This window comes from Lynx rufus, unplaced genomic scaffold (assembly GCF_022079265.1).
Source record: "Lynx rufus isolate CCGP_SWC_20201006 ecotype Redwood Valley unplaced genomic scaffold, mLynRuf1.p SCAF_3, whole genome shotgun sequence".
In the NCBI taxonomy this organism is placed as follows: Eukaryota; Metazoa; Chordata; class Mammalia; order Carnivora; family Felidae; genus Lynx; species Lynx rufus.
Window position 1 is genome coordinate 76,434,743 of NW_025814845.1, and position 144,179 is coordinate 76,578,921.

At 39.7% G+C, this 144,179-nt stretch overlaps 1 protein-coding gene across 5 annotated transcripts; it reads right to left on the reverse strand.

The window, feature by feature from the left end:
- Nucleotides 1-2,226: 2,226 nt before the first annotated feature.
- UNC5C (unc-5 netrin receptor C) lies at nt 2,227-81,366 on the reverse strand. 5 transcript variants are annotated; one of them, XM_047091377.1, is made up of 15 exons: nt 80,744-81,366; nt 80,163-80,258; nt 76,066-76,246; nt 72,253-72,420; nt 69,512-69,676; nt 51,536-51,592; nt 49,327-49,518; nt 48,258-48,602; nt 45,325-45,412; nt 35,054-35,222; nt 31,198-31,431; nt 16,556-16,705; nt 14,160-14,324; nt 7,791-7,969; nt 2,227-7,016 (listed from the first exon to the last, which is right to left on the reverse strand). In XM_047091377.1, the coding sequence occupies exons 1-15, from the start codon at nt 80,786-80,788 to the stop codon at nt 6,851-6,853; spliced, it is 2,400 nt and encodes a 799-aa protein (XP_046947333.1). In that variant the 5' UTR covers nt 80,789-81,366; the 3' UTR covers nt 2,227-6,850. The 5 variants fall into 5 exon arrangements, with proteins under 5 accessions (XP_046947333.1, XP_046947334.1, XP_046947335.1 ...); XM_047091378.1 differs by lacking the exon at nt 80,163-80,258; XM_047091379.1 differs by lacking the exon at nt 69,512-69,676.
- Nucleotides 81,367-144,179: the final 62,813 nt, after the last annotated feature.

A 144,179-nucleotide genomic window follows, 5' to 3' on the forward strand; every position in this document is an offset into this window, starting at 1 on the left:
GAGACGGGGAGGAGGAGAGAGAGGGAGAGAGCGAGAGAGAGGGAATATAAATCTTAAGCGGGCTCCACACTCAGCGCGGAGCCCAACACGGGGCTTGGTCCCATGACTGTGGTATCATGACCTGAGCTGAAATCAAGAGTATGGCACTTAATCAACTGAGCTACCCAGGCACCTCCAGGCACTAGTGGTTTTTAAAGCTACTCAGGTGATTATAATGTGCAGAGAGGCTGAGAAACACTGATTCCAGAACCTTCATCCTGTCCCCAAGGGAGGCTGTGATTACCATCCTTGCGGACTCCAAGGGCTTTTCTGTCCGAAAGAAACGCAGGGTGACCCTTCACACAGGAGTGTTTTGTTATGAAGAAACAAAGGAGGTAGCACTCTGTTGCTTATAAATATAATTTATTACCTGTTTAAAAATTCTTTCTTACATTTTGTACATGTTGGCTGACAGAATAAATGCAGGCAATTTACAAACCAAGGGACTGCAGGAAAAACGGGGAGAGGCAGCAGGGAGAGAGAAGAGGCACACCCAGAGCTGGCATCCCTCACCTTCACCACACAGCGGCATGGTGGACAGGATGCCCAGAGAGCACTCCTCCACCAGGGGTTTTCTAGAAAAGGAATTGCATAGAAGATACAGCAAGAGGGAACTCCACAACAACAAAAGAAGTGTTCTGTATCTGAAAAGCCAAAGTTGTGTTGTTGTGTTTCCAAAAGAAAAATGACAAAGCACAAAATCTCAATCCGACACTTCTGCAGTTGAACTGTTCCAAAGGGAACAGCAGGTGGATGACACAGGCTCTTCAACACAGACTGCTGGGGATTTCTCTCTGACAAACACTGCCTGTCTTCTTTAGAAAGAGCGAAGCGGAAGGTCACCAACTTGCTACAGCTCAACGTTAAACTCGGTGAACATGTACAACACTGACACCCAACACACACACAGTGATGATATTCCCTGCAATTGGCTGAATGCATTCTGTCTGGAGGGCGAGGGATTCGGTACCAATAGCAGATCGAGGGAAGAGTGAGGGGGAGAACGCAAACCACTCAGCTTGTTCTGATTGCTGTCCTCTTTCTTTCCCAAGGCCTGGAGGGGTACGCACTTGAACTTAAGCCCCTAGGATTACAGGTGTCATATGAGACTTTAAGAGTATAAAAAGGCAAAGGCATTTTCCACTGGCTGTAGATTTCTTGCTCTTTTAAGCTGTTCTAAAACAGGTTTGTTTTAGCATGGAGAAGATAGCTCACGTCAGGATTCTTGGATATTGCCTCACCATCGTGCCGAGGTGCAGAGGTCAATGGCTCATCAACTCCTAGGCTACTGCTCAGAGATACCGGCCTGTGATTCACATTCTGAACTCCAGAAATGAGGGTTACTGCACCCTGGGTCAGCGCCATCAGGCTCAACAGCGGCTCTGATAGCCCCAATTCCAACAGGTCTTTGGAATTGAAGGATGACACATAGAATTTGAGAATATTTATAATGGGCCCTGAAGGGTGATGGCCTTCGGCAATTTACAATATTGCCGAGGCACAAATCTCAAATGGCATGTTAAGAGGCTGGTATACAGTACCAAATACTTTGGCTGGTGGGCAGCTGACTGTGTCTCAGGGCAGCTTCCTCGTTGTCTTCTGAACAACTGGTGTACCGGCCACAACTCTTACGACATTCTGCAGAGATTCCCAACTTTGGATTCTGGAAGATCTCTTCAATCCCCGAGAGTCTAAGTGTACAGCTGGCTGGGAAACAGCCTCTTACCAACAGTGAGTTCTTTACGGTTGCTGGGGTTTGTGTACCAGCACATTTGTGGAGTTCCTGGTGGTTTGTCTTGTTGATGCCTCCCTCAGCCATTCTAAAATCGGTCGAGGAGCATATGTTACATTTGGTTGAATGAGCTCATTAGTATCCCACCACAAATCAATAGGAGGAGGGGACAAGCCTACCAGAAAAGCTGGGAGCCCTGAACTCTCCTGAAGACAGATTTTTTTTTTAAGTAGGATTTCTGAAAATGGGGGCAAGCACAAGGCCAGTAAGCCTGAAGGATCAGAAAGTTGTTAGTCTTAGTTCACAGGGAAAACCTACCCAGTGACATACATTGCCATTCCCCCCTCCCCCCACCCCTGCCTTTCCAAAATAGCAGGTTTTAGACATGAATTCTGGAAATACTTATGACTCCATTTGGCTAACTTGACCTGTATGGACACAGGTTTAAATTAACATTGGTTGCAATATATTTATTCCCCTTATGACTTATTCCATTGAAAAAAATCATTAGAGAATGCAAGGGAAATCTTTGAAAGTGATCATTACAGCCAGAGATTATACAAATATATTTCTTAGGGTAGAGAAACAGCACTTCATTGCACAGAGTCAAAGTTGTAAGGATTTCATTCAACATTAGTTCAACAAGGGTAAAAAAAACCACACAAAAACAAAAAACCCAAAGTGTAATAGTTGGTCCTATGAGGCACTCGGAAGGTAAAAAAAATGTCTTATTACCTTGAGATAATAATAAAAATATTTTCCTTATTGGATCTATAAAATCTAATGCTCATTGACCACTATCATCTTTACAAATAATTGGCTTTAAGCAACAACATTCTGATTCACAAAAGCTCCTCTGTTCTCAAAGAAGATGGATAAAACCCAGTTTCATTTCAGCTGTTTCCGTGGTCATCCTTTCCCTCATTGGCCTTGGACTTGTACTGAGGTCTCTATGTGAAACAGATAACTTGTCCAGAGCAACTGCTCAGCAAAAGCTAAAGAAAACTCACATTCAACTTCAAGACTGAAAATTCAACATGTAAACTTCTTCTACATTCTTTACACTCTCTTGCAGGTCCTTATATAGTTTTTATTTGCTTGACCCCATGGGGGCAGACCATATACTGGCAAAGGCTTGTGAATTCTAGGAAGTTAGTGATCACCTTACTGGCTCCCTTCCTCATACGTGGATGACAGAAGTGGACCGAAAGCATATCCGCTGTGTTCCTGACAGTCATACACATGGGGATACAAAGGATGAGAGCCTCGTTTGCTTCTCTCCAGAAGTAAAAAGTCTTGATTCCACCATCTGAATGCTTACTTTGAAGGTATCTAACTTACATGAGAAATAAATATCTTAAAAAAAATTACAGAGTACCTAATTTCCAGAGTGTCCTAAACTCAGTCTCCATGACTTCTTCCTAAAGAATGGCTCTACTGTTTAAAAGTTAAGAGAGTAATATCTCTAAAATAATAGTACATATGAAAATGGGTAATGGTTTTACAGTTGAGTATTGGACACCTCACCCAAAATATTGCCCTGCCTTTGAAGAAGTCATCTGAGGATGGGGATTTTTTCCTTGTAGCAGAGGTGAGTGTCCACATTGGTGTCCACACAGTTTGTGAAAAGGCTGTTCTCTGTTACATGTTTGTCATCACCCTGTGTCCAGTTACCAGTACTGAATCCAGTTTCTATTCCTTCCAGATCACTCTAAGGAAATCTGAATGAATGTGGTGAGAATAAAATGAAAATGGGATGAGACCTCTGCCTTTAGACACCCACATTCAGCAGAAAGGAATCTTCCTTCCAGTGCTGGTTACCAATCACAAATCTCCCTTCCTTAGACACAGTTCTGTCATTTGCATATATAAAACTTATTTGTAAGCGGATTCTTCTTACATTTCCAAAAATAAATATTAGAAAACTAAATGTAAGAGATTTAAAACATCCAAATCTCAATAAAAAATGTAAATGTTAAACATGACAACTCTTCAAAAACTGTTTTATACAGAGATTTATGTATTTCTATCATTCCTATTACCCCAAACCAACTTGAGACATACAGTGTGTGAAAGAGTTGGTGTACTAGCCTCATAATGACATGGAATTTTTATGGGTGATTTAAGTAAATAAGTGTGACAATAAGAAAACTATAGATTTGAAGTGAAAATTTGCCCACGTGTGTCCTAAAGATCCTGACTGTTTAGCTATTAATTCCCTTTGTCAAACAACTTTATGTGAATTTTTGTGACACTAGGATAGATTGCGTTGTGCACCACTAGATGGCACTATGCACAAATGATAGGTTTCTTTTCCCCATCCCAAAGAAGTAATAAGCGCGTCCTTCCTCACAAGCTATATAGAAACCCTAGGAATCAAAGGCAGGACATGTCACATAGAATGATGGAGTGGCTCTCTATGAAATGAACTGTTGAATCTGGACCTTCTAAGTTTGAGAGAAACCTAACTGCTATTATTTTACTCCAAAGGAAAAGGAAATCAGAATTCGTAGGGAAAATTATTGGACATGAATGGTGTGTTGTACGTAAGGGAGTTGCCATTCACTTGATGGGGAACATAACAGGTTCTATGACAGATGAGTACCTCACTTACAAGGAATCAACCACTCTTTCCTTTCCACTAGGCATGGAAGTTCCTTTGAACATCCTTCAGATTTCTAATTCTTGATTTCCACAGATGACAGCTCCCCAAACCAGTATTGAGCAATCTTGAGAAGTTATTTCAAACTGAAGTAATGGACAATAGCAATCTTTTGTCCTCCTCTTTGTAAAAAAATATCTATTTAAAAATCTTTTTACGTAGCATACAGTGTTACTATCTTTTGGTCAAATACGCATTGGTACAAACATTATCCACTGAACTTATTTATTACTGCAATCCCTTCCTTTCACGATAAGTGTAACATGTTTTTATCTATGGTGCAGGGGTGGCCTGAGAGAGACAGGTTATGGAAAATATGCCCCAAACAGAAGATAAGAAACAAAAACGGTGAGAGAAGAGGCTCCATAACAAGGTATCAATAGTTCCTCAATGATAAGGATGCCTTGAGGAATCTTGGGCATACTAAGAAGTCACCAAAATAGAAGAGGAAATATATGGGTAAAGAAGGAGGAAAATATCTAAAATGATTTCTAGTTCAATGCCAGTCAGTAACCTCTATACCTCTAGCCCAAAAGTGAACCACGGCCATGTTTTGAAGGTTCTGATTCATACGCTTGTTGTTCAGTCGTGGCTTGGCTTCTGGGCTATTGACCCTTTATTTCCCACCTGTTGAATGAATGGAGTCCCTGGGTTAAAAACAAGGGCCTGTGATAATTCTCAGGAAATACCATAGTTTACACAAAGTAGTCGTTTGGCTACTTTTTGGTTATTTTTTTTTTTTTAATTTTAAAAACGTTTGATTAAGACAATAATAGAACATAACTTGCAACTAGTCAGGAAGGCAAGTGGTCCCCAAAGAGGAAAGAAAATGATAATAAAGGGATGCCACCTCTTGGTGAGCAGCACAAAGACAAGGCTGGGAAGCATGACAAATAGGTTACAGGTAAGGATCATCCTCTTCAAAGCTGGAACTATTTGGAAGGCATACTGTAGCCTGGGCAAGAGACTAGCTGGCTCTTTATTGATCCAGGTCAGCATCCAGTGTGGGCCTCAGACTGATGAATGAGACTGGAGACATCACAGGAGAAGTCTAGCATTTTAGAACCTTGAGAATATCTAATACTTCCACCCTTTCATTGGACACGTGAGGAAACTGAGGTCCAGGGAGGTTCAATGACTTTCCCAAGGTAGCACAGCTAGACAATGACAAAGCCAGAATGTGAACTGGTTTTCCGATTGCCAGTTCGGAGGCTGTTCCTCTATGCACACTGCCTCTAAAGTAGACAGAGTACCCTGGGGGAGTCAGTGTGTAATCACATAACTACAATATTCAGTGAACTTTAATAGAGAACGCTTCTCCCAACAAGACTCGGAGGAGAAAGACCTTGCCTGAGCAGGCTGAAAGAAGAGACTGACAAAGCCAGTGAGCACTGACTATCTTTCTGGTGCAGAAGGATGCAAGAAAGATAAAAGGTCAAGGAAGCAAAGCCTTTTAATTAAACTGGTGACCACGCCCACCTTATGTCAGAAGAGTGAAGCAGGTCTAGTCAATATCTAAATACTAACAGTACTGCTAACAAAAACAGAAGCTAAAAGAAAATCCTTTTACTAGAATACCTGTAAATACTCATTAATAATAATAATGATAATAATAATGATGCCTTTAAAAAAACACCTCAAATTGCGTGTTACAAACACACACATGGTGAAGAAATGCTTGTTTGTGTGGCTGAACATGAATCACTGTCTTCCCTGCATTGCTACAGCTTTGTTCCCAGAGGGCACCAGATGGGTGCCCTCAAGGAATAAAGAGTCTTAGTTATTTCTCCTTTACACTTAGATTCTCCACCTCCCTGATACAAACAGTAACACTGGTTCTACAAGTTCTAGAAACGGAACACCAATGGAAGGATTATCTGAGACACTTGATGCACACAGTTTGTAGCAAAAGTCTGTGATGTCTCTGTAAATTACTAATCTGAAATAGACACAACAAACCGTCCACAGCTTCAACTTCAAATGATTTAAACAAAAATAGAACGAGCCATGGACAGTGTCCGCATCCCTGTCCAATTTGATGTAAACAACGTTTGTAGAAATTGGGTTTGTTAAGAAAGTTTATCCATATACCTGGATAGCAATAAAAAGCGTTTCCTAGGAAACTGTAAGATCCTGTACCACACAGCATACAGCCCAACTAAGAGGAAAATTAGGTCGATTTCTAAATTCAAGGTACAAATTTACACAATTGTTCTTAACTCCTGTGATGATGTCCGAGTAAAGTGGGCACGTGTATCAGCAGTTGTGTTATGTTTTCCTTCTCTCTCCCGCTTGCAGTCTTGCCTTTGAAACTCATCGGTCTGGGTCCATTCTGGATTTCCTTCTCAACTGTGATGCCCTGGACGGCCACAGACTCCCTGTGCATTGCCGTCCTTCATTTCCAGTCCCAGCACGAGTCAGTACTGCCCTTCCGCTGCTAAAGACACCACTGTCTCATGCCTTCCCATTTCTTCCAGGACAGCCGCCAGCATGCTCAAATTTCCATCTGGGAAGTTCTGTGCTTCCCAGAGATCCAGGATTACGCCAGTCGGGCTCGATTTGGTAGCAAAGTAATTCAAGTACCTGTAATTGGGAATGGGAGAGTGTGCTGAATGGTGAGATTTACAGATTTTCTCTGCACTAAACCCTTCCGTCTCTCCATTTGTCTTTTAAGTATCCGGGTCCCACTGGAGAAGCTGTGGTTTACAGGGAGCCATCCTAAATAACTAGCACATGCTTAATTAGATCAGCCCCAGACAGGAGATGTGATGTTTAACTTTGTTAATCTCAACTCTGAGTAAGATAATTTAAGAGGCGAGATGTCTACAGGTCATATCCTAAACAGGAAATCAAGACACTTATGTTTTCTTTCCAACCCAGGCTCTGATCATCTTTGACAGATTATGCCACGTCTTGTGCTTGGTGGTGATGGCAACATTCCACGAAGAAGGGCTCCTGAGGTCTCTTTATAACTCGGTATCAATGCGGTGATTAGCACGTTAATTAACCATCAAGCATCAGCTCTTGTTCAACCGGAGTTGAGGAACAATTACTTTAAGTGAGTGGATATATTATTTAGGGCCATTTAGCCCATCAGCTTTGCAAAGTGGATCACAAAACCTGATCCTTATCTTGTCAGATAAGCCCAGGATATCTCTCAACAAGGTGTCTGCGAGACCAAGATGCAAGATGCAAAGAAGCCACTTAATACGGGTTTGCAGAATGACAAAAAGTAAATAGGTAAAAATAAAAGTAAACAGGTGTATGGGTAGAAAACAACAAATGTTGCCCTAAGTCTCATGGGCATCAGCCCCGGTGCTCTGTGTCTAACAGAAACAGGAGCCCAGCCATACCCACCTGTCCAGGTTCAGCTTATGGGCCAGCATCCGCCAGTCATGACCTCTCGTCTGCGGGGCGTCCAGGCTGCTACAGAGCTTCTGTCTGATAGGTGGAGGGATGCTGAAAGCGCTGGGTCCCGTCACGGTGGTGATGGTGCTCGCTGGGTCCAGCAGAGGCAGATCGATGCCAGTAGGCTCCTGTAGTTCGGGCACAGGAACAACACAGCATTACTTCCAAAGACAAAAGCAATCTCTGTTGAACCAATCGACATAATGCCTTGCTTTGCGCAATAAGAAGAGAATGGCCTCTTCCTGGCCGAAAGCCGGGACCTGACCTGGCCGAGAAGAAGAGGTACCTTCTGTGCTGACTTTGCATAGCCTTGAATGTATAGGTTTTCGCTCCGGGCTGGGCTTGGTGGAAGTTCTGGTGGGATTCGATAACAGCCTGTCTCTCATCCCGTTCAGGATGAAAGAGGAGAGAGGACTATCAATCCTCCTAAAGGTTTAGATTTCAAGAGGGGAGAAATGTTCGAAAGGGCAGTTCTTTGTGAATGAACAGATCTGAGATTAGGAGGCTGGGAGTTCAGAGCTTCTAGAAACTGTCTTGACCCTGAGGGGAATGCCCTGGGCAAATGCCCAAGTAAATTCTCTCTCTAACCTCTGCAGAAGAAGAGTCAGTTCTGCTTTTGTTGAATGAAATGGAACACAGCTCTCCTCCAAATGATATCAAATTAAGACTAATTTTTTACGGAAAATGGTGAACACAGTAGATTGCCTTAGGGCAAGCTGCTAATGGCATCCTCCAATTGCTGTACACCCTTATTTTTGTTCAATCTAATTTTAGGAGAGAAAATCATAAATTGGCTCTTAAAATAGTTTCAGCTCATAAAACAGCACAAATGCAAAATCTGAATTTCATCTGCAGGAGAAACTCTAATCATTTTCTGATCACTTCTGCTGGTTAGGAAAGCAAAAGCAAATGTTGCCTGGGAACTATTAAAGCAATAAAAGAAAATCCACTTAATCTACTTTAAATGTCATCTCTCTCTCCCTCTCTCTCTCAGAGCAGGTAACTCCTTGGTGTACATAATTAGTTGCTGGAGGATAAACTAGACACAGTTTCAGTCATCATGAACTCTCTGGTGTCTTGCAGAGTGCTCGGCTCAGGGGGTCAGTGCCACCACTGTCCAGAGCCCCCCAAACTGCTCCTGCCCGGTGGGGATCACCGCTGTCTGTGTCCCAGTGTTCAGTGACAGTACGTTCTGTGTTCTGGGGCCAACTGCCAAGGCTCACGGCTCGGCTTGTGCAATCCCACTGCACAGGGTCCATCCAGGGACCGGGAGGGCACATGAGAGCAAAACTTTTTTTTTTTTTTTTTTTTTGCCATAATATACACGGTGGGGTTGGCCGCCATCACAGTGGCCTCAAAACCCCAAAACTGACAAACGGAGACTGAGGATTCCATTTGCTCCTCTGTGCTCATTCCAGCACATACCAGTTAAAACACTGGTATGAATGAAACACATTAGCAACAAATGGAATTTGGGGTCCCCCAGTGAAGACACGACTTGTAGATCTTTCCCCACATCTGACAGAGTTCCTTCCAAGGGACCCTGAAGACAGAGGAATCCTGACCTCAAGGGCACAGGACTTAAACAAAGGAGAGCAGAAGAATGACCCAGGGGCAGGTGATGGTGTTTATCGACGCATTTGTGTTGGGGATTTCTGAACCAAAGGACTTCAACACTCGTGTTAGGCACAAATGATGTATGTATGGGTTGGGAGGTGGAGGGGAAGAGAAATCACGTGGTATTTCCACAGCTTAGTGCCGTCCCCCGTGCTGAGATCCTGCTTGCTTCCTATCTGGACAGTAACAACAGAGCCTAGAAGGAAATGCCGCATATCCCTAGGTATGACTATCCCTTGCTGGCAGTGAAGATTAAATTTGCGCCTGAAGCAACAAGGAGTATGCTTTGTGTAGCTCAGACTTGCTCCCCCAGAGAGCATGCTTGCTGTTGGCCACATCTCTTACTGATTACCTGTGGTCTATGCCAGACTAATCTTCCCAAAGTGCCACGCTGATGTTTCTCCCTTTTCTCTCTTATTAAAAAGCCTTAAATGCTCCTCCTACCACATGGAGTCCCGCAGTGAGGGATATCTGTGCCACCTGCCCCCTTGGGTGGTATGAGGCCTGAGGGGCGATGCCTGCATAGTACGGGTCCAGGCCTGACATGCAGTAGGGGCCCCATCCTCCTGTTCTCCCACCACTTCACAGTCCGACCCGGTCTCAGGTTGCCTGGACAGAACTCAAACTCTCCTCAGACTGGACCACTCACTCTTCCTAGTGCCTTTTTAAAGGATGGACCTCTGATAGTTCTGCCCTTTCCCTTACTCTTTGCTGGGCAAATCCCTCAAAGTCTGGACCCAAACACATGTTGGGGTGCCTCCCCTGAACAAACCCACCGAAAGTCACCAACCTGGGACCTCTTGCAGCACCTTTCCCGGTCCACACATCTGCTCTGGGCATGTTGGCCATATTTATGTGTTATTTCTTTTGATTCCTTAAATTTCTTGGAGATGAGGGTATTTTTGTCATCCTCAGAATCCCCCTGGTACTCAGCACAGTGCCCTGCACACAGATGCTCCTCAATTCAAATTTGGTGAAATGAGAGAAAACATCTTTCCTCGTACAGAAAGGGGATAAAGGCCCATTCCACAGAGATCCCGACAGAGGCCCAACCCACAGAGTAGTGTGTTATGCATCCTTCCAGATAAATGTGGCTAATAATATGGCTCTTCTCACCGTTAAATCCTGAAGTAAAGGCCAGGTAAAGGCAGGCATGCCTCTTGGGAGGGTTTGTTCATGTATTCTTGTTGTCAACCTTTTCCTGATGAGTAAAAACTGTTACCACTTCATGTGGGCCTTCCAAGTCTGAGTCACCAGCCCTGTCTGCTGTGCCTATTTCTGCATGGATGAAATTAGTCCAATAGGGCACAATTTTTTTGTGTCTCTTCCCAGATGGCTGACACCAGCCTTGGAGGTAAAAGAAAAATATACATCTATACTTCCATTTCCATTTCTTCTAGTAACTTCAGTTGTTATTAGTTCTTCCTTTACTTCCAGGTAAGAGTAGAGTTTACTCTTATGGAATGCTTATTACAATAATCGTTTATGATATTGGTACCATCTGTCTCTGATGTTATGATTCCCTTAGTTAGACATACGATTTTTCAACATTAGCCAAACAGCTGCTGTGGGTGACGGCACACATTTTCAGTACTGGGCGGTGGAAATAACGTTCCACTCCCATACTCTGACTCTTCTTCCTAAAGCCACTTAAAAAAAGAAAAAAAAAAAAAGATTTTCCTGGGGTGCCTGGCTGGCTCAGTCAGTTGAGCATCCGACTCTTGATTTCAGCCCAGGTCACAATCCCAGGGGTGTGGGATTGAGCCCCGTGTCGGGCTCCACACTGCGCATGGAGCCTGCCTTGACATACTTTCTCTCCCTCTGCCCCCTCCCCCATTTGTGCCCTCACTTTCTTAAAACAAAACAAAACAAAACAACAGCAACTAGATTTTCCTAATGATTGTTTAAACGGGTTCTAGAAAACCGAAGAGTAAGTGCATGAGATGAGTACAGCAGATGTACACAAAGATTATTCTAGCAAATGTAGGAAATTATAACTGTTACTATTATCTGGAAATCTGTTAGTAAAACAATTGACTAATACTGCCTCCTCAAGTTCCACCTTTTTCAGGGTTGAAAGCTATGAACTAAAGCAAGGTATGAAAAACCAGCCTGGGAACATAAGCTATCTCCTTTACCCTGAGAACTAATATTTATTTATTTACTTATTGAGATTTATTTTCCATTCATTTCTTTTTACAGTGGCTGGCAGAGGTTTTATTTTATTATTTTGATAAAAAGGGAATCTAAAGTTTAATTTGATGACAGATGCCACAGCTTGCAAAGGCAGAGTTTACTCAAGAATTCAGTGACCCTAATAGCATCGGTGGGAGCAGTAATGGTGAACATCAACTGAACATGTGCTGTAAGCCAAGTTCTGTTCAGTGCACTTACTACCATTCACTCGTTACATTCTCACAACAGACCCAAAACTTCATGCTATTATTATATCAATTTACATAGGAGGAAACTGAGGCAAGAGGGGTTAAGTAATGGCCCATATCCCCATGGAACTGTCCATTTGGGAATTTCCTACCAGAGGTCTTTGCGTACAGCTACAACTAAATGGAAGGTCTGAAGAGTCTTTAAATTTCCCTCTCTTCTCTACACTACTTTTTCCTCTGGTGTTGATGGATAGCATCCCTGTTCTTACTCTGCCCATATCCCTCTTAAAAAAAAAAAAAAAGAAAAAGAAAGAAAAAGTAAAACTTTTAATTACTTACATTTGGGCATGCATTCATGCCCATACTTTTACTCTTTCAGACATCTCTGTGAGACTAAAGACTTTGTCTCTCCTTCAGGAATCTCTGGCCAAAGCACCCAGTGAAGAACAACTGTCTGGCTCTTGACATCACCATGGTCTATGTCAAGCACAGCCTGGTCTCCCTGGGGGGCAACAGGTCCTTCCTGACTAGACAGGCCAAGGGCTATGGCTTTATAAATGACTGCTGGTGACTGCCTTGAGTGGTGGGTGGCTGGGGGGCGGGGGCAGCACATTCCTGGCAAGTCAGCTCATTCTTGGAAGATAGCACTTTGGAACTACAACCCCAGCCCACCTGCCAGCTAGCCGTGTGACCCTAGGAAGGAGCCCTGTGCGGGAGAAAGGCACCACAAATGGCGCCTTTTCTCTGTTTGGTTACGGTTTGTCAGTCACAGTGTACCCCTACTTGGAGCTTTTGATGAGCATAGGGGGCTCAGGGCTCTCCAGATCAATTGTTCAGAGCCCAGCCTTGCTCCTCAACATCAGTACCCAGCCCCACGCGTCTGTCCCCCTCTGTGGGCCGCATGCACCCGCATTCAAATGCTAACCACGGCGGTGGGACTCAGTGACCCAGAAGTAAAAGCAGCAGAGTGCCCCATAATACCCAAAGTCATCTGACTCCAGTCATTTCTGCCCCTCCCTTGGTTAAATGCGCTTGTGCGTCACGCGCGGGCAAAGGCCTCCGAAGCCACAGAAGGGATGGCCTCTCTGAGCTGACCGCCACCAAGTTGCAAAAGAAATCACCTTTCCTCTACGTTGGCACAAGGAAAGTCCTTAAGTTGGGCTTACACTATGCAAAACTCTTTTCCCAGCGTGGGGCTGGCGGCCCTGGGGGAGGGGCGCGCCAACAGCTCTCTTTCACTGGCGGCCGCGCCTCGTCCAGCTTTTCATCAGGCCGCGAACGTTCGCACTGAACTGAAAGCAGGCATCAAAGGAGCAGACCTCCTCGCCCCCCTCCCAAATTCCGCGGCCTTTGTTGTCCCTGGAGCTGGGCGGTTATTGAACTCTGCAGACCCGCTGGGCCCGGAAAGTGAAAACACCCTCCGGAGCCAGCAGGGGTGGTGCTGTGTGCCTGGGAGATCGGGCCTGCGCACCGGAGGGCCGGGCGGTTGCCATGGCGCCCTGACACCGAGATCATTCCTTATGAATGTCACCGGGGTCTGTGACTAAAGTTGTTTATGAGTCAAAAGTCTCCCGAAACTACAGCAGGAAGTGATGGCCGAGGCCGGGCAGGCTGTGGGAAAGGAGGCTGGAGCATCCCGGAGCGGACGGGCTCCCCCCTCCTCGGTTTGCTATGGAAGACAGCCCTCAAATGCAACATGGAGCGCGCCACACGGCGCAGGGCCACATTTCATTCGTCACCGCGTGTGACACCGCGAGGGAGAAGCCGTCTTTTAAATCACAGGCCGTCCCGCTGTAGTTTTAAAAATACGACAGTCCTGCGCTTTGTGGTTCAGCAAGCAGCGCGGGGCTGGGCTCCTCGAGGCCCCAGGAAATGTTGCCTTCTGACCATTTGCCTGATTCCTTTTCCTTTGTTCCTCCAGGGTGCAGGGTTTCTACTGTTCAAAAGGAGGACGGGGAGAGTATGGCGCTCCGAGGGGACGCTCTGGGAAAAGTTACTCCGTGTACACGCTGCTTAAATTAAACCTTACACTTGAAATTCAGATCTGTTGTAAAAAGTTAGAACACGATCCTTAAATGCATGTCACTAAATATAAAAGCCTTCTTTCTCCAAAAGGATTTCCTATTATATTCTTTTATATCTCTGGCTCCCTGTGTTCATTAAAAATAGTATTCTATTAATAAATAGGACCTACAGGAAGCTTCTCAGGACTTCCCACATGGCCTATGCTGAGATACCTTTATCCTCCACACCCCCTCCCTCTCCCAAGGTCGTTCTTTCCTCTGATTTCAGAGGCAGCCAAGAAAGAGCTTCTTACCTCTGACACGGTGCAGTTTAGCTGGAAGATCTGCCCTTCTCCTTCCACCTGTCGCACGCAGAGTTTGCAAACCAGTTCCACTGTGTTCAGGCTGAATCTTTCCAAGGTGAAAGTGCAGTGGAGGTTTCTTTGAGACCCACTCCATATATGATAAAAAGGAATTTCCTAAAGGGTATACAAACGTTAACCACCAGTGAGGGGCTAATACCAAAAGCGACTCTCAGACACTGCACGGCCAAGTCCTTTTCTCAGGATTACAAGTGACCTTATTTCACCCTCTCAACAGGCTTATGGGTAGGGACACTCCAACCCGCTTTTCAGATGAAAAAACTGAGGCCCAGAGATGTTAAATCTGCCACCCTCCAATCCCACAGCTAGTAAGTGGCAGAGTTGAGATATGAACCCAGGGCGTCAGCCTCCAGAATCCATTTACCTAACCAGTCTGCACTTCTCTGTCATTTACAAAAGAAGCCATTGTAAGTGATTTTTCAAAAGTTTAGCAATTCCCAAAATAAAACCTACACACTCCAGTCATTGCTCATTAAAAGGAATCCCTGCCGTGGTATTCTGGAGAAAAGCAAAGAAAGTCTAAAGGGTAAAGCACTGATCTAGTTCGCTTTCATGCCTATATACCCCCTCTGCACAGGACAGGGGGGAAAGTCAGAACTCACTGCAAGTGGGAAACTGTGGGCTGCCGATTAGCTGCCACAGAAAATCCTTGGCCTAAAAAGCGTCAAGCCTCTAACAGACATAAATTTTCTAAAATTCTAGACCACCTTAAAGAGCCCATCCTAGAATCTTGTTCCCATAAAGGAAAGAAAAGGTTGATATGTTTAAAAAAAAAAAAAAAAGGTGGGGTGAAGTGGGGTGGGGGGAGAACAATGGTGGTTAAGAACTAAGGCTCTGGAGCCAAATTCAGTACAAATGCGAACACTCTCCCCTTGCCTATTTGGTGACGTGGGGTAAGATAATCTTTCCGTGCCTCAGTTTCCTTATCTGTGAAAAGGTAAGCGAAAGAGTAGCCTAATCATAGACCTACTGGGGTTGAATGAGATAAACCAAAGTGCAGGAGTGTCTGGAAGATGTTACAAGTTCAGCCAGTTCAAGGCTTAGCTTGAACTAATAGCAGATTATCATTATTATTAAAATAGTATTTTCCATTATGATTGCACAAAGGATACAGTTCATAAAAGGGAAATATTTCTGGGGTTTTATGGCAGTTGCAAAATAAGAGAGAGAAGAAAGCAAAGGAAGATATTTAATGAGAAAGTCAAAAGCCTGATCCCTCTACCAAGTGCTGAGTTACACGGAAGGGTGTGGTATGCACCCCTTATGAAAGCTTCAGACTGTTAGCAAGCTAAGAAATTTGTTTCCCACAGTTTATATTTAAGTACTAGATATATGAGACTAAGAATGAACTAGAAACCTTCCCTTCACTCTTAGTATGTCCACTGACTTGTATCAGTAAGTCGCACCCAGCTTAGCTGCAGTGCTGGGGTGTGGGATTGGATTTGCGTGCACGTAGACACGGATTCACAGATTATCCAAGTGTGCCTGCATCTCCTGGGACTGGGTATGAGGCTAGAGATTGCGTTGCACAGCCTCCTGGGAGCTCGGGTTCAGAGATGCGGGGGTAGGGGGGCAGTGAACAACCCTTGGAGAGGCCTCTGCTTTCCCCATGTATCCATGCAGTGAGATTTTGGACCAGTATTTTTATGCTATTATTTAATAAAATCCTGACCACATGTTATTTTCAGGTGCTATTTCCACTTCCAAATTGGTGTTCCTTCCAAGTTTTCAATGTAAATGTATTTTCCTAGCAAGGCTGAGGCTTAATTTGTGTCACATATGATAACACGGTTCTTCTGTTTTTCCTTATGAAGGCATTTTTGATGCTGTTCTGGTCAATTCGATGTTAGCATTTATTCTGAAAATGAATTGAAATGATGGACTTGGAAGTCCTTTTTACTAAAAATAAAACAATAACAGTACAATTATTTGAAGGAGAAATATGAAAAAAATTCTTTCAAATATTCTATAATATTTTTCAAAAATCCTAAACTCGAAACCATTTTAGAGAAACAACTACCGATGCAGGATTAATTTCAAGGAGAGGAATATCTGATTTCTAAATAACTTTAGACCTTTTTCCTTTTTTAAAAATGTTTACTTATGTATTTTTGAGAGATAGAGGGAGAGAGAGAGAGAGAGAGAACGAACCCCAAGCAGGCTCAGCACTGTCAGCACTGAGCCCAATGCGGGGTTGAACTCATGAACCATGAGGTCATGACCTGAACCGAAACCAAGAGTCAGACAACCAACTGAGCCACCCAGGCACCCCTAGACTTCTTTCTTGGAGCTGTCTCCAGTCCTTTGGTTCAGCCTGGGAACCTTACCTGATATTTTGCCAGTAATTTGCTTTTCCAGAGGGAATGGGTGATATCGTGAATCGACAGGCGCAGGTTGTGGGTGCTGCCTTTAAAATGAAGAGCCTTAGGTTCTTCTAGGAGCTGTCCTCCCATCTGTCTCTCAAGCTGCAATACCTCCTACAATGACATGTCCAAAGTCAAAAGCAAATTACTGAATCGTATGCCTTCTGCTGGCCGGCCGTCTCATCAAATGCGTAATGTTTCCTCACCGGGCCGCCCCCACACCACAACCAACTGGTACAGACTCCCTCTTCTGCAGCCTGGAGACCCTCCAATTGAAGCCCCTGCCAGTTTGTATGTGACTGGATCCACCTGACCATCAACAAACTACATCATATGCTGTGAAGCAAATTCAGTACAGGTTGCATTTCCCAATGGACGAGTGGAAGATTTAATCAAATCCTGGAAAACAACAATCAGAGCCCCAAATGGGAAGAACTCCAAATGAAAGAAAAAAAGAGGTAGGAATATAGATAAACAGTTGAAGTAAGTGGATTTTCAATGAACTTTTAGGGCAAAGGGCAACCCCCTAGAAAACAAACCCATGTCTTGGACCTGGTAAAACCAGACAACAAGTAAAGACCTGGAATTCATTTTGGGCATTTTTTCGATTTTTTATAGTTTCTTTATACAGAAATAATAACATTTTTTGCTTAAAATTATCCATCGCACACTTCTTGATCATCAAAAATATATATACTCATTATATGTCCTATTAGAGGAAAATATACTAATACAAATTAGGAAAGTCTGTCAGCACCGAATATTGAACTAAAGAGTTACTCAAAGTTGAAAAACAATGACCTCATCTTTCAAGAACCGCGGCTGATCAAAAAATTTGCTATGTAACTTTACTTATGCTATAAAGATGTAACATGAAGACAAATTCTAAATCTACTTCCATTCTTCAAACAAGCTAATGGGAGTTAACGAAGCATTTCCAAGTACAGCTGCAATTATCCAAACAGCAGCAAACCATAAGTTACCAATGAACAAAATATCCCGAGTCTCTGTGGTTGGAACCATCCTGTGTACTTTGCTTCTCTCACGCTTTAAAAGTTTTAGTGACACACATATGTAGGCAATTTGTGATCTTTCTTCCTTCCTTCCTTTCTTTCAGGGTTCAGGAAAATAATGGATTTTATAAAAATATAAATGCAAACCACTAACTTATTTTTTTGGTGACATTTCAGTTGAAAGCATGGGGTTCAAGAACACAGGCGCTCATTCAGGTCCTTCTACACGCACCTATCAGGCACCTACCGGGGTACCAAGCACAGATGGGTCACAGTGGAAAATTGTGAGGATGGGAACCAGACTGCCCGGAAATACACCCACGTTGCATTTGTTGAATGAATTCTAACCCATGCACATGGAGCCCCATAAGTGCAGAGCTTACCAACATCATTGATTAGCTGTAAATAGCTCATTTCTAGCTGCTTCTTAGTGGTTCTTAGCATCCATCATCTTTGAGCCAGGCCACTATTCTGAACAATGCAAGCTGCTGAAAGGTCCTCTAAGATGTAGGAAATAGTAGGATCATGTGGAAAATGGTCTCAGACGTGGGTTCCTCTAATTAGTGTTTAATGGAAGAGAAGAGGCAACAGCATGTTGACAGAGAGACGAGCATGGTCCAGCTGCTTTAGAATATTTACATTTAGAGTATTCCACCTTGCTGACTGATGAGTAGCTATTACTTGTGACAGGAGTCTGAGCAGTCGGCCAACTCTCAACCGGTCAAACTTCTACCAGGACACATATGTTGTGCCCTGGCTCTGCTGCACCCACAGCTCGGCGGGCTCCGAGGGTCCCCACCGAGCCACACCAACCTACCCAACCCAGCACTGCACACACGTTCCTCGTGGAACACTTCACCCTCCATTCCTCCACAAGAATCTGGCCATGTGGAAATGAAGACGAATGAGAAAAGTGAGGGTTAATTGCAGTTTCTTCTGCTTCGGCAGCAAGGCATAATGAGCTTATGTTGATCATGTTTGGTGTCTAGTTAGCATAATAGGGAAAGCTGATGTTCCCAGTGAACCTGGCACCTGACAAATTCTAAAGCTAAAATGATGTTTGTTTATAAGCCGTTAGAAGAAAAGAAACATAATTAGAAATCTTTGAGATTACAGTCATGCCAATCAATCAGTTCTAGCTTCTTTCCAGTACACCCTAATTACCTCATCAAGACGTCTAAAGAGCAATCGATAGTAATTATCTGATTACTATAGATCTTCATTATGTCCAAATTATCTCCCTGGGATGTCTAAAAGAAGATGCATTGTATTCTGGGAGGAAATTGTACCCAACAATGTATAATCCACACCCCATTCCTACAATCAACATAGATTGCCAGAGGATATGGAGAACATTATCAGTTTTCTTGGCGGGGAGGACCATTGAAAAAAACCTCAACTGCCTATTGGCCATGACCTTGGAGTCAAGAAATCTAATACCACATTTGAATGCAAAGTCTGGGTTGGAGTCAGCCCAAGAATAAGGCTCAGTCCTTGGTTTCTTTGGCCTTGACCTCAAAAGTCATGTTTAGTGTTCTCACTAGTGGGAAAAGACTGGGCTGGCTTGAGCCTTTCCCCCTCCTCCTCCTTCCTCTTCTTCTTCTTTTTTGAGAGAAAGTACCAAGTAAAATGCCATTTTAAAGATAACAGAGCCAAAGAACACATCTCTACATTCTTAAGCTCTCTGATACAAACAAAGCTGCTGACCTCTCTGGGAGGAACCTAACTTTTTTGTCCTCTTTGATTACGCATGAACCCTGGTGAAAGATAAACTACCCATCGCAATGTACTCATGCTTAAAGCAGAGGCCTCTCTGACAAGAGACCACTGGCTCTTCACTGCTACCTCTGGGAGAAATTGGCCCTGGAATAAATGATTCAGTAAGGAATATCCTTACCAACCTTAAATTTAATGTTCCCTGAAACGTAGCAACTGATATCACACTCAGCATGTTTGACTTCAAGGAAACATAACAAAATAGAGGAGAAGACAAGAACCAAAGCACAAATTGAAAATATTAAAATGTGAATTAAAGATATTGTATTCAATAAATAAAACAAGTCTTTGGAAACTAAAATCATCTACAACTACATGAGTCAGAGATGACTTAACACATAGAGCAAATCCCATATACAGCTGACCCTTGAGCAACACAGATTTGAACTTCAGGTGTTCTCTTACCGATTTTTGGGGGGACAAATGATGAACAGTACTGTAAATGTATTTTCTCTTATGATTTTCTTAATAACATTTTCTTTATTGTAAGAATACAGTATGGAAAGCACATAACATACAAAATATGTGTTAATCGCCATTCATGTTACTGGTAAGGCTTCCAGTCAACAGTAGTTAACTTTTGGGGGAGTCAAAAGTTATATGCAGATTTTCAGTTGCACGGGGGTTGTTGCCCATTGCTCTCATATTGTTCAAGGGTCAACTACATAAATTTTGTATCAGAGGGAGAAGAAGCAAGCCCACTTGATACAATGGTCAGGCTTGTGTTCCTATTGTTAAGGTCTTAAGTGTTATAATTTCAGATGTATGACATAGCAGATTGCAGTTAAAAATATGCTGTAACTTGTATTTCAAAAAGCTTGATTTTCTGCATTCCTTCTGCATGAAATCATTTTGTTATATATATGATACACATAAGTAAGATGACATAAAAATAACAAATGCACGAATCAATAAGATATAGCTTTAGAGTTAAATGCTTTCCTCTCCTTAATCTTCCTGAGAGCATTCATTCAACATCAAACACACATGCCCTGCCGGGAAGCATGTCAGGCTCTGGGGCACACAGATGAGCCAGTCCCCGACCCTGCCTTATACCACTCACGGCGGGGAGACTGCTATGTAATTGTGTAACCCTAACGGCTGTTGCTTAGCTCTAAGACAGCTTCCAGACTGGATCACAGGTTAGGGTATTTGGATCACAGGTTGCCTTTGGATCACAGGTTAGGGTATTTCACCCACCTTAAAAGAGAGCAAGAACAAAATATATTTAAGGTCAAAAGATTTAGTTAGACTTAAGAAAAATACAGTGACCTTGGAAAGAAATGTCATACTAGGAATTAGGATCATCTAGGCTCTTTGCGCTCAGAGATCTAAATGTCATCTTCTTTTGCAAAGGTCGTCCCCCGCTCTTAGCAGCACCCCACCTCGGGGCCTCATTTTGGCCCTGGGTGACCACCTGTTGCTTTAATGAGCTTGCTCTGCTTCTAAGAGAAGAGGTCACTTTCTGACTTCTTTGTCACTTCTGTCTCCACCCTGCAACTTGAAAAGACTCTCTCAGGAGTCAGTTATTGGCAGAGGTGTCTCTAGCCCATCTCTCTGCAGGAACACACGCAAGACCCCAGTCGTAAAGGCACCAGGAGCAGGCCCCTGTGCGTGTGAGTCTGTGCCCACCGGGATCTGAGCAGTCCTGCAGGATGGCTGCTTCCTCAGCTCCATGGCTGCCCAGCACAGGCTCTTCAGTGGCCCTGAGTGAGGGCTCTATTGATTCAGGGGGCCCGTGAGGGATCGCTCGAAAGGCAGGGACATGAGATTCCACAGTAGAAACAAGCGGCTTGCACAATAACCAATTAAACCAAGACATTATCCATGCCAAGCTATTAGCCTGGGCCACTTAAGAGCCACAATAAATCTAAGCTGTTTTAAAGGCCTGTGCGTATGTACAAAGGGAGCACCTCTGGCCTGTACCCAGAGCTCTCCCAGGCTCTTAGCCTTGAGGATCGGCTCTCATTAAGGCCTCACTGGCCAAGGGGAGTGGAAGGAGCCTTACAGCTCCCACACTCTGGTTTTCCTAACCCCAGAATTTTTTGTGCGGCATTATTGCTGGGGTTAGACCACATCTGCCTCCAGGCCACTTGAGTGTCAGTCTCTCAAGGAGCTCACAGGAGAGCCCCCAGGCGACAGAGCTGCTGGCACTGGAGATACTTGAAGCACTTGTTTAAGAATGTGAGAAGTCTCTGCCCGAGGGGACTTTTTGCCAGGAACTGTGTGCAGTGCTGGGGCCCTGGCTCTGCTCCCCACACTCTGTGCTCACCCTCCTCTCACTCAGAAACCTGCCTCTTCTCTCCCCAAGGCTCCCAACAATCCATACCCCCTCCTTTGTTGGAGACACTTGTTTTAGCTTCCAGTTCCTCAAGAAGTGCCATTAGCCATTAGCTCCCCCACCCCTCTCTGTTTTCCCACCTTGCCCTCCTGGCCCCCCTTTCCTTTATTAGAAATCTTATCAGCTAGAGAAAGGAGGAAGCAAATGATTAAACTCGAAGCTCCTATAACGCATTAACATTTCTCCCGGAAGAAAGAAGGTTGGAAGGAGGTTAAATCAAGGCTTTGTTTTATGTTGTCTGGCTTTGTTCTCTGTATTGTGGGGCTGTGATTTGTCTGTGCACTCTTTACTCTTGGAAACAGAAAGCCTTGAATTGGCTGTGCTTAGTGCTGCCGAGGAAGCCCGGGGACGGCGGCGGTGGGAACCCGAGCACGTGAGCCTTCTACTCCCCAGGTTTTCAGCCCCGGTTGGCTGTGCCACTCTGCAGACAGGGACCCGCACTCCACGTTCTGTCCCCAGCACCCGACCAAGCACTGGAGACTGTGTTGTGCAGTTCAAGACCCGTCCCCCGCCTTCTCCACGTTTGCACTGCGTGGGCCAGGGGTCTCGAGGCCCAAACCCAGCAGACCTGCAGCCTGCCCATGCGCTAAACCTCAGAAGACCAACCTTCAAGGGTCGTGCTGGCTTGTGTTTGAGAAGAAAATCACACCTCCGTTCAGACTTCGTGGAACCTGCCTTGCTCCTGTTAATTCTTGAATTCCTTGTGAAGACCTGCCCTTGTCATCGGGGATGAGAAATTCCTCTTTTTGCTACTGAGGCTTTCTCCACGGTCGCCCCCACAGCTGTGGGCCTGCGTGCTTCCCAGGCAGAGGCCACAGAGAGCGGCTGTCCTTCTCTGCTGTGCCCTGCCAGCTTTTCGGCCAAGCTGCTCTCTGTTCCCACGTGCTGACTGCTCCTCTGGCCTGCGGGCCTCTGGCTGCGGAGCCCAGTGGGGCACATCCAAGTGTCGGCCACCTCTCCCACCTGCTCGGGTCACCACCGCCTCACTTTGCCACCTATTCTTCCTGCGCTCACACCAGGGTGCTGCGCTCCCCCCACTGAGTTTGTCTGCCGTACTTCATCCCTCATAATAACGAGGCTGGACTCCCATGACCATGTGCAAACATTTCCCGTCAAGTCACTTGGTTTCCAGGGCTCTGCTTGCTGCTCCCGCAGCTGCCGCTGCCACGAATGCTTGGTCTGAGCTGCCACTTCCAGCCTGCCCAGTCAGGGCACCTTGTGACACTTTTAAAGCAAAACGCCAGAGTGTGGCACTCGAGGAAGTGATGGTGTCCCTTGTCCACCTCTGGGCGTACTTCTAAGGAAAAGGTGATCTCTCACATCTCCGTAATTAGCAATAGAACTTTTTAGGTTGTTCTAGAGCCTCTGAAGTCATCTTGTATTCCTTTGCACCACTGAACATGTTATTCTTTGATTTCTACATTAGTTCCTATTTTTGCTGTAAGAAATTACCATAAGCCCAAATGACTCTAAACAACACACATTTATTACTTTACAGTTGTGTAGATCCAAAGTCTGACCACCAGACCCACTGAGCTAAAAAGTCAAGGTGTTGGTAAGGCTGCCTTCCTTTTTGGAAACTCCAGGGGAGAATTTGCTTTTTTGTCTTTTCTACCTTGCAGAGATTGACTACATTCTTTGGCTCAGGATCCTCTTCCTCCATCTTCAAAGTCACCACTGGCACATTTCTCTGGTCTCTCCTTCATGGTTATAGCTCCCTTCAACTGTAGCTGAGAGAAGTTTTCCACTTTAAAAAAAAATTTTTTTTTTAATATTTTATTTATTGGAGCACCTGGGTGTCTCAGTCGGTTAAGCATCTTACTTGGGCTCAGGTCATGATCTCACGGTTGGTGGGTCCAAGTCCCATGTCAAGCTCTGTGCTGACAACTCAGAGCTTGGAGCCTGCTTCACATTCTGCCCCTCCCTTGTTCATGCTCCGTCTCTCTCTCTCTCTCTCTCAATAATAAATAAACCATTTAAAAAATTTTAATGGCTTGTTATTTTTTGAGGGAGAGAGAGCACGAGTGGGGGAGGGGCAGAGAGACGGAAACAAAAGATCCTAAGCAGGCTCTGTGCTGACAGCGGCAAGCCCAGCGGGGCTCAAACTCACAAACCTAACTCACAAATCTTGAGATCATGACCTGAGTCAAAGTCGGACACTCAACTGACCGAGCCATTCATTCAGGTGCCCCCTAAAGTTCCCCACTTTTAAGCACCATGTAATTAGATTAGACCCACCCAGAAAATCCAGGATAATCTCTTCATCTTGAAGCTCATACCCTTATTCATATTTGTGAAGTCCCTTTAGCCATGTAAAGTAACATATTTATAGGTTCTGAATATTGTGTACAGGTATCTTTGGGGGCCTTTATACTGCCTATAATGACTTTTATCTTCTCTCTCTTTTCTTTCTCTTTCTCAAAAAATAAATTCAATGTGGCCGGTCATTTCCAAAATATATGATAGGGCCAGGGCCCAGTCTCATGAGAAGGTAATTAAGATTCAGTAAATTTAGATTCACCCAAAAGATCCCTGTCCCTAATGGCTGACCAAATAGCTTGATGACAAACCTGAAACTCACCCCACAATTACATCATGATTAGATTTAATATCTTCACTGAGCCATTATCTTTAAAATACCGTTATATCCAGATGCCCATCTAGGGATAATGAACATCATCAAATATCTGTTTTGTGCTAGGAAATTTAATAACTTTGATCTCCTTGAATCTTGTAAAGGTGCCTGATGTACAGCAAATGACTGTTAAAGAGGTCAAGTTCAATGACCAGAGCCACAGACCTGAGGAAGGGCAGAACCAAGAGGCTTAGCCAGCCTCACCCAAGTTTCCCTACCACACCACATTTCCTTCCATACAGAAGGAAAGAAAGAAAGAAAAAAAAAAAGAAAAAAGGAAAAACACATCTGTAACCTTATTACATTTTCTGGTATTATCTAATACTTGTGTTACATGTACAAATATATTAATTTAATTGCATAGGCCAGCATCCTGAAAGTATAAACATGGGTCATGTTAGTTTTGAGGTTGTTTGAGGGAACCGAAAGAAAAGAGAAGGCTAATGGGGCCAATTCAACAGAGGGCCAGCCTTCATAAGCCCAGAAGAGACAGGCTTGAGGTGTTCTGGGTTGTGTGGGGTCACAGCTGCAGTGGAGGGGGCGTCAGAAGGACAGTGGAAGGCACCAGGTTCCAGGATGAAAACAAAAGCTTTTCCAGGATAGTGTCTCCAACTGCAGCCCAAGATACTGAGTATCGCATAGCCCTCGACTACATTTCCTACTTCTTTTCATTTTCAGTATTTCTTTCATTTTCTCTTCTTTTCCACATAATATGAGAGTTCACAGAGTTTCTATACTAGACCGCAGCCTGAATCGGGGTATGTGAAAGCTGAAGAAATCCCAAGAGTCTATGCCAAATGACTACATGAAGCGAGCGGCTTATGTTAATTTACATATTTGGTCAGAAATTCATTTGTCAAATACATTTGTCAGAAATTCCAGAAGCATCATATGTGGCCCATAATGTATACAAATAACTCTTCTTTTAGGTTCTGAATCTCAGGGTTTAGTATAAATCTCTCAGAAATTGTATTTTCAGAATTGTAATTCAGGACAGTGGGACAGAAATGACTTATTTCCACATAGTTGTGGACTTCTCCGTGTTTTAAAACTTACCCAAATATCATCTGTTCTCTATTATTTTCTGGTCTTTTAAGAAAAAAATTTTAATGTTTACTTATATTTGAGAAAGAGAGAGAGTACAAATGGGGGAGGGGCAGAAAGAGAGGGAGACACAGAATCTGAAGCAGCTCTAGGCTCTGAGCTGTCAGCACAGAGCCTGACATGGGGCTCGAACCCACAAACCGTGAGATCATGACCTGAGCCAGAGTCAGATGCTTAACAGACTAAGCCACCCAGGTGCCCCTAATTTCTGGTCTTTTGATATGAGGATTTAAGTCTTTGTAAATAATGGGAGGAAAACACCAATATCATTACTTTAATCACATGAAGAGGAGGGAAACAGAAAAACTGATCTGTGGCCCAACTCAATCTTTACAATAGACAGGACCTCTCTGTGTGGGCACAGAATTGCCTCTAAGCCATTTTCACAGTTCATAGCATCTTTGTCTCTCTACATGAATTCAACCTGCACATTGCTCTCCCTGTTCCTTTGAGCACTTGCACGGGAGAAAAATCCACCTGAAAGGTACATGAAAGAACCCCCTGTCTCCCAGCAACCTTGACTTTTACTCTGGCACTCACCTCTAGCATCCTGATTCTCAGCAATGCTTCTGAATTGTTAAACACAGCTTTTAAGCTTCAGGTGACCATTTCTGCTGTGGGCTTAACAAAACTCAGGGAAATTGTCACCAAGGCTACCGAACTCAAAGAGCTAGGTGGGGACATGAAAGGATGCATCAGGGTTGCTGCTTGAGACTGACTGATGTGGTGGTCTCCTTTTTTTTTTTTTTTTTTTTTTGCTCCCCATCCACATAGACAGTATAAGCACATATGATAAGAGAGTGGGAACTAATATTCTAGATATGTTCACTTCCAGACATCCAGCTACAGTTTTCTCTAATAGCTCTCCAGACTGTAGAGTTCTGAACCCCTGAGAATGTCCTCCGCTGAGCTCCCTCTCTGACCCAGTCCAACATTCTGGGAGGGCTTCTGCCGTTCAGGAGAAATCCCCAGCACGCAGTGGTAGCTATAAGAAAATATCAAGTCTGGGGAGACCCACTTTCGGGCACCATTTGCTGCGGTGGAGATGGACGGGGGTAGAGGAGTTGGATTAAAGCACAAACAAGGAAGCAGAGCTCCTTTTCATCAGAACCCAGATGGGATAAAGAGAGGCTGAAATAAAAGGTTTGAAGAGGAAAGGACAGGAGCTAAGGGAGTGTCTCTTGAGTGGTGCAGTAGGAGTCGGGTCACTGCAAAGGACGGAGGGGTTGCCATATAATCAGGGACTTGGAGAGAGCAGGGAAGACTTGGAAGAAGTGCTATGTGAAAAGTGGTGAGTCAAGAAGGGATAAATGAAAGGAGTGTGGACAAGAAGAAAGGGAAAGCTTAGGGCAGCCATCCTGAGAGTAGCAGAGACTCAAGCAGAAATCTATCATTTTCAGAGCAACTCAACAACCTGGAGGGAGAACGAGAGGGCTTGTTCCGGGGCAGTCATCTTTAGCTGTGGAATCAGAAAAATCTACTGTAGCTCCAGTTGGCAAGAGATTTAGAGTGGAGGTGAGTTCCCTGGAGATCTGGGTAAGAACAGAGGAGGGTCTGTGAACCAGGCCACCAGAGGAGTTTGAGGGAGGTCTTCCTTAAGAATCAAAGGTGGCCTGCATGCCCTTTGTGTTCGAGAGATGGAAGGTCAGATATTGTGGTCAGAAACATGGAGCTTCGCAGGTGGGGATCTTGGCAGGTGGAGATGTTAATGAGGGTGAAATCCACAGCATGCCTAAACTGGTGGACAGATAATGTGGGATGATGTCAAGGTTACCAGAATGACTTTGGGCAAAAAACTGTGATTAGTGGTGACTTTGCATCTGAGAGATTGATAGGAATAAAATGAGTGGGAAGAAAGACCATGAGGCAGGTACTGCTAGGCTGGAGATAGGTACCAGGAGATTGGGGGCTAAGGAACTGAAATAGGTCATGAGTAACAGAGTAACAGAATGAGAATAGCAGTAGAAAAAGTCAACCCTGCGAGCAGAACAATGCCCCAGAAGTGATCATGGGGTAGGAGAAGTACTGGAACTCTTCCTTCATGCCTTGTGGTTACTTAGAGGGTGTGGTCTTCACCATGGAGATTATGAGGGATGCCACGTGACGGGGAAGATCCAGTTGCCCTTAATGTGAGTAGGTGAAGGAAGAGTGGAGAGGATGATTCAAAGGGTGTAGGAGAGTTTGTTCTTAAGAGGATTAAAGTTCCAAAAAGATCCATGGAAGTGTTTAGGATAATAGTTCTTAATCTGGCCGCACAACAGAATAACCCAGGGAGTGTTGAAAGAAAAACCCCAATACCCAGACCAATTAGATCAGAGCCTTTGGGTTGGGACCCCAGAGCGAGTCTTTTTTTTTTTTTTTTTAAGTTTATTTATTTCGAGAGAGAGAGCGAGCACTGGAGGGGCAGAGAGAGAGGGAGAGAGAGTATCCCAAGCAGGCTCTGCGCTGCCAGGATGGAGCCTGATGTGGGGCTCACAAATCATGAGATCATAACCTGAGCCTAAATCAAGAGTCGGACGCTTAGCCAACTGAACCACCAGGCACCCCCGGAGCAAGTCTTTTTTTAAAGCTCCCCAACGGATTCCTATATATGTGGGATGCAGAACTACTGACTTAGGAAGGGTGTGAGCGGGGAGCGGGTGGGCCAGCAGCAGGAGGAGGTGTTTGGAAAGGGCGATGCAGAAGAGAGTATTTATGGGCAACGATGGTTACAGAATCAGGGAGAGGGCAGAGACTGCTGGGGAACACCAGCAGGCAGGGTGCCAAGAAGGCAGAATTCAGGTAACAAAGGGCCTTTCTGAAAATGAGCCCCAAGGTTCCAATTCAAGTGTGGGTGTTAGGCAGTGTTGCTGGGACTGAACTAATTGTCTCTTCAGTATGTTGGATAGACCCTTTACCTATAACTAGGATTTTGGTATTTCTGCATTATTAAAAGGCCATGAGGTGCAAGAAAGCCTTATCCATTATTCATATTTGTTTCAGGCTAACTGCTGGATCCCCAGCTACTGAGAATTCATAAATGTCTATTTGGAAAGCACTGACCATGATTCAAACTGCTCTTGGGTTGTTTTTACTGCTTAATCCTGTTTGTCAATCTTTCTCAGTGTTGACCATTTGCATCTCTTTCCACTAATTAAAACAATTAAAATAGTTTTACTGAATTATTACTTTTTTGGCATGGATTTGCATGTTTCTGTTGGGAAGAAAGGTCAAGAAAGGTCCTAAGTATAAGAACTATGTGTATGAATATAAAATATGTGTATCAAACATTTCAAATATGATGTAGATCTTCTATGGTATGCTTTTTACAATGGTTTTTCCGAGAATTGTTACAAGACGTGCCTTAATCAGATCCCATGGCTCCCTACAAATACAGTTTTCCCTGTGAAAGAATTTAAGCCTAGGATGATTTCCACCCTGACAGTGCGTCAGAAGTATCACATCTGCAAGGAATATAAAAGAACCACAAGTTTCACACTACAGCTGCGTGTTCACATCATTTATTCAGCATCAGAAACTCCTACAAGGTCAGCCATCAAAAACATATCCTGTGTCTCATCCCCTCCATGGACCCAACCTGCAACACTCAGGTTTCATGACCCAGAACTACTTTCTGGATGGAAACTCCAGAAGGAAATACTTTGAAATTTCAACAACAACAAAAATTCTTCCCCTGTTTTTTTTTCCTTGACACATTTCCTCCCACTTCTCCTTTTCCTCCCCTGGGTGCTCATCCTTCAATAGCTCCTCTGCTGGCTTCCCTCCCTCACCCCCGGCGATGGCAGGGCTCCCCTTGGTCTCTGTTTTCTAGGGTGTGGCTCCTCCAACAACCCACATTAGGGGCGAAGTCTAGACTGCAGCCCCTGCTCAGGTGTGAAGCCTGCTCTCTCCACTCAACAGCTGTGTGACCTAGAGCAAATCGCTTAATTTTTCTGTGCCCTCAATTGAACATCTGAAAAAATGGGGTTAATGGTATCATACAGGGTTGTTGTGAAGATTAAATGAGTTAATAAACATTTAGAACCATGCCCAGCACATAGGAAGTTGTCAGTAATGCGTGTTCTTTTTAACAATGTCGTTTAACGTATCTCTCTGCTCTCCCTTGATAGTCTCCCTGATCACAGGGATGACAAATATGAATATTGTAGAGTCGGTTCCTGAGTCTCTACTTCAGGATCTGCTCTCTGTCCAGAGAGTCACACACACATTTCTAACTGTCCCTTGGGCATCTTTGTCCTGATGTCTAATTCATACCTCTAACTCAATATTCCAAAAGTAAAGTCACCAGAGCCACACCCCAAAGCTACCTCCCCCATAGGTGTGTTACTATTACTGAGAGGCAGACTGGATCTTCTGCTCCATTCATTGCTAGTCACCAGGTCCGACAGGAGTTACTTGAACAGGACCTTCCACACCTATTCCCCTCTCCTCACTCTCCTGCTATCAGCCCAGATCTACCATGCTTTTCTTCTTGACTCTATCTTTCTGCTGATGTCAGACTAATATTTCTTTTTTTTTAAGTTTTATTTATCTATTTTGAGAGAGAGAGTGAGAGAGAGAGGGACAGTGGGGGAAGGAAGGGGAGAGACAGAGAATCGCTAGTAGGCTCCACACTGTCATCACAGAGCCTGACTTGGGGCTCGATCTCATGGTTGGTGAGATCATGACCGGAGTGGAAATCAAGAGTTAGATGCTAAATGGACTGAGCCGTCCAGGTGACCCTTCGCACTAATATTTCTAACATATATTTCCGATCATGTCTTTTGTTGGTTTCAATCTCTCCACTTCCTCTCCAATAACTCAGGACACTGAATCGCAACTCCTCTCTCTGGCAGTTGAAGTCCATCTCAATAAAACTCTTACCTGTCATTTGAGGCTTACTGGAAATAATATGCTAGTATGGAATCTGTATTTACTGTCCTGTGTTTCTTCGTGCTGTTCCCTTCACCTAGAAAGTTTGTATTTTTTCCCACTATGCTGGTGAAACCCTACCTTTCATTTGGGCCCAATTCAAATGTTAGCTCCTTGTCAGATCTCCTCAAAATAATATAATCCCCTCCCCCCTCCTGAACTCCCACAGAACCTGCATTCATCTATAGCATTTATCAGACTCAGACTTGTCTCCCAGTCCTTGGCAGACTTCTTTTATGCCTCCTTCCAGATCATAACTTCTTCAAAGGCACTTACGATATCCTTTAAAGCTTCAAATGGGATAAAATGAATTGCAATAATAGCACCAGGAATTAAGCTCATTTATTCTGCAAAGCAGCAGCCTGTTGTCAAATGCTAACCCTCTTTCTCACAGTCCTCATAAAAAGAATGGGAAAGCATATAAATGAAGTGGCACACAAGAGGAACATACAGTGTGAGCAATTACGCCAATTCCTTTTATAGGAAGCACACAGCTGAGATAAACATGGAAGCAGATTATTTACCATCCACGTCTCGTTGCCAAATTCTCCTACTTCTTCTAAATTTTTCATTAAAGGAAATCAAGGAAGGTAAACAAAAGTAGCCCTTGGGAGGAATCAGCACAATGGAAAACCACTCATTTGTCAGCATGGCCTCAGAGAAATGTTTATTATTTTTTTTAAACTGCATCTTTTGGGGCCGGATACTTGTGTCTGCGCACTGAGGTGCACAAACACGTACACATGGTCTCTGGGTGGGCGCCGCCACACCAAACCTTGGCTTCAGTGAGAGGGGAAAGAAGGAGGGTCATTCAGGAGCTATTTACCTTCAGGGCATCCTGGGTGTCATCCAGACAGTAGACTCGAACACTGTACTCCAGAGACGAGCAGCAGAGTGGTCCAAAGATGGCCAGCTTCAGGCGCTTTGCGGCAGCTTTGGTGGTGGACTGCCCCACCAGGGCGTAGGTGCTTAGGTTCTCTGTGAGGAGGTGGCAAGCCTCTGCATCCAGCTGAATGTAGCAGGGGGTAGTGAAGTTTTCCTCCCCAACCACAACCACATCCTGCAGGACAAGAAGGAAGGAGCTGTGGTTGAGCTACTGTGGGTTCTGCTGGCCGCCATGATGGTGGCCAGTATGGCAGATAGAACAGGACCTCTTCTGCTAAGGTTTGCTCATCCTTTTCTTGTTTTTTTTTTTTTTTTTTTTTTTTTTTTTTGGGGGGGGGTTGTTTTTGTCACTCTCAGGCTTTAATGTAGCTCTTTTTCCATTCTTAATCATTCTCTCCCTTACGTCCTCTTGCCTTCATACTGCCAATATTCTTTATTTTGATGGCCCTCTAGTTAGCATTTTTGATCTGAGAATCTACCTCACTGGAATCAACATAAAATTCCAAAAGAAATCCATTAGTTATCCTCCTAATTTCAGTGTACCTGAGTTTATTACTTATGTCTGAGAATTTAATGTTTTATTTATTTATTTATTTATTTATTTATTGAGAATTTAGTGTTTTAATCTCTAAGTTTCTTATTGTTTCCAAAAGTACTGTTTTATTTCAATGTCATTATAGTGTAATAGGTTTTCCCCCCAAAATCTAGGGGTTTGAAAAGATTTAGAGAGATTAAAGAATTACACATTACCATTCTACTGTGTTCTTCCAAACTCACCCACCAATTACTTTTCAAAAAGATACACTGCTTTTCCTCAATAACCTGGGCTACTGGACTCCACGGAAAGTACAACGTAGTAAACTCGATGCCTTTAAGACACATCTCTCTGGTTAAAGAGCCTATCCTTTTAGTTTTTGAAAATATTTAGCAAGAAGTAAAAATAAATACAAGTGATGAATATTGTTAAAACAGTTACTAACTCAACCAAGTTTTGATTTATCCGAATGACTCAGGCCACAGAAGAAATCATCTGAAAAACCAAGTGTAGGACTCATAACCTAAGGGTCACAATTCCGCATGCCTCCCAGGGCAGCCAGGTATTAGGAATAAGTGCGGCAGGTAAGGCAGAAGACAATAGGGAGTGGAGGAGATTCTGGTAAAGCAGAGCACAAGTCTGTCTAAAGAGCTCAGTTCCCACTTGTTTCAGCTCATCACAGCTATGCAGGAATGTAGGCCCAGTGAGAAAACAGCCTGGAATCTTTCAAGAGACTCTGGAAGTTCAAAGTTTTATGTGAAATTTTCCAACTTTTAGTTAATTCAAATTTAAAAGAAAACTTCATATGAGATAAAATACATATGTGGGCATGATTCTGCCTCTGCACTAGGCTACTTAATCTTCATAGAGGCAGGAACTGTATCTGCTTTGATTCCCACTATAGCTCAGTGGGCCTGGCTCATGGTGAGCAAATGGGTTTTTGTCCAAAAAATGAATGGCTGTGTCATCATAAATTGAGTCTCAACGATATGAAAGAAGTAGCCACCTGGGGTGGTTGTTTATTAGTTAGATCTTACAACATCAACTGAGCTATAGTAGGAGTTGGGTTGAATACCATTCATGAAATTATTTCTTCAACTGAACCTGTACTCCAAGATGAAACTTACACTGAACTGGCAAAGAGAGAAATTCAGCACCTTCAGGTTTATTTTAGCCCCGGAAGGACACATGGAAAGAAGTGCTTCCCCCCGCCGCCCCAGCAAGGTGAGGGTAAGCCTCAAATATCACCCAATGAGCATGTTACAGAAAGCCTCCAGTAAGATACAGTCAGGAATAAAGATGTTCCACGTCCCTGCCACAGGTATAAGAGTGTATTCTTTTTTTTTAAAACATAATTTATTGTCAAATTGGTTTCCATACAACACCCAGTGCTCATCCCAACAAGTGCCCTCCTCCCTGCCCATCAACCACTTTCCCCTCTCCCCCACCCCCCCCCCCCATCTACCCTTGGTTTGTTTTTAGTCCTTAAGAGTCTCTTATGGTTTGCCTCCCTCCATCTCTGTAACTTTTTTCCCCCTCCCCTTCCACCTCCCCCATGGTCTTCTGTTACGTTTCTCAAGATCCACATATGAGTGAAAACATATGGTATCTGTCTTGCTCTGCCTGGCTTATTTCACTTAGCATAATACTCTCCAGTTCCATCCACATTGCTACAAAAGGCCAGATTTTATTCTTTCTCATTGCCAAGTAGTATTCCATTGTGTATATAAACCACAATTTCTTTATCCATTCATCAGTTGATGGACATTTAGGCTCTTTCCATAATTTGGCTATTGTTGAAAGTGCTTCCATAAACATTGGGGTACATGTGCCCCTATGCATCAGCACTCTTGTATCCCTTGGGGAGATTCATAGCAGTGCTATTGCTGGGTCATAGGGTAGTTCTATTTTTAATTTTTTGAGGAGCCTCCACACTGTTTTCCAGAGCGGCTGCACCAGTTTGCATTCCCACCAAGAGTGCAAGAGGGTTCCTGTTTCTCCACAACCTCACCAGTGTAAGAGTGTATTCTTAAGCATTGCCCTCTTTTACTCTTCTTGTCTCTTTATTTCATTTTATTGTTCTTGCTACTGTTATCATTACTCAAGTCCATAAATAGACATCGTATTAGGGCATTAAACAGAGAATTGTGCACACAGTTTAGGATCACTTGAGATTAAGACGTTGGGATGTTTTTGAGATAAATCATTTCAAGCTTAAATGGAATTGAGGTTAAATCTGGTTAAGTCTGGTCATAACTCAACATAAAGTTTACCCCTAGACTTCAGTCCTGGACTTTCAGCCCTCTGGCAAGGAGTGATCCCATCATGTGGCCAAGGGAACATGTCCACAGAAAGGAAATTAGAATAATCCCTGGGATACCCTTCTAACTCAAACACTACTTTTCCCTAAAATACTGAAGGCTTGAATCTGAATCTTCGCATACATGGTGACACAAAATACAGTGGTAGCTTTCAAAACTATTAGACATTTTTTGATATATTCCTGAAATATGCTTTCTCAAGAATACTCTAAAATGTGATTTTTAATATGGCTATTTTCCATTTAAACAACAGGTACTGTCTTTCCAAGGGATAATAATGAAAACATGCAAGCTTTTTTTTTAAGGTATTAGGTATAAAGTGGTCATGGTAAATATAACAAATTCATTTGCATGTAACTTCAAGTGCTGATGGAAGGGTTCTGCTGAAAAGAACAGGATCTGTTTAAGGCACTGTCCTTAACAGGTTATGATGGCAACAGACACACATAGCCAAGATGTCACGGGTGTTCTTCATTCTAGTGGAGCTTCAGGAATGCATTGTTTTTCTGTTTCCCCAAGTTAAGTTCAGAAGAACTATATTCCGGGTATATGTCTACAATGCCTACCATTTTCTGACCCAGTTGCAATGTTTCTTTACCTGCAAATTAAAATATATATATATATATATGTTTCCCTTCCCAATACACTGTATGTATGTTCCAAGGGGGACTTGTGCAAGACTCTCAAGTGTACTTTCCTTAGAAGTTAGCCAGTGCTTGACCATCATTTTCACTGTGCCTACCCATCAGTAGCTAAAGCATTCAAGAACTAGTCTTTCCTTCTTCCTTCCTTCTCACACTCTCTGCCTCTCTCTGTCTTTCTGAGTATAAACTAAAATTCCATTCATGTTCTGCTTTAAAAACAAAAAATTTCCCATAATTACTACAGTTTATCTAAATGAATTGCTCTTGTGTTCCATCTTTATCCCAACAGAAGCTCACCTCCCACTGCCCCTGTGCTGCCTGGTTCTTGAGCTGTATCTTCCAGTCCTCAGTATTGGGATCTGCACAGTGATGCATAGTGAGGATGACGGGGCGGGTCAGCAGGGCTCCCGGAGGCCCACAGCTCACCACAGGGGTCAAGAGTGTCTGAGTGTCTTCCATGGGTGGCCTAGAAGAAGAGCAGAGATTGGCATGAGTGACATTTCCATAGCATGTATGTACTATGTATTCATCGAGATTTTAGATCTGAAGTTGTGCAAATTGTTTCTTCTTGGGATTTTTGCGGGGGTGGGGGAGGGTGCAGGGGCAGAATTATATGGGAAGACATGTCCTTTATACCAATACTTTCATCTTCAAGACTGGAGAAATTTATGATAACAGTGAATTTGCCAGTGTCTCTTTGATCCCCTTCCCCCAGACACAGACAGACCTGCCTTTGGTAATTTTCTTTGAATTCATGTGCAGATACTTTCAGGATGGAACAGGAAGGAATAGAGTCCTTATGAGGTTACACAACCATCCTTTCTTTTTTTTTTTAATTAAAAAATTTATTTATTTATTTGAGAGAGAGAAGGAGCGAGAGAAAGAGAGGCAGGGCCAGAGAGAAGGGGAGAGAGAGAAGCCCAAGCAGGCTCTGTGCTGTCAGCTCAAAGTCCAATGTGGGGCTCAATACCATGAACTGTGAGATCATGACATGAGCTGAAATCAAGAGTCAGATGCTCAACTGACTGAGCCAGCCTGATGACCCCACAACCATCTTTTCTGATAATACTTGCCATTACTCTCACAGTGTTTTAAATACTTTTAATTTATTTTTAGGACCTAACTTGAAAAATACTTCAAAAAAAAAATTACTTCAGAGTAAGGACACCCTAGAGCTAAATTTCTTCCAGATGACTTTCAGGGATAATTCAGGCTAGTAAAGCAGATTCATTCTTTCACATATGACCAGGCAGAATACAGAACTGTGTTCTATAGTTCTAGAATTTAAAATGAAATATTTCTACTTGTATACTTCATACTCAGAGAATCGGGGTGGAAAGAACCTCAAAGATCTAATTTTTTTTTTAATGTGTATTTATTTTTGAGAAAGAGACAGAGTGAGAGCAGGGGAGGGGCACAGAGAGGGAGACACAGAATCTGAAGCAGGCTCCAGGCTCTGAGCTGTCAGCACAGAGCTCGACGCGGGGCTCGAGCTCACAGACTGTGAGATCATGACCTGAGCTGAAGTTCGACTCTTAGCTGACTGAGCCACCCAGGTGCCCCAAAGATCCAAATTCTTTATTTCCACATTTTTTTTTAACTTTCTTCAGTCATTTCCCTAACAAGATTGTAATCAACAAATAAATGGATAAATTAACCCAAAGCTGATATGTGAGCAAGTAGTCCCAAAGCATGGGGCAGACTGCCCAAAGTCTTAAAACCAACAAGTGCTAGCATGGGGACTAACGCCAATGCCTTCTCAACACAATACTCAAAACTACTCTGTCAGAATAGTGTGGATGAGAGATCATGAGCTGAGTGTTTCAGAGGAGGCAGGACCCCTGGGGTCAACAAGCACCACCTTCCATACAAAGTAGGAGCCTCTCTACAATATGCTAGCTTGTGGCTGGTGCTGTAGACACATCCAAAATGGTACTCCACTACTATTGAGGGTCACCTCATATATTATCGATTCAAACCTACAAAACGTTCTTAGGAGAAATACAATTTGCCTTCCTGATCCTTCTTTCCACGTATCTTTGGCCTGCTTTCTCTCCACTTCAGCATGAGAGCCTTTCAAATATTTAGAGATTGCTATGATGCCTCTAGAAAGTCTTCTTTGTATTAGACCAAACATTCTCAGTTTTTTAACTTTAACTAGAAAAGCATGGTTTCCAGATATCTCCCTATATTTCTACCTTCATCGTTATATAGATGTCCATTGGTGTTCCTATGTCTTCACTAAAGTAAAGCATCTGGAAGTGAATATTATACTCAAGTAGGCAGCATAGCGGGGCTCCTATTTTCCTTGATTTGGAATACATAGTTATATCAATGCCTAACAAACTTGTTGCCTTAGGTTGTTTTCAATCAAATAATTATTTATAAATGTTATTGCAGGCTTGAGTTACAGAGGAAGTTGGAGATAATATGAAGCATTTCCTTTATAAAATGAGGCAATGAATGAGGTTAAGTTATTTGTTAAAGCTAACTACTCTGTGTATTCATAACATGAAAGGCTCTTAGGCTAAGTCTCTACAGTTTTGTGGTTGCAGCAATGGCTTTTGAACATATGTACAGAAATTTACATTTGGTTATTTAATTTCACCTTAACAGTTTCAGAGAAAATTTCAGGGTATGTATTTCTTAACACTGTCTTTTCTCCAAGTATAGGCTATCTCTTCTAGTCTTTCATCCTCTGTAGAGCTGATTTGCCTGCCACTTATCTTCTCGTTCCAAACACTGTTGACATTGTAGTACAAGAATAGGGCAAAGATAAAGACCTTTTTAAACATACTACTTGAAACCTCTTTCTAGTCTGACATCAATAATTTGAATTTTCTGGTTTAGCCAAATATAAACCAATTAAAATATACATTGTCCAGTTCACATCTTTCCATTCATTCACGTGGATATTATAAGGGACATATCAAATTCCTGTATAATTGTGATGGCCACTTGAGAAGGATTTTCCTTTAGGATTTTTTTTCCTCATCTATGGTTAATCTATGAATATACTACACAATCTAGAAGTTAGCTTAAATCTATGGCCTACCCTAATTTAACACTCAATGAATGACAACAGCTGTTTGATATTTTTATATATAAATATATATACATCTTTAATTTATAATATACATATTTTATATACTGTTGGAAGACAGTTCTCCATGGATCTTTCATGTTCCTGCATGTCTCTTCAAGGCGATTGCATAGCAATCACTTTGGAAGGCAACGATAGTGCTGGTCTCTGGAGTACAAGGCAACCACATCCACTTCCCATTATAAAAAAAAAACCCATGTTCTCCAAGCTCAGAGGTCCTTCCTGGAAGGCACCCACTGAGTGTGTGCAGATCATCTGACCCTCTCTGCATCTCCCTTCTGGCACTGGGGTTTTGTGAACTGGCACAAAAACGACAAAACTCTGGACAGTGTTATTGCTGTAACAAACTGTCCTTTGTCTCTGGCCCAGAAGTACTGTGTCATCTATCAACATCCACCAGACTGTGGCAGCCAAGGTAACGTCAAATCTTAGAGTCCTTAGCTCCTGACAAGTATTATCCTCAGTTCTAAGAACTCAATTATAGTTTGACATATTTTCTCCTTAATACAACTGGGCTATCCCTCCCTCCTCTCATTCTAAAATGTCATTAGGATCTCACCAACTTAAGGGTTTTCTTTCTTCCTATTTAGAAAGTAAAAGCAACTTTTATCTCCTTTGTCTTTTAACATCATCTCCATCCTCACTGAATAACAGCACATTTTTATTGAATCTAAAGTTATCCAAGTACTTGGAAATGTACTTTTGGGAATAATAAGGTTATTGGCAGCTTGAGAAGTCTGTATCATCCGCTTCATCCCTTAGTTTTCATTTCCTCTTAACCCAGTTTTTCTTCCTTCATTCCAGTCTGAAATTCATTTTCTTAGTACATGAGTGACGTTTTGGTTTCATTGTGGCATAGCTGATATTATACTATCGGTCCTAAGCGATAACCTTACGCTTGCTAACTCTACTTTTCCTACCATGGCAACAAAATAACACAACCAAAACAAAAAACAGTGACTACATTTTCGTGAGCACAACTCTTACCTTTTGGTCACAAGTGTACCTTGAGAAGTGGGCATTAAACTTTTAAGGAAGGAGACTTAAGTGGAATCCATTTCAAGTGGTCCTTGCTATATAGTTGGAGATTGGAAACATCTGCCCCTCAGTCTGCTGTTAGCAGCCGGTGCTTGAGGCAGAAAGAGGAGGGGTTCTTCTCATCACTGAGTTGGAACAGAAGGGAGAAGCCTCCCTGCTGGGTTGGGGAGCTGTCAGACCTGTGCTCTCCAAGCACACCCCTGGCATGCAATATTGATGGGCACCATTCTTGAGGGAGGGATAGCAAGGGAAGGAAGGGGCAGTAGTGTCAAAAGAATTTATTAACCCAGTGAGGTGCAAGAATGTAATGAATAGGGAAGTGGTGAAGCGGAATCCATAACAGGGAATGAAAAACAAAGAAGAAATAATGATAAGAATCTTTTCGTTTTCAAGATGAAAGAAGTTGTGTTGAAATTGGAAACATTTCCAAGCCTATATGGAAGGAGTGATTGAGGGAAGATTAAGATTTAACTCTGTGGAGTGATTGAGGGAAGATTAAGATTTAACTCTGTGAAACCAAAGGTCAGAGTGTTTAAATCCACATTAAGCACGAATATCACAATACATAAAACAAAGCTAGTAGAAATTAAATATAAATAAGCCTGATTCATGTTTTTTTGCAACGGGCTTCACTCCTATATGTTTCATGAGTTATCTGAGATATTTAGTAAACATTCTATAAATATTAACGGCAGATGACATGGAAATGAGCACAAAGCAAAAATTAGCTGCAGAAGCAGCAAAAAAGTAGAAATTCAGTAATGAACAATAATTAAAGTTTCAAAGGCTTTTCAAAGTCCAGTGAGGATACTATCATAGGAAATGCTGGATGGGTTCTGAAGCCTCTAGGACAAAGCCCTCAGAGAAGTGTTTTAGTTTCCTGTCAGAGAGATTTTCTCATCCTTTGCTTGCTGTTATCCGTGAGGAGAACTTCTCCTACACAGAAGTGCACAATTTAGAAAACTTTCATAAAAGCAATTGCATTTGCTGCTCATGGCACACCTGCAAGGGAATCAGGATAAGTATGTGTATTACTTCTTTTTCCACAAGAGAAAAATTGAAATCTGGAGACATTCACACACTTGCCTACGGCCTCAAAACTAGTAACAGGCAAAGCTAGATTTCGAACACAAGTGATTTGGTTTCTTTCACACAGTGGTATATTTTGGGTTACTTATCACGGTTCAGGGCCTTGAGACTTTTTTTGGTCTATTTGCAAGAGCAAGCCTAAAATTACTTCTTGAAGAGAATCTGTCTCTATCCACCTCTGTGTGGAGACAAGATGCTTTCTAGTAACATACATGTCTTTTGTCAGGTCCCTCAGGATGACAATCCCACCGCCACCCTCCCCCCCCCCCCCCCCCCCGAGGCTCAGCTGCCTTTTGAAGCACACGGTTTCACATATAACTGGCAACTTGAAATATTTGCACTCTAGGTATCTGACAGGGAATATCTAACTCACTTGCAATCAAAAGCTCAATTGAGCAAAAAAAAAATATTTATGGAAGCAACTCTGAAGGGCGTGCCACCATTTCCCCAGACAAGCCAGAATCTATCCCTGGATTAAGCCACAACAGCTAAGTATCGTGCTCTGACTGAATTGATGAGTCCTTGAGGAATTATTTTACTGAATTTATACTTGGGCCTTATACCATCTACTTACATTGAGGGACACTACCAGGAGTCCTATGAAAACTCACTGCTATTTCAATTTAAGGATGTTGTTAATTGTATTAACAAAAAATGTCTTCTTTATGTGGAATGAAGGGAGAAATAATTGAGCTTCTCTTGGGCATATTTTTTCCTCACGGACACATGGACTTTATCACTTACCACATTCCCCTCTTGAAAGGTTTGGAATAGTAAATTCATGACCTATTACCAGGAAATATGCTGGGAATTGCACCAAATGTTTTATACTTTAACTGCTTACCTGACTTTGTTATCTTTTCAAATCTTAATTTTTCTCATTTTCTCAATCTACTTATTTACAAGTTTTTTTTCCCTCCCATTGAAAAGACTGTGTTTTCATAAATCACCTGAAATCATTTCTTTATAAGTAAGATTGCAGTATATGAACACCGTGGAGAGCAGTGAGAAAATAAGATTTACATATGCCTGCACTCCACTCTCTTCCCCCTATACCTGTAGCCTTTTATAAGGCTGTATGCTCAAATAAGGACTTGAAGACTCAAAAGAGGAATGTCATTGAGTTTCACTGAGAAATAATAATGTCAAATACTGTTTTACCAACTTCCAAAAACATGTTAAAATAAATCAAAACTTTCTGCTATATGGTTACTTACATAAGAGAATTTTGGCCCGCTATCCTAACATACTACTTTATTATTTATATTCAGTACCTATATATGATAGATAGTTTACATTGCCTCACCACTAACTCACACCTTGAACTCTTCTTACGCCAACGTCCTGCAGTTGACAAATCCAATGATTTCTTCTTCTTTTTTTTTTTTTAATTTTTTGTTTGTTTGTTTATTTATTTATTTATGAGAAAGAGAGAGAGCAAGCTGGGGAGGGGCAGGGAGAGAGAGCGAGAGAGAAATCCCAAGGAGGCTCCACACTTTCAGAACCTGATGTGGGGCTTGAACCTACGAACTGAACTGTGAGATCATGACCTGAGCTGAAACCAAGAGTCAGACGCTTAACTGACTGAACCACCCAGGTGCCCCAATGACTTCTTTTCTTCTTCTTTTTCTGTACATTTTAATTTTACGTATACCTATGTCAACCATTTCTTTCATCTTGAACATCTCTTCATGTTTGATTGTTCTATACTTCTAGTCATTCATTCTTTCATTGAAAAATATTCATTGCATCGTCACTCAGTAGAAGCACCACACCAGATGTAAACTCTGTGTTGATCTGCCTTTTCCTTCCACGTTCTATTTCGTTTTGCTCATCACATCCAAACTTTAATAGGAATATTTCCTGAAGCTCTTTCCCCTGGTCTCTACTTTCTGCCTTGGCATTTTTAACCCTCAGAGGATCCACCCACTGGTGACTCCCCATCCGCATCTCTGGCGTGAATCCCATATCCCTACCCGCGCACACTGCCCACATTTAGCTCAGAATTTGTCCTTCCTCCTTGAACCACTTGCGCTCACAATTTTCCCAGTGCCCAAGGCTTGGTTCCTACACCTATCCTTTGTGTTTCATTACTCTTTTGTGACACTTCTAACCGGTGGTGAAATCTTCTTTCTGAAATATATTTCACTTTCCATCCTCCAGACTCAGGTCTGGTTCTTCCCTTCCCCCTTCCCCCTTCACACCTAGTTTATTGCCATAGCCCAACCAGGCAGCCGGCCTTCAGGGAGTCTTCCTGTTCCCTCCACCAACTAACTCATCCAGCCTACCTCACCAGATCAATCTTTAAAACGCACTGTTATTCTCTTATTGCTTGGCTGCTCAGAGACCTTCCATGGCTCCCCACGGTTTCCCAAAAAAGTTCTTTTTACCTTCATATGTGGAATGTCTAAGTTGACTCTCTGGCCTTTTGAGAGTATTGCTAAGCAAGGGCAGAATACAGAGAAAAGGGCAATTAACACTGATATTTTTAATTCCAATTATTTTTCAATAAGAAATGACAAAGAGCAAAATTTCAGTCTGAGTCAGACTCATTTTTTTTTTTTTAACTACTCCTGGAAACAAGGCAAAAAGGTCCACGTTAGTGCCATTAATCATGGAAATTGTATCCACAGGGGAAACAGACGCTTTGTGGCGTCTTCCGAGATGTGTAAAGCAGGAGAGGTAGAAATCATGAGCACGCCCTTACAGCTTTGCTCCCTTGTCAGAGACAGCGTGTCCCATCGCTGCAGCTCATTTGGGCAGCTCATCTGCCATTCAGGGTTTTCTCTTAGAGCACATTCAGTAATGATAAGGCCCCCTTGTCATATCCACTCTGCCACACGTAATTAAGTTCACGCCTCCCTTTAGACAGTTCACATCAGCAGATGACCAGCTGGAAAACATCCAGCTGGAAAAATCCCCAGTTTGGGATGCAATAAAGGGAAATCAGGGAGAAAGAAAATGGAGAAAAATGATCAAACTTGTCCTATAAATGACTTGAAGGAACATTCATAGCTTCTGATGCCCTCCCAATGTCTTCCCTGTTAGAAGTTCTGTCTCCGATCGCGTGAGGATAGAAAGGGTCTTCAGGGAGCAGGAGAAAGAAACTGTGTGCGAGACTGTACCACAGTAAGAAGCAGAGGCTTGGTACAGTGTCTTGGTCTATATGTAAAAGAGGGACGGCATGGGACAGAGCAGAAAAGCTTCGCAGTGAGATCACCTGCCTGAGAATTCGGCCATCCCTCAGCTTTTGACTGGGAAAAAATTGGCTCTGTGACTTGATTTCCCCGAGCCCTAGTTTTTCGATCTTTAAACTGGAACTCATCACAGGGTTGCAGTGCGGAAATAAATGAAAGTTAAAGTATGGTGAATAAATGGTACCATGTATTCTATTATTAATATATCCTAAACGACGGAAAATAAGTGACGAGAAGAACTGCTCTTTATTTGACACAGTCGTCTTCTTGTGTTTGTTCCTTGTTTCATGGTCTCTCGTGCATGTTTTCTTTTGAGATCTTGAGGTTTCTCTAGCTTCATTTATATAAACAGAACTTCTCTGATGCACACCAAGTTGAACAGAGTAATTCTCTCTGCACCTAACTTCAGGCAGTACGGGTGGCAAGAAGTGATTTATAGTTTTTCCTTTTCTTTTGAGTCGAAGGAAAAGGAAAACTCAAAGCAGAAGTGTCTAGCTTTATCAATTTTTTGTTTTCTCTTTCTTTCATCTCATATGCACAATTATTCTTGCCAGGGTGCTGGCCACACCATGGGAAGGAAAACCACACCAGTCACACAATGCACGCATCTTTCAGCCTCAGCGCCTCCCTGTAGCACCCCTTAAGGCCTGATTTGCAGCTGAAGATAGTGGTGATTACATGGACAATAAGAGACCCAGACACCTCACTGCTTCGGAGGATAAAGCACAAGCCATCCCTCATTTCTGTTTAAACAAAATGTCCATGTTGGCAAAGGCCTTGAGTGATGGATGTACTTAGTGCAAACCTTGACTTAGGACAAGAGAAAGAAGAAAAAAGTACATAAAGGGATCTTAGAGTTTGCTGATCTTTATTTCTCCTGTTGCAACAGAAGGGTGCTCTCAGGGTCTGTGAATGTTACTTTGCATGGAGAATGAAAAAAAATGAATATTTGATGTGAGTAAATACAAGCCTTTTAGTAATTTTCTGTTGCTCAAATTTAAGGCATGAATAATGCTCAAGGAACTTTATCATTTTCTTAGGTTAGTGCTTGTGTAGGTGAAAGGACACCACCCAAGGAAAAAAAATGTTCGGGGTCCTCCGGATTATAAATGCCAGTATCTCTACCTGAGAGCATGATAAAAGAGCTTTTCGGCTTTTGAAGAACAAGACTAAAAATGGGTGTTTTTCTGAGGATGAGAGAGGGAAGACAAAAGGTATAATGTGTTATAATGATAACCTAGTTCGACATTTATCACTCATGCTTTGTATCTGGAGCTCAGGGCTGGAGAGCGGATGCCTTTCCCCTTGGGAAAAACAATGATAATCACATGTAAGGATCTTCATTTCAACAAAGTCTTATTTTAAGATCTCAGTGTACTTCAGAAGCATTAATCAGTCACACCTTAAAGCACTATTTAATACATACGTTTCATGTGGGAACTAACCAAGAGAGACCATTCTTAGATTTGTTAGAGGCCCAGACTGAAAATTGAATTTAGGACATTTAAAGTCTTCTTGTTATTTTTTACTTAAAGGAACTTCATCTTTATGACTATGATACATTCAAAACAAAGCCTTTTGACTCAATCTAATTTCTGTCAATCCTAGATGCATTTAGAAAGGCTCAATATGGAGTTTATAAGGCTAAACCTAAAAAGGAGGCTGATAAGGCTTAAGTTAGGGAGAATTACAAAAAGAAGAACCCTCAGGTTAGAATAAAATGCTAGACTGACGTGGGGGTGACAGGCCAGAGGTTAAGGGACTTTCTAATCTTTGTGACCTTTAACCCTGTAATGGGGATGGGGTGGATTCCTGAGCCAGGCCACATGAAGCTGATTCTCTGTGTCTATCCACACATCTCTCCAGACAATCTAAGGATCACATTTCTGGCCATTTTTCCAGCTATAATGGCCACATGTCCACTTGAGAAAAGATCTCTGGCCTTCGGCCCATACTCAAGATCTGCACAAGTGTCTGAAGGTTCAAAGATAAAGAGAAGCCGACGTTTTATAGGTCTAGGGAAAAAAGGGTATGCTAGAAGCAGGGCACTCGAGACATGTTGGGTTTATTCTTTCTATTGCACAATTCTCCTCCAGGTCAGACATTGATAAAGTCAAGCGCACCAGAAAAAGCATATTTACCTCATATTTTCTTTCCTGTGTACAGTCACATACATTTCGTAGACTCTCCCTTGGGGAATGGCCCCAGCGGGAATCAGCAAGCTTACTCCTGAATAGCAAAAGAGAAAAGCAGTCACATAAGACCTATGAATCAAAAGGAAACTTCACAGAATGCCTTTGAAGCAAGTGAAAGGGAATGAGGAGATTTTGTGGCCATGCAGCTACAAGCCTGCTTTTTCTCTAAAGACATGTAAATATTCATAGCTGCCCTGCTTTCCGTCCTTATTGGTCTTATTTGTTACCACAGCTCCCTCTGAACTGTTCTGGAATTACTCAAAGGAATGATGTAATTTTTTAAACTCTTGTTTTATTTAAGGAATAGACAGATGGTTCCACTGTTGTTTTCCTTGTAAAATGAGGGGAAAACCAACAACCGCTCTTAAAATTTCAAACAGCTGTAATGATGCATCGTTTCTAATTTAAGAAAAAAAAATCCCCACGAAATTCAAAGTCAGGGAAATGCTAACCTCAATAATATCAAAAAACACTTATTTCGGAAATATCTGGCCAGCATCAGTGTTTTTCCGTAACAGAATAATAATTGGTGGAGAACTTCTTTCATCACACATAACTCTAGAAAACGAACAGACAACAGACAAACTACGACTAGTTTTTAGTCAATGCAGGTCAGGAGGGTGTTTACTCAGTTGCTAATGGACACCATTTTGTAGGACTAGGGGATTACGCTTTGTTCTAAATTCACTGGGCCTATCGCAGTTCTTTCCCATTTGAGCTTGTATCAGAATCACTTGCAGTGCTTGCTAAAACACAGATTACTGGATCCTGGTGTTTTTGACTTATCGGGCCTACCAAAGTTGTACTTCTAGAAAGCTGTAGGGTGATGCCAATGACACGATGCCCGTGGACACAGTGTAAGAACCACCGGCCTGCATCACTGCGGGATCATCACAAAGAATAATTCCGGGTGGGCAACAACCTGTAGACACCCGTCTTTGTGATTTTATTCCAATAAATGCAGTTTACTTTCAGCTCACTAAAAACTGACAGAGCATCGCTGTGAGTATGGTGTTTGGCAGTACTGTGAATGACACGAAGTAAAAGACAGTGTTCCTGTCTTTGAGTAATTTATACTTGAATTAGCAAGGGAATGGAATATGCCAAATGAGCACAGGGCAGTAAGGAAACTTGCCTGACCATGTTGGAAAGTCTCAAGAATGAAGAATGGAGACTTAAGGGGGAATCGTTACTCAGAGGCGTTTGTGTAACCGGTTGGAAATGTTGAGTCACGGCCTTCTCGAGAAGGAAAGTCACATAAAAGCTCAGTGCTGTGGGAAGCGCAATGTCACAATAGGGGACAGGATGGTTTGCTGAAGCATACAGTGGAAGCAGGAGGGCCACATGTGAGGCTACCAGCCCTTGGTAGTTTTTTATTTTTCCTAATGGGAGCAATAAAATGTACCTTTATGTTACAGGGATGAAATAAAGCTATGAATGTAAAGTGATAAGAATAATGCCTGATGCATGTTAGGTAGCTTGTTATAAAGTAATGTATGTAAATCACCAATGCTTAGGACATAGAAAGTATTTAATACATGCAACCTCCTTCCTTTCCACTTAAGAAGCCTTTATAATAATTCATAAATGAAAAAGTGACAGGTGTGAAAGTGGGAAGGAAAGGTAGAATCCAACAAATATCATGAAAAAAAAACTGCCTTGAGAATATATAATGTTTAAACAATAAAAAACAATAGAGCATATTTTGATCTATCCATCTGATAGACTTTTAGAAACATATTTTAAATCATGATTTTTAAAGAGTATACAATAGCATGAGAATTAAAGAGAAAAAGGCAAAATATATATATATAATGTATAATCTCAGCTATGTAAAATGCATAGATAAAAGGAAAAATGAGATTCCCTTAAGTATTTTAATTTATTAAAATATACTTTTAAATGTATGGTGTGACAAACTGGCAAGGCATTGAAATAAGGGACTGAATAAGAGAAAGAATCAAAGACAAGTTCATATTCAGATCTGCAGACCAATCGGTTCTGTATATTATTTGGCTGTATGGCTATTTTTACACTATATTATTTTCTTATGCCACATGAGGACTTCAGGTCAATCAAATTGTTTCTTATTGCTGTATTGTCAAAAGAGCTAAGGTAGAGTCACAGAGGGATCCCTTAACCCTCTTATGGCCAATAGATAAAAACCCATCGCTAATACCGATAAGTGAATATCAAACATTAATCAAACATTATCAGTCACTAACTTAAATTTACCATTGAAGTCCTTTATGGCACTTATACTGTAGAAGCAGGTAACTAAATAATAAGCTGAAAACTCAATTATACTACAGATATACACTACACATAATGAGGCTGTGATTCCAGAGAGATTGATCAGAAGAGGGAGCGAGTACCTTACAAATACCTTGAGGTGGAAGATCGTATAATAAAGAGTTAAGTTAATAAATGAAGATTTGATGTCTACTATGATGTTCTCTGATCTCAAAATTAGTATTCTGAAGTATTGCTTCCTACAGTAAATTGGAAGTGAACCAACTAATATGTTTTCTAATTAATTTGTCCTTTTAAAGTGTGATGACAACGGCGAGCACTTCTGGCTTGCCGTTGCCTTCTGAAGCTCTATTAAAAAGAAGGTCAATGACAGTTCCAAATTAAATCTTGGCAGAAAGTTGTGAGTATAATATTTCTAGAGGAAGTGTTTTCCGAGTTGGCTGGAGGAAGATGAATGGTTTGGCTGATTTTGTCTGAAGTAATGTTGATCTACATCGAAAGTAGATTTGGGTTAGATTAGTCTCCAAATAACTTTTCAGGCCTAATGAAAACAAACAGATAAAAAAAAGATTTGGGTACAAACATACGTTCTCAAGATCTATGTGATTTCAACCTCTAGGAATTACCTGAATTGGGAACAATCAGGTGACCCCCGAGAGAGTTGAAGGTGCCAAATGCAGTACAGGATGGATCCGTCTGCCTTGCTAGACTCTGATTCTTCACGTTGAGCGCCTCGTTCTCCAACAAAGATTGGGTCATCTGAGGAGACAGCTTTGATGCAAACTCAGACAGGTCATCTTGAGGGGTGACAGCACCGGAAGTGTTGTACACTTTGATTTTCAGGTTGGGCAGTGGATCCAGAATTGGAGAGTTGGTCATTGGGATTTTGTCTGAGACATCATGCAAGGCATAGACAGGTCCTCTGTACATGGCAGCAGCTGATGTGAGGTCTGGGGGTACCACCAGGAGATCTGAGTCAGAAAGAGAAAGGAAGTCCATTTGCATTCTCCATTCAGGTAACTTCTACTAGTCAAGCTCACCTTGGTACTTTCTGAGCCAAACACAAATGAACAAATGAATATTCGAGATGTTTAGACTCTAAGGTTCTGTTGAAAACAGGGCAATGAGATAACTACAATCCATTTTATTGTTGGCTACAAATTAGGAGACGAGTTCATTCTGTATTTTGCCTTGAAGTCTACTCATTGTTCCTAAGGTATTTAGCCATTTCAACAGATTGAATTCGAAGACAGTGATCTGCATTCAATGACTTAGGTAATAGTTTTCCTTGTCTATACTGGATTTGAGGTCATCTGTAGACCACTATATTCATAGCTATGCAAGCTGTATTGTCAAAAGGCAAAAAAAAAAAAAAAAAAAAAAAAGGACGGGGATGTAGGAAATCAGTCAACCAATCTGTGTATTCTTTTAAAGTAAAAGTTTAAAAGTATGACATAGAAACCTGTTAAGACAAAAAAATGATTTGTGCATCTTGTCACCTCTAGTTTGTTATATGAATGAAGTCAACAGAGTAATGACCCTGATTTTGTCTGAAGTAATGTTGACCCAAATCCATGTCTTCATGGAGCTAATGCTCTGGCTAAACTACATGACTTGAAGTCCCCAATTTTGGCACCACACAGGGATGCTGGTCACATGCATACATCACAGGTGTGGAGTGCAACGTTAACTGACCTTGTCTCGCTGCCTTGATGTTCACAGGCTGAAAGCCTCCATTGAGCGCCGAAGAGTCAATAATATCAGACTCAAAGTCACGATGATTCTTGCGATACACAAATAGGGCCACAACTACAGAAATGGCCAGGCAAACTATCACAGCTATCACAATGCCAACATACAGAGCGACATCATCTGAATCGGGAGCAGCTGGAGAGGACAAGGAAACATTGGACCAACTGCTTAGAGAAATTTCCCATAGATCACATACATATTGTCGGTAATTTTTTTCCGACATTTATTGCCTTTTTTATAGGTTAATTTCAAATCTATTTCAAAAGCTATATAAAACGACTGTGGCCTTTCAGTGGAAAATTATCTCTGATTTCTTTTCCTTTCTCACTTTGCATCTACCCACCCACTAATCTATCTTAAATTGGGCAGCATAACAGACCATTTATTAGAAGGCATAAAAAGAAACTGGAACTAAAACCATCCCAACCCATAGGGGAAAAAAAGTTCACTACTAATTTCAGGTGGAAAAGTTTGGAAGGCTGCTTTGAATTCACTGATAGTTCTCTAAAAAAATAAACATCAATATCCTGTTAGAAATATCTGGCATGTTCTGAATCTGTATATTTATTGAATCAGAATATGTTTTTAAGTATCATTCAAGTCAAAAGGTTACTTCCCACAAATAACATTCTTCTCACTTTCCCCTAAATCAGTGAACAGATGGGTGAGAACGGTATATGTAACTAAGCAAAACAAATACTAGGAGCAAACACATTGGATTTTAAAGATGTGCTTTCAGAAGATTTGGAGAGCAGAGGTCATTGTTGATAACACCAGACTTTTGATACAGATTCAGTATTACCTCTGAGAACTATGAGGGTCTCATGGTCTCTGGTCAGCGATTTACATTTAGCCACTTGTTACCGAATCAAAATGTCTGTATGGTGCAGAGTAAGATAAAGGCCTGGTTCAGTGATCATAAAGGTCAGACTACCCTAGAAGGCAATTGAGCATTTGACCAACACAGTGTGCAATCGGTCGGGAGATCTGTTTCTGGGTAAAGCAAGAGGACAATTCCTGTAAATGTTCATCTTGCCTTGGGGGCATAGAACATACTTGGCTTCAACTGCAAAAGGTGATAGAAGCTGATAATTGAAACAAAACGAACAAGATTAAACCTTTCCAGAACCCCGCAGACACCTTTAAGTCTCTGTTTTTAGTATTTTGTGACCCACAAAAATTTTCAGCAGAGGTAACCAAAGCTTCTCCACTCACTATAAAAGAGGTGATTTTACACTGGTATTGCAAATAGTCAAGAACAACCTTTTTATGCTCAATTTTATATACACGTGCGGTTTGGAGGAAGGGAGTTTTCAGATATGTGAGTCCCATGGCCTCCTAAAAGCTGAAGAGCCCCTATTCTGTCCACTACGACTCACAGCCACATAGTTTATGTAGGGGAAATGACTCATCATTTAGATTGCCAGTGGCTCACCCAAACTCTTGTGTCACGGTTTCTTTGACACATTGACCGTTTAAAGGGATTCCCTGTTAGAAACTGCTCTCTTTCAGCATTTTGTGTTTAAATATACTGTATGTGAGAGACATTTCTTTTTTAACTATTATCTTTCTCAAAGTTTCCAGAATATCAACTTTCCCATCAACTAAGTCAATATTGACAGATCTTTCCAGAATACTAGTGACAGCCCAAACACTCTTGGTTGTATGAGCACTGCTTTCCAAGGGCTGACCGGACGTTGCTGCTGGGTAATACCTGAAGTCCTGCAGCAGTATTCTGAACTCCAGCCAGAATATTACATCTAAATCCTTAGGGTTTTACTTTATCAGGCTGTAATTACTTACCCAACATTCATGCTTCCTAACTCAACAGATCTGCATTTTCTCAACCCTTTACTTTTTAGCATTTGAACCTGGCCCTTTATTAGATCAGCACATTTCATGATATGGTTTGTCAGCTATTGGGACTGAAGCTTTGAATGGTAGACTGATAGATTTTAAAGCTGGCAGAGGCTTGAAATGACCCTTCTTTCTTCTCCTCGGTGGTGAAAATCTAATTTGTTTTTCATGTTAGAATATATTAGGCGCCTATTTCCTGTGTGCACATCTGTGATCTAAAGAAAGGTAAACTTGAACTGGGGGCAATAATGTTAAATGATTATTCAGCAACATAAAAACTAAACATCAAACTTACAAGAAAATCCATATTCATTCTGGGTTCGCTGTTCAGTTGAGATAGGATAAAGGAAACCTTGAAAAGAACAAAAAAATGAAACAAAAATGGGAACAAAATCAAATTAATGAGGGAAACAAAATAAGAAGCATGAAAAATGGTTTAATTAAAAGAAAAGGAAAAGAAACCTGTGGTCCTTTAAAATACTGGTTCAGTACAGAATTATGATTTTGCATCTCCTGTCTGCTCTGGAGCCTTACCAAGAATTAATAAGTAGGCAGATTGAATTTCAGAGCAAAACTGGTCTCGAGTCACTAACTTTGGAGTGCTTAAAGTCTTTCTTTTATTGAGCATAAACTCTAATGGATCTAATTTATTTCAGACATCAAGGGTCATTAGCATAAGGAAAATCTTTTTTCCTTATCCCTGCCATATGCTTTAATTCCCAGGACATATTCAGTAAGGCTCTAAGCAGTTTTTTCTTTTTTTTTTTTTTATTTAATCATAACAGCTTGCTCTTGGTCTAATAGAACTAAAGAAGACCTGTCATCATTGGTCAAAGGTTAAATACCCATTTGCTGAGCTGAGCTGAGCGGAGCTGAGACCACCCTTCCTCCCTCCATCTCAAATCCACCTTTTGGATTTTTGGTTGTTTCTTGTTCCTACATTTAATAGGAATCCAATAGGTTTTGCCCAGGGACTGAGCAGTTTCTCAATGCAACGGAAACTGGATGCTTTTTATTTGAAATCACTCAAAAATCAATAGGGCCTAGAGGTTATAAGGTTATTTATTTCAGGGCTTCAGAGGAATAGTGTAAATTGGGAAAAATAAAAACCTCATCTCAACAATAAATGCACAGGTAACACTAGCCTTTTTTATTTTTCTTTCTTTTGAGTATATTCTAAGATATGAAGGAAGATGATGATGATGATGATGATGATAAAAATAATGTCAAGAAGAAGGCTGGGGGAAACATTTTAAAAACGTGGAATACAAATTTAAAACTTTTAATATGTAAAATTTAAAGGTATAACTTATAACTGGTACCTCCAGTTTCCTAATATTTAATATTCTATAACATATGAATTGATCAAATGATACAGCGCCATTTGGATTAATCAAATGAAGATGACACGAATTAAACTTTCCTAGTAATGCTCAAGGGCAAAAACTGTAGAGAATCTGTAAGAATCACAATTAATTTGCTCAAAATTAAAGGTCTGTAATGCTCTAATACCAAAGGTAACTCTAAATCGTGCCTTAGCTAGATCTTCTGTAGTTTGCAGAACACTCAGCTCTTATAAGCTATTTACCTATTTGGGGAAGTAATTCAGGAGAAACATGCCGTGCTACCTTAATGAAAGAGAGGTTTGCTGTAGCACAGACAAGTTTGCTCTGAATTAATTTTTAATGCTTTATTTTAGAGCAATGATTGCAACCTCCTACTCAGTTTTATAAATATTATATTTCTTATTCCAGTTGTCTGAGTCCATGTATTAGGTTTGATTTTCATTTTTAAACACTTCTGTCTGGTAATAACCTTTTTCCATTTGTATTCTGTGAACTCAATAAAAGGACATCTGGGACATATACAGGCACTAGAAGAAAGGTTATTTATTTTGAAACCTAAAGATGTAAGACAATATGAGTTCACTGCTAGCAGAGGAGAGGAGGTAACTGATGTCATCATTCTGGTAGGGAAGGTATTATGGAGAGGGGTGTCAAAATATTCATTTCTTGCAGATTAGAAGGCCTGGCAACAACTGTAAAATAGGATATCTGGGGATGGTCCGTTGTTCATCTTGAAAATTTTGATCACAATCAGCATGGGCCTGCTGGAGTATGCAGAAGAATTGTATCTGAGAGAGGGAGAACAGAGATATAACATGGTCTGAAATTTCTCCCTGTGAGGCAGTTCTGGGTTTGCCTTGGCTTTTACCTCTACTTCCCAACAGAACGCCTGTTTTTGAAAGCAGACCAAGGAATAGTAAATAAGGAACTTTATAATTTTGCTTTTAATCTCAACTTTCCCATATTTATGTAGAGCTGGACAACTCAAAAATATTGTGGTAATTTATGGCATTCATCTGGGGCTATATTTCATTCTAGGCACAGAATTGGAACTCATTCATTCATTCATTCACCTAACAAATACTCTTGAAGCCTATTATATACTGGGTTCTATTCTAGGCACGGGGTACAAGGACAAACAAAAATGGGAAATGTCCCTGCTTGTGTTCTAGTTTAACAGAAAATAAGTAAAAATAATAAAGAAGAACTCAAATGCTGAAAAATTTAAGAGATAGAAAAAAAGAATGTCACGTGATTGGAGATAAAGGGATGACCACCTTAGGATTTCAGGGAGCAATTTTTTGTTGAAATGGGATTTGAGCTGAAACTTGAACATGAGAAAGAATCAGCCAAGTTGAAATCATGAGGGACTGATGCTCCTCAAAGAACAGCCGTGAATGCAGAAGTCCTGACATAAAAATGGAGGGGTGCCTGGGTGGCTCAGTCAGTTGACCATCAGATTCTTGATTTCGGTTCAGGTCATATTCTCACACTTTGTGGGATCGAGTCCCATGTTGGGATCTGTGCTGACAGTGCACAGCCTGCTTGGGATCTTCTCTCTCCCTCTCTCTCTGTTCCTCTCTCTCTCTCTCTCAAAATAAAATAAGTCAACATTAAAAAAATGGAGTGGGTGGAGGGAAGCGACTGAAAGGAAAAGGGAGGAGGCAGGCTCAGAGGGGTGAGGGGTAGCCAGGTCCTGTAGGCCTGGTGGGCCAGGATGAGGCATTTTGATTTTATCCTAAATGAAATACAAATCCCATGATCAAATGTAATTTTGAAAAGATTGTTTTGATTTTCCTATAGGTAATGGAGAGCAAAAGGGAGCAAAGTGACAGGGCTTTATGGATGGTTTCTATGACACGTGGCTTGGGAGATGTCTATCAATAGGTGTATCAATGTAGTTGATAAAGTGTTTGCTTGGAGGTTGTTCCAAAATAAAATAGAAATTTAAAAAAAAAAATGGAAGTCTCACTACTAGTTATTCCTCATAGCCATTTAGGGCCAATCTAGCCAAACTGTTATTTTCCTACATGGGGAAATTTAAAACAGACCAGAGTATTAAGTATACCCACTAATGGTTCAACACCCCAATTTACTCTGTTATGGAAACACTGATAAAGAGTTTTTGGAAGGCAACTCTATAAAACTTTTTCCATCCTTTTCAGAATACTTCTGCAGCTACAGAACTAAAACATCACTTAGGAGGCTGGAAATCAGAAAAGAAGGGGATTACTGTTCCATCCCCTAAACGAGGGGAACACAGAATCACTTTCTAGAGTTTGTTTTTATGCTTCTCCATCTGATCCGTCTCTCACGGAGCAACAGGGGACATTTTCCTCGGCTAATGAGGTGACCCTGCTGAGAGCGGTCCTAGCAATAATGAAAAATAACATCTCTGGCAGAACACAGTGCAAAATAATTGTTTTTCGTGTCCCAATCAACAGCCTGCTTCATAAGTTAGGGATTTCAGTTAACTTTCCTATTACTTGAAAGTAAGGCCATCTGAAAAGGCACCGGAGTTGCTGGCCAAGGCAGTGAAATGGAGCTTTTCATTCTCATGGACTTCAGATTACATCCTCGCTCTGCCGTTTCCTTAGCTGTGAGAGCTTGGTCAAACTGTTTCACTTCTCTACGTATCAGTGTTCTAATCCATGGAAGAGGACACGGATCCTTACTCCCACAGAACTGTGGAAAGGAGAAATGAGACTTGTAAAGGGCTGATACACTGCAAGCAATTGATAAATGACAGCTCTATCAATGTCATTAGGATGTACACTGTAGGAACACTAAGACTCTAGGTTCTTTTTTTAAGAAAGATTTTTAAAAAATTTTTTTATTTATTTTTGAGAGAGCAGGAGACAGAGAGCAAGTGAGCACATACACACACGCACGCGTGCGCGCGCGCACACACACACACACACACACACACGCACAAATGGGGGAGGGGCAGAGAGAGGGAGACACAGAATCTGAAGCAGGGTCCAGGCTCTGAGCTGTCAGCACAGAGTCCGACGTGGGGCTCGAACCCACGAACTGTGAGATCATGACCTGAGCCAAAGTTGGATGTTTAACTGACTGAGCCACCCAGGCGCCCCAAGACTCTAGGTTCTTAAAGGGATTCTATTTGTAGAGTCAGCTCAGCCCATTATTTAATGAGTGATGTTAGCGAATGTGTTTGAATTGCAGGTTCCCTAGTTATTCCAGAGACAAAGAGCCCAGTTTTTGTGAGAAACCATAAGCAATGCACTTTTTTAAGTACTGTATAGTCTTTCATGCTCTCCTGTGAAAGAGGTTTATGGCCTTTGTGGCTTCTGGCATCCATGCAGTGGCATGTTTCAGAGGCAAATTTCCAGGGCCAGAGTGCAACTTGATGCTAAAACAATTTCTCAACCAGAGGTGGTGCCACTTCTAAAGTGGGGGGGAGGGCGGTGTTTGGAAACGGGGCAGGGCTGGGATGTTTTGGTTGTCATAATGATTAGGGTGTTGTTTATGGTATTTAGTGAGTAAGGGCCAAGGATACTGAATGTCCTGCAATGGGAGGAACAGCCTAAAGAAGAACTGTCTGGAACAAAACTCACCTCCATCGGTAACAACTTCCAAAACCTTCTGTCTTGGACTGAAAGATGGAGCAGAGGCCCCGGGCTCAGGGGAGGATGCAGGACTTGCCCCACTGGTTGTGGGAGCCCGAGTAACTGCACCTAGGGGAAGCCACCCCCACAGCAGTGCTTCCGCCATGGGAGATGCTCGTGATCTACGACCTTCTTTTTGTTAAACGTAATTTTAAAGAACATATATCGTTCAATGGAGAGATTTTCCTGATCTGGGAGAAAAGAGATTAGAAGAAGTCTGATTGTGGAGAGAAACTTTAAGTGAATTCTGAAACTTGAAGCAAGTTGGAAACAGTTTGAAAACCGAAGCAAGAGTAGGATGCCTTTTTTTTTTGATTTTTTAAATTTTTATTTGTTTTTGTTAGAGAGAGAGAGAGCGTGAATGGGGAGGGGCAGAGAGAAAGGAGACACAGAATCCGAAGCAGGCTCCAGGCTCTGGGCTGTCAGCACAGAGCCTGATGCAAAGCTCGAACCCACAAGCTGTGAGATCATGACCTGAGCTGAAGTCAGGACGCTTAACCGTCTGAGCCACCCAAGCGTCCCAATAGTTAGATGTCTTGAAGAGTTAGTGAAATGCTCCTTATGCTAGGAAACATCTTGTAACTGCTCAAGACACCATTTTAGGGGTTATCTAGTCCAACCTTTTTCAGATTAGGAAACTGAGTCCCAAAGGTGAGAAGTGATATTTTAAAGTAAGCAGAAGTGTTGAGATTAAAATTTGGCTTCCACTCAGTCATCAATTATGTGGACAGTGTGCAAGTTATGCATTGTAAGACTCTCCGTGGCTCCATTCATAGCTGTGTGGGCTGTAGATATGGATTGTTAATATAACGGTTTTCCAGCTGATGGTGGTAAAGTGACTTGGGGAAGGAGTGACTTTTTCTAATTCTCACAAGCTCATCCTCTAGACTAGAGGTGGGGTTGCCCATATTTTTCAGCTGATGTCCAACTATTATAAAAGATGAGAACCCATGCCCAAGTATCTTAAAAAAGGAAGTGAACTTTCCTTGGTTTTATACTGTAGGAAGTAACATCAAGTACTTATCCTTAAGTACATGGCTCATAATCATGTAATAATATGTCTGAACATAGCCTATTTGGTGTGTTTATATTTGGGAAATTTCAGAAACAAAGCCAGAAACTATACATAAATCTTCATTTCTCAAATAAACAGCAACAGCTTTGATTTTTCTAGTCTTTTAAAAAATTTTCTTTTCATGTGATCGAGATAATAGACAAGAGCCAAAATGATGATGAATTTATGATTAGTTTTTTTTTAAGAAAGATAATATAAACTGTTTTTATAAGTAGTATCCTAAGAGAAAAAATATCAAGCAAATATGCTGATGTGAGAAATGTCAGGACCTCTGAGCATCACTGGACAGATTTAAATTCATCAAAATCAAGTCTATGCCCTTTTTTTTAAAATTTTTTTTTAACATTTATTCATTTTTGAGAGACAGAGAGAGACAGATCATGAGTGGGGAAGGGGCAGAGAGAGAGGGAGACACAGAATTGAAGCAGGCTCCAGGCTCTGAGCCTACAGCACAGAGCCCGACGCGGGGCTCGAACCCACAAACCGTGAGATCATGACCTGAGCCGAAGTTCGACGCTCAACTGACTGAGCCACCCAGGCACCCCAAGTCTATGCCCTTTCTAACTCCCAGGAGTTAAAACAGATCATTGATTAGAATTTCCTATCCTAACCCCTCTCTATCTGCATACTAAGGAGCAGAGCATCAAGTGGTGAAGGGACTTGCCTAACATCACAAGTCTGGTGAACCAGAAAAGCAAGGGGCAGATCCCAGTTCTCCGGCAATAGCCTCAACAGTCTATGTAAGTACTGTCCAGGTATTAATTAGCAAATTCAAATGAGAAGAGACAAGGATGTAATAGAAAAGGGCTTGATATGTTCATGGATTAATTTGCAATTCAGTTGTTGAATGAGGTAATGCTAGTTATTTAAACTCTAAAACACCTCTTCATTGGAAACATTATCATTGATATTCATGAGAAAGGCTAAAATAAGATTTTCATGCCTAAATGAAGCAACTTCCAGGCTACACCTTTTGTTTCAAGAGTGGGGCAAGCTAAGAGGCAGGCTGAACTTGGGAGTTTCGACTCTGATGTAGTTGGAGAACCATGCTAGAATGATGGAGCTGTTAATGTATGACAATCACGTTGTATTTGGCACAAAAGGTTACAATAAGTAAATATTTAAAGAAGAAACATCATTCCCTGCAAAAAGATGCCAACAGGAAAAAGGAATAAACACCAATAATTGCAGGGACACTACACATCAGAAGAAAATCATGTTTTAAAACAACAAAAGCTGACAACCACTTGCTTCCAGCATCCAAGAGCCCACGTGACAAAAAGGTTTAGTACGACCAGAGCCAGATTTGGGTTCTTACCTTGGCCCTTATGCTAACCTGTGGGCTGTTTCAATTCTATGCCTCGATTTCTTCTTTTGCAAAATAGAGTTCTTATTAGAGGATTAGCAAAGGTTTGTAAGGTTATTTGTAAGGTTATTATTGTAAGGTTTTTATTATTTGTAACGTTATTGTTATTTTTTAAATATTTTTATGTTGAGTTTAATTAAATTGAAACAAGTCATTTTGCTTTAGGTTGGTCAGCAGATCCAGTAGCTTGGAATCAGAAGCAACTTATGCCAGGGCTTAAAGTCAGTACATTAGATGGAAAGTGAATAAAATTAAAATTAACTCAACTCTGAAATTTCTTGAAGTTAAAATATATATGATGCAGTAATTTTTTTAATGGTTCAGTAATTGCTATGCCTTCCAAAGTTTGAGAACCCCTGAGCTGGATTTAAGGGACACTCTAAAAGGAAAGCCTAGATGTAGATGTCTGGGAATTAAAACTCTGTCTTCAGATTTGCTATCAAATCTCTAGCCAAAAAGGAGATAGATGGAGTTTTGTAAGGTGTTCCTGCTTGCCCTCAAGATTTTTTCAATATATTTCAGTATGGAGCTGCTTCTATGACCTTAATACATGTAAATAGATTTTATGACACCACCAGGATTAACTAGAATGGAGGATTAATTAATATCTTACAGGGGGGCTATTATGAAAGTTATAAATATGATACAACTCAATTGTAGTTTATAATATCATTAAGTGTGCTCTATAAAAGTACATGTTTTTAAATCATCAAGTTTCCGGTTAGTTTTAGCATATTTATGTATCTGAAGTATACCAAACCATTTCATAAGCTCTGTCCTCATTTTTATGATCCTAGCATTGGAAAAATCTTTTTTCCCCATGGGTTCTTCCCTCTCCTTGACCTGGCTGCTTGGTCTTTATTTTTGCCAGTGGCTTTACACACAGCCAAGATATGTGATTTTTCTCACATTTCTTCTGATGCGAATGTTCATATTAAAAACCTCAAGGGCCATTCAAAACAAACATGTCCAGATTTTGTTTTTTTCCCTTTTAGGTTGGTTCTTATCTAGCAAGCCCATCAGGACTGCACTAATGATGTCAGAGGTCAGGTCTGTCAAAGACACTCATGGTCATTTATTATAATTTACCACTCTTCTGAGGGTTTATTTATTGACAGGGGCTTAAGGAACTCCAAATAAATGAATACATAAATCCTAGGACATGACAACAAAAATTGAAAAGAACATTTGCTTATCACTGATGTCAGTTATCTAAATTGCCGTGGTAATTCCCTCCCTCAGCCTTACAGGACAGTGCCTCAAGAAACTCATCTGCAGTCCTGTTCCTATGGTAACAACCACGCCCTTCTGAAATTGAACAGCAGGGAATTAACATCTCAGGATGTAAAAGCCTTATCTCATGACTCACAGTAGTTGAAGAAGAAACGTCTGAAATTTCACCCAGCCGTTGAGTAAAATCAAACCCACAGATCAGCTGCCTAAGTGTTTTTAACGCAATAGACCCTATGCTCATCAATGCTTCTGAAGAAGAATAAATTATCCAATTCAAAGGCGATGATGCTGTCTGTAATCTATGATAGGGGAGACACATCTGACAGAAAAAGTAAAACGAGGAAGAGTCCTGAAGCAAAGAGGCTGATCTGTAGTATACATCACTCTATCTGCTGGATTTTTAGGCAAAAGGAAAACGTAAGCAAAAGCCCTGGCTCTGGACCTCCGTGACCTTGAAGGAATCTACACTTTGCTGTGGTCGTGAAACGTGGCACCCTTCTTGATTCCCTTGGAGTTTCCTTTCCATCCTAGAAGCTGAAGACCTTGCACTTGTCCTCTTCCACTGATTTGTTTGGGTCCCCACAGGTGTTCAGCAGGTTTCTGTGGGCTGAACTTTCTAACCACATCCCTGCTTTCAAAAACAGGAAAATGTTTTACCAGAAAGGAAAAACACTAAAGCAAACCGCATTCATGACACCGGAGACTGCAGAGCACTGTGCTGGGCAGCTAGTCCACGTACAGAATATTTATTTGCCAGCTGGGACACCACACGTATCAAGGATTATACAAGCACAGCTATGACATCAACTGCTTCCAAACTGTAGATAAAAGCACTCACTGTCTGACACTCACATTATGCTTTCCTATCAAATTGCTGTGTTGACAAGAATCTCACTGAAAACTGACTAGCACCTTCTCAAATGCCTGCCGTGGCGGTTATAAACACATCATTCTGAAGTCAAAAAGAGACTATTTGTAAGGTAAATTATTTCCCCACAATAAATGCACCTAGGATTCTGGAGGTCCTGGTATGCAGTGTGTCCACACCACAATTAACAGAGTTCTGCCACTTTGTCTGTATGTGAGAATTAATGGAAGAGCTGTGTTACATGCAAATTTTTTAATGAGTAGAAAGTGCTAAATTTGCAGACTGCATAACATTTTAATTTCCCAAAGTCAGGGAGTTCACTGATGCAGACACAATTCTAGGCAGTTCTTATTTGTAAATTGCTATTTTAAATTTGTCTACTGTGCTATAAGCTCTCGTCAGAAAGAAGAAGTAATTCTAAATTCAGATTTGAACTGTTACACATCCGATGTGGGACTCCAATCTTCATATGGGATTAAAAACTAAAGTCCATAGCTCCTGTCATGTAATTATCGGAGTATGTTCATAAATATAGATATATAAAACACTACTTCTGGACCAAGCTGCATATATAGTTTTGGATTGCTGTTTTCTTTTCTTTTCTAAAACGTTTATTTATGTATTTTTGAGAGAGAGAGAGAGAGTGAATAATTGTGGGCGGGGCAAAGAAAGAGAGGGAGACACAGAATGCAAAAGCAGGCTCTCTAGGCTCTGGGCTGTAGGGGAGAGCCTGATGTGGGGCTCTAACCCACGAACCATGAGTTCATGATCTGAGAGAAGTCAGAGGCTCAGCCGACTGAGCCACCCAGGTGCCCCTGGAGTGCTGTTTTCTAAAGGATACAGCCATGCCAACCATGACAATGTAGATCTTACTACAAATTTATTATAGAGATTATAAAAGTTAAGAGTAATTGTATTTCAACTAAAAGGTAAATATTGTCATTGGCTTATCATTTTTGGAGATTTTCAAGTGCTTTTTTCTTCTTCTGTATTTCTTTTTCTTTCTCTTTGCCCAGTGTTCTCTCAATCTCTCTGTCTCTGTCTCTCTCTCTGTGTCTGAAACCATTTTATACGAATCCCATTTCAAAAATGTATTGCAGAACCAGGGGCTGCTTTTATATAATTTTAGAAATGGTATAAAGAAACCTATATTTGCAGAGAGCACAACGGACCTTCCAATACTGCCTTATGAATAACATACAGTATTCTATAGCATTACTAAGTAAAATCAGTGTAATCTGTTAAATTTCTCATATGGAGCATGTGTGTTTAGTTTTTTTCAATGGTGAAAAACACACCAAGTCTACCCTTTCTTGTTTGATATGATCCATACCATTTAGCATACCTAAGTTCTCCAGTTTTTCTTTTTTCCTAAAATTTTTATCTATTTTTAATGAACAATGTGCTTATAAGCCAAAAAGGTCCAACTTCTTTCTGGAATAATTGATTCTGATGTCTTCCTTAATAATTTATTCCAGTGAAGTAACACAATTTTTGGAAGTTCTTAATTTGAATGTAGGGTCTCCAGGATAGGAACTACTTTTTCATCCCAATGAATGTATATCCAGTGTAACATATACATGATATACGTTACATTTCAGTATCAACTAATGTGTATGGATGGCCTAAAAAATTGAGTGGGGCTTCTGAAATTGCTTAAAGACCATGACCTTGTTTCACAAATGAAATTACACAGCATCACATAATGAATCCAATTCATCAAACAGTTTAAGAATAAGTGTGCTTGCAAGGACAGAGTGATATGTATATAATAGGCAACTGGGAAATAATGCAAAACTATAATTCAGTTCCAAATCCCCATGTCTTTGAAATCCTTTTATTTATGCAATTGATTTACTGGCTATAAGTAATTCTTGCCACCCAGGGTTTTATACAACTAGGGTTTTATGTGAGTGTTTTATGCAAATACTATTTTGGTAATCAAATTTGAATTGAATCTAATTTGAAGCAAGGGGACCAATTTTCCAGGACAAGTCAGTGATATTGCTACATCTCAAATCCCAAGATTCCTGCTTCCAGGATCATGCAGTTGGTCTAAACAATCTTCAACACCTTTTTTTTTGTAAATCATTTATAATTATAAACATAATGAAAAGCCAAGTATAAAGCAAATGGTGAATAAAAAGCATATTGAAAGAGAAAAAAATTACCTGTAATCTCACTGGCTAAATATGAATGCATACATTTTATTCATCTTTTTCCTGAGCTAACTTTTACATAGTCATGACCACATGCATGTATAAATCCATATTCTGCTTTTCCATGTTAAGCCATCATGAACATTTTAGTGGCTGTATGATATTCCATGTTATGTAAGTGCTCTAATACTGGATTTTCAGGTTTTGCATTTTTTTTTTTACAATAAATTACAAGGAATTTGTAATATATTTGATATATTTGGCGTATATCTTCTTAGGTTTTCATATTAATTGCTTAAAATTTATTCATTAAAGTAGGATTACTGGAACAAAGGGTATAAACAATTTAAATTTTTTTAATATTTATTTTATTATTTTATTTTATTTAAAAATTTTTTTTTGTTTAACATTTATTCTCTTTTGAGAGTGAGAGAGACAGAGCATGAGCGGGGGAGGGGCAGAGAGAGAGGGAGACACAGAATCAGAAGCAGACTCCAGGCTCTGAGCTGTCAGCCCAGAGCCCAACGCGGGGCTTGAACTCACGGACTGTGAGATCATGACCTGAGCCAAAGTCAGACGCTCAACCACTGAGCCACCCAGGCACCTTATTTTATTTTTGAGAGAGAGAGAGACAGAGCGTGAACAGGAGAGGAGAAGAGAGAGAGGGAAACATGGGATCTGAAGCACGCTCCAGGCTCTGAGCTGTCAGCACAGAGCCTGATGCAGGGCTCGAACCCACAGAAATGTGAGATTATGACCTGAGCCTGAAGTCTGATGCTTAACCGACTGAGCCACCCAGCCCCCCCTAGGGTATAAACAGCTCTTAACCCATATTGTCAAGTGGCTTCCCCAAATACTTATAAGAATTTATATTCCCATTTAACAAAATATAAGAGACTCCACTTCACATATTTGTTAACATTTAGCATTGTTGCACCTTTAAAATACTCAATAATCTTATAAGAAACCTCAAAGACTTTGATTAAAAATTTCATTTGGCATTGGGGAAACATGTATTTTCTAAAGTGTCTTAAACACAAAACTAGGAATGTGAGAAACAATTTAGAAAACTTGTGATTAATTATTCAATAGAAAATTAAACATTCTAAAAACTATAGAGTCTAAGAAAAACAAAAACCTAAATTAAAACTATGAGTAAAACCAATCTCTGATATGTATTATTTAGGAATAATGGGAGATGGAAGTGAATCAACAATAGCCCAATTAAATAGTCAAAGTTATTGACTGAACATTTTATTTATCTATATATTTTTAATGTTTATTTATTTATTTTCAGAGAGAAAGAGAGAGAGGGCAAGCAGGGTAGGTGAAGAGAGAGAAGAAGACAGAGAATCCCAAGCAGGCTCCACACCAGGAGGAATTGATGCGGGGTTCAAACCCATGAACTTTGAGACCATGATCTGAGCTGAAACCGAGCGGGATGTTAACTGACTGAGCCGTACAGGCACCCCTAACTGAACATTTTAAAATAAAGTTTGAACTATACTCTAAGTTCTACTTATTATCTTTCATATCTTTATGAATTTAAGTATAATCCAGTATAAAACCAGATTTTCTACTACAATTTTGAACTTCCATTAACAAGTAAATTTTTTTTACTTTGTTTTAATGTTTGTTTGTTTATTTGTTTATTTTTGAGAGAGAGAGAGAGAGAGAGAGAGAGAGAGAGTGCAAGTGGGGGAGGGCCAGAGAGAGAGACACAGAATCCGAAGCAGGCTCCAGGCTCTGAGCTGTCAGCACAGAGCCCAAGGCAGGGCTCAAAGTCACAAACCACAAGATCATGACCTGAGCCAAAGTTGGACGCTTAACCAACTAAGCCAGCCAGGTGCCCCCTTAACAGGTAAATTTAATTCATTTACATTACTACCCTTGATATATGATGATCCTTGGTATATACCGTCTCTTTTTAAATTTTTTTAAAAAAATCTTTATTTATTTTTGAGAGAGAGACAGAGTGTGAGCAGGGGAGGAGCTGAGGAGAGGGAGACACAGAATCCGAAACAGGCTACAGGCCCTGAGCTGTCAGCACAGAGCCCGATGTGGGGTCTGAACTCACAGAACCACGAGATCATGACCTGAGCCGAAGTTGGACGCTTAACCAACTGAGCCACCCAGGCGCCCTGATACCATCTTAATTATTGTTTTCTTTTACCGTATTTTTTCTTTCTTCTTGTTCATTTCCTGCCCTTAAAAAATCTTATTTTGAATTTACAAATTCACTTTTTATCTGTCAGTATTAATATTTTAACCGGTAAACTTGAATCTAACTATATGGAAATTAGAAACATTTAACTTTGATTACACTTTCCCATATGCTGTGTTAATGTTGTCTATAACTTAGTTTCTTATTTTCATTTTATTTTCTGCCCCTTAATTGGTCTCTCTCTTGTTTTTAAAAAAAATCAATTTCTGTTTTATAATATTTTTAGTAGTCTACTCAGTGAGAGTTTGTGAGTAGTAAGCCTTCTCCGTCTTGATTGTCTGAAAAGCTTTTTAATTTTGTTTTCTTCAGCAATTTGGATTTTCTCATTCTATTTTATATGTGTTTTTACTTCCCTTTTATAAAACCACTTACTTTATCTTCCCTGTATTCTGAGATGTTTCATAAGCTCTTCATTCCAGTTTACTAATTTTCCCTTCAGCTTTATCTAAAGTTGCCTCTGATCCGATTTTTAACCTCCCCCTGAGTTTTAACTTTCAATTATGTTTACCTTTCTAGGCATTCCCTTTGATTTCCCCCTAATCTGTTTACCCTTTTTTACATATTCTATTCTTGCATTTGTGCTTATATTCCTTTTAAAAATACAGTTTGTGCTTTTCCTTTTATTTACTTTATAATCTCATTCAGATTGCTCTGTGTCCATGTTATGAGAACACTAACTCACTTAATTCTGATGCATGCTCTCTCTTGCAGCAGACTGTTCCCTTGGGTGCTGTGAAACTGTGTATTGTAATCTCATTTTCAGGCTTGGGCTACTTTTGTCATAGACCAATGCACTTGGGTTGTGGGAAAAACTCAACAGAATGGCTTGTTGTTTGCTTCTGCTGGTACCCTAGAAATTTCACCAATTATGTTAATTACTTATCTTTTGTTTTTTAGTCCTTTAGTACTATTGTATCTTAGATTCCGTGGCAGATCTGGGTGTAGGACTGTGGTTTTACTATGGGTTTTATTTAAGTGAAGTCTCAATTTTTATTTTCTCTGCCATGAATTTTCCTGTGGCTTCCCTGGGCTGGTGGGTGAAAAAAAAATCTAGTTATTTTTCATGGTGGGAGCAGTCATTTATGCGACCCAGCTTTATTTAGGGCTCTAACTTTCAACTCTTGGCCTCTGGCTTTTGCAAACCCAGGGCCTCTGCCTCTGTGCCAAAACTAAGACTCTAGCTCCCAATCCTTAGGATCCACACCCCTGTCCAATGTCCTTCTGGATTATTCTGGTATCCACTCATGCAGTTACCCCTCTCATTTTGAGTTCCTACTTTATTTTGAGGATTTCTCTTTCTTTTGAACTTGACTCATTCTCTCTCACACACATATACAGACACTCCATATGTGTGTATATGTATGTCCTTTAAGTTTTAATATTTTACCTAATATTTCTACATATTTTGAGTCAAAGGTACTTGTATTGATGGAGATGATTAAGGAAGAAATGTGACTGAATATGACTATTTTGAACACATTTCTGAATAAACATTGAGAGTAATATATTGTATATATGCCACATTGTTCTTAAGTATCAATTTGGCTTTTAAAATAAACTACCCTATATTATCTAGGCTTCTGAATTCTACTGATCTCTATTATGCACTCTGAATTTCTCCCACCTAGCTGTGTATGTCTACATATATATCAGAATCATCTGTATACAACTTCAACTAGGAATACAATTTCAGAGGTTGTATTGTATACTTTGTTGAGTGGTAACTAGCTTTATTTTGAGATAATATTGCAATATTGTTGAAAGGCTATTAATGCATTGAAGACACTAATTCCCCTAAAGTAAATAAATGCAAAATTATAATTCTTAATTGTCAAGTACAACTTTTTGGCTATCTTTTCTACTTCCAGTCTATCTCTTTCTTTCTTTTTAAGTTTATTTATTTTGAGAGAGAGAGAGAAAGTGTGCATGTGCAAACTGGGGACGACCAGAGAGAGAGAGAGAGAGGGAGAAGGAGAATCTCAAGCAGGGCTCTGCACTGTCAGCACAGAGCCCCATGTGGGGCTCAATCTCACGAACCAGGAGATCATGACCTGAGTTAAAATCAAGAGTTGGACACTTAACCAACTGAGCCATCCGGGCTCCCCATCCTATTTCTTAATTATAGACCATGTCTCTCTCGCAAGCTTGGTACTTTCACTATTAGAAAACCTTTCTTTCTCAAAATGAGTGCCAAGAGCAGTATTATTTCTTTGCAAGATTTTGGTGCAATGTTATGCCAGAAACACCCAGCTTACTGGTAAGTAGAAACTGTAACTTTCACTCTAGAATACTATAATTACACAGTGTAGCACTATCTTTGTGGTTTTTATCACTGAGGAAATCAATAGTACAGACTGCAATTTTCTGTTGCACTAGAGTAGATAGATATAGGAGAGCAGATGAGTTTGACTTAATAGGGGTTGTTACTATAGTAAATCAGAATTGTAAAAGGAAATAAACAGTTTTTTTTTTATCTGATTTTAACCCAAACACTCAAATGTTTCACTCTAACAAGGGATCTGATAAAATTAAAAAAAAAAAAAAAAAAAGCAAACAACAAAACTCCTCGTGTAGCCTTGTTCTTGTTCCTGATTTACATAATCACTTCACTGCCATCATTACTGGCAAATACCCAATCATTAAACAAAAGGTTCTATAAATGCCATAGGAAACAAGCTAGATGCTAAAGGGATGCTATGTCATGAAAGACTTAATTTGAATGTTTCATGTTTGTATTTGACAAATGTCATAATTTCATACGTGTCATTTTGTGTAACCAATTAAAGGCCCCAAGTTCCATTTTTCAGCATTGTATTTCTGGTTAAATAGGTTGCTTTGGGAATTTAAAAATATGCACAATAGAAGCAGTAGGTGTTAAATCACCCAAAGTGGAAATATAGAATTGAGAGAGGGAGAAAAGGAAAGAGATGAGAGAGAGACACACATGGAGAGAGAGTACAAATATTGCCACCTTTTGATCACATGAATCAATTTGTTCACCACTAAAGGAAGTATATTAAATTATAAAAATATTTAAAAAAGGATGACGTGGTGTGTGCTATGTTTTTATTTTAATCCTCAACTCAAAGTCACGCCTAGAGGAACAAACCCTGTATCTCTGGATAAATGGTTAGGAAAACAGCTATATTCTTTTCATTCTTGTATTTCTAACACAAACTTGGTGAGATGCACGGTAGCAGTCTGCAAATCATAACCAGAAGCTGTGCTTTATACTCAGCAGCAGCCAGTCCTCAAAGAATGCGACATACTGTGGACAGAAAAATAAGAAGCCTGTTGGATTTTTATTCTGTGTCAGCAACATAATTACTTATTTGTATTTTAAGTAAGGTTTCTTTTTAAAGGTCCTTGTGTGTATAGACCCTGGAAGGTAAACACAATTTCATAAATGTGGCGAAAGTGAAATATTTTATTCTTAAACGACAAACACAAATACATCTACACAAATATATTTGGTTGCCTGTATTCTGCAAGCAATTTGTAATGTGTTATAAGAAATGTCAACATCTGGCCGCTATTAGTTAAGATCCAAGGATAGCACATTGTTTGATCCATTCAGCCGCAAAGGCGTGAGATCAGAACAATTCTTAATACCTTACTTCATGGTCATGTAAGATAGTAAATTTTGCACATCTAAGGGCTCCTCCATTAAAGGGGTAAGAGTTTGCAAGTATGGACATCAAACTATCAACTCATTAAGAAAATCTAAGAAACAAAGCCATGAAAACTGGGGGATATTTCTCCTATAGCACCCATTATATTCCTGGGCCAATCTTCTACACCTGGTTTTAAAATTTTTGCTTTATTAACATTATTTTCTTTGAACGAACATTAACACAAACCTCAAATTTTCAAGGGCTTGTGGACATGTTCCCACCAAGCATTTGTTGTAAATTGGTAAATTGCAGGACCATTTCCTGTCCTTTAGATATATTTTACATTCATGGACACTGGTTCAGTAATGGCCATAAATTAGGAATAAATAGCTTACTTTTTTGAAGTCATGTGATTCTACTATGAGTTGCTTAGGGTGCCCTTTTATGCATTCTAATAAAGCTGAGTAATGGCTCCCAGATCTGGAAAGAATGATAGTTCCCCCATGGAAATGACTAACTCACTCTTTGCTCATGAGAAAGCAATATTGTGTATGTCATTTGTTAACCGGACAGTTATTATTCATTCGAGTTCCTGGGAGATTAGTTCTTTGAATTCTGAGACAGAGCTACTACATTGGTATATTACTGCATTGTTTTTGTTGTTGTTCAGAATTCTTAATTTCTAATATTTCCCTCCGAGAAATTCAAATGGTTAAATATCAGGCCTCCCAACTGCTGTTTGCTCAAATAGACTTACTCTGCATGCACAGCCCATCAGTGCAGTTCTTGGATTGCAAGACGAGGCCATCACAGTCCTTGCCTCCGTTCTTGGGGGCTGGTGCCGTGCACTCCCTCCTGCGCCAGTGTGTGCACTCGGTCCCACAAGTAGACCACTTGCTCCATGAAGTCCACCTGCCATCCACTGTCACACACACACACACACACACACACACACACACACACACAAAAACCAGCATAAGGTCAGAGGGAGAAGCAGCTGCTTGGGGGGAGAAGGGAGTAGAACTCAAGTATATAAAACGAAACAAAACAGAACAAAACAAAACAACAAAACAGAAAACTGAAGAAAATGTCCCATCAAGGAGTCCTGCATTCATGTCACCTGCTGGCAAGTAAGCACGCTCTACATGCATTGTCAGGGTTCTGAGAACTTTTCTTACTGGGTGTGTGAGTGTTTCCTTACTGACCAAGCAAAGGAATGCTTAAAGGGACACACAGAAAGCAAAGTTGTCACCAGGAGCTGGTGAGGACTAGGAAGTACACAAAGGTAGATCATGATGGTGCCCTTTTCTCTATTAAAAGGGAAGCTTTTGGATTTTATATTGAAACTTAGGGGACGTCTTTTTGAATGCAAGATTTCTTTGCACATAGTGTCATGTGGTCAGTGCAAGTAAACCTGTGTAAGGATATGGAGAAGAGGTTGGTACAATGGGGAAGAAATCTATATATCCACCCAATGATCAACCCATCCATCCATCCATCCATCCATCCATTTATCCATCCATATCTATCTATCTATCTATCTATCTATCCATTCTCTATCCATGCCTTACTTTTTTTTTTTTAATTTTTTCATCCAGGCAGCTTGATGCTGTTCTGCAATGCTTTGCTGAAATGACTATATTATTTTCCACTTATTATTTGATGATTCCATTCCATTATTGATGATATATATATTTCTATTTCTATTTTACAAATAATATTTATACAGATTCCTAATTTTTTTTTGCTGTGACTCAGTCATTTATAACTGACTAACTTTCTTTCTAATTTTTGTGTCTGACTTGTCAGTAATTTCAATGATACTAAGCTATCTCTTTTAAAAATATACAACTTAAATCCTAAGTTGAAAAAATACATAGTAAGTCTCACTGAAGTCACACTTAAAATTCATTCTTAAGAAATTCTTAAATAGGATAACAATATTGAAAAGTGGTTAAATAAAAAGTTTTCCTGAAATACATAAGTAATTATGATTATCTAGAATTCAATATAAAACAATGCCAAAAATCATTTATTGAACATCTAATATACATAATATCTTACACCTACATATTCATAGAAATTACATTAATTTTAATAGCCTACACAGTTTGGAAAATCTATATGATTTCATATTCAAATTACTGTGTAAATATATTATATATAATGCGTATGGAGACATAAACATGCCCATATGAAAGAAAATGATGAAAGCATCAATATTTCAATTATACAGAGTTGGCTATATAAGCAACTCCCAGCTATTTGGAGAAAATACATTTGCTTTGACCTAAACCAGCCCAAAGTTTACACACACACACACACACACACACACTTCTATCTAAACTCAAAATACTCAGTGCATTTTTAATTGTGGAAGTCAATATCTAGATAAAATATAAGAGACTACAAGGTAAATATTGAAATTTTAAACCTAGCTAAGTGTCAAGATTTGTTACATTAATAAAATCTCTCAAAGGATTCAGTATGGGATACTGTTTGGATATTTGAGAGTGGACACTTGGGAGTATAAAATATAGATTATATTTTTCTACAGTTCATTTCTACAACCCATCTCTGAGAAAGTTTCTTTAAGGGATGAATAAGACAAAAGGTAGGCAAAATAAAGGGACGTAGGAGATTGTTTCTAAATCATGAAGGCACAAAAAAAATAATAAAAGACAAATAAATAATGAAATTGAAATATAACAGCTACCCAAGGAATGCACTAAATTCATGGATTATTTCAAAATAATTTTAGCTTAAAATTTCAATATATCACATAATTAAACATTTTAGTTGACTTTGGTTTTGATTTTGGCAATATGAACTTTAATTTGCCTAAGGATAAGAGCTGGTGACAACATGAGACAGCATCAGAAGATGGTCAGAAGCAGAGGGATGCAATCTTGCTATAGTTGCCACTGCAAATAACTCACAGAAATGCACAACCAACATGTACAGAAAATAAAGAGCTGACTGCATTGTATTTTCAAAACCCATTAGCCCAGGTGTCACAAAGCTTTGTCTTCTTTTTAATTCACTCCAAATGTTTTATTTGCCCTTGCCCAGAAACTGACACCAAATATCAAATATCTCAGTCTAAAACATATTCTAAATTTTCATTCCAATAATTTCCATGGTTGTCTGAAGATCAAGAGTTGTTATTCCTAAAATGTGTGGCTTTCAGGGCTCTCCAAATCCCTTGAATTATAGAATCTATCATCTTGGCTCCAGCAGTTTTGTCCAGTAACAGAGAGGGATTATGTCCGTAAGTGTTTAATCTCATGTTTTATTCTATTTTGCATGTTTGGCTAATAAAGTTAAATACTGTTTGGGAGAAAAATACTTGATTTCTCAGCAGTGTAAGCATTCAATGGTATGATGGATATAAATAACATTTATCACATATTCAGGTGAATAAGGCTTTGTTTATATCTCCTAAAACAATCCTAAAATGGGAGGATACATTTGGAACGCGAGCACTGTCTTATTTACCTGGGCATAAGGTGGTACAGGCTATTTTCTGCACACTCTGCCCTTCACAGAAGGCACCACCATTGAGTGGTGCTGGGTTGGTGCAGGTCCTTGTGCGTTTCTGGTACCCTCGTCCACAGCGGCTATTACACACAGACCACTCTGTCCAGGTGGACCAGCCACCATTTACTGGAAGAAGGTAAATATAAAATTGAATCATATGTGTGTTCATGCACACAGACACACAAACCATGCACAACACATAGACAAAAAGTCATCTGCTAAGTGACCATAAAACAATCTAAAATTTGAAAGATAGAAGAGACCTTGGGCATCATTTCATTCAGTTTTATTGCATAGCTGAGGAATCTAAGCATAGAGATAAATAAAATGAATTACCAAAATGTACTCACCTACTCAGAAGAGTATATAGAACCGTGTTCTCTTTTTCTTGGCTACTGTTCTTAAAAAAATACATTCCTCTTACCTAGTCAAGCTTTAAAAATTATTTTTGACAGCTTATCTCAAATAATAAATGTTTACATCCTTATGCCAAGGTTGCAGGTGGATCTGAAGCATGAGAGCTGAATAAAATCATGTAGCTTTTTCTTAATAGATGATTGATTATTTTTCTTTAGCACATGTAAACTTTACAGCCTTTTAAGGACTTTTGCTCAGTTTCATTAACGCGGTGAGCCTCGTTAAAAAATAGTCTTATATTGCTAGATTTTAAACTAATTGAGTAGCCATTTGATTGAATTGGCATTTAGTTTCTGTAATTGAAATGGACACCTATTCTGTGTGTAAAAGTCAATTATGGTGTTTGATGGAGAGTTCAGTGTATGATTATAAAACCTACATTCTACTGCTATGTTCACTATTTACCGCCGGAGATATCCCTGTAGAAAATACTCTAATACATTTTAGGACTTCCATTATGTGAGTTTAGAGTACATTATTGTAATTAAGCATTTTCTAACAAAAATTATTTGCTGGTAGTTAAAACCTGACGTAACTAGTAGAAGTTAAAACCTGATGTAACTAGAAGTTAAAACCTGACGTAACTAGTAGAAGTTAAAACCTGACATAACTAGAACTTCTGATCATAAAGAGAGTGCTAGACATTCAGGCAGCACGCAGCTTATATGTGCGTATCACACGCCCGACATCTCCTCTGCTAGAATCCTATGCAAGGCAATGGGAAAAATTATGAATATGTTATACATACATACACAGACAAAATAATTTTCATGGCAGAGTTATTTTTCTATAAAGATAAATAATTGTAAACAACTGTAATGTTCAACAATAGGAAAAGGGTAAAGTAAATGTATGTTCATGTGACTGACATCTGGGCAGCCATTAAAAAATGGTGCTCTAGAAGTCTATTTAATAATACATGAAAATTTGAACATCACGTTTTAAGTAAAAAATATATTTATATCCCTTACTTAAAAAATCTTATCTATTCATAAAAATACCAGTAGTATGCATATCAATCTTTTTAAAAGCTATTTCTGGATGACAACATGACAGGATTATTGGCATTTTCTTCTCTGACCTTTTCTGTGTTTCCTAAATTTTCTATAACAGATATATATTTGCCATCTCAAAATGATACTAACAAAAATAAATATATACAACACACTCAAAAATGAAATACTTGTTAGATGTATACGTTTTGCTATAAACTTCTGGTGAGCCTAATCTATGAGCCTTGGACGACTTACTTTATGAGGCCATGAAAAGGACAAGCAGATGGCTTATAGGTTGTGTTTCAGTTAGTGTTCCAAAAAGCAACTTAACCTGCTCAGCTTTACAAAACCCAGTGTCATGGAATTGTCAGTGTGAACTGCTTACTAGCATACTGGCAAGCCAATATTTGGGGTTATAGTATCCATATACTGCTCTGGTAGGATTTTAATGAGAAACAAATAATGATAAGCTTCTAGAGAAAAAAAAAAAAAAGGAATGTGAAAGCCCTAGACTTATACCCTCATTTTACAGACAAGGACATGAGGGTTCCTAGCATCTTGGTCAAGTGGCCAACTGAAGGTCAGTTACTAGAACTAGTCCTAGAGCACAAGTCTCCTGACCCCTAGGGTCCAATGATGTTTTTTGAACTCAAAGTGCCTAAGTTCCATCTGTTTGATTCTTTCTAAAAACCATGTTCAGCTTGCATTTGTAGATATTGAAAGCATGCTATATATAGGGGAAGAGATCTGCATGTATATTAAACATCTATATAACACATAGAGAGATAGTCCATCATCATTAGTTATCTATGATTGCTACGTGCTGTGATGTGCTCCATTATCTTTTGCACTTTAAATGCTGTTCATCAAGTTGTTCAGCCAGTTTAGAAAAAGACAAAAAGTAGGAATCCTTTCATGGTGACTGAAGAGAGGCAACTACCTACAATTTAACATAGCCATTATCTTGAGAGGAAATTAAATCTCAGAGTATCCAGAGGATTAAAAAATTGTATGTATCTGTCTTGGAATAAAAAGGAAAGATTTAAAGTGTCACAATATACAGCGTCTGGAGCCTCACGTGGTTTCTGTTTCTCCTAACTCCCACAGCAGGAGGACATCCATCCAAATGGCAGTATCTACACTAAGTACCACGAGCCAGATACCTGCCAAGGGCTGCCCCTCCTTTACAGTCACCCAGACACGAAGGTCCCTGGAATGTCCTTTCACACTGACACAGCCCTGAAAAGCTTCCTTAAGTTCCAAGTGGTGGTGAGACACAGGCATCTCATTTAAGAGGGGGCATACCCTCAAAATACTTCCCAGGGTTGTTTGGTTTCCTCTGACACAATAAATCACCCAGAATGTGAGGACCTACTGTCTGCCCAACACTGTGAGAAATACATAAATACACAGAGCAGTCTCTTGGTCTATAGTGGAGCTTAACACATAGCTGGGGAGATGAAACTCCTCATAAAATGACTGGAAGACAACTGAGTGCTATACCGCAAAGAGATAAAAGCATCAGACGCTACAGCAACATTGGGTGTGAAACTGTTGAGTATTTCTGGAGAAATATTAGGTCAAACTGGATATGAGCTGGACTAGAAAGGGCCAGAGAGCGGAAGGGAAGCTTCCCGAAGAAATCATTATGTTGAACTTGCTATGTGGTTAGGATTAGGGCCACCGCATAGCAGTGCTCACCTTCACTCTAACTACCCGCCGCCCCCCCCCCCCCCCCCCCGCAGTGTGTAAAGCAAGTTCCAGGAAGTCAACGTTGTTCTCTGATGTATCTGGGGAACAGGTCAGCCACAATTTACCTGACTAAGCCAAAGCCCACAGAATTGTCAGCGGGCTGACTTAACCATCTTCATCTCCAAACTCACTCTAGATCTGGGTGGTCCAGGGTATGGAGGAGGGGGGCACGCTTAGATGGGTGAGCATCTTCTGGCTCTGGTGCAGGCACTCAGGTGGATTTCCTTCACTTTTCCATAAGCTGACTGACCAAGGGCTAGGAATTTCCAAGTCTGGTCTTTCTATGCCTATCAGGGAAGCAGTTAAACCTCACTGCTGAAGCTGCAAGCTGGCAACAGGGATTGAAAATGGGTGATGGGCACTGAGGAGGGCACTTGTTGGGATGAGCACTGGGTGTAGTATGTAAGCAATGAATCACGGGAATCTGCTCCCGAAGTCAAGAGCACACTGTATACACCGTATGTTAGCTAACTTGACAATAAATTATGTTTAAAAAAAAGAAAGAAAGAAAAAGAAAAGAGAAAGGGCCTCTCGCTTGATAGTTTAAATTAAAACGAGAAACTGTAGTTTGACATGGACTAGATTGAGACTCCACCAGCTCACTCACCGTAGACTATGACAGTTGCAGTCGTGCTTTTCCTCTTGGCAACAATGTTTTTGGCAACACAAGTATAGTTTGCAGTATCTGAGAGGCGGGCCTGCTTTATGATGAGGTTGTGATCAATAGTAATATAAAAATTCCGATCTTCAACGGGGTCAATTATGTCTTCATTTTTCAACCATTCCACCTAAAGATGCACAAGAGAAATAGGTAAGTACCCAGTACGGATCCCTCGATGGCTGTCTGTCCTAACCTGTGTTTTAGAATTTGTATGACATTGCTCTGTGCTATGAACTTCAGCAATCCGGGAGGAAGTAACTTTCTGAGGTCATGTGAGGTATCACTCACCTGCCAAACATGCTGATTCTGTCTGTACTACATTATTCTCAAATGTCAATGAACCAGTTGGGAAATACAATGTTCAAATTGTTTTCACTTTGCCCCGCAGGCAAGAACAGGGAATGTGCACTGCCAAGTTCAGAACCCAATCAAAAATAATGGGCTAAGCATTTCAAACGGAACTCAAACCTTTTGCTATTTGATTTGTTTACTCTTGGCAACTAACTTGCTGCTTTTCACAAAAGAATGTAAAGACTATTAAAAAAGCTCAAAAGGCATCTTTGACATCATGTAGCTCTAATAAACCAACATTTGGATGATTTACGTGTAACCTTGCTGAAACATATGGATTAAATTTCCCCGAAAATGCACTTACTTTAAAATGGAGCAAACACATATTTGGAGATGCATTTAAGCCAAAATACTTGAGGAAGAAAAGGTTTTGTACCAACCTTCAATATAATCCAAAGAGCGTATACATCATACTCAAAGCTCTCCTTTTCTGTATCACTGACATCAAATCTTTGACTCATGGTTTGCTTCTGGGGAACCTGACCTAAGACATGACTGTTCAGAACTACTGGACTATTTTTTCCATGAAAATCACATCAGTTTAGCAAAAGCAATATTATGCTTACAGAATGAAAGGAGGGAGATATATCTGTATAAACTGTCCTTATGGAGGATGAACTATTCCTTGTTCTATAAATTGCTGCTGCTGCTGCTGTTTTTGTTTTTTTCTATGCACAGGATTTTCCATAAAGCAAAACAACACTGATATTTGCCACCCTTAAACTTTTCTTTTGCATCCTTGTGGATATGGATACAAGTAATCTTTAGTGGTAGAGAGTCAATAGTGTTGCCATTTTCAAAATCTTAAAGAGTATCTCCAGCACCACAAGAGGTCTGGAAATTAATCTCTAAATCTGTCAGTGGGCTTGACTTTGCACAGCTCTAAATTACATCCAACAGAGGGACTCTAAAATAATGCTCCTCTAATCCTTAGGAAAGAGACCACAATTTAAAGGGAAAAACGTTTAAAAACCAACAACAATCCTGAAATAAACATTTGAGGATGTAGATAAGAGCAACTATTTATGGTGATATAAATTTTGAAAGGGCAAAACCCTCTTGGTATTTATACTATGGTAGTGAGAAATAGAATCAAATCCATCTAAAACAGTGGAGTTTTAAAACATGCATTTTGTTTTCACATACAGAGACCACATTCTTTCAGGGCCATGCTTGGATATATCTGATCTGAAACTCACACTCTTCTTGACTCGGATTTTCTCAAAATCTGGCCCTATGTGTGTGGTAGTTTGAGCTCACTAGAAGTGCAAGAGGGAAGGTAGCAAAATTCATATAATTATTAATTATCATTGATCATTGAAAGCAGACATTAACTTTCTAATCTAATCTTTATCTATGCCATTCTAGAGAAAGCTTTCCACTTACAGAAGGCACTGTTGGGATCCCCTGAGTTGGTCTTGGATCCCTCCTGAGAGACAGAGAGAGAGAGAGAGAGAGAGAGAGCAGGCTCTTCATGCTTTTCTTCCAAGGACCCATAATTGTTCTTTCTTTGAAAGATGGCTCTGACATTCGTGGACTCTGAAAGTGCCTAGGGGTTCACAGCACCGCCCTCCCCCGCCCTGTCCCACAACCTCCACCTTAGCCATTGTCTCACAGATGTGGAAATATGCTTTGTGTCCAATTGGGGTCAGAATCTGAGCTGCTACCTTCCAGAGTTCCCCTGTGAAATTAGACTGAAGCTGTCCCCTTGAGATGTCACCTGCCATCTCTATACACACTTACTGGGCTTCATTTTCTCTCCTGGTGGCTCCACCCAGCTATAAGGTTCTCTCTTCTATGAATTCCCCATTAAAAAAAAAACAAAACCCTCTGCATTCAAATCTTGGTCTCATGGTTTGCTTCTGAAGATTCCAACTATTCTCACAGGAGAACCCATGACTGTTCAAAACTATGGTTTCTTCTGTTTAAATCACATCAGTTAACAACAGTGAGGTTACCCTGATCATAAGTGACATAAAGAGATCCCAAGGGATATTGCAAACTACTTGTATATTTGAAAGTTTATTACATGGAAGAAAAAGAGCAATCTGCACAGTTGACAAGATCTAAGAAGACTTCTGTCATTACTGGGTAAACCATCTTTACCTGCAAATATATCACTCTGCATTTTTCTCAAGTCTCTTGCCAGTGCTGGAACAGTGAGTATGACCTGGGTTTTGATGACCCCTGAGGAACCCCAGACATACTGGAGAGGCCCCCAGGGCCCTGTGGAGGTTACTGCCTTCCTCCCCAACTCTGGATTTAACCAGAGAAGCTCTGCTTTGATCTGTTTTCCTGTTTTCCATACTGGGCTCACTTGTAATGCCTAGTTTAAAGAAACAGAGAGTTCACTCCTGCTAGAAAATAGCTGTAGAAATGGAAAGGTGAGCCATGGGCTCCTCCGGCTTCCGGTAACTTGCCTACCCTCCTGTTCCGTACATTCCAGTACTCGCAGCTGCCACAATGTCCTGCTTTGAGACCACATCTCTACAGGAAGCTCAGGTCATCACCTCCGGCACTGGAATCCTCATGCTGCCCTGCACATCCCCATCTCCCACCCTGAAAAAATATCAACCCCCTATCATGCTGCTTTGCAATGCAGAAGCAAAATTCTCCAAAATTTCAAACTCTGTTTAGATTATTTTCTCTACTTTTCTCTAACTAAAACTTAGCTCTTTATGATGCTTCTGTTTTGCTTTTTTTTTTTTTCCTGGAGTTCTCTCAAGTGGTGGATGTTTGATTTCCTAAACCCAACACACACTGGGCCTGGGAATCAGAAAGTGCCCTCCTTGTTCTGCACTGTCTTTTCTAGACCATTCTCTCCAAACACCATTGCTTTGAATTTCATGCCATCAGATTATGTCACCCACCTTCTATATTTTTTGTGGTCATTTAAAGACCTCTGGGCTCACAGTCATTTTATGCAGCACATTTTTCTGTCACAATTTCTAATGATTTTAATAACCACAAACACTTTCAACATTTTGGCGTCTCAATTACATGACCCTCCTTCCTGCCACAGTCTTGGTCTCTAAGACACCCACACTTATAGGCCAGAGACTTTCAATCCTGGTTTCACTGTAGAGTAATTTGGACATTCATAATATATCAATTTTACATCCAGTCCAGAGAAATTAAATCTAACCCAGAGCAACTCTGATTCACTGGTCAAGAATGGTCTAGCATCTGTATTTTTGAGACTCCTCAAGGGGCTGTGATTTCCTGCTAGGGTTGAAGAATACCACTCTAGAAGATTGTCTTTCAGATGAAATCCCTGGACAAGAAGCACCCAGGTCACCTGGGAGGCTGACAGAAATGCAGAATCTCAGGTCTGCCTACCCAGACTTACTGAGTCAAAATGTGCATGTGAATAAGAAATTCAAGGATTTATATGCACATTAAAGTCAGAGAACCACTGGCCAGCTCTTGTCCTTATCACTGATTATTAACTTCAAGCCTTCTAAAACTCCAATGCAGTTTCTTTTACCATATTCTCCATCTTTCTGACTTACTCCCTCTCAGACTCCTATTTTGACAAACTTTCACTGGGCCCTACAATCTATTAAACAAAGCGACCTATCTTGGCTGTCATCCCTCTCACGTTCCCTCCTCTCTCTTCACCACTTTTAAATCGAACTGTTTACCTTATCAACAATCCCTTGCATTAGGAGCTCAGCTCTCCCACCCCTCACCTTTTCTAAGGCGTTCACTTGGCCGCTCTTCCCAACACCACGTTCACAGACTTGCAGAGGAATATGGCCGCGCACAGCCACGTTGAGTGGGCTCATCTGAAATTCATGATAACAGAACTCAAATGGGCCCTTAATTCTGCCAAAAAATCGTACTATATTTTCATCATCTGTTCACTGTCCCATCCTCCTAGACAGCTATTTCACACCTTTTCCACTCTCCTTAAACACCACCTCCCTCTCTATCCTCACTTTCAGCTGATGACCACGATTTCTACTTCACTGAAAAAAGTGACAATCACGAGACAGCTTCCACAGCTCCCACTACTCACCACCCCACCCCTGTTCTGCACCCTCTCTCTTGTTACTGGGTCAGCTCTCTGTGCTCCCACCTGTCACCTCTCATTTGTACTGTGCCTTCCATTCCCTCGTGCCTGGTCAAGGGCAGGCCCCAGCAATTCTCCTCTCTGTCTCTTAAATCATTAATATTCCCTCTACAGGAGCCATCTCCATCAGCATACAGACATACACTTAGAACCCTCTCCACTCGTTTCCGCCTGGAGTCACCCCATGTCTTTGCTCACCTTACAAAACACCTTGGAATACTTGCTTATAATCACTCTCTTCATTTCCTGTCCTCTTCATCTCTGCTGTAACTATTCTAATGCGCATTCGCTTCCACCATTTTGCAGGTACTACTCTCTTCAAAGTCACCAATTACTTTCATTTTGTTAGATATACTGGTGAGGTGACTCAGCAGCAGCTTTGACCCAACTGGTTTCTCCCTCTTCCTCACTTGCTTTCTTGGCCAGGGCACTTTTCCTGGTTTTTGTCTTATCTCACTCCATCCCTCACAGCTTCCTGGAGCGAAGGTCTGTTCCCTTGTGGAGGCTCTGTCCTTGGACCTCTTCTTTTTTTCTGTCTTCTATCTATATTCACTTCCTTGGTGAGCTCATCCAGTCTCATGCAGAGGTCTTCTAAATTTATCTCCAGTCTAGACCCCGGCCTTGAACTCCAGACTCATATATCCAAATGACTTCTTTCAACTGCACTGGGTTGTCTAATAACAACCTCCTGAACTGCACTTCCAACCTTGCTCCTCCCACAGCCTTGCCCATCTTAGTTCATGTCAACTCTATCCTTCCAGTTACCTAAACAAAGCCTCAGACTTGGCCTTGACTCCTCTCTACCTCTCTCTTTGCCCACTGGAAGTCAGGGCAGTATATCAGGATCTGACCACTTCTTGTTCCCTCACCACCACCCTCTTCCAGTTCAAGCATTCATCATTTCCTTCTTGGATTACTGCAACAATTTCTTGTCTTATCTTTGCTTTCCCTCTTGGCCATCAACATTCAATATTCAACACAATAGAGTGAATGAGCCTGAAACCTTAAGTCGATCGTGCTACACCTCATCTCCAACCTTCCAATGGCTCCTATCTTGCTTGCTGTCAAAACCAAAGTTCTTATAAAGACCCACTAGGCCCAGCATCACCAGGACCCCGGACCCCTCTGAGATCACCTTGTTCACTTTCTCTCTCTCTCATCTCTGTAGCACGCTGGCTCCTCTGCTAGTCCTCATGCACATCAGTGGTACTCCTGCTTTGGGAATTTTGAGTCTGCTGGTCAATCTGCTTGAAATCACCTTTCCCTTCCCCAGGTATCTGCATAATATGTTCCCTTCTCTTATTTAGTTCTTCAGATGTCACCCTCTCAGTGAGTCATTTCCTGATCAACATTTTAACAAATTTTTTTAATGTTTATTTTTGAGAGAAAGAGAGAGAGAGAGAGAGACTGAGAGATACCACAGAGAGAGATATAGTGTGAGTAGGGGTGGGGGGAGAGGGGCAGAGAGAGAAGGAGACGCAGAACTTGAAGCAGGTTCTAGGCTCTGAGCTGTCAGCGCAGAGCCTGATGCAGGGCTTGAACTCAGACTGTGAGATCATGACCTGAGCCAAAGTTGGACATGTTTTTTCTCAAATGCATTCCACAAACACTGAGTACCGATGTACTAGGCATGGTGGCAAGTGCTGGGGGATAAAGGGACAAGTCAGATAAGTGTTTGCAATGTGTGAGAATAATTCTGTTTATCATGAAAGAGGCTGAGTCAGGAAGATATATCAATTAAATCTTTATAAATATACCTTTATATTAGCAAAATATATCCTTGTCATGAAGTGTCTCCAGAAGCCACCACCGCCAGATAAAGTGACGGTCTTCATCTGCAGTGATTTCACAATGAGCCTCCTTACATAAACTGTATGTGAAATCCCAAGAAACAGTACCGAATCTCTGGTTGTGCTGAATTTTATTGTATTGAATAGTAATTAATTATATTGTTGCAATGCTATTTATTTGTAAGCTAATCTTGGTTAATTGGGAGTCAGTACTTGGGTCTGGCCTCTGAATTCTGTTCCTGTCTTGCTCATTTCAATGTTCCTTGTTGATTTCACTCCGAGATGTGGCTTCCTCCCACCCCTCCCATTTAGCAAACCATCTGATTTATACATGGGAGAAGTCTTTCTGAGTTAGAAGTTATTTTTAGCTATGTATAAAACATTCAAGAAGAGAGAAAAATAGGTTGTAGTTCAGAAAACAATAAAAGGCTTTGCCCATAAACCATAACTTGTCTTCAGGGATGCAGTGAGGCAAAGTAGTGTTTCTGTCCTTGTGACTCGGTAACTGCAGTCTTTTCAATAATTTGGGGCACATTTGAAGCCATCGACTCAAGGGTTTATAAAGAAATGGGAATTTATTAACAGGTAATAAAAATAGTTACAAGGCAATGTTAGGATGTCCTATTTGCATATTCTGTTGTTATGTTTCGTGTTGATTAATGCCATTGTGTGCAATTGAAAATCTTACTTTAAGAAGCAGTTTCTAAAGTACCAGCTGAGAGGGTTGCTCTCAAACCAGACTGTGTGGGTTCAAAATTGAACTGTCACTTCGTGTCTCTCTTAAGTTTCTTACCTTAGATGTGCCTCAGGGTCCTCATTTACAAGATGAGGATAATCCTTGAATGCATTCCACAAAGTTTATAAAGATCAAATGAGTTAATAGGGGCACCTGGGTGGCTCAGTTGGTTAGGCGTTCCACTCTGGATTTCAGCCCAGGTCATGATCCCATGGTTCGCGAGATCCAGCCCATGTCAGGCTCTGTGCTGACAACACGGGGAGCCTGCTTGGAATTATCTCTCTCCCCCCCCACCCCTCCCCTGCTTGCGCGCCCGCACATGCTCGCTCACTTTCTCTCAAAATAAATAAATAAACTTAAAAAATGAGTTAATTACACAAATTACCTAGTGTCTGACGTACGGTAAATTCTTAAATTATTATTAATATCAATTAAGGATATACTTAAAGGAGATAGGACAAAACTCAAACTTCTCTAAAATAACAGCAGAGAAATGGTGTAAATTTAAAAACAAAAAAGAAAATATCTTCATGTCTGATTCCTTTAGCTTCTTCTGACATTTTCTTTTTTATTGAGACAAAGTCAACTTACCATTAGATTACATCTCTTTAAGACTGTACTAGAAATATATAAATGATTAAGTATTAAATTGGCCAATCTAGTTTGTACGCTAAACCTAAATACATATTTCCATTTAAACCTTGTGAATCCATAACTCTAGAGATGTCATTAGCATGCATGTGCTTTAGAGAAAGTATAACATGGCATTTTAATCAGTCTGTGCAACTAGTATTTTCTAATTCTTTTAGATTAAAAGCAAATCATCACACTACATTAATGTTTTAAAGGTATAACAAGAACAGATTTTTGATAAAAGAAATTTTACCAAGATTAATTTGAGAAATACTCATTACTGTACTTAGTAATAAGGTATAAATCACAGGCAATTTATATATTACTTTTACCTAGACCCAGACCATCCACAGGTTTATAGTTTTGGTTTTTCCTTTAAGTTTCCCAGTGCTGTTTCCCTGCTACTTCAAGTTAGTCATCATCACTCATTCTTTTTTTTTTTTAACGTTCAAAATGTTTGTCATTTGTTTTTAAGCCACAGTAACAGCTCAATATAGTACACGATATACAGAGAAAAGACAAAGAATAGTTTAACATCGGCTTTATGAAATTAAGTGGCTCCAGATAGACAACTAGGTTGGTTTCAAGTTTTTGTCTTAAATATTAATATTCTAAAAAAGTAAACTGATTCTTACAGAGTCTAAGGAAATAAATGATTTTTTTAGGCAAATGTTTATTTTATATGAACAATTTGGCCCTCGCAACGTGAAAAGAATTTCACACATGTCGACTTAATGAAATAGGCTTTTTTGGCAACACTCTTATTTTTTCTCAGTACCCCATGATATTCATTCTATCCTCTCTTTTTAGTGATAAGATACGTTCTTGTTTTTGCTATCTGCACCTGTAAAGCCCCCAAATTTGAGTATGCGCTGAGAAATTCCAAGGTACCTATTTGTGTGTGTGTGTGTGTGTGTGTGTGTGTGTGTGTGTGTGTGACGTGACAAATGGAAACACCCGAGTTACTCCAGGATCTGGGCCCGGGTTGGCCTCTCACTGGTGCTCTACAGGGAAACAGTGTGATCACAGAAAAGAGCCATCAGACCTAACCTCTCTATCATCGCTACCCTGCTCACTCTTCTGGGACCAAACACAGGTTCACTTTCAAAGCTAACACTGGGACTGGATGTAGTTTGATTTCAGGGGCATCAGGAAAGCATCCTTGCTCTCACCCAAATTTTTGGCAGTGTCTTGAAATGTCTTTAGGAAAGCTAGTTTGTAATCCCACCATTAGAAGGTTCTTTTTACATGCAAATGACCTGAGAAATAACACCTTGATCTAAACCATATAAAGTATTACAAAACTTGGCATATAAACCAAGGGAAAACTCTTTTCAGTTCAGATAAAGAAGAGTTTGAAGGCATGTGGATTTCAAACTGGAATTCAAGTAACCAGCAATATGCAAAATTTTCTATGGGGGTACACAAACAAAAACATGTTTAAGGGGATCTGTGTTTGTATCTTTTTTAAAAAAAGTTTATTTGAGAGAGAGGGCAGGGGAGAGGGAGAGGGGGGAGAGGGGCAGAGAAAAGGGAGAGAGAGAGGGAATCCCAAGCAGGCTCTGCACTGTCAATGCAGAGCCCAATGTGGGGCTGGAACTCATGGACTACGAGATCATCACCTGAGCAGAAACCAAGAGTTGGACATTTAACCAACTCAGCCACCCAAGCGGCCCTGTATTTGTATCTTTAACTTCCATATGCACTCCGTCCTGATACTGATTGTGCTGAAAACTTGTCTCCTGCTTTTCAAACCGAAGCTATCTCTTGCATCCCAATCTTACCATGATACATTGTTAGGGGTGTAAAAGCCTCCAGGGTGGCACAAGTTAGGTGCAAACTAGTTGGGAAGATTAGTATGGTATTTGAGAGAGTAAGGGACTAAAATCACAGGGTAACAAATCCGTTTGCAAATCAGGTAATCACGATTCTCGGCATTCATCAAAACTGAAGGAAGGAGGACCTAATATGCCAGCTAATGGGTCACTGAACCTAATAGCTGATAATAGAACACTATCTGATTTAGTGTCTTTACTAGTTTAAAAGACTTTTGCAAATTAAGATTCAAGTTTAACAAACAAAAGGAACATCTGGTACAAAACGAAAGATCCTTTAAAATATTTTTAACGTGCACATTTTTACCCAACTGCATTCCATCAAATTCCATCCTAATGACACATTCTATGTGCACGCATCCATATGCCATGACTCACCTGTGTTAAACCTAACTGAACACGCTGGGGTTTATTATTTTTTTAGGCAACATGGTCTGTGGCAAGGATGTTGAACAAAGTGAGATAGTTCTGTAAAGAGCAATCTTCATATCGTGAGATCTTGTTCAACATTCAACCAAGAAAAGAGAAACAAAAATAAGGTCATCTTACTCTAGGGAAAAATGTTAGCAAACAGGAAAACATGCAAGGTTCCCAGAAGGTGTTTGTATCACTTGCAAGACTATTCCCAACTCTGCCTTGCTGAATCCTGTGCTCAGAAGTGGCACTCACTGGTCACTTTTTCCACCTCTTTGACTTTTTGAGTCCCTAGGTCATCAACATGTTACTCAATATTTTTGTGATCTTCCTTAATTTAAGCAGATGTCTTCCTTCCTTCCTTCCTTCCTTCCTTCCTTCCTTCCTTCCTTCCTTCCTTCCTTTTTTAATAGGCCGAATAGGCCCAAAGATAGAAACTCCTCTCAAAGCTCTTCCTTTTTTCTATCAGGTCACCCACAAACATGCACATGTCCTCAGTCCATCCTGAACACAAGCCAACAATGAAATTACTCTAGGACATACCTGCTTTTCCCAGCTATTCTTCCACATTCTCTTTCCCTTTGTGGCTAAACTGTCTTCAGCTCTTCATCTGCCCACCGACCTTTCACTTTAGTGCTGTCTGGATTCACGCTTAGCGCCCCAACTGCATTTTCAGAGGCAACCAGCAGCCCCCCTAACTTCCCAGTCCGACAGCACTCTTTCCCTCTGCTACTTTCATGCCACGTAATTATCTGTTCTTTCTCAAACCTCTTTCCCGGGTCCCTTTATTTCATCCACTATGTTTCACATAGTCCTCCGCAGGGTTCTCTCTTTCATTTTCCTCCTTTTAATTTTATGGTAGTGGTTCTCAACTTTGTGCATCAGAATCACCCGGGGAGGTTTTAAGATCTGCTTGTATCTGGGGCCCACCTGCAGAGATTCTGACTGAACTGGGCTTATGAGGGGCCCAGGCATTGGTGTTTCTCCGAGCTCCTCAGGTGATGTTAATAATGTGCAGCCAGTTTGCAAACAACTGGCCTATATATACACTGGTGATCTCATTCATTCTCATGGCTCTTCACTCAAAAATCAATCCCTTCATTCCCAGGTTTTGGTAAGCTCCATTCATATTTTCAATGGCTTTCTTGATAACTCCATCTGAATGCTCAACAAATATGAAAAACAAAACATGTGCTGAATTGATCTCAGTATCACCTCACATCATCTATAAACTTGGTCCTCCTGGTTTTCTTTTCAAATATGGAGCCATTATCCTCTCAATCCTAAACTCGAAGCTTACAGTAATCCTCATAGGTTTCTTCAAAACCATTCTATGAAGTTACGGACATTACCTAAAATGGCTTTCAAACCTGGCCCCTCTTCTATGTCCCTAAACGTAAGTACTGTGATGTTATTTTAATTCCAACAATTCTTACTAAAAAGTTAATCTTAAGAATAATAGCTTCAATTAAAATGTTCTCCACTGTGTCATTGTTTCCAGGTTAAAATCCAAACTTGATATGAAATCTTTTACAAGCTGTCCTCAATTACTGCTCTAGCTTCACCTTCATCACTTAGTGCCACTCTCTAGTCGTACTGAACTTCCTAAAGGTTCCTTAGCATGTGAGCGTCATTAACGTGGCCACTCACTGTATTTTCTGTCACTCTACCCAGAATGCCTTTCTCCTCCTTTCCTGCTGAGAGAACTCTACTCATTCTTCAATATTCAACTCAGAAGACACTTTCATTCTGAAGCCCTTTTTGTCTGTCTTCCTTTAATGTGCACCTGTAGCAATCTTTTCAAACCATCTATCATACTGTACTGTAATAATCTGTGTAAAGTTTGTGCCTGGGAGTTCTTGAGAGCACGATTACTCATGTGTATATGATATCTCCAATACTGATCCATACTGATACATTTTGAACATCTCTGAATATATATGTTTAGTTTTGTGTTCAGAGTATCTATTATAGTACCCTAGCAGAGATGTTCAAAATGCATTTATTGTTTATCCAGTGAATATTTGTTGAGTATCTACTATGTGACCTCACTATTTCTGATACCTGGGATGCATCAATAAACCAAAAAGACAAAGTCTACCCTCCATGTGATTCTCAAGAAAGAATACAATATATAAACAAATAAATACACTGGATAGTTTCACTGGTCCTTAGGGCTAGGGAAAAAAAAGAAAAGAAAAGAGTGCTATACAATGCTTTAGATTAAGAGTCAGAAAACATTTTCTGTGAAGGGACATGTACTAAGTATTTTAGGCTCTGTGGGCCAAGGTCTCTAAACTGTTGGCATAGACAATATGTAAATGAGCATGTAAATAAAACCTTTATTTACAAAAACAGATGGTGGGCTGTATTTGGCCTGCAGGCTATAGTTTGCTGACTCTTTCATTTTAGATGATAGGGAAGGCTTCTCGGTAGAGCCAACTCAGCATTAGAACATGCATTTCTAGAAACAGCCAGTCATCCTGAGCCAGAGTGTTCCAGGTATACAGAAGAGCAATTATAAAAGTCATTGTTTGTGAAGCAGAAATAAAGCCTTCATGACTGAAGTGTGGTGAAAAAAAGAAAGAATGAATATATGAACAGAGGCAAGAATGTGTGCCCATATAGAAAGTAAAATTACTACTGTCAGTGGCAAATTTTTGTAAGGAAGAAGTCCCTTAATTGAGTTATGTAGCCACATTCAGAGAGGTGTAACAAAGACATGACTGCACAGGAAAATAAAAGTCAGTAGGATCTACTGAAAATTAGCTATTCATTGAGTATCCATCGAATAGCAACAATGCACTGAGGATTATTGCAGGTGCTAGAAATTAGACAAAATGTGGAATAATTATGACTATTAAAGTTTAAGATGATCACAGTGTTGGATTCTATTGATTCTTAGCAATGCATATACATATTTGATTTCTAGAAGCATAAATATGACTTTGAAGTACTGAGAAGTACTGCTTGTAACAGAACTGAGAGCAGTGCTTTGATAAACAACAAAAAAATAGTGACCTGAGAACATATATATAGAGAGAAGATACCAATTAATTCTACTTTAGGAAAATATTTTGGAAGAAAATTTTGGAAAAAAATTCTGTCACCAAATGAAATATGTTTAAAAATCACTGAGATATTCTAACAAAATGGACCAGAAGTTTGTTCAATTTCTCTTTTACATTCTAAAATTTTCATTTTTTTTTGTGAAGTGTGTGTAGATAATAATAACAAATAGCACAAATCAACATGCTTATTCTACCTTTGGAAAATTGACGAGAATGATGTAACACTTTTTAAATAAATGACTTTTCCCCAAAAGACATCTTTGGATATTTTGGATATTTTGGACATCTTTTGGATATTTGGATATTTTGAGATTAGCTCATGAAAATCAATAGAATAGGCCTACACATAATTTGTGTCATTTTAATGAACTAAATTTCCAAAACATAGCCAATAAAACTTGTTTTTGTTACAGGAAAAGATACGGACTTGGGAATTGCCAGACTTGGTTCTGTAGCCAGGCCCTCCCACTTGCCAAGCTTGCAGCCTTGTGAGGCTGGAAGCTCCCAGAAGCACGATCCTCACATGTACAGAGGGAAGGACCTTCCTCCCAGGGCTGTGGGAGGATTTAATGAGATATGGAGGGGAAAGCACCTGGAATTGGGAGGTAGTCATAAATTTAATTTAATTGCTTCTTCACTGAGTTTACCCCAAACAGAACTATATTTCTATAAATGTTTTTTAAATGTTGATGATTCAGCGTTCAATTCTCTATTAAGAAGGACATATCTTTAGGGGCATCCGGGTGGCTCAATTGGTTAAGTGTCCAACTTTGGCTCAGGTCATGATCTTGCAGTTTGTGGGTTTAAGCCACACATCGGGCTCTGTGCTGACAGCTCAGAGCCTGGAGTCTGCTTTGGATTCTGTGTCTCCTTCTCTGTCTGCTCCTCCTCTGCTCAGGCTCTGTCTCTCTCTCTGTCTCTCAAAAATAAACATTATTTTTTTTAAAAGGAGGACATATCTTCATATTCATAATACTAATCAGAAAAAAAAAAACTAAGAGAAATCTTTCAATCTTCTACTGCATAGGGCTATTGGTATTGGTTTTATGAGTCTTCATTACTAAAACTCTCCCAGTGAGGAAAGTTTCCCCTTATTTACAGCCTCAATCCTGCCTAGTGTATGTACCAGAAGAGAGGCCATATTTCTAGCCCTCCTATATGAGAACTGGTTCCCAGCTCTTCTAGAGAGGATAAAATGTTTAGAAATCCCTCCAACAGTTAGATCTTTCAGTTCAATTGATGCCTTCGGTCTGGCAGAGAGTTCTCAAAACCGTGACATGATTTTATTAATGAATATGAGGGATTCCCAATTTGATTATAAGTTTCAGGACTGGAGCATATTGACCCCATATTGTGTGTTCCCAGAAAAGATGTATAAAACTGTCATCCCTTCCTGTGTGTGGTGTGATTTAAGAATCAACTTTTTTTTATGGCTCCTAGATGCACGGTTTTATAGCTTTACTGTTACTGATGTTTTATAAAATTCAGAACTATTGGCTATATAAGTGCTGTGAGGGGGTAAAAAAAAAAAAGGTTTTGCAGCAAAACATGGGGATCATTTTTCAATGGCTCAGGCTTCTACAACCTTTTTTGAACATCCATTTAAGCATTCAACAACCTCATGTTTCAAATCTCCCCCCTAAAAACTTTATTCTTCAGTTTAAATTTAAGTTTTGATTTATCATCAGCAAAGACAGAGAAAAGTGGATTAACATTCCCAACAGATTATCCATTGATAACTCATAATTAAATATGGGATAAATTATAATCTCTAGTTTAATCTGGACTTCCCATACTCATTTCCCCACCTTTATTCACTCCCCTTATTTATCTTTCTAAATAAGCAGCATAAAAGCTAAGCTACCCAAGACAGGTCCCCAAACTTCTAATGTTAAGAGTATACAAAGTGGGGGAGTCACTTACATAAAATAATTACTTTCCAAACATTATTTATCTTTGGTAATTTTTTTTCATGGTTTACTACTAAAACTGTGTAAAATGTAACCACGTTCATATTTTACTATTAAAAAATAAAACACAAATATTTGGGCAAAATGATGTAATAAAAACAAATCAACAGCCGTGTCCTCCTCCCTGTTGCCTTGTCCCTTCCACACCCCTGGGCAAAGAGAACGCATCCCAGGATGATGCACACATCAGGGGCTTTTTAGGAAGGCCTGGCACTAACTAGTATTAGCAATCGCAATGATTTCCAAATAGATTATATGTTTTCTTTTAGTGGTTCCTGTGTTTTGTTTAAGCAAATTAGTGCCACAGTAAGAAAAAAAAAATTACAATCTAAATTCCATTCTTAGTTTCCAACCATTTTTATTTTATTTTATTTATTTATTTTTAAATTTATTTATTTTTGGGACAGAGAGAGACAGAGCATGAACGGGGGAGGGGCACAGAGAGAGGGAGACACAGAATCCGAAACAGGCTCCAGGCTCCGAGCCATCAGCCCAGAGCCCGACGCGGGGCTCGAACTCACGGACTGCGAGATCGTGACCTGGCTGAAGTCGGACGCTTAACAGACTGCGCCACCCAGGCGCCCCTCCAACCATTTTTATTTTTTATTTTTTTATTTTTATTTTATTTTTTTTTTAATTTTTTTTTCAACGTTTATTTATTTTTGGGACAGAGAGAGACAGAGCATGAACGGGGGAGGGGCAGAGAGAGAGGGAGACACAGAATCGGAAACATGCTCCAGGCTCTGAGCCATCAGCCTGACGCGGGGCTCGAACTCACAGACCGCGAGATCGTGACCTGGCTGAAGTCGGACGCTCAACAGACTGCGCCACCCAGGCGCCCCCCAACCATTTTTAAAAGAACAATCGTGACAACATATTTGAAACCACAGTAGTAGAGACCTTATCACAACTATGTTGATGTTTTACCTTTAGATAATAAAAGTACACAGTTCGATATTATTAAACATTAGGAACGTGAGCCATATTCGCTAGAGCGTATACACTTTACATTCTGAACTAAACAAAAGGCTTTATGTAAAAGCATACCTAGAATATGCTTTGACTACCTTCAGGAAGACTAATGGATTGGTTTCATATGTCTCTTCTTCATACTGCCAGAATCAACACAAGGGTAGAGGCATTGCTTGCAATAGAAATAATTTGGCTACAACTCCATCTCTGTAAAACCATGCCAACTATGGAGCCCAAATGCCAGTGGAACAACAATAGAAGCAAAGGAAATTTTTCCATTCATCAGAAAGCTGCAAAGTTAAGGTACATGGAGACAAATAAGCAGAAATTATAACAAATCATAAATCTGATGATTTACATATCTTTACAACAGCTTCAGCATAATCCTATAGGCGGAGTTTTGTGATTTCTTTCAGGGTGAGCTTTTATATCAATAAAGCTAAATCCTTTCTGAGAATTTTAAGTACTTCTACTTAAGAACTTGTTTCTTTTTGTACTTCAGGGTAAATGACATACCTGAATGTTACCAAATAGGGCAATGAAATCAAAGAAAAAAAAAAAAGGAAGGATAACTTAAATTGTTTACAGAGTTCTTTTTGGAGATAGCAATTTTCTGATCAAAATTAAACTAACAATGAGAGGTGCTCAGCTTTTCCCCCAGAAGCTACTGGCACCCTTTGCCCTTTAGGTACATGAACTTGTTAACAATGTGATTGGCTAAAGAATTGTCTAATCATATATGTCAATAATAAAGAACAAAGCACCTTGCAGTTTTCTCTCCTATTCTACTCCCCTGTGAAAGACAGATGTGTTGTGTCTAATTATTCACTGATTGGTATCGGGAGAAACATTAACATAATTGGCACATTTGTTCTAATTAACAGAGAGAAACTGCCACATGCCACCCAACATGAAAAGTGACTCCAGCAACTATTAGCTAGAAAAACCCTCATCTATCAGAAAGGTTACTCCGTTGAACTCAAACTGGGGCCCCTCGAGTCAGAACACGGAGACTGGAAATGACACAACAGAGTTGTGAAGAGTGTGTATACCTGAGAGGATGGCGATTCAGCCTGGAGTCACTAGATGCAGGTACATTAATCAAACAAATGGGAAAAGCAATTATGGGGTGATTATCAAATGCACACTGAGCCAAGCCAAGCTTCTAGAAAGAGCATCAGCTAGAAGCTGAGAGTCTGCCAAGTTTCACTGACTGGTTTAGAAGTGACAAGTTTGATGGTTTTCCTGCATTTGTTTGTTTTAACCTTGCTCTTTAGACCAGTGGTTCTCCAACTTTGTTGGGTAGCAGAATCACGTGGGGAGCTATTAAAAATCTTGATAGCCAGACTGTACCATGTACCAATTCCCAGGTGACCCCAAAGTGCATTCTCGTTTGAGAACCAGTACTGCAGACTGGTTCTAACGTTCTTGCTAAAAATGCAGGTTCGGAGTAAGTAGCCTGGGGTGGCGCCTGAAATTCTGCTTTTCTATGAAGTTCCAAGGTCACGTCAACACAGATAATCTATGCATCACACTTTGAGTAGTAGTAAGACCTAGAAAATTCTGAAGGATGACTATAGGTAATACCCTGCTGGAGACTTTTACCACCTAGAGTTTGGCTCCAATTGCTCCAGAGTTTGCAGCCCCAGAATTATTTTCTTCTGATTTCTTACCCTGGCAACACCTTCTCACCATCTCTTGTAGGTACTTCTTATGACTAAAAACATCTTCATTATACAGATACAGATACAGATACATATACCTCATTATATATCTTCATTATGTTCTTTACCCATAAAAGTTGTGCATAAAAAGTGCCTTAAGATACAAGAAGCAAGAAGCCATTAAAAAAAAAAGTGTGTAAAAGGACGAGTGCTTTCTCCCTCCATCCTACATCTCCCCCACAGCTATTGTGGAGACATTGTTCTAGATGTTCTCTCTGGTCAAGAATAGAAGGCTACTTTGTTTATGCATTCATTGGCTTGTCAGATTTGCAATAAAATAAGATACTTATTCACTTCTGGGTTGACTACTGTCCAAAATACTCTGTCCCTTTCAATAGGTTTGTGAAAGTATGTGTGTTTTTATGCTTTAAAGTGTTGGTCTTTCAAGCATGTTGAGATTATCCTTAGACAATTGTTAAAAAAAAAGCCAAAGAATAAAAAAAAAACAAGTGGAAAAATGTAGTGACATTTTGCTCAGTTGTAACTTCTGCAAAGGGAAAGAATTTGCTAAGAAAGGAATTTGTTTTCCTATTGAGGAAACACTCCCTTAATTGCACATATGTCTGGCTTATTGCTTTTGAGAGCTGAATGTACACAGACCATACTGCGGAGGCAAACTTGTCTTGAAGTCTGAAAACTTCCATTCCTAAAGCCTAAGTTCAACTATGAGAAGATAAAAGCATACTGACCTAATGAACTATTAAATTAACTAATAGCGACAACCACTCAAAATGCCCAGAGTAGAATGACTATATCTAATAATATCTTCCAAGGGAGCAAAATGGCACTGAAATGTCCTTAAAATGCTATTTTTTTTTTCAGGGCAAAGCAACTATACATTGACTGGTCTATAGTTAGTTCCTAACAAGTCTTTACTACAAACTTGCCTTTCAGGATAAGGAATTCTCAGCATTTCTTATTTACCACATAAGAGTGGGACTCTTACTAAGTCTGGCCACCTTTAGAAGTACCGGCTTTCGGGGCGCGCCTGGGTGGCTCAGTTGGTTAAGTGTCTAACTTCAGCTCAGGTCATGATCTGATGGTTTGTGGGTTCCAGCCCTGTGTCAGGCTCTGTGCTGACAGCTCAGAGCCTGGAGCCTGCTTTGGATTCTGTGTCTCCCTCCTTCTCTGTCCCTCCCCCCACTTGTGCTCTGTCTCTCTCTCTCTCAAAAATAAATAAAAAACACTTTAAAAATTAAAAAAAAAAAGAATGGGATTTCTACACTTTCTGGTCACTAGGTTGCCATTTCTCACCCCCAGTGAATTTACCCCCAGTAAATAGTGCCTATAGACCTACCGAGAGAATCACTGAAAGAAGTTTCCAAGCAAGAGAACTTACTGAAGAAACAGATACACTTTTCTTAAGAAATAAGGGTAACAGAAATAAAAGATCATTGTGCCTTGTGATTAAAGATACATTCTAGGTCATTGTCTGTTGCCACTAAGAGAGAGACTGTGTTTGAAAACAGCTGCACTTTAGCATGGAAGATTTTACTTTCTCCTGAAAACATTTTCTAGGTCTTATTCATTTCATAAGAGCAAATTTAAAAATCATGTTCAGAAATTTTTAGTCCCCCCCAAAAGAATTTTGTATTCTGGCAGAAATTAAAATATGTCCTTTATTTCACCATCTCTCTCCATCTCTTTTACTCCCACCTTAAGACAAGCAACCATTTTCTCTTGCTTTAGGTTCAGGCAAGATCCCCTAAATGGGTCCCTGTTTCCATTCTTACACTACTGAAGTCTGAAGCAACATTCCTGTTGCAGCGCAGGAATGATCTTTGAAACACACACATATATATATATACCACAACATGACAATTCCTTACTTAAAATCTCCAGGGGTTTTTCATGCATTCAGAGATCAGTCTAAACTACTCACCTTGTCTGTAAGTCCACAAACTCATCCTCCTAAAGGTCCACAAAGCCCTCCTCAAGGCTTCACTGTCTCTGAAACATTGGCCTCTTGTCTTTTTTTAATTTAGTGTTGTTAATGTTTATTTATTTTTGAGAGAGAGAGACAGACTGTGTGCAGGGGGAGGAGCAGAGAGAGAGGGAGACACAGAATCCGAAGTAATCTCCAAGCTCTGAGGTGTCAGCACAGAGCCCGATGCAGGGCTTGAACTCAGGAACCATGAGATCATGACCCAAACTGAAGTGGGACCCTTAACCAATTGTGCCACCCAGGCGCCCCTACCCCTACACTGGCCTCTTTTTAAATCTAAAGCCACATCAACTCTTTCTCAGGGTATTTTGGTCCCCCTGCATGGAACTTCCTGACCCAAACATTTTTAAAACTGGTTCTTTCCTGTCATTCAGACCTCAGCTCATAGAGTGCCTCCACAGAGATTCTCCTTGGACTCTGAAGTGACTTCCAATCCCCAATAACCATCAACCTCTGAAATATGACCTTGTCTTACTTCTTTTAACTTGCAACTATCTGGCAATTCCTTGGTCATTTATTTCTATTCTTGTGTAGTCATTTTTTGTTTTGTTTTAACCCATTAGGGACTTTGGCTGACTTGTATCTCCTGCAACTAGAAGGGTACCCAGCACAGAGGGAAGAGACAATAAATATTTCTTGAATGAATGAATGATTAAAAAACAAAAGCTGCATGCTGTGCTAGAGCTCAAAGGAACCACTATGTATGAGCACAGAGTGAAGCCACAATCTATTATAAGTCCAAAAAAGGTTTATAATTTCTTACTGTTTTTTTTTTAATGGATGTTGGCATTGTTTAATGTTATTATTTTTAACTTGCTTTACGTGGTTATCTGGGCTTATGGTCAGCTCTGCATATAACTATTAGAGGCAGATATTGGAAGAAAAACTTAAGGGGTAACCATAATAAAGAGGTGATGCTGGCAACTGTAGATTGAACCAATACAAAGCTTGCAAGCTGCCTAGTAGTCAGGAAGCCTAATACTTGTGCAAAACTTTTTGCAAGGCTGATAATCAGCTCGCAAAAAAAAAAAAAAAAAAAAAAAAAAAATCAGCAGCTTGTTGCTACACACGTGCTAGGGGAAAACTCCAACAGATATCACTGAGCGCTGAAAGCAGTCTCTCTCTCCAAATTTGTATTCAAGCCCTTCTTTTCTCTCTTTCGCCTACAAAGGACAGAAAGCACGGCTTGGAAGACAATGCACCTGCATGGAAATGCAGCCACATGAAGTCTCCATTATGAGGGAATGACAGTAAAACATGCATGCCTCTCATGAAACAAAATGTTCAGCAGCCATATTAATAATCAATTAGATGGCATAGCACCTGATGCTGCACATTTGGCATAGCCTCCAGCTGCCAGCAGCTTTTTGCCCTGGCAGTATTAGCTTTAAAAAAAAAAAAATCTGTTCCCTGTTTATCAAGACTAAACTCAGCAAAATAAGCTATTCTTTTGCACTTCGACCCATATTTTCCCACTTGCTAATTAGAGATGCAAATGTTGATAAATAAGAGGACGGCTTCTAAGCACAACTGGGTCAATAAGTTGAACATTGCGCCCTGTGCCTCCAATTAAACTCCTATGAGAAATGGCTCAATTATAATTAGAGAAGCAATTATCCCCTTGTTAAAGGTGATACAAATCACAGGTTTTAGTGAAAAATTCAGTTTTGCTCCTTCCGTCATGCCAACAAATCTTGTATGCATTGATGTTTTGATCCCAGTACTCTCCAAAAGAGATAATCTGATGAAATAAAGTATCTCCGAGTATATTTCTGGCTCGCCATGTGACACAACATTTTGTAGGCATAAACTAAGATGAGCAAAGAGGGATTCACTTTACAGAGTGCTGCTATGATACACTGGGACACCCAGCACCCATTCATCAGTGTATTAATTTTCTGGCTTGTTTAGGGAAATGGGGAGGCTTGTCTATTGAAAGGGAGGCAAAATACCTTCCCAGAAATGTAACAACAACATTGTACTTTTGGTGTGGTCCTGGCACGGACCACTAAAATAGTGGGCAATACCATTTTAGAGTGTTTCTGGTGGTTGTTTTCCTTTCTCCCATGTGGTCTACTCTTAATTTTAATATGATTATTATTAACCTGCCCTATACTCCTTGAACTAAAGTAGCTCCCAATTGCCCCCCCCCCCTTTTTTTCCTTCTGGTCCTGGTGGGTTGGAACTTCACTCTCAGGCTTCAGACTAATGAAACCTCTCACCCCACACTGAGTTCTCTCAATACGGTTGCAACTTCAGGGGTGACAAACGTCCTTTTTGTGGAAAGTTCCATCTCTGTTTCCTGAAATGTAGCCATATCCAACAGGGACTCTTTCCTTCATTTAATGAAATATAGTTAGAGAATCTACTAAATAGGTTCAGTCTGTGGGTATTAGAGATAAAACATGAGCAAAACCCGTTTGCTCCTTATTTCTTCACAGTTTAGTCAGGCAGGCAGAGGAGTAAACAGATACATTTCAATGCAAGTAGTAGTTGGAGCTATAAAATATCATTGTATATAGGAGCCAATCACATTGGTTCATCCATACCAGGTGTTATGGTATGGCTGAAACAACTCTGTATGTGCTGTTAAGGAACTGAGCGCTCCCCTTCTCCTTCCCAGCACTGGATGGCTCCCTGGACCACCCTATGATTCAGCAGCTGAAGGGTTTATGCCTGATACAGCACAAGGCCTTCAGACTCTGCCTCAGGGCTAAGGAAGTCATACAGTTGTTAAATATCTTAAATAAAATAGATATAAAGAAAGGATGTGGCAAGGAGACTAGAGGAGGGAGAGCCAAGATTAGAGCTCTGGAACCCATATGCTTTATCCTGAGGTGCCCACAACATAATTTTTCTTACCCAAAGCGTCACCATTTGGAGAGATGTGGTATAAGAAATCTGGATTGGCCTCTTCCTCCTCTGAAACTTTGTCACTCTCCTTCCTTTATCCCTGAAAAGGAGAACTACCAAAAGTAGCCTCAGCCCAAATGTCCTCTTTGAAATAAAATATGCAGGCTGATCCAATGTCTTGGGATCATGAGGGCCAAACGGACACCAGTACCTTCAAAAATTAGAGCAGCAAGGACAGCAGCCATGTCATGATTTGCTGTAGGTATTTACATTAACATGTCATTTGTGAAGTAGATATTTACAATAAATAAGGGCTTTTCCTTGTTTGAAGCTTACAATGTGATCTTCATTTGTAGTATTTATGGACTCTAACCAAAGCCCTGGCTGGAGAACACAAGAGGGCATATTGGTGATTTTTCACAGGACAGAAGCTTCACAGCCCCACAGCACCCAGCATAGGTACAATGTGCTTAGTGGCTATTCTGAATTCCAGAGCTTGAATTTTGTCTTCTGTAAATCAGTAAGTGATCATATAATAATAGTACTAAAAATGGCTGATGTTTCTTGAGCTTTCTACATGGTCCAAGTGATTTACGTGTATCATCTCATCTGAACTCCAAAACTACCTTCTGGATAGATACTATTATTGTTATCTCCATTTTATAATTCAGAAAACATATATACAGAGAATTGAAACACCTTGCCCAAAGTCAAAAAGTTAAAAATGGTTTACACCGAGAGTTCTATGAGGAAATTAGTTTAACATTCTATAATAGAGACCAGAGCCAAAATAGGGGATGATATTAATGTTATTTATGACCTCAGAAATGCCTATGTTATCTGCATCAAAAGTGATACCACTGTAATTTAAGATTGGTAGAGTTCTCGGGGTGCCTGGGTGGCTCAGTCAGTTAAGCGTCCAACTTTGGCTCAGGTCATGATCTCAGGTTCGTGGGTTTGAACCCTACGTCGGGCTCTGTGCTGAGAGCTCAGAGCCTGGAGCCTGCTTCAGATTCTGTCTCCGTCTCTCTCTCTCTGCCCCCTTCCCTGCTCATGCTCTGTCTCTCTCTCTCAAATATAAATAAAAACATTAAATTTTTTTTTAACTGGTAGAGTTCTTTAGAAATTTATTGACTTGTATGGGAAGGAAGAAAGTTGTTTCCTCATATTCTGCAAAGAATGTACCTGACTACTTGCTCATTGGAGCTAGACACATATAAAACAAACATCAACTGAATTGATCAAACCATGTATCCATTGAGCATTTACCATCTGAGTTTTTCAGAATCACTTGCCTTGGACACAAAAGCAGCACAAATCCTTGCCAGTATACCTTCATGATTGATTTTATTTATGGTAAAATGCAAGAGTTTGATCTTTAAGATCAGCATTTCACTCTAAGCTATATTTATGCTTTTAGATTCTTCAAAAAATTTAAATATTAAATAATGAATGCATTTATCATACAATCAAAATAATTTAATAACACTTTAATTCACCAGGTTACATTTCATTCCTTTCTTTTTTTCATTTATCTGCTCCTCTTAAGCAAATGACTATTGTAATGTGTCCCATTAGGGTATTTATTAGCTTTCTGATCTTGGTGATTCTAAGGGTGTTGGAAAATATCTACCTAGGAGTTTATTAGCCTGCTCTTGAGCAAGACTGTTTGATGTCTCTTCTGACTTCAGAAAAAAAAAAAGGAAAAAATGCATTAAATATAGTTCTTTGAATGTCAAATGGGTATATGATTTTTGAGCTTGCCAAGTGTTAATTGGTCTCTTCCCCACTGATGATACAAATAAAATTCACAGCCAATTAGTTTTCAGTCATGAATCTTTACTCCTTGACAAAGTGAACCACTTTGTTGGAGAGACTAAAAAAAATGAAAAAATTACTAGGATCTCCTCGCTGAAAGTCTTTGCAGGGATCAGCAATCTGTAGGAAATGCTGGGTGAAAATGAGGCTGTGGACACGCATGTTACTCAGGACATGTTTTGGTCTTTAAGGTAGTTTAGTGGAGGCCTGCATTTAGAATTTTAAAAATACAATTAAGGAGACAGATGAACTATTGTAATAAGTGAAATAAAATACTGAATAGAGAAGAGTTGCCTCCTTTCATCACACTAAATCATATTATATATCAGTGTTGGAAGATAAGGTTTTGATGAACTCAGATAAAACAGATATAATCATGTAAAGTCTCTGATGCAGTGTTAGAAAGTACCACGGAATGCCAGTAACAGGGCAAAAAATAGTTCTCTTCTTGCAAAATAAAACAAGAAGTTTCCTTAAGAACACTACTTTGAGTCTTTGCATTGACACATGGAGAGATATAAATGGCTGTGAGAGAAAAAATGGAGCTGTTTTCTAAGAGCTTTGCCTAGATTTCTTAATTTACTACTTATAATAATTTGCAAAGAGCAATCAGATGTTTAATCTTGTGGTGGTGAGATCAGCTAACTGAGCTGGCTCCCACCTTTGCTTCAACCTTCAAAAGACTGAAAAACTAAGAGAAAGCTAATAGTAAGTACACTATTAACTATGAAACATTTTTTGAACTACATTGTGTCAATCTATTATTTTGCAATTTCATACATAAAGGAGAATTCAAGACTTATTTTTACAAAAAAACTAAAAACAAAAAACAAACCAGCTGGCTCATATTCAGGCCCCAATTGCAACAACTAAAAAATGCCTCTTTCCACACATGCAATAAAAGAGTGAGAATTCCAAAGGACTCAAGGTAGTTTGGAGGTTAACAAGGACCAATAGGTTAGCACCTATGTATGTCACCTGTCAAACTGAATGTGTTTCTGGGTCCACAGAATACCCAATTAGCTAGGGCAATAGTGTTTGATGCCCATTAGGATGTCTCCTAATAATCATAAAAGGTAACATTTTTGAGAGCTTAGAGTTATTCGTTAACAAATGAAAATACAATATTAGACAATTTTCCTCAACAAGTATACTCTATGATGGTGAGTGTCTCAAGGAGGGCATGGCACTCCCTTGGGGCCATGTAGGCCTAACCCCTGTAGACAGGCATTTTCAAAGGGCACCATATGATTTGGTGCTAATGAAAAACATGGTATGTATCTGATTCATAATGCTTTATTAATAGTCAATAGGCTTTGTTTTAGCCAAAAAAAAAAAAAAAAAAAAGAAGAGCTTGATGGAAGAAAGCTCATGGTGGGAAACTAGTTGACACTTGTTATTTCTCAGACATGCTTTTATTCATGGTACGTAGATCTGGCCTTTGGATTACATCACAGAACAGGAAATATATATGTGGGGTGCATAGGCTCACAGACACACACACACTCTTCTTACACTTTTTGCATATTACCAAGAACAATAATAAAACCGATGGTACTTTATTAAGTCTTATCACCTCTCCATATGATAAGTGCCAGATAAAATAAAGCAATGTTTCTGGTTTCTTGAAAGAGAATGACAAAATTAAACCGAGCTGCCTGTGGCTTTGTCCAGTGGGGCATTCTAATTGACTCCCGAGTCATTAATCAGTTCCCAATCAATCTATTTTGCCAGCAGCAGGCAGTTAGGACTCCATTACCAGACATTCATCATGCCATACCCTAATTCACTGCACCATTAGCCATGGATTAGGCCTCTGTTAGAATAACTAAATGCCACTTGCTAAATGCAAAGAATTTTTGTTACTCACCTCAGCCACTGGGATCCCTTCAGGTGGTCGACACTGGAGCAAGACTTCCTGTTCCAAGGATACCTCCTTTCCCAGGGGTTCCTGCTCAAATGTCTTCCGTAGATCTGGAAAGCACAGGTAGTAAAATACATGACAAAACTAATAATAATTAACATTTATTCATTTATGGAAAATGCTATAAAAATGTTCCAGTTTAGCATTTTAGGTGTCTTTGTATTTTTTTAACCACACCACATGTTGTTAGTACTATACCATAGTTGGGGTTACTATATTCTGTGTGGTGGAAAACATGAAATTCAGAGGCCATTAACTGCTTCTACTTTAATCTTTAATGGAATGCTTTGGAGAACCTAATATTCAAAATAAGTGAAACTGATTAATTGCATTTCCCTAGTATTGCTTGGTAACCAAATATGGTGATCACATTTTTTATCAAAAGAATCCCATTGTCATGATTCTTACACACACGCAGTCTGTTATGTACATACATATTTTCCTCTTCATAATAGATATTATTAAAGTTGTAGTAACTCTGAGATCTTTTCATCAATAACTCAAAAGGAAGTTTTTTGTTTCAGAGGGGAAAACAGAATGCTGGAATCCTGAAAGAATGAACATAGCTTCTTGACATGTCTCAAACACAAGGCAAGGAAAAGAGTAACTATGGGGATGAGTCTAGAATATGTAATTATGTAGCCATATGTAATTGTACATATGTAATATGTAATTATGTAGCCATCCTTCAATTAGAAGATTAAATAGTCATTTCTCCCCAAATATACCAACTGTCTAATTACACATTTATATAGTTACAGTTGCTAAAATATGCATTAGACTTTTAAAAATTGTTATAGGTGGAATAAACATGTTAGAAATCAGTTTATCATTTTAGAGCACCTGGGTACCTCAGTCGGTTAAACATCTGACTCTGGATTTTGGCTTAGGTCATGATCTCACAGTTTGTGAGATCACTGAGCCCCACATCAGGCTCTGTGCTGACAGCGTGGAGCCCACTTGGGATTCTCCCTCACCCTCTCTCTCTCTCTCTCTCTCTCTCTCTCTGCCCCTCCCCCACATGCACATATGTGTATGCTCTCTCAAAATAAATAAACATTAAAAAAACCAAACTATTGATTAAAAAAATCGGTTTATTATTTTAAACGCCAAAGTTAAAAAATAAATGATTCCGCCACAGAGCTTTGAAGCAACATTTATATAAACAAAAAAATATATTAAACATTTTATTTCATACACATACAGTTTCAGTTCCTTCCAATGAAAAGTTATTGGAATTTTGTCCAGTTGATTTTGATTATAAATTAATGCTTCTATCCTTCCATGTCACATCTTTGATAAAGACTTAAGAATCTAAAAGTACCATTTAAGCCTATTGAACTGTGGGTGAAAACCCAAAGACTGTGGAGGTATATTCCTAATGTCTTTCAAGGAGCTATTAGAAAGCACGATCTGGAAGGAAGCACAGACAGAAAAAAAAATCCATTGTTACAAACTTGCCATTTGTTGAATTTCTTGGCATAAGAAAACCTTCAAAAGCTTAGGGGTTGTGAGAAAATTATGGATATATGTGATCTGAGGTAAGACAAGAGACTCGCCAAACGGTGACAAAATTTCTGTCAGAAGGCCACTTCCGATTTGATTATCAAGAAATTGAGTATATTGCAAAAATAAACACTTAAAATCCACAGTTATTAGAACTTATAAGTTATCAAAATCATGTCTTTATTTTACATGTAAGAAACATATCTATCAAATTACCGAAAGCCTTACAGCAAAATAACCAATGCTACATTAGAACCTTCTGAGACTTGATTTGTACATATTTTGCTATTACAGACATCCCTTTCATCAGACATCTTTTGGTTAATCTGTGTCCTTCCAACACAAACATTAAAAACTTGTTACTCTCTTCTTTTCTTCTCTTTTTTAACTCTTCCTTTTCTTATGTAGTTTCTTTTTGTTTTGGATCTGCATCAAGATAAAAATTTTGGCAAAATGCCAAGTACTAATAAGAATAATAGCAGTGGTGGACAATTTTTATGGGACAAAATGTTCTTGACCAGATATATCTTGTTTATAAAAAAAAATCATTCTGAAAAACTTCCATCTGATGTGGGGTAGGGTGAAAAAATAATGACTGGAATTAGTTCTCAAATTTAAGAACCTATCGACTCTCTTGGTTAAATTAATAAGCATATCACAAAATGAAGGCTTAGAATAAGAATGAGGTACGTATGCATCCAAAGAGCTAAAACAAATTATTTTCATATTTAGTATTATATTCTTTGGTACACACTTGCTTAAGTGCTTAAGATGATGATGTGTAAGATAAAAAGACTCAAGACTAAAAAGGTAAGCTGAGATCTACTTGTGAGAGCCTTTCTGCCATGCTAAGCAATGGCAAGCCCTCAAAAGCTTTTAAGCAAAGGAAGGGGATCAGATATCATACCCCCCTCATTGTGACAGCCGTCACAGAGGTGGTGGTAAAGAGACAGAAGGTAGTTAGGAACCCATCTGAGTAGAGTAGGAGGAATGATGGGGTCTTGAACTCGGCTAGTGATAGTGCGGAGGAGGAAGCAGGAGGAGGAAGAGGAGAAGGAAGAAGCAGATTCTGGAAATAAAAAGATCATACATTTCAGAAGACCCAAGTATTTGGAGAGTGCCAGGAGGCAAGAATAATAGTATATTCTTAGCTATTGCAATTGTTAAGATGGTACCATCACTAGATGATAAATACAGAATTAGAAAGGAAAGTGAAGAGAAAGATAGCAATGTACTTGGTACAGGTTCAGTTTGGTGTGTACATCAAATACTCAAATGGAAATACTCAAATGGATATTCAAATGGAAAGTGCAATAAATCCAGATCATGTGTTCTCAGGCTCAGTATTACTGACATTTGGGACTGGATAATTCTCTGTTGTCAGGTTGTCCTGTGCATAGCAAGATACTTAGCAGCATCCTTGGACGACACCTACTAAAAGCAAGGAGCACCTCTTCCAGCTGTGGTAAAATAAATGCCCACAGACAGATGCCTAATGTCCCCAGTAGGCAAAATCCATCCCAAGTTGAGAAACACTAGAACTTATAAAAAACCTCCTTGTGAGTGATTTGTGCTTTGTTGTCTAGGAGACGACCGAAGCATGGGAAACAGATTACATCACCAGGAGAAAGACTGAGTGCTCAACGTACAGGACACCAACATTCAAAAGAAAAGGCTACCAGCAAAATGACATGGCATGAACAAAGAGGCAAGAGAGAAACCAAACAGATATGTGTCAGAGGAGCCAAGAGGAGAATAACGTTTTAACAAGATGAGAGGCCAACAGGACAAATGCAGGGAAGGATTCAGAAGGGTGAAGAAGCCACTGGTTTGGGACATTTAGGTGTGAATGGCAAGTGAAAGCCAAGCTGGGTTGAGGGGTACACGGGAACTGGCAATATGATCATCATGAGAACCTACTGCTCTTTTGCAAAAATTTTATGATGACAGAAGTCAGCAGCACCATTAAGAGGCAATGGGTTTGAATGCAGCATGCTGTAATTCTTAGGATATGGTGTAGTTTTTGGCATGGTTTTCAAATTCCTGCCATATGAAGGCACTTCTTAGGAGGATCCCTGTTTCCTAACTGAGAATGGTGACCACACATCAGAGGCACATCCTTCGAGAGACAGGTTTAACTGAGCCATCATTGAATACCTTGTAATTATTTCATTTTAATGGTTTGGCTTTAAACTCCACATAAATTTTATGTAATTTCTAAAATGATCTCACATTTAACCCCCCACGAGGCAATACTTCTTCCTGCAAAATCCTTTTAATTTCTGCCATAAACCCTCTTTTCTAGCTCTCAGGTTGTGTAATGAGCATAGAATATATTGTGGTTGTCCAGGAATGCAGCTGCTCACTTCCGGATGCCTCTGCAAGGGGAGGGTGGGTAACGTTTTAAGCATATCCTTTATCATTTGCAGAGATGTGATAGAAGGCAGGCTGGATGCCTTGCAGGCAGAGAGAACACAAGGGTGACGAATGAATAAGCATGAAAAACGGACATTTGTCAGCCAGGAATTAGATGTAAAACAGAACGGTTCAGAATAATGTGGGTATTCCTGTCAGGAAAAGAGATGAATTTCTGCCCTTGGAAGACCTTTAGGATTCTACATTTCTGTTTTCTTTCCATTAGTTCTGCTGATAGCAAAATAAGTATAAAGTCCTTCCATTATAACCTAGATTACTTTTGCAAAGTCAACTTGGCCTACCTCCGATTTAGTCGTTGATTCCAGCGATTAAAAGAAAAACCAGCTTTGTCATATGCAGGCATTCTGAGAGATGTTTACTTAAGAGCATGAATATTGGCTTACTAAATCCATACAGCAAAATCCAATTAGCAGATGTAGAATCAGACTTGAAACTATATGGATTTCTATTTACCATTTACACAGTAATCAAAGAAAGCCTTTCAGAACCCCTACATGCATGGGCACATACGACGTCTCATTTTCTATTGTAGAATCTTGACGCTTTCAATGATTTTTTTTTCTTTTGCAAAATAATGCTACTGTGGTTACGAATTATTTATGAAGTGGAATACACTAATTAATGGCATTCTACAAACATGAACTCTGCTTTTTGGCAATGTGGTGAACAGAAATGAAGACTAACTGGGAGTTCGAAGACTGGGCCTTTCCCTTTCCTCATTTCTAAAATAAAAATAAATGTCTGGATGCTTCTGAAGGTCTCTTTTGCTATATAAAAGGGCCAATGACTGACTAGATTAACATTTTAAATATGTGTTTGAGGGGAAAAAGGTTTTCCTGTGTTGAATAAAATACTTCTTGGTTGTGATGGATTTTTAAGGAGCTATACCAATGACTAGTATCTAAAAGAAACAATAGGAGAAATCATTTTTAAATAATAGAGGAGTTGGTGAATCTTTGAAGACAACAGCTTATGATTTTCCCTCAGAACAATTTTCATGGAATTTTTGGATACTTGGATCTATAGGTATAGCTAAGAGAAAACAGGGAAAATGATAGGTTCCAGATGATTCAGTATTAAAAATACCAGAAAGTTCTTTATACAAATCCAAGGAAGCAATCATAAAAGCCAACTAAAATTAAAACTTGGATGATTGTAAATGCATTGAGAATAACTTTGACAAAAGTAATTTTCTGTCTCCATGGAGAGATGGGGAGGGGAATGCCTACCCAAAATAGCATGTAAGAAAGCCCCATCATGTCAATGTGCATATTTATGGAAGGGGCAGAAAATCACATCTCCATCCCTTGAGCATCTCTGCCTGACACTCCAAAAAGGGTGAGTAACGCCTACGACTGAAAAGTCAAGGCTGCACAGGCCATTTTTGAGTATAATGCATCACACTACCATCTAAACACCTGTGAGCCCCACTGATTTTGAAAGGAAACTGAAAGAAAATATCAGCAAGAGATGTTCCTATAGTGTCTGAGTAGGCAGGTTGCTGATACTGTTTTTTTTTTTTTTTAAAGATGACTATGTCCTTACTCTAAGTTTTTTTTAATTGTTGATATTTATTAAAAATATTTATTTCCTCAGCAATATTACTTCATTGTACAGAAAGATTCATTAGAATAAAATATTTTTAATTTATTTTTTATTTTTTTTGAATAAAATATTTTTTAAAAGACAGATCTTGGCAATGTGGTAGACTGACACTATGAAGTCAAGAGTTCTCCATAATTTGGCTATTGTGGATAGATAGCACAGGGGACATGTGCCCCTATGAATCAGCACTCCTGTATCCTTTGGATAAATTTTTAGTACTACTAAGTCGTAGGGTAATTCTATTTTTAATTTTTTGAGGAAGCTCCATACTGTTTTCCAGAGTGGCTGCACCAGTTTGCATTCCCACCAACAGTGCAAGAGGGTTCTCCTTTCTCTACCTCCTCGCCAACACCTGTTGCTTCCTGAATTGTTAATTTTAGTCACTCTGGTGTAGGTGGTATCTCAATGTGGTTTTGATTTGTATTTCCCTGATGATGAGTGATGTTGAGTATCTTTTCATGTGTCTCTTAGCCATCTGGATGTCTTCTTCGGAAAAGTGTCTATTCGTATTTTCTTCCCATATCTTCACTGGATTATTTGTTTTTCGGGTGTTGAGTTTGGTAAGTTCTTTATAGATTTTTGATACTAACCCTTTATCTGATATGTCATTTGCAAATATCTTCTTCCATTCCATTGGTTGCCTTTTAGTTTTGTTGTTTGTTTCCTTTGCTGTGCAGAAGCTTTTTATATTGATGAGGTCCCAATAGTTCATTTTTGCTTTTATTTTCCTTGCCTTCAGAGACATGTCAAGTAAGAAGTTGCTGCGGCTGAGGTCAAAGAGGTTGTTGCCTGTTTTCTCCTGTAGGATTTTGATGATTTCCTGTCTCACATTTAGCTCTTTCATTCATTTTGAGTTTATTTTTGTATAAGGTGTGGTGTAAGAAAGTGGTCCAGGTTCATTCTTCTGTATGTTGCTGTCCAGTTCTCTCAACACCATTTGCTAAAGAGACTGTCTTTTTTCCATTGGATATTCTTTCCTGCTTTGTCAAAGATTAGTTGGCCATACATTTGAGGGTCCATTTCTGGGTTCTCCATTCTATTCCATTGGTCTATGTGTCTGTTTTTGTGCCAATATCATACTGTGTTGATGATTACAGCTTTATAGTACAAGCTTTGTAGTCTGGCATTGTGGCCTCCAGCTTTGGCTTTCGTTTTCAATATTACTTTGGCTATTGGGGGTCTTTTGTGGTTCCATGAAAATTTTAGGGTTGTTTGTTCTATCTCTGTGAAAGATGCTGGTGCTATTTTTATTGGGATAGCATTGAATGTATAGATTGCTCTGGGCGGCACTGACATTTCAACAATATTTGTTCTTTCAATCCGTGAGCATGGAATGACTTTCCATTTCGTTGTGTCTTCAATTTCTTTCATAAGCTTTCTACAGTTTTCAGCATACAGATCTTTTACCTCTTCGGTTAGATTTATTCCTAGGTATTTTATGGTTCTTGGTGCAACTGTAAATGGGATTGATTCCTTGATATTTCTTTCCGTTGCTTCATTATTGGTGTATAAAATGCAACTGATTGCTGCACATTGATTTTACATCCTGTGACTTGGCTGACTTCATGCATCAAGTTCTAGTTTTTTTTTGGTGGAGTCTTTCAGATTTTCCATGTAGAGTATCATGTCATCTGCGAAAAGTGCAAGTTTGACTTCTTTACCAATTTGGATACATTTTATTTCACTTTGTTGTCTGATTGCTGAGGCTAGGACTTCAAACACTATGTTAAACTATATTGGTGAGGGTGGACATCCCTGTCATATTCCTAATCTCAGGGAGAAAGTTCTCAGTTTTTCCCCATTGAGGATGATATTAGCTGTGGACCTTCCATATATGACTTTATGATGTTAAGGTATGTTCCTTCTATCCCGACTTTCTTGAGGATTTTTATTAAGAAAGGATGCTATATTTTGTCAAGTTCTTTTTCTGTATCTATTAACAGGATCATCTAGTTCTTACCCTTTCTTCCATTAATGTGATGAAACGTCCATCAACTGATGGATGGATAAAGAAGATGTGGAAGATACATATCTATATATCTGTATCTATATCTATATCTATCTATCCATATACATACAATAGAATACTACTTGGCAATGAAAAAGAATGAAATCTTGCCATTTTCAACAATGTGGATGAAACTGGAGGGTATTATGCTAAATGAAATAAGTCAGTCAGAAAAAGACAGATATCATATGTTTTCACTCACATGTGGAATTTGAGAAACTTAACAGAAGACCATAGGGGAAAGTAAGGAAAAATAAGTTACAAACAAAGGAGGCAAAACATAAGAGACTCTTAAATATAGAGAACTGAGGGTTGATGGAGGTGGGGGTTAGGGGAGGTGGAGAAAATGAGTGATGGGTATTGAGGAGGGCACTTGTTGGGAGGAGCACTGGTGTTGTATGTAAGTGATGAATCATGGGAATCTACTCCTGAAGCCAAGACTACACTGTATACACTCTATGTTAGCTAACTTGACAATAAGTTATTTAAAAAAGAAATATATATCTCCTGCTTTTTTAAAACACCAGGCATTCCTAATTTATATTAGGAAAACTAATGACTGATTTTCCAATAACAAAGCATCCATTACCTAAAAAAAAAAAAAAAAAAAAAAAAAAAAGAATTCTCCAATGGGTAAACTTCAATAGACTATTCTGGTGGGAATGAAAATCCTTAAATTCCACAGAATAATAATAAGATAAATGAAATATTGCATTATTACTGTTGGTTGTTTCATTTCTTTTATACCTCATAGAGTTTTGTGAATATTAAAAGACATATTGAATGTGAGAAGTCTTCGAAAGATTATAAAGCACAGAACATGTAATAAATTATAACAATTTCTATTATTAATACTCAGAGAGGTCTGGAATGAAAGATTATTACTCACATGAGTAAATTTTCAGCATGTCATTTTCTTGCATACTTTAGCCATATTGTCTATAAACTAGTATCTAATATTCCTTATTGTCTTCTGGAATTTAAGGTTTATTGCTATGTTTTTCAAACTTATGTGTCATGTCCCCTTAAAGTGTTATGAAATCAATTTAGGGGATTGAAAAACAACATTAAAGATATGAAACTGAATGAACAGAAAATGCCAAGATGTATCATACATAGCATTGTGTGTGTACATATGTATATACATATACATATACCCACACACAAACACACATATATATCTGTGTGTATTTCTATGTGTAAGAAGACCATGATATAAATATATGTTTTTTATTGTAGGTCACTGTGAAAATCTGAAAGTTCTGGGAGGCAAGATAGCATTGTAGCTAAGAGCAGAGTCTTTGCATAGAGAAAACCTGGTTCAGAGCCAGCTGTGTGACCTTGAGCACACTGTTTAACCTTTCCTTGCCTTAGTTTCTTTAGCCGAAAAATGGGCATAATAATTACTATATTATAGGTTATATAGGAAGACCTATAAAATCTTAACATTGTGTGTGCCTGGGATATATGTGCCCAAAAGATAATATTCCCCCACCCCACCTTTCCCCACTGTATTAGCAAATGTATTACACTACACAGGTATTAGGTATTATCATTACTAGTCAAAATAAATATAATCAAGTGAGACAAAAAAATTATGAGTGTGACGGGCTAATTATTGAAGATGATATTTCACAAAGAGAAATCCAAGGACTGCCGTTCTGTGCTTGGTAACAGTGCAGATTTCATCTCAGGTTGGGCCTTGGAAATCTATACTTTTAAATGGTCCCACAGGTGTGTTTTATACACAGCACTAAAATATGTGAACCACTTAATGACTGACTGTTGATTATTTATGGAACGCCCATGATACGTATGGTGCTGGGCTAGATCTTGTAGGCAGCAGGAGGGAGGCTTTGGGAGGTTGTGGAAACCAAGCAAACTTGCTTCTGCAGTGTGGTTCTTACCACCTGGTTCTTAATGGTCCCTCTACTGGTATTTCCAGAGTGTCAGCAGCAGAAAGCTCTTGTATAGGCTGATGGCTGACAGCGTCTAGCACAGCTTTTGAAATTTCACATGTATCTAGGGACCACGCAGGTGACAATAAATGATAGAAAGTGAGGCACAGAATTTTTTTTTTTTTCTTGAAACATGATGCCTACCCGGGCTATCTTTCATTTCTAAATTTTAATAGTGACAAGAATACAAAACCAATCCACTTTACTTTTTGCTCTTGTTACTCAAGCAGTAAGTTGCATGTTGCCATAAAGGAATGCAGACTTGGGCCCACAGGCCCCATATTTCATTGGTAACAGAAGCTGGTAATGCCAGTCATTATGTGAGCTTTTTTTCTAATCCTATAGGTTGTTAACTACTTAAAATTTATCAAGAATTCTTGCGTGGGCCAGTATTTTGAGGGCCGAACCGAGAAGTTGGTAAGCTATATTGGGCCTATGAACTGTCACTTTGAGACGTTGGTCTAGCAAATTCAGTGGTGAGTGTGTCAAAGTTAACTTAATGTTTCTTGTGGCTTCTTTCTTACCTCAGAGACAATCCTCTGGATTTCTCCCCATAGCTGTTCTTCCTTCTGACTCTCAGACGCTTAACCAAGAAACAGACCTTGGTGGGCAGAGCTGTTTCTGTTAGTAGGATTCCATATATAACATTTTCCAAATTCACATTGTATAATTATTAATTTATGTTCCCTTGCGTACTTTCAGAAATAATGTTAGGCAATAAATGTTAGGATTTCAGAATATTAAATAAATGAAAACGATTCCATTTTAAATAAATGGAAACTATTAGCACATGAGTCAGGAGAAGCAAGAGGTTTCTTGATGGCTGGAAAGACACTTTGTAATTATTTCTGTAATTTTTGATGACTACATAGGATAAGTATGTTCCCACATTCTTTTCTGAACCAGTGTCTTCATTGTTATGGTTGCTATGTAAACAAAACCCTGAATCTCTTTCAGGTAAGTAGGAACGTGTCCAGAGTGGTTATGATTTCTTCTCAGCTCTTGTTCTTTAGAGTAGAAGTAGCAAACGTTCGGCACCAGTGCCTTCCATGACAGTGTAAGTCATTATATTCTTTTCTCTGGAGTCTGGATTTAGCCTCACTTAGCTTCCCCAGCACAGAACCCTGGGAGGTTACAACTAAGCAGGAGTTACCATTCAAGATATGTTGCAATTTGCATTCCCAACTGAGAGTTCACTACACAAAACTTTCTGATATGGGGTGTGTCTGCATAGTTATAGCCATCTTTCTAGCAGATATTACATCACTGTTAAATTTCACTTTATTTTTTTATTTATTAAAAAAAAGGTTTTTTTAATGTTTGCTTGTTTATTTATTCATTTATTTAGAGAGGGAGAGAGACAGAACTCGAGTGGGGGAGGGGCAGAGAGAGAAGGAGACACAGAATCTGAAGCAAGCTCCAGGCTCTGAGCTGTCAGCACAGAGCCTGACGTGGGGCTTGAACTCACGAACCATGAGATCTGACCTGAGCCGGAGTCAGTCGCTTAGCTAACTGAGCCACCCAGACCCCCTCACTTTATTTTTTTTTAATATTTATTTATTGATTTTGAGAGAGGGAGAAAGAGAGAGCACATGAATGGGGGAGGAGCAGTGAGTACAGAACCTGATCTGGGGCTCAATCTCACAAACCTTAAGATCATGACCTGAGCCGAAATCAAGAGCCAGAGGCCTAACCTACTGAGCCACCCAGGTGCCCCAAGTTTCACTTTAAGAAGATAAAGTAAATAATCCCAGCCAATTAAATGCTATTTTATTTTTTCATTTTAAAAATTCTTTAGGGTCAAATATATCTCGGTGCTTGGTGCTTAGTACATAGGAGATCCTTAAAAAATGTTGAATTAAAATCAATTTCCAAAATAATCTGGTAAACCCGTTTACTGAAGATCTGGAAACAATTTCTCTTATGCTAACTATACAAACTCTTTGAAATTACACAGTTCAACCCCCTTACTTTATAGATAATACATCTAAAACCCTCAGAGGTTAACTTCCTTGTTCAAGTTCAGCAGCTATTTATAAGCAGGCTACCCCATTATGTAGGTCTGTTGAAGGAGGAGTACTACATAATGCTTGGATTTATTTCTTATAGAAATGACCACAAATTTACTGGCTTAAAAAACCCAAAATTTATTTTCCCATAGTTTGGAGGCCAGCAATGTGAAATCAGTTTCACTGGGCCACAATCAAGGAGACAGTAAAGCTGTACTCCCTCCAAAAGTTCTCTGGGAGACTCCAAAGCTTGCCTCTTCCAGATTCCGTGGCTGCCAGCATTCTTGGTTTGTAGCAGCATTGCTCCAGTCTCTGCTTCTGCAATCCCATGGCCCCTCCTCTTCTATCTGTGTCAAATCTTTCTCTTTCTCTTAAAGGGACCTCTGTGATGGCAGTTAGGGCCCACCTGGATAATCCTGGATAAGCTCTCCCTTTCAGGATGGTTAAGCACATCTGCAAAGAGTCCTTTTCCATGTAAGGTAAGGTTTACAGGTTCCAGGGACTAGGACCCTGATGCCTTTGGGACCATTATCCAGCCTACCACAGGGGTTATGAGTGTGCGGCTTGGATCCACCTGCCTGACTTTAATCCTGGTCCTGTGTGTTCAGAGATTTTATGTGCTTTTGTTTATTCATCCCTAGAATGAGAATAACTACAGTACTTATCTCACAGGGTTATTGTGAAGATCAAATAAAGTAATACACATAAAAACCCTTAAGAGGACAATGCTATTACCTAAAAGCCCTCTACAAATGTCCTCACTCAGATATCCATTCCATCCAGCCCCAGCTGTCAAACTTTGATAGAGTTCCTGCTTATACTGATATTTAATTAAATAAATAATTTGTTTATTTACGTATTTATTTATTTCTACCAAGAAGCCATACTCCAAGTATCAGAATTAAGCTTCTTGCCTCGCAGACTGAGCAAGTCTTGACAAAGCAGCTCTCGATCTAGAGAAATTCTGTGTTTAGAAGAGGTCCATGTTGCAGTTACCTGTTATACTTTCTGACCATCTTTTGTACCTTCTGACACAGGTCTGTCTTCGCATCAAGCAAATATAGCTGATTTACTATGATTCACATTTTCATACAATTAATTTTTTTACATGTTGAAAGAACAGAGAGGTGCCGAACCTTTTTTTTTTTTTTTTACTTTTGAAAAATTTGTTTTAATGTACTTTCAAAGTGCTCCTCTAGTGAATAAGATAATTCTGTGGTCACATATAGTCATAATACTTATGCTCTTAGAAGGAAAAGAAGTATCTTTCTTCCAATAATGATAAAAGGCACTAATTATGTTGTCATAGTAGAGTACCACTTATGCTTAAATCACCAACTCTGGCTGTTAATGGGAAGTAAGTGCTGTGAACTGACCAGTACAGCATATTTTGAGAGAACTAGATCAGTCTTCTGAGCTTTGGACACTTATTAAAAGTAACAAATGCCAACCTTAAGGCCATACAGCCCTAAAAAGTTTGCCATGGTTTTCTTTTTCAGGAATAGATTATCTTATCTTGGCTAGAATTTTTAAAAAATCATGATTTTTTTTAATACATATATTTAGCAACTCTTACCATGATTTTTAAATGTAAGGGACACAATGTCTACAAAATATTAGATGAAGTTCTCTTTCCCACTTGCCTTTTCTTCTCAAATATTGTAAAAGATAAAACAAAACAAACAAAACCCAACAAACCAACATAAATAAACTACATGAAGTTTCATCTATAATTAGGTTGAAAAGTCAAGCATTGTCACAAGTGTGTTTAAAATTCAGATTCACCATTTCCTAAATAAGTGACTTGGTCAAGTGACCTAAGGCTTCCTACTCATAGGACTACTGGGGCTTATATCAGAGTTTTATTTTGTAACCTATTTTTTAAAAAAGTAATGTTTTTGACAACCCTTAGGAATTTACCGCGAACACTTTCATAATACTTCAATCCAGGGACAGAGGTTGGAATGATCTTTAAGGAAATCAGCAGAAGGATTATCTTGGCAATGTCTTTAGTTTTACCCAGGGATGGCTATCCCTTACTGCACTGAGGTCATTTAAACAGAGAAATCCTAAGTGCACAAATTCCCTGCAGAAGGGAAACATAATTTCAGCCATTCTTCTTTATTTCTTGGCTTTGGGGCATTTATAGAATAAACATATTGGTATTCAGTTTTGCTAAAGGGTTTTTTAAAAAATAAATATTTTAGAGCTAGAGCTCCAAATGACATCCATTACAGAGAAGAGGAAGAGAAAAACCCATACAAGCCACTCTTTTATATTCACACTGCATCTTTAGTTTTAGAAAAAAAATGATTATATGCCATCACAATATTTTTTAAGGTATGTCTTAGGGATAAATAATAAGAAACATGCCAACTTTATGGATGAGGAACCAGACATATCAAAAAGTTAAGGCTCTTTTCTCAGAGTACAAAGAAATGAATGCAATGATTGCAGACAAGCTTTTCTTGCAAATAAGCAGTTTAGCCGTAAACTTCCCTTTTCATACAGCATAAAACATTACTTTAATGGCACATTTTAGTCCAGTGGGTTGCCAGCCCTGCCTATAACACATAGATAGCTGATTTCTCCCAAAATGTAACTTATGAGACAGTGTTCTATCAACTGGTCGTCTACCTCTCAGAATAAACATGAGCCTTGAATGTCTATGGGTTTGTGCGGCCTCTACGAATCTTGGGAATTTCTGTCCAAATACAATAGAAAGTATGTTTGGAAAAACATAGACTGATGAAATCAGGTATGTGTTATACTTTTTAATCTTCACATGGGGACCACGTGATGAACTATTTAATAAAACAGTTGAGATTTATATGGAACAAGAAGAAATTTATTTTTAAAGATTTCCCTCTCACTATCTAAAAAAATCTAAATTGTGCAGTTAATCTTCTCTAATTCGAAGTCTGGCCTCTGTGACTTATCATTGGCTCATTAGGGTGCCTAAATGATTGCACAATGGATCATATCAAACCATAGTTCAGAACTGAATGTTAGGAAACAAGCTATTTATTTGGTGTGCAGGCAAACCTGCTGGGCTATATTAAGATACTTGGTGTTAGGCTACCAGATTCTGTCATGGTATAACCTAAATCTTTCAGAACACCTGGTTCAAGACATGTGTTATTTGGCTAAATAACTATGATTTAGTATAATTTAGTTTTGTTTTCTGCCGAGGAGACAGGTTGGAAATGGAAAAGTAACATATAAGGACACAAGCAATGGCTTCTGTGTATATAAACCAACGCAATAATTCACAAGAGTACATATATTTAATTAAAGATACTGTTCCCCCACACCATAGAAATTTTAATTAATGAATTCCCTTAAGAGACATATTGAGTTCCTACACTGTGCCAAGCATCACTGTAGGCATTTTGAATTCCTCAGTGAATAAACCCAACAAAAATCTTTGCCCGTGTGGATCTCACTTCCTAAGGGGGTGAGGGAGATAGACCACAACCCGCTAACATAATAAATAAGCAAGTATATAGTAGATGAGAATTCAGTAAGTGCTACGAAGAAAATAAGTAAGTACAAAAATGTGATGGAGGCTTGCAGGGGGAGCACAGAGGCAATCACTTCAGTCTATCGGATGTCCTTGAATTACTTGGGTGAGAAAACATTTTTACTAAAAGAACATATCATTAGCATTGAACAACATCATCACTTTGTCGCATCTTATGCTTTCAGTGTAATTCAATTTCATTCCATTTATTTATGTCTTCAGTTACTTAGCACCAACCATTTGCAAAGCACTATTTTTAGGCATTGGGGCCACAGTGCTAAAGAAAATAAAGTGCCTGATATTGTGCAGCTTATATTCTGGTGGTGGAGACAGTCAACATAAAAGCAAACAAATAATGATGAAGAGAAACACCCTCAAGAAAAAGAAAGCAGGTTTGGGGTTCGAAGAGTGACAGAGTTGGAGTCCGTGGATTTTAGGTAAATTGGTCAGCATTGACCCCAGTGAAGAGAAATCTGAATGAAAGAAGAAAGTGGGCCCCATTTAAGAGTTGAGGAAGACTCTTCCAGGTGGTAAGGAACAGATATTACAAATAGCTTGTATTTGAAATGAGTGTATTGCACTCAGGAAACAAGGAGACTGGTGTGGTTGGAGTAGACCAAGCAATGGAGAGAGAGAGGAACCCGAGGCCTTATTACACTTCTGCACTAAATAATAGCGAGCTTCTGACATTATGCCTATGGAAAAAAAGACAGTTTTGTGAACTACTACCTGACATAAACATTATTGTCCTCCCCTCTCCTATTTGTACCCAGAGTGTTCATTAAAGCCTGGACTTTGTCCAGCTGGTCAGACCAACTTCTCCATAGACCAGCTGTGAACTCAGGCAGGACTTTATAATCTCCCTTTGTTGTCGGTTTTCTCATCTGTAAAATAGTGATTAGTATACCTGTCACATAGGATTGTTCCAAGGACTGAATGAGCTAGTCCATGTGAGTGTTGGTCAAAAGGTATAGACTTTGGGTTACAAATGAATACGTTCTAGGGATATTTTTCTGCAGCATGGTGACTACAGTTAATCACATTGTATTATGTATTTGACATTTGCTGAGAGAATTGACTTTAAGTACTTTCACTAAAAAAAAAAAAAAAAAGATAACCATGTAAGGAGAAAAATAAGGTGACTGAAACAGTGCCACCATTTTTATCGTTATTCTACAATACTTCTGTCCAGTACCAGTTGCATGGGGCTATCAAGCAATTGATGTGGGGCTAGTCTTAAAGCAGAAGTTCTATAATTGTAAACACATCAGATCTCAAAGATCCTTGGACAATGCTGTTCTGGATAGCATGCTAGACACTACAGACTCATAAATATGAACAAGGTTTGGTCCAAACCCACAGGTGGTCACAAGGTGGCTCTGATCTCAGGGAAAAGGACAAGGGAGCTATGAGAGACAGCAGAGAGGGCCAACCTAATCCTCCTTAATTCTTCCCAGGAACTATCAAATTCCAATCTGTAGCCAGTGGCCTTTGTGATTTATTGGTTTGCACACAGAATAAAGAAGACATTCTTAGGAACCATCCTGCCACTCCCAGGAAGACGGATTCTCTGTGCACATAAATCCACTGTAACTCCTGAATTGTAGGGGAAGGGTGACCATATGGAGTGTCCCTCCATCCTCAGGCAAGGGGGAAAATTACAATCTAATTGTATGTGAATTGGCAGGGAATTTCGTCCTCTAGGATTGAGAACCAAGGCCTGAGACATGAAGTTGTAAAACAAGAAGATACTGTTTAGTTTTTAATGTTAACTTAGTATTGGTAAGTTTCAAAATGCACAAATAAAGTTTAAATCATTATGTCTGTTGTTATGAACACCTATTATCATTCACTGAGCATTTGTTTTGTGTCTGGCACTATTCCAGATGCTTTACAAGTTTATCCAATTTAATCTTGAAATAACCCTATCATTTGCATTTCACGGTTGATGAAACTAAGGCTCAGAGAGGTTAAGTCATGTGACCAAGGTCATATTAGTAAGTGATGGAACTAGGATTTGAACGTAAGTCAGCCTGGGCCCAAAACTTGTGCTCTAACCAGTCCACTGTGCTACTGACACTATTATCCCTCCCCACTAACAACAACAACAACAAACACATCCCCAACAATCACCACAGCAAAACAGCAGCCTTAGTGAAATCAAGACATTTCCCAAAGAATGACAGTGTTTGTTAACATTTTGCCTGAATTACGGTCCTGCCTTAATACTAGGAATTTTCCCATTGGCTTTATAAAAAGAGGCTGGAAGAAACGACCTAATGAAACTGGTAGCTATCTTACCATAAAGGCTCCTTGGATAGTTACTACAGTGTCCGTTTGAGGTCTCTCAGAAGAAAGTCCTCTCTTTGCAATGGAAGCCACAGCTCCCACATAAGACCCCAGCCCTCCAGTAAATGTGTACGATTCTAGAGCAAGCATGTCATGTTCTCAGCTCATGCCTGGCTAAATTCTAACTCTTAGGTTTCCTTTTTTTGCCTCTCTGTCTTAATTGTGTCACAAATTAGTTTTATATTTTATATAGTTTGAATAAATAAAATATTATAAGCAGATAAACAGAGCCAATATTCATTCCTGCTTTAGAAACTTCTGAAAATAGAGCTTTTTAATGAAAGAATGATGAGCCTCTCCATCGTATACGTGAGTATACATCTAATTAGGTGAGAGGTAACTGCATTTATTTAACCTTAGCATCACAGTTATCTCTGTCAGAGATAAATTAAAGGTTTAATTGCAGTTTATGTGATGGCCATCTGTCAAATATTACTGGGCAAAGCCCCACAGCTCACTTGAAACAGGGCAAACTAGAAAATTTGCAAGTTTGTGCAACATTAGCACAAACTCACATTGTAGGAATCAGCCCTGACAGAGATCACCGAAATTTAACCCCTCCTTTTTTAGCGTCATAAAAATCTACATGAATAAATCTTTACATGTTGGATGGTCGTCCTCGGCCACACACATATGAATTCAGTAAAATATGGAAGTACAGGCAAACTGCTCTTCAGTCTTATTGCATGAAGATGAAAAGGTGTTATGGGCAAATTAACCTCTTACTAGAACAGTGTGGTTATTATTTGAAAATGTCAAGTTATATTTAGTGAAGTTTGTATAATATGTTGCAAAGAAAGATGGGGTTCTTATAGATATTTAATATTTATGTGGAGAATAGGGACATACATATAGATTGTGTGTGTGTAATAATATATATATACATATGACATATACATATATCGTGTACTATGACATGACATATATATATTTGTATATATATATGAAATTGGCACAAGATATTCATCACTTGGAACTATGCAGTCCTTAAACTTCAGCTTCTAGCCAAGCCAATTTAATATGGAATCTAAATTGGCAATTTTAAATATTTATTGTAACTGATATTAATGAACCCATAGCAATGAAAGATAAAGATACAGTCATATCATTGTGTTGCTTTTGATTGTAATTAGAAGCTAACTTTGTTGGGTTTCTTTTATATATATTTATTTATTTTGGGGAAAGTGCAAGTGGGGTTGGGCGGAGAGATGGGGATCTGAAGAGGGCTCTGTGCTGACAAGCTGACAGCAGTGAGCCTGATGTAGGGCTCGAACTCACGAACTACAAGATCAGGACCTGAGCCAAAGTGGGACACTCAACCGACTGAGTCACCCAGCTGTCCCTAGAAGCTAACTTTGAATTCATTTAAATATTTGACCAAAACAATTAGTTTCTTATTTCCTTTAAAAATGTTTGAAACTACCTTTTTTCTTCATGATTAATAAAGTATTCAAGATTTGTGGCAGATGATTGCAGTGGATATGGGGTATGCCACTGAGACCCCTTTTTAGGACTGATGCCACCCATTGGGAGTGTTGCCCTCAGCTGCTGAAAGCTGACTTGACCCCCCAGGACACACAATTGGGTAGGGGCCCACATCCATGGACTAGTCTATGTGGAGGAATAAAGCCTCACTGACCCCCTATATCTCACGGTGGGGCAACTCTAAAGGGCCATTTGAGCTCCAGAGCTCCCTATGGGGCCATCCTTTGTCCTGAAGCTCAAGTCCCCCTTCTGCTCAATCCTACTGCCCACATATCTCCACCAGTATTGTCTCAAAGAGTACTCTTTAACACCCTCTCTGTGTGCATGTCCCTATCCCAGAATCTACTTCACAGAGAATCCACAAAAGACAGAGGAAAATCTCCATAGATATGCTCAGAGAGGAAAGATTAATGTATAGCATTTTAATAAACTTCACCGGGAGATTTTTATTAACAGTTTTAATTCAACAAAATTTATTAAACATCTATGATGTTCTAGGCGTTAGGCTAAGCACAAAAGATATAAAGTTAAGCAAAACTGAATTAAGCAGAATTTATCTCAAAGAACTTGCTGGCATGAAACACAGACATTCCAACCAGTGAATATAATTTAATTGAGACAAGCCTTGTGTTAAGAGAATGGGCAAAGTGTTCTGAAGGTATAAGAGAAAGGGATGACTGTCTCTCTGGAGACCCAGGAGACAGGAAAGAGTTCATGAGGACGTTTGAAACAAACTCTTCAAACATCTCTTGAATCATTCTTTCCTCTCTTTCTCTCACATCTCACATCCAATCTTTCAACAAAAGCTATTACCTCTGCCTTTAAATGTAAAATAGTCCTCCCTGTCCACCATTCTGCTTTCTGAGGTTTAAGTTACCCACCGTCAACTGCAGTCGAGGAGCGGTTGTTCCCTTTTCTGACTTATCATGAGAAGGCTGACAGTAGACTAATACCACATCACGACACCTGTGCTGTTCATCTCCTGACGCAGGCATTTTATCACCTCACATCGTCACAAGAAGGAGAAGGACAGCACAATGAGATATTTTGAGAGACAGTGCATGTTCATAACTTTTCTCATAGTATATTGTTATCATTTTTCTTTTTTAAAAAATGTTCATTTCTTTTGAGAGAGACAGTGTGAGTGGAAGAGGGGCATAGAGAGAGGGAAAGAGTATCCCAAGCAGGTTCCATACTGTCAGTACAGAATCCAACGTGGGGCTTGAACTCATGAACTGTGAGATAATGACTTGAGCCAAAATCAAGAGTCGGACTGAGCCACCCAGACACCCTTATAATTTTTCTCTTTTTTCTTTACTTATTGTTGTTAATCTCTTACTATGTGTAGTTTATAAATTAAACTTTCTCATAGGTATATATAGAAAAAGCATAGCATGTATAGGGTTTGGTACTATCTGCGGTTTCAGGTATGTACTGAGGTTCTTGGAACACATCTCTCCCCCTCCCCCCTCCCCCCTCCCCCCACCCCGGGAAAGGGAGACTATTGTATCTAGGATCCAGGTTATGCCACTTTCACTGCTGCTTATCTATGCAAGCTTACCGTCCCTCATAGACACAGCCTCATAACTGGTCTTTGTGCTTCTACTCTTCATCTATTCTAAGCACAAGTCATGACTCTGCTGACATGGAAGTCAAATCATGAATTCCTCTGCTGAAAACATTCTAAAGTTCTCTTCTCAAAATAAGAACCAAAGATGTTACACCTACAGTGTCCTGGGCCATCTGCCTAGGATAACCAGCAAACTCCTGCCCCAGGGTATTTGTATTTGTGACACTTGCGGCTCCCTCTGCCTAACTCCCCTTCCCCTCCTCCTTCAGGTTTCTTCGACTGTCAGCTTCTTCCAGAGGAATTCCCTGACTACCCTCCCTGAGCACAATATACCCCCCTTTCCTGCTTTACTATTTAAAACAATTTTTTTAATGTTTATTTATTTTTGAGATATAGAGCATATGGTGGGGGAGGAACAGAGTCAGGAAGACACAGAATCTGAAGCAGGCTCCAGACTCTGAGCTGTCAACACAGAGCCTGACACGGGGCTCAAACCCACAAACTGCAAGATCATGACCTGAACTGAAGTCAGGTGCTTAACCTACCCAGGCGCCCCTACTTTTCTCTGTAGCACTTACCATCTGCTCTGTGCCTGATTAGTATTTGCTTTATTTAGAGTTTGCCCTTGTTTACCTGAAAGTAAAACTCCATGAGGGCAGGGATCATTACATGTTTGCTTTTGGCTCCATACCCAATAGGTACAACTGTCCCAAGAACAGAGTAAAAGCTTACTAAATATTGTTAAATAAATTAATGTTTACAAAAATGAAGGGAAGTAAGAGAAGGATGAAACCCTTCACTGTGAACAGTAGCTGGAAAGCATGGAAATCAAAGTATTTCAAATGTACTGTGACTAAAATGGAAACATTCTTTGTGGTTGACACTGAAAATACAGGTTGCATATATAAACCATGAAATATAGTTGTCAGGGGCCGAACTGTTCACATGTTGACGTCCTAACCCTCAGGACTCCAGAATGTGACTTTATTTGCAGATAAGGCCTTTAAAGAGGTGATGAAGTTACAATGAGGCCTTTAGGGTAGCTTTAATCCAATATGACTCCTGTCTTTATAGGAAGAGAAATGCGGGCCAGGACAGTTGCAGAGGGAAGACAGTGCAAACATGTGGAGACAAGCATCCACGAGTCCAGGAGAGAAGCTTTCGGAGGAGACAGCATTGCTGGCACCTTGATCTCAGACCTGTAGCTTCCAGAACTGTGAGAAGAAGATTTCGGCTGGTTAAGGCACCCAGGCTGTGGTACTTTGTATGCCAGCCCTAGCAGACTCGGACGACGGCATATGGCATTAATGGTAAGGAATTTTTCCTTTATCTCCAAGCTACTGTAACATTTTAGCAGGGAGGGAAGTGATCTGGGCAGAGACCTGAGTTTCAGGAAGACTGCACTGTGGTAATATGGAGGATGGTCTAGAAAAGGGAAATAAGTGGAGCCATTGAGACTGGCTAGGGCGTGTTTGCAATGGTTGGGATCTAGATCAAGTAGGAGGGAAGGGAAGAGGCAGGTACGGAACTGGGAGAACCCTCAGAGCCAAGACTATTGGGACTCAGTGACGTGTTGGGGGGTGATACTGATATCCACCACAAAACAGAATTTAGTCAAATGCAGACATTCAAAAGAGTTCAGATCATATAATTGACATGGATTTCAGTGGTCTCATACTTGAGAAAACTTCTCAGTATGGAACCTTAAGACAGATTAAAGCAGCATTCATTGCTGCTCAAGATGTGAATAGCACTCCTTGAGAAGAGGGGCCTGCAAAAAACAGCTGCAGGCTACATCTTTTTCTTAGGGATAATATGTATTAGCATATTTAAAAACCCAAGAATTTTGAAATGAATAAACCTATTTAACTTGGCCCCCCAAAAACTATTTTCCACATTTATTTGATTATGGAACGCTTTTTTGTGAGGCACTTCCTAACCTCTCCCTAAACATGAATACTCTAGAACTTAACACAGTTTGGAAAATAGTGCTGTGTTTTGATGCACTAGAATGGTTCCAAAACTGAATAGAGAAGCTTTGTATGGGTCATTTCTATTTCCAATAACCAAACTAATCAACATTGTCTTAACACACTGGCAGAATAAACTTATTAAAGGAATACAGTTTGGTTTTCCTGTAGCCTAATTATTACCAGATTCAAAAAGAAAATTCAGAATCTTTTGAAAGTACCACTAATTCTTTCACATCCCTAAAGACAAACTAAAAGCATCTTGAAACAACAACAACCACAACAAAATGGTACCCTGGGGACTTAAGGGGAAAGTGTAGCTCAAATGCAGAAATCTGGGAGTTTTGACTACGGTTCTTTGAACTTAGAGCAGTTACGGTCTACATTTTTCCACATTCCACCGGTTTCTGAAACCCATGTGGCCCGTGTGCCATGACTCACATGCAATGCGCACATAGGCCTTCCTGCTCTTTGTGGTGCCCGCCGAGCTCCAGGCCACACACTGACACCAGTAATCTTCCGGCCCAAAGAGTTCTTCCACTTGCTGGCGCGAAATTTCAATGCTCACTTCCCGGACAATGAGACCTGCCAAGAGAAAGGAAGATTAAAGTCAGGAAAAGACTGGTACTAACAAAACTCAAACCATCACACTGTGTATTTCCCCCGAGTGATCCGTCTTGATGCCATAGATCAACACACCAGGTACCGTCACTGTCCACCTGTGATTTTTCCTCTGGCCCCAGTTATTGGACTCTCAACTTTTTCATTTTCTTATTTGCTATTTCAAATCTGCTTTCATCAGAAGATGAAAGTCGAACAGATCTATCACTCCACAAAATTACACCTTTTCTCAAATAGCCTGACAAACATTCACCCTCCACTGAGTTATCTTCCTTGGTTTATTCAAACATGAACTTGAATTTCACATCTCCTAAGGATGGTAACCAAATTATATAGGTTGTGGAAAGATATCTGTGTGCTGTACATAACCTTACAATAACTAAATCTTCCTAACTCTTCACATGAAATGACAGAGATTAACTTAAAACTATAATGATAAGTATATAAGTCACAAATATATATAAACACATATCACATTTTATTATAATATCGTCTGGTACCAAGAAGCTATATACAGTTTTACAACACCTTGTATAGTTTTACAGTAACTAAATCTTCCCCTAACTCTTCACATGACATGAGAATGACCTAAAACTATAATCATAAATGTACATATAAAATGTATATGCCAGGTTTTATTATAATATAAGCTAGTACTTTATAAATATGTGGCGATTATTTAAAACTAAGTTATTTTAATAGTTGCATTTTAGCTATTAAGGCACACTGTTTTCTTTAAAAAATACCAGCCTTAAGTTAACAAATCCCTGCTATTTTATCCAAAGAATGTGTGACTTTAAAGTTCTCATGCACAATATTTTGAAAGCCCAAATGTTTCTCTATAATTGTAATGTAACCAAAATCCTCTGAAAGTGGCTTCCAGCTAAAATGCTCAAATAATTGGATTTTATTTTACAGAATTATATCATCCTGAATAACAAAAAATGAACTAAGAATCTGAGATTATCATTTTAGTAGTATTTATCTTAATGTACCTAAGCCTATTTCTTAGAGTCATTCTGCAATGTGCTTCTTTGCACTGAGCAAGAAGGATCATCTGATCAATGCACGTGGACAATTGCCAGTTTGCCTGCACACACTTTCCGTATGAGGTACCTATGGAGAGTATTGGCAGGGGCATCCCGAGGGACTAGAAGAATTTGACTGGGTTAAGTATAAGCACAGTAAGAAAGATTAAATATATTTCTTTGTACTTTCTATTCATGCATTCATTCATTCATTCGTTGCACAAATATTTAATATCAATTATGGAAAAAGTATTGCCCTAGGCACTTGTGAATCTCTGATGAGTAAGATAGTCCTTACCCTCAATGAACCTATATTATTGTGCAGAGGGTATATATTAACTACAGATTATACAATTTATTATTTAATTACAACTGTGTTCAATGCTGCAAACAAGAAGTATAGTGAAAATGAGAGTGAATAACAAGTGAACTCAACTTAGTACGAAGGATCCAACATGAGTTAACTTGGTTAAATTATCTAAGGAGAGGGTCAGAAGATATGGGAAGACTCAGGAAAGAGAATGAGGATATTGAGAACCCAGGAGAAGACAACTGAGCACCAGACACAGAGATGGTGGCATGAGATGAAGCTAGGGAGAAAAAAAAAGATCAGTTAATATATATTCTTGTAGACCAGTGGTTCTCAAAGTGTAGCCCCGGAACAGTTTCATCAGCATCACCTGGGAACTTGTTGGAAGTCAAATTCTTGGGTCCCACTCCAGACTCAAATTGAGTACGAAACTTTGAGAGTTGAGCCCAGCAATTTTGGTTTAACAAGCACTCCAAGAATTCTGATGCATGCTACAGTTTGAGAACCACAGCTGCACTCCATGTTCAGAATTTGGGATTTCTTTCTGAAAGTCATGGACATCATCAAAGTGTGTTAAGCATGCAGATGATGTAATCAGATGAGAATGTAAATATAAATATATATGCACACATATATATGTGTATATTTGTGTATATATACACACATCCACATATATATGACTGTGTTATGAATATGAAAAATATGAATATTAGGAATTTTTACTTCCTAAAAGTTATGATTTATTAAACTTTTTGCATGACTTCTTGGTATAGGTGACATGAAGAGTACAAGAGTATTCCAGAACTTGTCCTAAAACTGAGACCATGCTGAAATGGGTAAAAGCCCTCAGGAAAAATAAGGAACACTCAATATAAATGGATGCTGTTCCACTAGGGAAATAAGCAATATTTTCTATCAGGAACTGCAGGGACTTGAGTCACAGAAACAACTAAGTCCTTAGATCCACTCAAGAGCCCCTGAACTGAAATGAAGCCCAAGAAAGTGAATTTTATAAGCCAAGGCAGGGCAAGATCCTAAAGGGGCAACTCTGTGGCCAAAAATGTATTAAATATATTTAAAGTTATTGTTGAAAGTCTTGGAAATTAGTATCCTTTATGCTTATACAGTGATCAGTTTAAAAAATTTTTTAATGTTTATTCATTTTTTGAGAGAGAGAGAGAGGAGAGAGAGAGAGCATCAGTGGGTGAGAGGCAGAGAGAAGGAGACACAGGATCTGAAGCAGGCTCCAGGCTCTGAGCTGTCAGCACAGAGCCTGACATGGGGCTTGAATTCACAAATCGTGAGATCATGACCTGGCCGAAGTCGAACGCTTAACTGACTGAGCCACCCAGGCACCCCCACAGTGGTCAGTTTAAAAAGAATTTTCAAGAAACTGGCATATCTAAGTCCCTCACTCCTCTATGAAAAGATCGGTATGTTATTTTAGTCAATGTCTAAATAATAGAACAATCTCTACAGCATAAATCCCAACTTATTAACGAATAATGCTACTTCCTTTCCTCTTTCCTAGTCTCTGCTTAGGCCCTCTCATTTCCTGTCTTACTGCAATTATTATTCTCATTTTCTGATATCTAGGAGTTCATGGAAGGATGGCACACAGCTTTCCCCCTCACCCCTGCCCCACCCTTCTTTTTTATTCCACTCTCTGGCATTTAATACTTTTGCCTGTTTTACTTGTTTATACCTTCTCTCTTCATGCAGAAATTCAGTTACTGGAAAGAAAACTCTTCCTTTAAAAGCTGTTGCAGTAAATTTACAGTCACCAAAGGGCTGGTAAACCTGTAGTGTGTATTTCCTCAGAACTATAACGGCTCTTTCCAAAATGCAGGGCAGCAACAAATGGGCTCAGGATATTAAAACCACATACAAATATTTCGTGTCCCAAGATGATAACATCAGGCTTTAGTCCCCCTCCTTTTACTTAAAGCAATTACAGGAAACCTAATTAAATGCTAGGGGAACTTCACTAGGGCCACTGTATCCTTCAGCCCAAATAGGCTCATGGATGTTTCTGCTGACCACAAATCTGAGGCCTTTTAAGAAGCCACAGACCGACCCTCCTGCTACAGGGATTATTCATAGTATGAATGTTCTGAATTGTGTGGCTCAGGCTCCCTGTGGGTGCAGGAGTCAAACACACACCGATTTTTGTCTTCAGCTTGATAGACGCCCCATTCAGGAGGAGCTGGATTAATTTGTTGGGTATACTTGTCCTGCCACATGCCCAGAGTTTACATTCTAACTTTTGGTCAACCACACTAGAACAAGAACTGAAGCAGGAAGCCTCTAAACACTTCCAGCTTAGAATTCCCTACAATCAACTGCATTATTCAAGTTCTGAGTTACTTGGTAATGTACCATCTTTCATTACCATAGGTAAGTTCTTTACCTACGACATTCTGCTCGTCGGCCCAGAGGCTAGTGGTTTGGCTAAAAGTAGGTAATATCCTTTCTCTTTGAAAGTAAAATTTGAAATCTGCTTGAAGTCTTGAGATGGAAAAAGCAAGCTGCCTTGAAATTTGTAATGCCATCAGCATCACTTCCAAGGCGGGTTGCTTTGAAGAGCATTTGGGAACTTGAAATTGGTTTCAGGTTACTTAAGGATGGGGGTGGAATGCTTCCTTCTACAGATTTACTCAAATACAAATGTGTATTTTCCATCACGTCTGATAAGATCAAAGATTTTCCATCAGCATTCTTCCTTTAATAGTGGCATCTCAAGGATGCATGCTGTTTGAAGTTTGCAGTGATCTGCTTTTATAAGAGGATTTATTGTGGCGTGGGAGCTAGAGTGCAGGCAAGTAATTAGCATGCTATATCAAGAAGTCTTATAATGAATATGAATATGCACTTGCTAATAGGGAATTTCAAATGATTTTAGAAATCCAGATGCAAATGCAACCCTCTTATTGGATCTTTGTGAGGCTATACATGCATATGCAATAAAATCTGGTAAATTATATGTATCCTTTATCTTTAGCATAATTTTAATTTTATAATAGTGGTCAGGCAGCACAAATAGTGTTTTTCTAGAGATTATTATAAAGTGAGCACAAATGCATGACAAATCCTGTTGTATAATTATTTAAAACAGTATCTATATTCCCCCAGAAGTATAATCTGTAGTACTGTCAACAAACATTAAAAGTCCACTGTTGTCAAGAAGTATGTTATTTAATACTTTTTTTATCTCCAGTATCTCCAGCATCCTGCTGTTCATTTATCTCATTTATTAGGTGATACTCCAAAATCATGCATCATCTCAAAAGATTTTTTAAGATGTGGTTCATCACAATCTGATCAGTTCCTCTCAAACTGTTTCTATTCAGATGTCCCCTCACCTACCCAGACAGGATTTTCCTTTGAAGATGATTCCAAGCCACTTATGCCCAAGTTTCTCCACACCCTACCTGCAGTGGGCCCCTGTAGTTCATAGGGGTTTTCCCTGGTGTGTATCTCATGGTCCCTATATTCCCTGGAGTCAGTGGCCCAGTTCTTCCCAGAGAAATGGGCCCCATCCCACCCACAGCTGAGGCCTCAATAAACTGACTTGGGCTTTCTCATCCTCATGGATATGGACTGGACAGACCATCTGACTCTCCCAAAACAGACTGACCTTGTTAACAGAAGCCTTTGATCCCTGCTTGGACTTCTTTTTGGCCACTGCTGTTACTAATAATGGCATGGATGAACAGTCTCATCCATTTTTGTTGACTATAAGAGGCCTCTTCCTTTTATCTCTGGAGGTGACCAACCATTATTCCTGCCTCCCCACTCCTTATCCTCTTTGTCTTTTTGTAAACATAAGATTGAAATAAAGAAGTTGTTTCACACAAAACAAACAAACCAACAAATAAAATAAAATGTGGTCATCAAATCCTTGCCTTCTGATACCTCATGTATGTTTCACTTAAAAAGCATCCTAACCCCACATTAGACTTAGGTGTTATGTATACCCGAGTTGTATTTCTCATTCTTCTCAATTACTTTTTCTTTCATACAGCAAAGGGAAGGTTTGAGACATCATGTTGCATAGACTTGGCAATTCGGCTTCCTCCACACTCTCCCTGTTGGGAGAAGAGCTGCAGAGGTCACTCTACCAAATCTCATTATAGTACATTCACAGGACAGAGAGTGGTGGGAAACGCATGAAGTTACAGGTAGGGATGATCTGGGATATATTACAACACTTTATTGAATTAGTGTGGTCTCTTTTTCATGCTTTCTCCCAGAGCTTAATCCTATTAGTTTTCACTAATATGATCTAAACTAAGATACATATCTGTTCTAGATGTCTTAATACAAATTAAATCACACAAAATACCAGCATTATTTAAAAGGATGTCACACCGAAAAAAAACAAAAACAAAAAAACAAACACAACAACAAAAAACCCTGACAATTATTTCATCAGCTTGTAATTCTCACTAAAATAATCAAAATATAATAACTTGAAAGGCTGACCTTTACTACCAGGACATAGTTTTATGCTACATGAAGTCATCTGACAATCTTTAAACTTCATCAGGAAAAGAAGACACTGTAAACACATAATTCATCAACTTTTCTCTGAAATGTGTTCCTTGGATTTTTTAATATAATATTTAATATATAAACAGTCCATCTAATTAACTAAAATTACTTTGTATAAATGGAAATTACAACTTACTGGTATATTAGATTTATTATAATTTTGTTAAAGTTACATTTATTATCTTTGTGGTCAAGATGAATTTACAAGTCAAAGAATAACATGACTGGGACTGAATGGTTCAAGGGATTTGTTTGGAAGCATTTCATACCTAGGTCATTGACTTGACTTCCTTTTTACATGATAATTTCTAGTTACTTGGTTCTGTTTGGCATTCCGTGTCCAGAGGACCTGTGTTTTGTTTTGCTATGTTTTGGTTTTGTCTAGAACTGAGAAGAAAATATTTATTGGATGGTGTGTCTGGAGTGGGGAGATTTACGGTGCTTTTAGAAAGCTATGTGACAACCATGGATAAATGCAGCTTACCTTAAAACTTGAGATGTTAACTGCAAGATGATATTAAAATAGTTATAAATGGTACTTCCTCTGACAACATTAGCACTGCTTTCCCTTTCCTTTGCCGAAGTGTCAGGTTTTAGATGTTACGGGAGAAGCAGTCCTCCTATTTTTCACTGGACTTTCCAACCACCATCAAACTTAGAGCTGTGAGTAATGGTAATTGGAGTGGGGGGTATGCAAAATGCTCTTTCTTACATACAGAGTGGTAATAAATTGATAGATTAATTCTACTAGCTCTGCCCGATCATTTAATTACTATTCTTAACTTTGGTGATAAAAAAAACCTGTTGAATGTCTCTTCCAAGAAGTCTTTCTGAGACCAAAATGGGAGCTGAAAAGTTTTCTCTTTTTTTTCTTTTTTATTTTTTTTTTACATTTATTTATTTTTGAGAGACAGAGAGAGACAGAGCACAAGTAGGGGAGGGGCACAGAGGGAGATATAGAATCTGAAGCAGTCTCCAGGCTCTGAGCTGTCAGCACAGAGCCTGACGCGGGGCTCGAACCCACAAACCATGAGATCATGACCTGAGCTGAAGTCGGATGCTCAAACAACTGAACCACCCCGACGCCCCTAAAATTTAACTTCTACCTTGTATGTCAATGTTCTTTAGAGTACAAAGAATCAATTTTGTAAAAATATGATAGCAATTTAATTTGGGAGAACACAGAGCACATTCCATTGAGATAGCAGATACATTACTCTTCTAAATATTTTTTGTGAAACATGAAACTTATTACATATGTATTTGAATGTATATTCCAACATTTTTCTTTAAGGTATAATTCTTAATAATTAAATCATAACTACATGCATTACTTTTTATTTTTATTTCATGCAAAACATTAGTAATTTCTTTTTTTCTCAACTAAAAACAGTTTTTTAGGTTTATTTATTTTGAGAGGGGAGTAGAGAGAGAAAGAGAGGGAGAGACTGCAAGCAGTCGAAGGGCAGAGAGAGAAGGACAGAGAGAGAATCCCAACAGGCTCCACACTGTCAGAGCCCCACACAAGGCTTGAATTCACAAACTGTGAGATTATAATTTGAGCCAAAACCAAGAGTTGGACATTTAACTGAGTGAGCCACCCAGACACACCTAGTAATTTCAATGGAAGTAATTTTACCACAATTAAAAAAAAATCTTGTCCATAAGGGTGGGGAAGAGTGCTGCGTGCATTCTGCATGCTGCGGACACAGTGGTAAAGAAGGCAGATATGGTCTCTGTCCTTCACAATTCATTGTGGAGACAGTTCTTGAGCCCCTATTTTATGCACTGTCATTTCCAATGTAGCCATCGAGATGAACCCTTTATGGATCCTTTCTGATTAGTTTACTGTTTAATGCAGGAAACAAATGGGAGTTCACTGAATACAGTGACCCTGTCATATGCATTGCATATGGATCCGCACATTAACTGGCACACATATTTGTCCAGTTAATGTACGTTAAATGAATAAATGTCTTATACATGAATCACATGTAAATTTAATTGTAACTCAGAAAAGTAAAAGTAGCTAAAATTTATTGGGCATCTACCATGTGTCTTGGTTAATCTGCATAATAATCCTTGGGAATGGCTATTATTATAATACAGGTAAAGAGCAGAGGTCAGAATTTAAACAATTTTTCATGCAGCCAATGATTACCAAAATCAAGATTTAGATCCATTATTTATCTGAATCCAATGTTCCTGTTCCTTGCACTATACCAACATTCCCCAAATTGTGTCTCAAAAAAGGGTTCTTTGGTCAAATAAGCTTGGGGATTTCTGTTTACTATGTCTTCCTCTTAGAAACTCAAAATGCTAATCAGCATATTAAAGGCATTGGTCAGAAGTCCTGCCATAAAAAAGTATGTTTAATTTGGACTGCCACCACTTCCTCCAAATTTATTAAACCATATAACCCTACAGTCAACATAAACACAGAGCCCCATATCATCATGTCTTTCAACATAGTTTGGCACTTTCCATATATTTATTTATTGAATAAAAGTAATCTACTATTTGGAAAATTCTGAAAACCCCCTAAATAAAGCTATAGTGAAATAGTTTCACATGGAGAGATCAGGGTAAACATGGGGAAGTGGAATATTTGAGTTTGATGCTGAAGCATGGATTGGGTTTAAAGACTTAGAGAAAAATCAAAGACACTTCAGGAGGATAGAATAGCACAAAGCCAAAGGGCACAGATGAAAAAGCATGGAGCACTACAGGGGAGAAGAGTTTACAGAAACCGACTAAAGAAATAAGGCCATGGAATTAGATAGAAGAGAAATTCATGGAGAGCCTTGATTGGCAGCTGGAGAAGTTTATTCTATGGAGTGGGGAACCTGTAAAAATGGTAAATTGGTAAAATGATGTTTATTCAAGTGACATATGCTTTAAGGAAAAATAATCTGTCTCGACTAGTAAACAAGACTAATCTGATTTACTTTTAATGGAATTTTAATCATTTTAATTTTAATTATGATTACAAAAATTGTTCTTAGATCTGTGATATTACATCAAGTCCTTAATCTTAAGAGCTTAAAAGGAATATTCTTGGTGAGCCTCTGAAAACACTGACGATGGAAACTAGCACATATATCCAAAATAATAATTACTCATACTGTTGGGCTTTCATTTTGTACTTATCTCATGTGATTTAGAAGCAAACATTGAGATCAATCACCTCTGGATAGATTGCCACTTATAACAGTTCACACACAGTATACTGAGGACAGCTGTTCACTTGTCTTAAAAGCAATATATTTCATACTCTTTAAAAAATTTTTTTAACGTTTATTTATTTTTGAGAGACAGAGCATGAGTGGGCGAGGTGCAGAGAGAGACAGAGACACGGAATCTGAAGTAGGCTCCCGGCTCTGAACTGTCAGCACAGTGCCTGATGCAGGGCTCGAAATCATGAGCTGTGAGACCACGACCTAAGCCGAAGTTGGACGCTTAACCGACTGAGTCACCCAGGCACCCTGATATATTTCATGTTCTTAAGGAAACCTTTAAACCAAACTAGAAAGGATCATTAAAAAAAATTCAACTCATCCAGGATAATTAATGTTACAACCGGGAGATTAGACAAATATTCACCTAACATACAACAACCTAGTAATTCACTTGGATTAAGAAAATAAATTCTTGTTCAATATTTACTATTTGACTTTTGGAAAGTCCTAAATTCATCAGGCCTTGGTTTCTCAACTTATAAAACAAGATAACTTTTTTGTCTTGTTGGCTTGTTGAGAAAAGAAATGGAATAACAGCTATAAAAGTAATTCAAATCTGTTAAATTATATACATGTAGTATAAAAATAACAATTATTTTGACACTGTAACTATATTTTATTCACAAAATTACCACTGGAGGTACTAACATAGATTCAGGGAGGGGAGGACTACTATGATGGGAAATTATATTAGGCACACACCCAAATGAGAAAGACATGGCTAGTTTTGGAACTTTTCAGCAGATTTGGGACAGTCAGGTCTAGGTGGGGACACTAATCACTGAGGGCAATACAGATCTGGCTCTGATATTTAGAAATGAAGTTTGAACAGCAGGAAGGAATTCTGGTGATTTGCCTTTAAGTTTCTTGTCTTTCAGCCAAGTAACCCAGGATTTTACCAATCCTCTAGGCTTCCCACTATATTAAAGTGTAGATAAAGTAAAGTTATCCTGGTAAGATGAGTGGAAAAGTCTACTTATTTCGGTAACCAGAATGCTTGCTTGGCTCATCTGTTAGAAATTCCTTATATCCATAGTGCATTATGCAAGTGAGACAGGGACATTAAGCAACTGAATGGAAATTACCAGGTAGGTTAGCACGAACTAATTTGGGGCAGAATAAGCAAACTTTTACATTTTAGTGAAGATTTAAAATTGATGAGTGCAGGGGCGCCTGGGTGGCGCAGTCGGTTAAGCGTCCGACTTCAGCCAGGTCACGATCTCGCGGTCCGGGAGTTCGAGCCCCGCATCAGGCTCTGGGCTGATGGCTCAGAGCCTGGAGCCTGTTTCCGATTCTGTGTCTCCCTCTCTCTCTGCCCCTCCCCCGTTCATGCTCTGTCTCTCTCTGTCCCAAAAATAAATAAACGTTGAAAAAAAAAATTTTTTTTTAAATAAATAAATAAATAAAATTGATGAGTGCAATCACACCTTCTAGGTCTTTCTTCACTTACCAACCAGAACATGAGTTCTATCAGAGTAGAGATTCGTGTCTGTTACATGCTGTCCCTGTGGCATAGAATAATATTCAGCCGCACATTGTGAGCATACAATGAGTATTTACTGAATAAACAAAAGAAGATTTTCCCTAGGACACTATTACATACTTATTTAAAAGATATATGATTATATCAAAATATTTTTTTTAATTTTTTTTCACTTATTTTTGAGGGGAGGGAGGGGCAGAGAGAGAGGGACACACAGAATCTGAAGCAGGCTCCAGGCTCCGAGACATCAGCACAGAGTCCAATGTAGGGCTCGAACTCACAGACCGTGAAATCATGACCTGAAACGAAGTCGGATGCTTAACTGACAGAGCCACCCAGGCACCTCTCCAAATATATTTTAGAGAAAAGGAACTTTCAGTCATGATGGCACTTGTACCTCCTTCCCTAGCCGGAAAGACATCATCAGACACAACTTTGAATTAAACTTTGAACTGGGTTGGCAGTCACACTGAGAATGGAGTGGGAGGAGCAGGGTTTTCATAATGGATTTTAGGTTCTTCAAAATTATTTATAATAACTGAGTAAACACAGGTCAAGTACCAGTGAAAATATTTTTTCTTTGTCTTTTAAAGAACTCAGGGGCGCCTGGGTGGCGCAGTCGGTTAAGCGTCCGACTTCAGCCAGGTCACGATCTCGCGGTCCGTGAGTTCGAGCCCCGCGTCGGGCTCTGGGCTGATGGCTCAGAGCCTGGAGCCTGTTTCCGATTCTGTGTCTCCCTCTCTCTCTGCCCCTCCCCCGTTCATGCTCTGTCTCTCTCTGTCCCAAAAATAAATAAACGTTGAAAAAAAAAATTAAGAACTCAAATATGCAAGAGTGACTCATTAATTTACAACAAGAAAGTTTAACTTGTGAAATTCCAAGTAGAAATGAAAAATATTAGCATTTCATATTTTCAAGTCAGGAGTAGGTATTTGAATGAACTGCCACTGAAATACCAATTTTCAATTTTAACTTTATATAAGAACTAAGAAATAACTGTGTTCTGATATTTTCAAAATATTTCTATATATTCTAAGATCCTTTTTCAAATCATTCTATTATCATTCCAAAAGGAGACATGATTTAATAAAAACAATGAAACCAAGTATAATACACTTAATTTTTTTTCCTTTTTTTTAAATACAGAATGTCTCCTTGTTTTTTTTGTTGAGTCCAAGTTACATATGCTTAGTTTTTGATAAGCTTATAGGTAGAATTCCAGAAAACAATATTGATCCAGATTTGACAATAAAAGCTTATTTGTTTATTTTTAATGTTTATTTGATTTTGAGAGAGAGATACAGAGTGTGAACAGGGGAGGGGCAGATAGAGAGGGAGGCACAGAATCGAAAGCAGGCTTCAGGCTCTGAGCTGTCAGCAGAGAGCCTGACGCAGAGCTCAAACCCATGAACCATGAGATCATGACCTGAGCCAAAGTCAGACGCTTAACTAACTGAGCCACTCAGGTGCCTCCCCTCAAAGCTTATTTTTTTTTTCAACGTTTTTTTATTTATTTTTGGGACAGAGAGAGAAGAGCATGAACGGGGGAGGGGCAGAGAGAGCGGGAGACACAGAATCGGAAACAGGCTCCAGGCTCCGAGCCATCAGCCCAGAGCCTGATGCGGGGCTCGAACTCACGGACCGCGAGATGGTGACTTGGCTGAAGTCGGACGCTTCACCGACTGCGCCACCCAGGCGCCCCTTAAAGCTTATTTTTAATTAATCCTTGGCAATTAAGTTAAGTGAGAGATAACCTTTAGAGAAAGATATGGTTCAAATTCTGTTTTCTCAAGTAACTAGATGTATGACCTTGGGAAAATTCTTTTACCTCACTAAATGTCATTTTCCTCAACAGGAAAATAGGAATTAAAATTCCTAATTTAATGGGTTCTTATAAGGATTAAATGAGGTGATACATGTGAAGCTCTTTGCAGAGTTTACCCTTAATGCGAGCTAACTAACAAGATTTCCGAAGCTAGAATAATTTATGCTACGCTTTGTACTAAATAACTCTCCTCATGTCAGAGGCTTTACAAAATAAGTCCACTTTTCCATCACAACAGCCTCCAGGGCTGCTCTCCTACATGAACTTTTCTTAGTGATCCAGCCTGCACCTATGTTGAATCTATATCCTCTCAACCATGGCTACTGAGCCACGAGAATAGAGCACAGAGAACACCCACCTGCACTTAAATACCTTGGCTCAGCAGGGGCAACATAACTTTCCCTCATAGACCATTGGCCAGAAGTAATCACGTGGCCCTGCGGACCCGCAAGGATGCTGGGACTTGTAGTGTTCCCCTATGTCCAGGAAGGACAGGAGAATGGGATGGTAGTATTAGAAGTCTCACTACATTATAATTGACAAAGCTACTTCAATAGGAAAAACAAGGTGCTGAGTTTTTAGGAAATCACAATCACACTGAAATATCAGTAATTATCAAGTCAAGTGAAATTTAAAAAAATTGTTTTCTGTGGTATGAAAGTCTGTACTGACAGAGGGAGCTCAATGTAGAAAAAAATAGATTAGACCAAAAGGAAGAAAAACAGTTTTGAGGCCTGGCGTGGCTACCGTTGTGAGTAACTTTGGGTAGGGCATTAAATTTCTCATTTTCTTAAACTTTAAAGTCTTAGAAGGGGCCACAAAAGCAATTCTGGTCAATGGAATGTGAGTGGAAGATACATGTACCTTTTCTTGGCCAAACTGGTGAAGAAGCTTGTGGGTCTCCTCCCTGCTGGCTTTCCCTCCCTGCTGGCTGGTTACTGAAGAACATGAGGCCAGAGAGCACAACAGAACCACAAGAGGAGAGGAGTCTGGGTCCAGAACTGACCAAAGGGAACAGAGCTGCCCTACAAGCAAGGATACCTTCCTGGTAGGTAAACAAATGTACCATTCTATTGCTTTTGAACTATTCTATCTTTGGTGGGGTCTGTTACTGCAGCTTACATGATACAGCCTTAAATGATACAGACTATGAATAATATGCTTGGCACACAGTGGGTTTTTCTTTTTTTTTTTAATTAAAATTTTTTTTAATGTTTATTTGTTTTTGAGACAGAGAGAGACAGAGCATGAGCGGGGGAGGGGCAGAGAGTGAGGGAGACACAGAATCTGAAGCAGGCTCCAGGCTCCAAGCTGTCAGCAGAGAGTCCGACGCGGGGCTTGAACTCATGGACCGTGAGATCATGACCTGAGCCAAAGTCAGATGCTTAACCGACTGAGCCACCCAGGCACCCCCACAGTGGGTTTTTCTAAATGACTGCTAGATAAATGGATGCCAAAAATACTAATTCCACAAAGCTTTGGGTCTTTTTTTTTTAAACCAAGATTCAGTGCTTAGCTCCAAATTATTAAAAAAAAATTTTTTTTAATTTGGCAACATCTTGTTGGATATACAGAAAAGAACTTCTATTAATTCTGAGAGTTTTCAAATATCTGAATGTGTGATTTTAATATTATGCTCAAAATGCTATAAACCAGAGCAATTTGCTTAGCATGTAACAAAAATATTATTTTCAGGATGGCACGCTTGCAATCGTTTTCAAAATATCACTTCCAACATAATGTTGAACAAATTGGTGTGAAATACTAGGTTATAATGTTTAATTACCAGTATCATTTCTTTACAGGCAATCTTATTTTGATGTTTTCATAAGAGATAGAAAAACTTAAACTTGAACAGGAGAGTGGCACCTGACTCTGAATATTGTGTGTAACTTGTAATGTATTCATGTCCATTCTGTACCAGCATCACAGAGAAAAAGGAAGAAGAAAAAATAATTGTTTCCTACCATGAGCTCCAATTCACTGAGATATTTATGTAACTGCATTAACACTGTCAACTGAACAAAGAACTTCAGCCATGTATCTTTTCATATCTTCAGGCAAAGTTTAATTCCCCTTCCCTTCTTTTATAAATGATTTCTTTCAAAGGATACACACTCTAGTGGATAAACAATCTTCACGGGAGAACATGAAATTTAGCTATTTAATATGTACAGTTCAGTGTCGTGAGGTGTGGAATCATAGTAAATAATGTTTTGTGATGACACTAACACTAATAAAGATGATGACATTTTCATGATTAGTCATGTTTTTAGTAAAGGGAAATTAATAGATAGGACTATCCACTCTGAAAGATACATACAACATGCTGACAAACAAAACTGGGTTTCAGCATAAAATGCATATGTTATATAGATAGTATACGCATACACCTAAATTCACTGTGCATGTTTATATGCATATCTTTCATCTAGTATTTTCTTTTCACCTACAAGTTAGAATGCTTTTACTTCATACTCTATTATAAGCCCATTTAGTCACATTTCTGTCAGATCCCACTTGCATATTCAGTGTTGAATAAATCAGTGGCTAATAAATGTCCTTGAAAATGTGTTTAGAAATAAATAATGAATTGCTGTATCTGATCATAAATGCACATTTTTTTTTGCTCTCAGAATCCTACAAAGAATAGCCTGACCTATTACATAAATATATGGAAAAAGAGAAATAATTATAGGCAATCATGTAAAAGGAGCCTGGTTAACTCTTACTAAATGGATACACTACAGACCAAAAAAATGTTGTCATAACTGTTCAAAAAATTCCACTGCAAAGGAAATACCAAATGAGGATAGGGAGTCAACCTTTTCATCATAAGTGCTTTTTATCACATCTCCATGGGCTTGGGACACAGGCCCAGCCCCACAGTGTGCAGAACGGCGGGCTGCTCAGAGTTCCAGCCCTACAAGTGTCATCCCCTTGAAGGTACCTCTCCAGGTGACCACAGGCACGCTTTCAATTTACGGCAAGATGGTATGACAGGCAGCATGGGAGGACAGCAGCAATGGAAATACAGATCAAGTACAGATAAAAAATATGTCCACCTTGACAAATACAAACAAGACTTTTCGGTAACAATGTATGGGGAAGTATCTCTTGACAAATGAGAAGAATACAATCACTTCTTTCTCATTAATACTTTTCACAATCCCCTTCGGATTCCATCCCAACCTCTCTCCACAATCCAGCATGTCTACACATCCTACATCTATACTTACTCAAATAATACAGATTTATGTCCCCTGCACATACCTTATAAATGTCAACCCATCCTTCCTCAAAGCATCTTGCTACTCAGCAGGTTTCAAATTTGTTTTTAAAATCTATTATGTGGGTGATCCTTCAGCAATACTTTAAAGTGCCTTCCCTATTAAAAGTGAAGAGAGATCTGGTGTCCTAAGAAGAGAAATAATGATAGCTTATGGCTATGATCTCACATCTTCCTGACTATGAAATAATTGTCTCTCCTTGAAAAAAAATAGAACACATATGCCCTAGTAAAGAAAAAAAAAGCAAAAACAAAATTTAGGAGGAAAAAGGGACCACATAAAATCTTGCCAAAGGTTCATGCTTTACATAAAGCTGCAGTTGGGACTTTACAAAGGAAATCTCTGCACTTTTTATTTCTGGTTCAGAGGATTTACATGCTCTTTCTAATGATCTGGGCCTTCAGCACTGGGTAATGTCTCCCAGTCCCCAGCTTAGCACTCATGCAAAATTGAAGCACTTTGGAAGCAGTTTAGTAGCTGCAGATGAATCTCAATGTGCAGGAAAAGGCATAATGGCTGTTTAGCACCAGCTAGGAGAAGCTGAGGAAATCAGGGGGAAAAATCTATTGAACTTAAGCCATCTGGGAAGCCAACTGAGAGCGACTGCATTAACAACATGTTTACATCCCCATTGTGTTGCTAGGCCAAGCAAAAGTGTGTGTGTGTGTGTGTGTGTGTGTGTGTGTGTGTGCGCGTGTGTGTGCGCACGCGCGCGCACAGAGGGAATGATCAGGTGAAATTCTTGTGATTGTATTGTCTATTTTCATGTGGTTTTGGCAACTGTGCAGGGAAAAGAATTTTCATGAAAAATGTGGTGATGAGAATGTTCAGGTCTCCACGAGACAGGGTGAACTGTTGGAGTGCGGGGGTTGGAAGGATGCTACGGCATGAGGAAAAGGAGTGAAAAGCAGGAGACTAGCTGTGCGCTGCGTTTCCTGTATCTGGCCCGCAGTACAACACAACAGATTGGGGGAAGCTGCAGAAAGCCGGGAAAGAACAACCAGGGAATGCTTCTGTTGCCTGTTACATTTCTAGTTAACTCAGAAATACTGGCCAAATGAGGGGAAACAGCCAGGTAAATGTCATCACTTTCAGCTCCCATCACCCCCATTTGCTGTCTCTATCATCACGACCCTTTTCTTTTCATGGTATTTAATCAACTAGTTCTAGGTTCCTAGGAAAAGTGAGAAGAAGGTGCATATTTCTCCTATACAATCTGCTTCCACACAAGCATAGCCTCCCTTGTTAGTAACATCCTCCACCAGGGTGGTACATAACTGATGAGCCTCCACTGACATGCGATTGTCACCCCAAATCCATAGTTTACATTCAGGTTCACTCTTGATATTGTACATTCTATGGATTTGGACAAAGGTAATGATGTATCCACCTTGATAGTGCTATCCAGAGTAGTTTCACTATCCTACAAATCCTCTACTATCCATCTACTCGTCCCTGTCTCCCCCTACCTGGGAGGCAACCACTGATCTTTTTACCACCTCCATAGTTCTGCCTTTTCCATAATGTCATATAGTTGGAACCATACAGTATATAGCCTTTCAGATTGGCTTCTTTCACTTAGTAATATGCACTTTAAGTTTCCTCCATAGTTTTTCATGCCATGATAGCTCATTTCTTTAAAGTACTGAATCATATTCCATTGTCTGGATGTACCAGTTTGCTCACCCACTCACCTACTAAAGGACATCTTGGGCTGCTATAAATATCTGTGTTTTTGTGTGGACATAGGTTTTCAACTTTTCTGGGTAAATATCAAGCTCTGATGGCTGTGTCATGCGGAAAGAGTATGTTTAGTTTTGATTTAAAAATGCCAAAATGTCTTCCAAGTGGCTGTATTATTTTGTATTCTGACTGACAATGAATGAGAGTTCCTGTTGCTCCACATCCTTGTCAACGTTTGCTGTTGTCATTGTTGTGGATTTCGACCCTCCTAATAGGGGCAGAGTGGTGTCTCATATATGTCCCTAATGACATATGCTTATTTGCAGTTCTTGGTGAGATGTCTGTTAAGCTTCATTGTGCTTTTGAACTGCAGCCCCACCCCCTGCCAAAAGATATGCCACACCTGAATCCCTAGCAAAGGTGAATATTACCTTACTAGGCTAAGAGTCTTTGCAGATGCAATTAAATTAAGGATCTCGAGATCCTAAATTACCCCAGGTGGGTCCCAGTTCCAGTAATAAGTGGACACACAGAGAAGAGAGACACAGAATGGGAGGTGATGTGAGGAAGGAGGCAGAGACTGGAGTGATGCTACCACCAGCCCAGGAATGCCTGGCAGCCACCAGAAGCTGGAAGAGACAAAGAACAGACCTTTCTCTAGTGACCAGAGGGGGCGCTGCTCTGCAGCATTTCAGACTTCTAGCCTCCAAAACTGAGAGAATAAATTTCTGTTGTTTTAAGCCCCAAATTTTGTGCTAATTTATTGTGGCAGCCCTAGGAAACTAACACAGTGACTAAGGGCATTTACTGTCTACATTCAAAGAATGAACTCAAGATCAGACGGAGCAAAAAGGTGAGGAAAAGCTGTCTGCCATGCAGTGTTTTTCTGGTTTCACAAATGCCCCACAGAGCGGGTGTGGGGAGGTAGCCTTTTAGTCACTAACGTCACTTCATACAGAGGGCATCATTGTCTAGGATCATCAAGACTGTAGCTATAAAAAGAGGCATGCCATTCATTCCCTGCCATTCCTGGAATTGCCTTGTACAGGACATTCCCCTGGGTTTTTCCAGCTAAATTTTAATTCACTCAAGCCTAGAGGTCCCCCCCTCTTCCCTCAGGAGGCTGCAATCCCTCAGTCTGAGAAGTTTAATAGGCAGAGACAGGCCAAAGGATATTGCAGAAAGCAGGGGCTCTCTACCGTGTAACTCTATACCATGGAACTACCAAGGGGTTTCATGAATTTATTCTTGTGATGAGAGGAGAACCCCAGCAAATGGTAAAGCATACTCTTTATTCTCTCTCTTTTTCCTCATCCCTTTTGCCCCTTTCAGACTGTGATCTCTTCAAGTGCATCAGGTCTTAGTTGTGTCTCTACTCACAGCACCAAGAAAAGTATCTGGGGCATGGATTTTGAGCAAAACATGTGTCTCTATACCTCCTCTATGCTGTGCGTTCACAGTAGTGTCTCCTCTTGCCCCATTTCAACTAGGATGTAC

Coding starts and splice junctions, on each gene's coding strand:
- UNC5C (XM_047091377.1), bottom strand. CDS start 80,788: ATGAAGAGAGTGATTATAAGCAAGTATTCCAAGGTGTTTTGTAAG. Junction 7,970..14,159: donor TAAACTGCACCGTGTCAGAG/GTAAGAAGCTCT, acceptor CCCGAACTACAG/GAGCCTACTGGCATCGATCT. Junction 7,017..7,790: donor CATAAGCTGAACCTGGACAG/GTGGGTATGGCT, acceptor TCCCAATTACAG/GTACTTGAATTACTTTGCTA.